This window comes from Balaenoptera physalus (assembly GCF_965194825.1).
Source record: "Balaenoptera physalus genome assembly, chromosome: 9".
NCBI classification, from domain to species: Eukaryota; Metazoa; Chordata; class Mammalia; order Artiodactyla; family Balaenopteridae; genus Balaenoptera; species Balaenoptera physalus.
Window position 1 is genome coordinate 63,489,493 of NC_138888.1, and position 144,179 is coordinate 63,633,671.

General features: G+C 34.5%; 1 long non-coding RNA gene across 1 annotated transcript; it reads right to left on the reverse strand.

Moving 5' to 3' along the window:
* Window positions 1–18,149: 18,149 nt before the first annotated feature.
* LOC309667201 lies at window positions 18,150–111,017 on the reverse strand. The gene is made up of 2 exons (XR_014267614.1): window positions 102,990–111,017; window positions 18,150–38,225 (listed from the first exon to the last, which is right to left on the reverse strand). It is a non-coding gene; the product is annotated as an uncharacterized lncRNA (long non-coding RNA).
* Window positions 111,018–144,179: the final 33,162 nt, after the last annotated feature.

Below are 144,179 nucleotides of genomic sequence, written 5' to 3' on the forward strand. Positions count from 1 at the left end.
GTCCCAAGATTTGGCAAAATATGATTATTTTGTATTTCCTACATTATACTGATGAATACCACTACCACTGCTCCCATCTCTACCATCACTATGATTCCTACTACTATTAAGTTAATAACTATAATTTTAATGTTATTTTAATCATTATAAGCAAGTCATGAGTCTAAATATTTTCCATACAGGTTTTTTTCTTATTTATTCCTCACACATATTATAAAGGTGGACATTTTCATTGTATGTATATTTCAGACATAGTAACTTAAAGAAGTAACTTTTCCACCATATTTAGAGCTGAGACACCAACCTAAGTCTGCCTGACATTTAAGTGTGAGTTTTAATCACTGAATTGCTTGATCTACTAAGTTCCAAGGGGTCAGAATCATAAAAGGGGTTGGGAGGATCATGATAGCAGAGACAACCAACATGAAAATATGTTTCTTAAATCTTGTTGTAAGAGGAAATGGATTACTTATTAGAAAGGTAGAATCTCAGGCCCAACTCATACTTCCTGAATTAACATTTGTATTTTAACAAGATTCCTAGATGAAAGTAAATATTGAGTCTATTTTTTTTAAAGTAAAGTCTATCTTTTTAAGAGAATATTTTGAAAAATATAGTCAAGTTGTTTACTAAATTTACAGTCCCTGTATCTATGTGATTTTCTCAACATAATAGGCTAAGCATTTTATTCATTCATTCTTTTATTTTGATTACTTATTCAATACTTCTTATTTGTACACCTATTTTGTGCAAGATGTTTACACATTTTACAAGATACTAAGATAAAAGTTTTCATTCTATTAAAGGAGATAAATGTAAACAATAGATAGTTATTTCAGGTGCCATTTTTAATAAATACCATAAGTGAAAATAAAATTTAGACATAGGCAATATTTTTGCGCTCTGAGGATTCATCAAATAAAACTTCATAACGGAAGTATTTCCTATCAACAAATAAATTAAATATCTTGGGAGAATATTTTCTTTGTGTTCTTATTCCCTCTGGTAGCATTGACTAATTTCTATTCTTAATTTACACAGTTAGCCCTAATGCACAAGGTTTACCATTTTATTGTTTTTGAAATGCATTTTCAACTTCTGTGAAAATTAGAATAGTATCTAACCTCCTCTTATGTGCTATCTCTCTTTCCCTTAACTACTTCTTTTTATATACAACTTCTACCTAAAATTCCTTTTTCAGATTCCAAAAATCTGAACACTACTGGGAGTCAAAAGTTGACTTTTCATGTCATCTTTCCTTTGGCATATAACACAAAATTCAAACAGAGGAAGAGAACAACATTTTACTGGAGACATAAAGTGTTTAGTTCTTAGAACTTCACACTCACTAGAAACTCCAGATTGAGTAGCAGTAGTCACCACTTGGTGAATTTGATGCTACTGGTAGGTTGTCTTTACATATTTATATATTCTCAGAGAAAATGCTCACTGACTGCATAAACATTCCTAAGTCTCTTCTTTAAACATCTTATGAAACAATCAGGAAACAAACACTGTGATATAGGATGTATTCTAAGTACTAAAATATGGATTTTAAGATTTTAGCAGTTACATTAGAGATGAGTTTAGATGAACAGAGGTTTCATGGAGGAGACTGAATTTGATCTTTTTCTTCAAATGCATAGCATTTGTTATAGGAGAAGAGTACACTTTAAAGAAGGAGGCAAAGATGAAGAAGCATAAAAGAAATATGAAGTCGAGAGAGGGAGGATATGTGGAGACCAATATTCCTCAGAGACACATAGACACCCAGCCTCACCACGACCAGATACAGTAGGGGAGACATACTGTCAATGTTTTAAAAGACATTTTAGTAGAAAACTAAACTAACTAACTATGTATCTTCATTAGTGTAGTATTGTTTATGATTCTTTAAATTTTGTATTAATGTTTATTATGTAATAATCCTATCTTTTTTATACACTTTTGTTTTTAATATTTATCTACATTAATAAATTTAGGTAAAATTCATTTTTGTGACTGATAACTCTTTCATGCCTTATTTATCCCCTGTTTGAGGCACTGGTTTTATTTACAATTGTTTTGCTATAATAGGGCTACAATAAACATCATGTCATATGTGCCAAGTTTTGTACCTATAAACACTTTGGAATCTGGTTTAGAAGATATGAACTTTACTAGATGTTTACCAAATTGCTCTTAGAAACTGTTTTAACACTTTGTAGTCTCACCAGCAATGTATATGTGTTTGTGTCTGTCCATACCTGCTCCATACTTATGATCATTACTCTTTTTTTTTTTTTTACAAACAAAACCAGAACAAAGTTAGAGAATCCAATACATAGTATCAGCACTCTTTTTTAAAAACCAAAACCAGAGCAGTCAGAGGACTGGCATCATCTGACTTTAATACACACTATAAAGCTCCAGTAATCAAGACAGTGTGGTATTGGCAAAGACAATAGACAAAGAGATCAATGAAACAGAATAGACAGCCCAGAAATAGACCCCCTCCCATATACATGCTCAACTGATCTTTGACAAAGGAGCAAAGGCAATACAATAGAGCAAAGATAGTCTTGTCAACAAATGGTACTGAAACAACTGCACGGCACATGCAAAAAAAAATTAATCTAGACAAAGAACTGACACTTTATAAAAATTAACTCAAAATGGGCACTAGACCTAAATGTAAAACACAAAACTATAAAACTTGTAGAAGAAAATCTAGATAACCTTGGACATGGCAACGACTTAACAGACACAACACTAAAGTTGAGGTCTATGAAATAACTGATAAGCAAGACTTCATTAAAATTAAAAACTTCTGCTCAGGAAAGACACTGTCAACAGAGTGAGAAGATAAGCCACATGCTGAAACATAATATTTGCAAAAGACACAAATAATAAAGGGCTGCTATCCAAATATAAAAAGAACACTTAAACAAGCAATCCTGCGTTTTGGTATTTACTCAAATAAGTTGAAAACTTATGTCCATGCGAAAACCTGCACACAGTTATTTACAGCAGCTTTATTCATAATTGCCAGCTTTATTAACAGTTATTTACAGCAGCAATTATTCATAATTGCTGCCAAAACTTGGAAGCAACCAAGATGTCTTTCACTAAGTGAATGGACAAATAAACTGTGTTACTTTCATACGATGGACTACTATTCAGCACTAAAAAGAAATGAGTTATCAAGTCATAAAAAGACATGGAGAAAGTTAAAATGCATTTTACAAAGTGAAAAAAGCCAACCTGAAAAGGCTGCATACTGTATGATTCCAACTATTTGAAACTGTGGAAAAAGCAAAATTACGGAGACAGTAAGAATATCAGTGGTTGCCAGGGGTTGGGAGATGGAGGGATAAACAGGCAGAACACAGAGGACTTTTAGGACAGTCAAACTATTCTGTACAATACTCTAATGGTGCATAGATGTTATTCTACATTTGCCAAAACCCATGGAATATACAATACCAAGAGTGAATCCCAATGTAAATTATAGACTTAACATAATAATGATGGGTCAATGTTTTTACACCAACTGTAAAAAATGTATCACTGTTAAGGTATGTTGATAGTTGGGTAGGCTGTGTCTGAGAAGCACAGGGTATATGGGAACACTGCAATTTCTACTCAGTTTTGCTGTGAGCCTAAAAGTTCTCTAAAAAAATAAAGTCTAGTATAAAAATCAAAAATAAACAAAATCATTAACACACCTAAATACATGAATAATGATTCCTTAATATTGTGAAGTATCTAGTCAGTGTTCAAATATTCACTTGTCTCATATAATTTACATTTTTTTCTTTTTGTAGATTGCTTATTGAATAGGATATAATTAAGTCTCTTTTATACTGCGGGTTCTCTCGCTTTCTATCTCTACACCATTTTGTCTTGTTACAATTGGTAATTGAAGCAATCTGGCTCTTTGCCTACTAGTTTCCCACATTTTGGATTTTGTTGAGTACATCTCAATGGCATTGTTTAATATGTTTTTCTGTCCGTTGTATTTCCTATAAATAGGAAGTAGGATTTAGAAGTTTGGTTAGATTTATGTTCCATATCTGTGTTTTTGTGTTTGTGTGTGTTTTTGATGTTTGTTGTTACTTATTTTGTTTTATTTGGCATGACTACTATACGTGTGGTGTTCTATTTTTCCCACAGGATGCACCTAATATCTGGATGTCTGTATTTATGACAATAGCAGTTGTGTATGATAACTGAATAGATCCACTAATTCAGACCAAAAAAAAAAAACCATTCTAATTAAATCATCACTAATTTGTCTATTAGATGGAATATTTCTCTAAATAGAAGATTCCTTTGTCTAGTCATCTAGTATTTGGTTACTCAGGGGAAGAGATACTATGGGAAAGATGGGATAAATGCTTAATTCTTTCCTTTTTTATCAGCTTCAAAATGATGAAAAACATCCTTTAACTGTAAGCAACTGGTGGATGGTATTTCTTTTTTGTTTTGTTTTTTAGTCTTATTATGAACTCATGGCTTTAAACACATTTTGTATATTTCAGTCTATTGCAGTTAATACTGACACTCAACATTTACAAATTTTAGCCAAGAGGAATCCTTTTTAAGATGCCTCCTGAGTCATTTGACACATCACTCAACATCTTGGAAAGATTCTGTACTCTCTGATATGGCAGAAGCCCTGGTTCCTTCCAATGAGAGAAAAAATATATACATACGCATGTATATATCTACATGTATACATATGAAATATATATTTATTTATATTTATAAAGTATATATATATATATATTTAAGACCAACTTAGATTTATTGCTAATGGTTATTGTTTCTAAGCTTTTTTTCCTTGGAAACATACAGGAAACATTTATTTTTTCTCAAAGATATTTTCTTAAAGATATTTTTATTAAAATTTCTCATGAGCTCATACTCATGCATTCCATTCAAATTCAGGGCCTCCAGGGTTTTTATTTAATCTCTTTCACATTATATATGTTTCTCTCATATTTGTGCTGAGAATTCCACTTCTCAATAACTCTGAGACTGTTAGAATTAAAATAAAAAATTATTATTCATTTGCTTTATCCCACATCACACATACAAATATATCAGTATAAAATATGAACACTAAAACAAAAATATGATTGCTTAAATGTTTAAGATTTTCTTTTGCAGTTCTTTTTGTCTTTAAAATATATTCCTCTGGGATATATAGTCAAATTACTATGCTTTAATGTCACTTAATATTTCCTCTCTTTATATCACCAACTGAATACACATGTAGGTTCATTTGTTTCTTTTTTTATTTTCAAAAATTTATTTTAAAATGTAATTCTAAAGGTTAATGTAAAATGTTTATAGATTTCCAAAGTCACATCTACATACAAGGCATATTTAAAGAAGTCTAGGATCTGCGCTTGACCCTCTATGCTATTTCCTCACTCCTCTGAGGGGCAACCACTTTTCCCCCCTTAATGTTTGACTTATTCTTCCACTGTGTATTTCTTCTTCTGTTTTTAACATAAGCAGATGTCTCTTTTTCAATATTTTGGCGCTTTTGTTCTTGTGGTTGCCTTTATACTCATTACCTTTCCATGGCATCCTAATCCTCCTGTTTTAGTTATAATCTATTGGTTCCTTACTACAAGTAATAATTATGATGAAATTAGTCACTAAATTCTGCTTCCTCCTGTTCTCTCTCTTCCCCAACATCTGATTTGAAGTAATTCAGCTTAATTCACAGCTAATAACTTAAAGGTCATAGCAAGCATATTCCATCCCCTATTCTCTTTAGAGTTTGATAATGTTATTCACATTTGATTTAACCTCAATTTTGAATCAACCCCATCCCCTAAATATTCTCCAATTTTCTTTCCTTCACTTCCTAGAAATCATAAGTTTGGAATATTTCAAAATATTATTTCCTGAATATACCATATGTTCAACTTTAAATCATAGTTATTGAATATATTATCTAATTTTAGTTTCATATTTAATGAAATGAAATGGTTAAATGAATTTTTTAATTTAATATTTTACCCCCATCTTATTTTTCAACTTCCAGAAGATTTGGAATTAGTTGTATAATCTAGGGGTTGATTATTTCTATCAATTGTGTCAAGGAAATAGAGCTCAAAACCTGGTCAAAATAAGATTCACAACAGATGGGAACTGAGCAGTTGTCTAGCATTATGGAAGAATGAACATGCTGGGAACTTGAAGGTCTGATGGATTCTAAAAGGCATTTACTACTCCTAAAACGTTTTCCCAGTTTCCAGACATATTTTTAAAACTCCTGTCTAGCTAAAATCCTGGATGACTTATCTGCACAGTATTACTAATAATTTCATACTTGTTAGCAATAGAATACATTTGCAAAATTTTTCTTGTATCAAGGGTATTGTAATTACATAACCTTTAACTCCATATTTGCTTAAATACCTGTATGTATGTATATTTTATTTTATTATATACTTTATATAGAAAAGATTCATTTATTCATTTAACAAATAGTTATTGAACTCCTTTTTGATAAAGTAGGCATTAACTTATAGCTTAATCTAACTCAGAAGATCAAAACAAGAGCAACAGAGTTTGAAAATACCCTTGAGCTTGAAACACAATGTGTGTAACCTCTGAATGGGTTACACCTACACCATATGCTACAGAAAGTGGGTTTCCATAACCTAATCCCCACTCTTTCAAATTCTGATAAATTTAAGTCGCATGCATATTGTCCTTAAAATTGATAAAACAGATAATAAATGCATGAAATGCAAATAGTTTACCTGCTGGCTACTTGGAACTATAAGGAAAGATATTCTTACCCGCTCCTTTCATTAAGTATTTCATATTATCACTGTTGTTAGTCATGAGTATGAGTGCACATTGGAACTTCATCTTTGTAAACTTTTATATACTACATACCCTTCATTCTGTCAGTTATGTGAGAAAGGGTATTTAATTATAGAGATATTTTTATCATGCACCTCTTATGTACGATTGACTGGTATAGGGACTTGTATTAAAACAATAAGTCAGATAAAATGCAAGCCTTCTGATACTTTATAGTCTAGTAGAGGAGAAATGCAAACAGACCCTTCTAATGCAGAAAGGAATGTGACAAGTGAACCTTTCTTATAGAAGATTTGATTACAAAACAATCAAAGGGATAGGAAGTAAAATTCCAGGCACCTGGATGGCCTTAGGTATTCCTATAATATAATTTGATTTTACGGCATGGAATCGGCTCTTACCCAAAATACAGGTCACCCTTACTTGGCAATCGTACGTCTGTGAGTGTAATATTGTGTTGGCAAGGAGAAAAATAAGATATCTCATTCCACCTTTAACATTATTGTATTTCTGGCCAACAATTTAAAGAGGTTATGGAGCTATTGATCTAGAAATCATAATGCAAACATTACTCTGGCAATCACAAATTCATATACTAGCTTTCAGAAAGTTTAGAGGTTGTGCAAATATGTATTAAATATTCTTCATATTTGCAATGAATTATGAATTAGATTTGTTTGAAATATTCAATGGTGTAGATAGCAGAAAATCTTGTTAAATAAGATTTGTATCACAATATATATGCAATTTTAAAGGAATATTTTAAAAGACTAATGTGGATTGTGATGTACATCACAATTTTACTAAGTCACAAACAATTATGAACTTTGATTTTCCATCTGTACAAGGAACTGACTAAATACCGTTTTATGATCCTGGTGAAGACTTTCAACATCCATGCCCATATTTGTCTAGAATCATTTTTATGCTCAGTCAAATTTATTTCAAAGTATGCTAAAGAAATGCCAAAGATCTTTTCTGGAGAGTAGAATAAAGGGGCATATAAACTGTATATTTTGAAAAATAAAACTTTGAAAAAGAAACCAGTAAGAACAACAACAGCAAAAAGAAATGCCATAGATTTGTGCTGGGGAAATTCCAGTGATTATAATTAGGTAAATTAGTTTATATCAATATTTTTATATCACATCAGAGCATTTGTCTATGTACTTTTGTGAGACTAAGAGCTATCTAAAGCATTACAGCATAGGTTAGGAACCGTGTCCTATTTTGTATGTGCATAAAGACTGATGAAGTCATAAAATAACAAGGTTAGAAGGGGTCTTACATTCAGTTCAATCATCATTTTGTGAGGTATTGTAGGCTATTTGCCATTTGATATATATCTCACAAATGTATAACATTTTCTACATTTGATTAGATCAGAATAAATTTTGATAGTAAGAGAAAAAGTAATTTGGGGAGGGTGAATATGGTAGCATTAATTTAATGATTTAGTAATAATACAGTAGAACCTAGCACAGAGCAGGCCTGTGATTAAATTTCATTGCTTCATAATGTACTAATCAGTACTTATATCTGAAACACAGACCTGAAAGTTCTGACATTTTAGAGAAGCTGTAGCTTTACTTCAGGATACAAGGTGGTGCTGTTTCATTTTACAAACAAAACCTGCTGTTACCCAAAGCTAGCAAAGCTAGAATGAGGACATCATATCTTATAAAGAGAGCAAGAATAGAGAAGAAGCCAATTCCATACCTCTACATGCTATTTATGATTTTGTTTAATGGAAAAATAGATAAGTTATATCTATATACGCTGCACAATGCAAATACAGAGGCAATAACAATATTCAACCAAGGATGAAATGTTCATTTTTTTAGTAATTTACAACATTCTGTGGCCTGTAATCTTTGCAGTGGATGCAAAGGCCCTGGACTTAAGGGAATAAAAATGTGTGCTTTATGAATAATAAGTGAAAGTTAAGGTTTATTTCTAGTTCTTATTGACTTTCTATACTGACAAACAACTTTTTACTGGTTATGTAAATGAAAATCTAAGCTCAACTTTTAATTTCAAATCTACTGACCTATAGCATTAATGAAGACCTAAGGCTACACGCCTTCTATCTACTCAAATGCTAAACACCATTGCCAACTTACAATATGAATTTAAGTACTACAAAAAGTGAGGCTTTTTAAAAAATATCAATCTGTCTCTGAACTTATTATTACCTTGCATGGAGAATATAAATGAGAATTTGGGGTCCTATTTCAATATCAGATTTTCTGTGTGACATCAGTCAAATTAAGTAGCCTTTCTAAGTCTAATTTTTAATCTCATTTTAAAAGATGCTTAATAGGAACATTTTCACAGTAGTTCTTGGGGTACTTGTAATGTTTGTAAAACAAATTGAGAGGGTTTTTTTTTTTTAATCACAGACATGTTTGTTTACTGAAAATTGGTACTGTAGAGAAATTTGGTTGTTTCATGCATGTTGATATCCGTGGCAGATTTTTCCAAAAATGATTGACATCTATAACAATTTTATTAGTTGTTTCTTTATATTTCATTCTATTTATCTTATTAGGGGTTTTGGCTACTAAAAAGAAAAATTAACTCAAAACCTCTGTTGAGGATTTGTGAAATGTAATTATATCCTTTACTGATTTTTTTCACTCAGTCTTTTACCCTGACATATCAGTTATTTAAATGTCAGCATTAATGTTAATTTCTTTTCTTTTTATCTTTCTGCATTTTCTTTACTAAAAGCTGACTTGTATATTCAAATAATAGGGAGGAAAGATCTGCACTATTCACTTATTTTGGCATAAAAGAGACTAAATAATGCTTTATACTCAGCTTTACTGACAGAGTAAATAGTAAACTCATTTATTGATGATATTATATTACATGGTGCTATCTGTTCTATGGAGTACAGAAATATCATTAACATAACCTTGAAAAGAAGTTTATGCCAGAAGAATTTAAGTCAGTTAGGACAAAGAAGGCAAGTTAGCTCTTTTAGCAACAAAAACCTAATAATAAAAATGTTTAATAGATAGTAACTAACTAGGTTTAAAATGCTGAAAGGAGGTCCCATAACCTCTGATATTTCCCTAAAACTTAATGTCTAGACACCATGGCATGGATATTAGAGATTTTTTCTTTTGAAAATCAACTCTTAGGTGGCATTATTGTGTAGTGATATAAATTATGTCTTCGAATCACATGGGAGCCTGGATTCGAAAAATAGCTACACCACTTACTATTGTGTGGCCCTGAGCAAAAAAAAGCCTCTTTTGGAGTCAGTTCCTTATATATCTATAAAATGGGGACAATTCTTACTTCTCTCATAGTTAGATGGATGATTATATGAGATAATTCATTTACAGTGTTTACCAATAGTAAATGCTCAATAAGAATTAGCTAATTATTATAGTTTGTTTTCCAGGAAATGTATCATTTAAAAAATACTCCTCAAATATCTTCAAAATACTTAATTATTAAACTTTACTAATTATTTTCTGTCACGTATATATGAAAGGGACAAAATGTTTAAAAACTAATTCATTGCTTCCAAAGAGTAGAGTATGGAAAAATGGAGACAGGGGAACAGAGTCATTTTACAGTGGAGAAACCTAACCCACATTATCTCATCCAGGTGATCAAGGTCAACAGCAACAGTGATGTCATTTTGATAGTAAGAATGCTTAATGTGATATGATGAAATGGCACCTTCCTTCTGTGGTCTTCCTCCCAAAACACATAACTCCAGTCTCATCAGAAGATAAACATCAGACAAATACTAATTGAGGGACAGTTTACAAAATTTCTGATAAGTACTTCCCAAAACTCTCAATATGGTTAAAAATAAGAAAAGCCTGAGAAAATGTCACAGCCAAGAAGAGCCTTAAGGAGGCATGACGACTAATTACACAGAAGTAAAAGTATATGAATCTGAGTCACACTCTAATAAACTCTCTAACTTAAGATGTAGCACTTGGCCATCATAACCAAAACACCCAGAAATAGTAGTCACTTAACATTAGGTAATGCCATTCCACATCCTCTCTACTTCATGTGGAAATATGGATTAAATATGGGTAAATTGCAGATACAATCTACCCATAGGTTGTTTTATTAAAGTGGAGTGATAGTACATAAACTCTATTAGTAAACATTCAACTTCATTTGAATTAAACAAAAGAAACAGAAACAGGAAAACCAAAGGGATTGTTGTTCTTCAGATAGATAGTTCTTCATCATGTTATTTGCAAAAGATCAGGCAAAGGTTAAGGATTTATGAAACACACTATAAGGTTGAGTCATGTTCTTTAAAAAAAATTCTACATGGTTCAGTTTTTCACAGTTTCGATTTACTCTGGCTGTAAATGATGACGTGATTAGATGCAGGATAGAGCTTATTAACAGACCTATAAACATTGCTGCTTGAGACATGTGGGTAACTGATACTCATTCTTGCTCCACAGCCCTGAGTTAAGGAATGTACCTACATCAGGCTGTGCAAACCTGGAAAGGGTGATAAATGGGATCAGGGCTGATGCTGTGTACATGGGATCTCACCTTATTACTGTATTTTACATTATGTAAGTTCTAAGATTGATGTGGAGCACTTGGCCAAAAAGAGATGGTCCCTAGTGCATATCAACTAGCTTAAGTTAATATTATTTGAGGCTTAGGTATATAAGCCTATGTACACAGGCAGGGCTAAGAGGGGGATGGAAAACATCTGAAGTGCCTCACACTTAACCAGAAATTACTATTGACAAAACCTTGTGAAGATTCTGAGGTGTAGATTTTTGTTTTTCCATTGACTCTAGAACATGTTGATCTCTCCTTTGTGTTCTCCCATTTTGCTGACTTTCTTCAGTATTCTATAGATGAGTAAACCCTGTATGATTGATGTAGTGGTTTGTGTGCTTGGTCTTTCCATAATTTTGTTCCTACTTTTGACACAGGATAATACAGTGGAAATACATTGTCATTTTCGCACTTTCTCCTTTTCTCATAAAGTTGTACAAATCATATTACTATATTTCATTGTTCTGGTTTAAGGCATTTATTTCAGTTCTGTAAGCATAAGAATGCTTACTTTTGATTCCCCTTGTCAGCATCTTCGTTGCCGATTTTATATTTTGGTTCATTTGTTGACCGGGTCTGACATTTGGGGATTTATTTTTCACAGGAGATTCACAGGTATTGTGTTACCTGAGTAATTTCATACTTGATAAAATCTCTCTCTTGCTTTTATAATTGAGTAGTATCTGGTCAGTGTCCAGAAAGTCTTGGGCCCCTTTTTATTTCTCTCAGAACTTTGTAGACATGGATTTATTATCTTCTGGCATTGAATGCTGTGAAGGGAAGTCTCAAATAAGCCTTATTTTTTTTCTTCTTGTAAGTGTGTTTATTTTCCAGGATGACTAAAATCCTTTCCTTATCCTGATTTTCAGTAATATAATTTGGATGTGACTCATTGTTAGCTGTACTAGATCAAGCTTTTCCTGGAAAACGGCATGCCACCCCTTCCACAGATGCTGTCTTCCTTCATTTCAGACATTTTTTTCGTATAATTTCTCATTCTATTTGTTGAGTTCTCTACTTCAGGGAGATAAACTATCCTGATGTTGGATTATCTGAATTGTACAACTATTACCTGCTTTCACTGTGTTTATCTCTGGACTTACGTCTGCATCACAATTTCCATTTCATTATTTCCTCTTGGTTTACTGTTCCTCTGTTTCTGAATCTATTATTTCCCACCCCCCTTCCCTTTTATTTGGCACCTTACCTTCTATTCCCTTAGCTCCATAGTTTGTTTTTTTTAAATAAAATTCTCTTTTTTATCTCTAATATTTTGTCTTTTTTAAAAAACTGATCTCATGTTCTTACTTAGTGTTCTATTACACCAAGCTCAAAGTTTTCATTTGATCTAATTCAGATTTTACTAGATTCAATAATAAAGAAACCCCTAAAATACAATTGCTTAAACCAGAAAGAAGTTTATTTTCCATTTACCTAACAGGTCAGGGTGGATGTCCCCGGTTGGGGGGTTGTTCTCCATAGAACTAATCGAGGATTTGGGCTAAAGATGACTCTGGATCTTCAACACATAACTTTCAAGGTCATTCTAGTTATTGCCATCCTTATCAGACAGAGGGAGAAAATGCAAATATACAGGGCCAGAGAGCTTCCCTTGAGAAAGAGAGTAAGAATACATTCCAACAGTACTACAGAGTTTCAATCACAACTTCTATTCCTTCTTACATTTTTCTAGATTGAATTGTTATTATTTATATATATATATATATATATATATATATATATATATACACATATATATTTTAAATTCTTCAGTACATTTGCATATTTCCCATGTCATTTCATTTTCTTTGGATGATATTTAGAGAATTTTGCCCAGATTTTGTCTTTGTACTGATATATTTTGTTTAGCTGTTGCTTGACTTTCTTCAGAGACTGTTTGACTTCTCATCTGAACTAACTCTTGTGGACCACATATATTATATTCTAACTGTATTTCTTAACCACCATATCTTTAAGCAGGGGAGCATGGGGAGTAAGTTAGAAGCAATAACATAATCCCTAAATTTTACCTTTTTTTTCCATTTTTCACCATCTTTTGAGGTTCATGGCATCAGATTGTTCCCTTTCATTGTTTGATAACTGCAAATATATTTTTAATTGTTTATTATATGTTCATTTCATGGAGGAAGAATAATACTTATTAGGCTTTCATAAACTGCCATGATCTTTACCAGAAGTACTAGTGTAATTAATTTTTTTTTAACATCTTTATTGGAGTATAATTGCTTTACAATGGTGTGTTAGTTCCTGCTTTATAACAAAGTGAATCAGTTATACATATACATATATCCCCATATCTCTTCTCTCTTGTGTCTCCCTCTCTCCCACCCTCCCTATCCCACCCCTCTAGGTGGTCACAAAGCACCGAGCTGACCTCCCTGTGCAATGCAGCTGCTTCCCACTAGCTATCTATTTTACATTTGGTAGTGTATATATGTCCATACCACTCTCTCACTTTGTCCCAGCTTACCCTTCCCCCTCCCCGTGTCCTCAAGTCCATTCTCTAGTAGGTCTGCATCTTTATTCCCGTCTTGCCCCTAGGTTGTTCTGACCATTTTCTTTTTTTTTTTTTTTTTTTTTAGATTCCATATATATGTGTTAGCATACGGTATTTGTTTTTCTCTTTCTGACTTACTTCACTCTGTATGACAGTCTCTAGGTCCATCCACCTCACTACAAACAACTCAGTTTCGTTCCTTTTTATGGCTGAGTAATATTCCATTGTATATATGTGCCACATCTTCTTTATCCATTCATCTGTCGATGGACACTTCGGTTGCTTCCATGTCCTGGCTATTGTTAATAGAGCTACAATGAACATTGTGGTACATGACTCTTTTTGAGGTATGATTTTCTCAGGGTATATGCCCAGTAGTGGGATTGCTAGGTCGCATGGTAGTTTTATTTTTAGTTTTTTAAGGAACCTCCATGCTGTTCTCCATAGTGGCTGTATCAATTTACATTCCCACCAACAGTGAGAGAGGGTTCCCTTTTCTCCACACCCTCTCCAGCATTTATTGTTTCTAGATTTTTTGATGATGGCCATTCTGACTGGTGTGAGATGATATCTCATTGTAGTTTTGATTTGCATTTCTCTAATGATTAATGATGCTGAGCATTCTTTCATGTGTTTGTTGGCAATCTGTATATCTTCTTTGGAGAAATGTCTATTTAGGTCTTCTGCCCATTTTTGGATTGGGTTTTTTGTTTTTTTGATATTGAGCTGCATGAGCTGCTGGTAAATTTTGGAGATTAATACTTTGTCAGTTGCTTCATTTGGAAATATTTTCTCTCATTCTCAGGGTTGTCTTTTCGTCTGGTTTATGGTTTCCTTTGCTGTGCAAAAGTTTTTAAGTTTCATTAGGTTCCATTTGTTTATTTTTGTAATTAATTTTTACTGCGTTCTTAAAATTATTTTTATTATTTTTTTCTGTTATTTCTAGACTCTAAGAGTTGATACTGTAACTTATTTGCCATTGTGGTATAAGCAATATTTAGAATAGTGTCTGAATTGTTAACTATCAAATCATTGTTATATATGTCAATCAATGAGTGATATATGAATGGTCATAAACTTGCAGATACAAGCTCCTATTTGGTGTTTTCTTTAGGGAATTAAATGCCCATGCATAAAATGAAGTACACCTGGGTTCTCTCCTCCAAACAGCAATGTAGGGAAATTTTCTACCAAGCATCTGGTCTTCTAGTGGAAATTAACACCCTCTACATGAATTCCATTTCCCACACTGGAAAAACAGCTGGAAATAATTTCTAGCTTTTGTGACAATTATTTGTTCTAAAATGTAGATAAAGATGATTAAAGAGAAATATATTCTGTTTGTTTTATAATTTTGTGTTCTCAAACTTGTAAAAGCAAAGAAAGTCCTTCATTATATTAGCAAATGAATGAACTGTTCCTTATTCCAAATACAATCGTTCATCAAATGAAAAAACTTACTTAGTTTGCTTTAAAATGTTGATACTATATGTTTCTAAGTATGAGTTTACATTTAAATATCAAAATACTAATCCAATTTTAAAATATTACTATTACAAACACTCATAAGCATCAAAGTAAAAGGAGGCAACTTGTAAAAAGAGTTTCCTTTGGACTGACAGAAAACATGAAATCTATAGTTAATTTAGAAAGTGCAGTCTTTGAGAAAGAACCTATAATGAAACTTCAGCTTCAATTATACATAGAACTGCAATTCTGTGTGTCTGGAATACAAGCCCTGAACTTGGATTTATGATTGCCATGTGCAATGTATTCCTTATACACTATTTTTTTTCTTTTTGCTCCGGTTTCATTTTTATGGACTGTCATATACTATATATGAACTCATTTTTACACTAAACCCCTTGGCAAACTCATCTCAGTATTTAAGGGATTGCCTGTCTATTTGAGAACTTGGCTTAGAACAACAATGGGGCAAATGGTAGGAAGACGGCACAAATCTGCTTTCTAGATTAACAGCCAATGAGCAGAAAATAGACATGTACACACAAGTTAGGCTGAGCATCTAAAATAAGTTATGCTTAATTATAAACTATGTAAATCTCTAATTTGCATTGAACCATAGGTTTGGTTGAGCTTTCACGTCTGTCAGGCAAGAGGGATGCTGTGCGTGTCCCGTGCTGGGGAAGGCCTACACCCCAGGACTTCCTTTTCCTTTGGAAACTTTCACGGTGACATTACCCAAGACTTGCCATGAATCCTTGATCATTTTGCTGCTTTTCTGAACTTTACTTTTTCAAATAACATCATTTTTCCCGATGGTTCGCTAAATTGGGTTAAATTCTCTCTGAATTCCTTAGGTTACAATCATACATGTGAGTGTTTACATGATAGCCACATTTCCATCACCTGGAAGGTAGTTTTCATGATAGCATAATGTACTTGGTAAAAATATAACGTAAAATATGTAAAACTCGACTTATGGCCCCCCTACAAATATGTTTCTCCCACAGTCTTCTTCATCTCAGCTGACAGCAATAGTTCTTTCTCTCCAATATCACATTTAATTCATCCAAAAATTCTGTTGGCTCTACTTTCAAAATACATACAGAATCTGCATACTTAATCAACACCCCAATACCACTATCCTGGGCCAGGCCACCAGGAGATTCTGCCTGGGTTATTACATATCTTCCTAGCAGGTCTCCCTGTTCTCACCCTTGCCCTGAGAGTCTATCCACAGCACAGCACCCTCTCATGTTCAAAAACATGTTACAGGGCTTCCCTGGTGGCGCAGTGGTTGAGAATCTGCCTGCCAATGCAGGGGACGCGGGTTCGAGCCCTGGTCTGGGAAGATCCCACATGCCGCAGAGCAACTGGGCCCGTGAGCCACAACTACTGAGCCTGCGCGTCTGGAGCCTGTGCTCCGCAACAAAAGAGGCCGCGATAGTGAGAGGTCTGCGCACCGCGATGAGGAGTGGCCCCCGCTCGCCACAACTAGAGAAAGCTCTGGCACAGAAACGAAGACCCAACACAGCCAAGAAAAAATAAATTAATTAATTAAAAAAAAAAAAACAAAAAAACATGTTACATTTTGTCACTCAGAAGGCCTTTTCACAAGTAAAGGAATACTAGGTCCCTTTAGCTGTATACTGTAATCATTAAAGGCTTTGCTCCAGTAAGGAAAAGTTTAGCTATTTATCTAATGTATATACAAATTACCATACAAAACCCAGGCTCTGTGTTTAAAAACACTGGCTAAAGCAGCAGACCTTTCCGAATTCAAATTCAATTTCCAACAATTATCATCAACTATGATTTAAGAAATTTGATTAATATTTCCAAATACTATTATATACTTACTATTAATATTAGTAAATATTAATACTTTGATATATAAAATGTGATTAAAACAATGCCATCCATACCATTTTATATGACTAATAATTTGTAAGTTTGGTATATCAGAGTCTAACCAGGGGAAAAAAAAAACACACTTAAAACATTTGTAACAAGGCACTTAATTCTGGGAATTAGTTACAAGGTGACATGGATTTGGGGAAGCCATAAACGGAGGATGAAATAACCCAGAGATTAGCAATATCAGGAAACTACTGCACCCTTAGATTGGAGGGATGAAAGATGGTACTGCTAGAGAACAGAAGTCATCCTTTCAAAGCTGGAACCACAATGGACCAGTCAGAAACAAGATTGAACCACAGAGAAGCCACAGTTGAATACATTGCCCAGCAAAGATGAAGGCGAGAATAACTGTTTTTCCCTTCCCATTGCCCTCCAAAATCCCACCAGTGTCTTCATTGTTCAACGAAGCCAGAGCCAACTGACAAGGGATCCTGGGAGAGGCCCCAGAAGAGGTGAAATCCTCCATGAAGAATGGAGCAGGGGAAGAGAGAACAGATTGGGGGCAAGTGGGCTCACGACTGGCACCATCTCTCACCAAAGGTCTTAAAATCAGCTGTGTAGTCTAGAGGATACTTAAGTGTTTATGCAGAGACTTTAAATGGCCATGGAGTAGAATATACACTATCTAGGAGCACAGAGGAAAAGAAAGTTGCTATTATGGGCTGGGGATAATAGATGTCAAAATTAACATTGACTTAAATGCTAAGGTAAATATTTCTAGTGGATCACTGATATTGGTCTATGCTTTTTATTACTTGTGTACCTTATCTATATTATAAACATTTCGAATGAGAAAAGAGTACATATAACTGCCAACCAACGGAGGGTATCAGGAATCAATTTAAAAAAAAAAAGTACAGTATTATTTGAGGTACTTTATTGATTTACAAATGTGAAGAAGCCACTGAGACATCTGAGTTATAAAAATGGAGACAAAATACATAAAACAGCCTAAGTCTAGATGCACAAATGAAGAGCAAAGCTGCTCGTGCTTGTGGATGCAACGTGGTCACTCATTCTAATGCCTTTCATTCATGATCAATGGAGACAATAAGTCCTGCAGGATCTTGAATTGGCATCTATTCTGTTGACTAATATATATTTTCATATGCTAATGAAAATGAACTTGGAATGTAAAAACATATCTTACATTTTTGCTAATTATGAATCTCCTTGCATCATGATAAGGTTGAATTTCCATTAAATAAGTTGAAAATTCAAGCACTGCGTTTGAAATGTTTAAAATGTCTAGTTTGGAAGTAAGCTCACCCTTGTAATATTACAATGACTTGGCTTTGCAGGTACCTCAGAGCAAAAAGACCAGTGAACCAGCATTCCTTTTACTGTGGTAACATAAAGCACAAGAGTCATACACATCTCCCCAGACAATTATGAGGAAAAAAAGGTCCTACTGCATAGAAACTCAGTGTCAGTGAAATTAGGAACAAAATGCTTGTATGTCTCCAAAGAAATTTTTGCATTGACCCATTTTCTGCCTTTATGGAGACAAGATCAGGTGGATCTCAAATGTTTTAGATTAGTTTGGATAACTTAGTAGACAGACCCAGCTATTATAATTAACAGCATTAGTTTAAAGCTTACAGAAGGAAAAATATGAAGCTAATGCTCTAGGTTAGAAATGAAGTTAAGAATAAAAAAGGAAATAAGTGTTAACTTAAGGCAGAACCAAAGCTCCATCAGTGAGGTGGGGTCCTTTATTATTAAAGATAAAGGTTTTTAAAAGTAAGGCTACACAAAGTATATGAATTTGGTCAAATTTGATTTTGTTAACATGAAGTTAAATTTCTTTGCGATTACAATAGGGGTCCTGTCTACTATGTTTGCATCCTAAAGGATTAGAAATATGGCTTTATTTCTTCCTACACTAGTTGACTTGAAAGTCCTATGTTTTTGTCAAACAGCTTGCAAATGAACTTTGCAATAGTGTAAAGTGGAAGAGCAATTATCACTGCTCACTTATTTTCAGTGAATACGCCCACATTTGTCTCCTTCAGGATTACATAGAAAGAATATTGACAAGTATATAACTCTTTTAACCTAAACTGCGAGGCATTATTATTGCTGACCTTTCCTTTATTGTTCTTTCTTGAAAATTATAAAAATAGCATTTGAATTTCTCAGTGCATTTAGTATTGCCTAAATGAGAATATATCATTCTGTGAAGTGTGAGGAAGTTTCCGAAAAGTCAATCAGTTTATAGTTTTCAGGTAAAATGTGTCCCTTTTAAATTCCTTTCTAAACCTGTTTCCTCTGGAATATGTAATGTGAAGTGAAATTGCTTTTTACAAAGTGCCACTAATTATGTCACCATAACTGTATTATTTTATGTTTTATTGTATTCCTTAGATTTAAATGGTCTCTAATGTGTTCAAAGTTAATATTTGATGAAAACTTGTTAATATTTAAATAGTTTGCTTAATGAAGTAGTTTCTACTGAAAATGGGAGTACATCATGTGATCATCTTTGAGTGAATAAAGAGAAAACCTCAAATGATTTTCTCTTTGGCCAGCTGCACTTTGCTATGTTCAGGACTTTAGATTTTTCAGGAGTTCACAAATATGATTGATGTGAATCTGAGTGTGTTTACAGTCTTCACGTTTTCCTTTTTAATGTGATTTTTATTATATTGTGATTATCTTTTGGAGATTTCAATTTATTGTCAGCCTGCATTTTTTTGTAATAGTAGGAAACTACTTCTTCTGAGTTTACCAATAATATATAAAAGATAATTTTATATTTTGATTTATATGGATTCCAATTATTTAATTATTAAGGTGGTAATTTATCAGTAACTCATTGGAATAGTCCATGATTTTTAAGGAAGAGTTATGATTTTAACAGGAAAATGCCAGAGAAATTTAAATTGTTTTCCATTGAAAAGGTAGAACATTGTGATTCAGTGCAGTTAAGCATCCCGAGGAGAGAGAACTTTATTTATATAGCTAGGAGTGTGGTCATATGGTTCATAAAAATGATCTGAGCATCATAAAGCATGAATCTCCTTGTACTCTGATTTGTTTACGTTGAGGTTCTTTTAAATCATGCTTCATATTTTGCTGTTAAACATAAGTTGACTATTTTTTTAGTATCAAATGGCAAAATTTTTTCTCTTCATCCCTTACCTCATACATAGGCTGGGGAGGAAACAGATGACGCTTGCCTTATAAGTCTTTCTTTATTTTTATTTTTTCTTTTGGAGTATTTAATGGTTTCTGAAGAAAAAAAGAATAATCTAAGGGTCACCCCTTGTCTCTCTGTAACTAGTTAGGGCCTGAAATCTGAGGGTAACCATTTCTCTGACTTTCACAGTCGGTCCATTTTCTAGCATCTCCTTAGAATAGGGGCATTCTTCTTCTAAAGTGTAGTGATGCATCAGTAATATATTTACATTTTATATTTCTCAAGAATTTTCACTCAAAAATCCATAACGATATCTTAAATATACATGAAGAGCTTGACCAAAAAAAGCCTGCTACTTTGAATAGTAATTTTCAAAGTGCGTTTTTGTACATTATTCCATTTGTTACTAAGAGTTATAGAACTTCTCATGAATATAGATTAGAAAAGATGTACTTTACAGAGAAAGAAATTGAAAACTCAGTGAAGAATGTTTTTCCAAAATAAATGGAGTACTCTTAGAAATGTGTTGTTTTGATTTTGGATTGAGGACACTGCACCAGATACTTTACTAGGCCATAGTTCCCAGAAATCCCCATGAAACTGACACTGCTTGCCAATAATGGGAATTCCCTCTCCATAGAATATTTCTGTCACCTGTGGAAGCATTAACTTTCCTCTAGAATTCTACTATTGGAAATAATCTCTCCTTTTCCCACTGGATTCTTTCATCATGGAGATTTTTGTCTCCTTTTATAGGAATTAAGAATTATTCATATACATGCTTCCCCTAGATTGTGAAGTCCAAGACCAAGATTGATTTATCTCTTGTCTTCCACAACATCTAACAAACTGACTTTCATATGGTAGTGCTTAATATGTATTTGTTCATTTAATAAAATATGTCACTATGATTTTGAACATCTCTAAGAAAGGAAACTAATGTGAGACTTTGGATGAAACAAACATAACAAAACATAAAGGAACTACCAAAAATCTAGTAAGAAATGTTTTACTAAGTTCTCTAACAATCTATGCGAATAGATCAGTATCTAAACTGAAAGAAGTTTGTGGGAATATAAGTTAAACAGTTACAATAAAAACCAATGAAAAAGTCTGTAAGGACTTAAATTTAAGTCCTTATTAAAGGCCAGATGGAAATTTTACATTTAACTTGTGCAGTGGGTGATGTGAGGTGTGACATTTTGTGGAAGTTGGGTGACCTTATTTGGACTGCAGAATCTACAGAGAATAGAAATATTCCTGTGATATGTTCATTCCACTAAAAAAAAAAATGGAATGAGTGAAAAATGACTCTACATGACATGCCGAGAGCTCTTAAGGCAAAACAACATGCTAGAACCGGTGTGAAATCCTCCTAATTTAGGTACTTTTGGTGATGGGAGTTTGGAGTGAAGTAGCATATTGTTACATTTACTTATGCCTTGTAAGTCATTTTAAAAGAATTCAGTACCTTTAAAGTAGAAATATTAACTTTTTTGACTCCTAAAATAATAAACAGGCAATCTTCTATCCTTGAGGACTTTTGTCTCTAGCAAGAAGATAAAGGGGCTGATCGTACTGCTTCTGCCATAGTCATACATATTCCTAAGATTTCTTAATCATAACCTTATGGTTTATACAGATTACATATGTGAAAATGTTTCTGAATATTTCACTTTCGCCCTGGATGACTGCATAATGACTGAGTTACAGCATTACGTAGTAATCTAGTCTCATTTAAATCAAGGAAATCAGACAAATTATCCATGCCCTAAGCAAAGGCAAACATACATCAAAAAGTCTAAAATAATTTAAAGTTTGGCACTATAGATATTCCACAGTATTAATTCAAAATTTCTTCTAGTGTTTCAAATAGATCCCTTTGTTCCAATGATGCTTAATGGTTAGTATATTTGGTTGGGAAATTTTCAATGAAATCTGGGGATTTAAAAATACTTAGTGTAGTTAAAAAACATACTATCTTTTTATGGAATCTTTATAGTACTTTCTAGCTCAGGAATGTTAAACTTTGCTATTCATTTGATGTCACAAATATCAGTACGTTCAAGAGTTCATATATTTACTATAATCAGAGAGATTAGAAGCCCTTAGGTGCCTTTTTGCAAATGTCTCTCTCTCTCTCTGAAGTTCAGAGGTTTTTAAGACACTTCATTATTCACATGACATTATTACAATAGTTCTTAAATATTCCAAAAAGGAATATTGATAACATTGAGAGGCATCTGGTCATAAGCAGATGTCTTTTAGGTAACTTAATTCGCGTGTCGAGAATCCTCAGAGAAGGCCAACATGTGATTCACATCTAAAGGCTTTCCTAAATATCTGGTAGAAATTGACATGAAGATTACCATTTATATGAAACAAGTGTTTACTATTTTAAACATTATAGCTGACAGGCTATTTAAAAAGCATGGTAGAACAAAAGCGTTTAAAAACCTGTTAGTATTTTAAAACTATTTGGCATTAAATCAAGACAGTCTTTCTAGCAGTTTGGTATTCATTCATGTCAGTTATCTCAAAAGATGTGTAATCTGTAATTTATATACTTTATACATAATTTAAGTTAAATAATTTGAATTAATTTCCAATCACTAGCACTGAACAAAAATAGTTTACATTGACTTAAATATATATTAGTGGTACATAGTTATTTGTATCCACATATAATTATGATTTTAAGTGTTTGATATAGTTCCCTCATCTGATAAATTATTTAATTTATTAATATGCAAAGTGATGAGTATGAAACATGAAATTTTAAACAAGGCATTGAAAAATCATGGATTTTTGAACTTTCTTTAGGGGTTTATTAGTACAAAAAAAAGTAATCCAGAGATCTTTTTAACACATCAGACTGCTAGACAAATACCAGTCTTTGCTGGGATACCAGCAAGTGATAGGGAGCTCACTACCTGCCAAGACATTCTACTTCATTACTGCATAGCTTTAATATTAGAAAGGTAATCTTATGTTAAATGAAATTGCAAAGATATTTTCATGCAGAGATGACGTGGCTATAAAAATTACAGTTGCATTACTTCTTCTTGATATTATTACAGTTAAGTACCAGGTACCAGGTCAAATAATTATGGGTCTTTGATGGGTATAGGCCCTTGAGAATTATTTGCTTTCTTTACTGCACGGCCAAAATTTCTAACGTGCACGTGAAATCTCTCAAAGTGGAAAACAGAATGTGGCATTTATTAGAATTTGTCTGACCCAAAGTCACTGTTAGTAGATCTTCTTCCACAAAAGAGCAGTTGGGGGAATACTAGGAAAGAGGGTCGCTCAGTCCCCAGAGTCCCTTGTTCCTGTCCATTTGTTTCCCCCAAGACTGGAGATGCATTTAGGCCAGTATCAGTATGTCTGGGGTGGGTGGCCGTGTAGGCTATCAGCCAGCATCGTCCCAGTTGGCAGATGCCCATTCTGATTGGCTGTTTTAAGAAGGCACTGTGATGCCTTACTGGTTCTTAAATATTTTCAGTACTTTGTATGAATATCCTTAGTGTCTTAACCCAAATATGCCAGACAGAAGTAAGGAAGGAGTATAAAAGAGATATTTGGAGGAAGGAAAAACAGACTCCTAATGGCTCTCTTCTCTTGCCACATTCAGGAACAAATTAGCCATCTCTTCTTCTGTTTTGATAAGAACATATTCTGTTTGAAAAGGTCTTACTGGTGAGAGCTGTTGTTGAATTAAGACAAAAATGTAAACTATAGAATGAGGATAATGCCATGTATTTTTTTAACTTTAAATTTTATGTGGAATTTCTAGGAAGAAAATATGAAGTGAGCTAAATAGGTTTTACTCAATATTATACGATCCTTACGATTAGTTTATTTAAAGTATTTACTTGCTAAGAGTAATGCTTTAACAGATTTTATGATAAAATGCTTATTTCATTTTAAAATAGAAACTGAATACTAGCAAGATTATTATTCATCAAAGTAAATATAAACGTACTGACCCTGAAAAGGCTTATTTTGCGAATGTACATTTGTAATTATTTGGTTTAAAAAGTTCATTCCAGCAAGCAAAGTAGGGAGTTAATGGCTCCCATTTGTAAATAGGTGACATAACTTATTGTAGTGCTCAATTATCTCTGGTCCATGAATTGTTCAATTATGCAAGCACTCATCTGCCCTAATAAATACTCATTAAGGTGTGCATCTGTGCCCAAAATACACATTTTCTGTAGTTTTACTATGTATGAACACAGTAAACTCCAGAGAAATGACGGACAGCACCAATAAAACCTCTGGAATCTAGATATAATTTGAAAAAATTAGATGCTCATTAAAGAGCAATAAAATTGGTTTGTTTAGAAAAATGCATAAAATTATCTTGTTAGGTACATTCCCTGATCGGAGAGTAATAAATGAAGTCTCACATTAACATCCAAACCCTATTTTTTTTTTAAAGGAGAAATGGTCAAGGGTGAAAGAAAGAAGAATATCACTCAAGTCATAAAGTTAGAATAATAAATAGCACACAGGCTCGCCCTATAAGTTCTTCAAACTCTGAAAAAAGGAGAGTTCATGCATCTCATTCAAACTTCAAAGCTACTTTCTCCTTTTTATGTTTAAACCAAAGCTTTCAAGAATGGAGGCCAGGTTTCCTTTACAATTTAAAATTCAAAGAGGACCACTTTGAAATTTAATAGAGCAGTGTTTGCTAAAGTAAACATTTTAGTCACAGTGACAGCAGATGCCTCCGTGCATCCGCAGCCTTTTCTGTAAGTATTAAAGCGGTGCTTCAAACTATTGGAATGTCTCTTCCCCAACAGCCATTCAAAAAAGATATAGATTTCACGGACTGCAGCATCCGCCTTCTCCAAACAAAATGCACCTTTAGCATAAAGCAATTTTGAGACTTAGAAATTTCTGATGACACTTTCTAAAGGTGTGCTTTAGAAAAAAGCTAATAGGAACACAGAAAATGGGGATCCCAGGTTCCTGTTAAAGGTTTTTACTGCCGCCACCCTCATCCGCAACCACATGGGCCTGGCGAAAAAGGTCTCGGGAAGGAAGACAGAGAAGTGGGTTAGACAAGCATTTATGGTGATCAACACGTGGTGTGAGAAGCCTTTTGTACTACCATAAAGTGGGTTACTAACACCGCTTGGTGCAAGGCGCTGTTTCTTTTACAATGCATACCAAATCCTATTACGGAGAAAGAAGGGTGGAAATTCTCTTCTTATTGAGAGCTAAACCAGCTTACTAAACCATGTAATTTTTTTCCAGTAAGCCTAGAACATAAACATGTATATGTATTAAAAGTCTTTTCTCCATGCATTGACAACTACATGTTATTAAACATCTTTTTTATTCTTGCTAACTATTTACTTGTTGTTTTAAAATGTTCAATTATATGACATTCAGAATATATTTAGATGGATCAAGAAATTGCAAAATTAATGATAGAAGAATTTGGAAATTCAGTGGTCTAGAAAATGCATTCGAAAAATGTTATTGCTCTAATTTCGATTAGTTTGTTTTTCAGGTCTTTATCCATATACTGTATTAGTCCAAATCAATTTGCTAATTCATAAAACTGTTAATAGATTTTTTTCAAACCGTAATTAGAATTTCTCTTATTTTTATTATATCAAGCTAAAATATATTTTGATAATGTCCTGTAAAAATACTATATTTAGAAGTACATGTGTAGTATACTATCCATATTTTTACTGACAGTCTATAAATAGGAATAGGAAAAACCTCTTTTGGATTTAAATTCAATTTTAATAAGACAAATAAAAATAATTTTCTTAATTTTTCATGTTAGTTGCATAATCCTAACTTCTCAGTTATAAATATATATTGATCTCTAGAAATGTTAACTCCTTTCAATCCATGGTATGTTTAAATACATTGTATGTAATGACATATGAACTTTTCTTCAAATGAAATTCAATTGAAAGAAAAAAAAAGACAAGAAGGAGCCATATTTCTAAACATGCAAGAGGCAAATTCAAATACATTCTTCTGTTTACTGTGCTATCAATTGAATATGTTTTTTCCCCTAGCACAATAATTGTAGCATTGCAGTTTTCTGGCAACAAACGGCTGCTGGGGGGTCACCAAATGTCTCTGATTTGCTGCAGTGTTTAATCTTCCACAGAAACTGTTTACTGCTTTATATACACTGAACGCCAGGAATGTTATCCTTTAAATCATGCCTAGCTGCTAGTTAATGGATGTATAAATGTCTAACAGCCAAGTCTTTAAAGCAGAGCCATGAGAGAGGACAGCAGACATTCTGCACATAACTAAAACACACTTCTGATGAACCATAAACTCTGATTTTTCTACATAGCTATTGTCATGGTGTGTATCTAACCAGACTGAAGTATATTTGAGAAATTTGCTTTAAAGCCATCTGAAACTGAAAATATATTAGTAGTACCAGAAGGGTTCAGCCGTGCATTATTAGGTTACAGGGCTACATTTCTGTCTCTTCGGTGTTTCTCTTGGATGTCTACATTTTGGAAGCAAAACAAAGGCTCAAGATTCTGAATTGAATGCCCAGATCTGACATCATGTCATTGTGAGATTTTTGTCACCATAATTTCTTGCACTTTCTTTTCTAAAAGAAATAGAAATTACTTTCAAAATATTTCTTTTATGTCTTTTTTTTTTTCTTGATATGTTCAGGCATGATTGGCTATAACACAACAGTCTAACGGAATCACCTAGGAAAATTTTACTGTATTTTTCATTTATTGAGCATACACACTACGTGTCTGGCACCATAGGAAACACTTTTACATGCATTGTTTCGTGTAGTCTTAAAAACCATGCTCCCTGCTACAAGGAAGTTTTAATTAATCTTGAGTATCCAGATGAGTATATTGAGTATTAATTAGTCTTGAGTATCCAGTCAGCGGGTTAGGAAATTAGAAATTTGCTCTGGGTTTCCCAGCTTGCTAAGAGCGATCATAACTGTAGGCAAAGTAAGCCTTGGCTGACACCAGGTCCCTTAGCCGTGAGGTTCTATGTATCACTCTTCTATTAGTCTCGACTTTACATGTATGTTGATATTTTACCAAGTTTCTACATCACAACCAGAAAAACTGCTAGAATATAAAGAGAAAGTCACTCCAGCCTAGCAAAGGAAGGGACAAAACACGATTAAGCCAACAATAAAGAATGGCAGAAGAAACAGATCCAAGGAGATGACTCCAACTTTCCAAAGTAGTGCCAGAAATCTTGATGACCCTCTTATTTTAGGGATTATCTTCAAATTCAGACAGTGATAGAAAGGTAAATTAAATGTAACAGACAAAATCTAGAGTGCCACTCTCTACCTACTGAAGCGTGAAGGGAGAACAGACTCTGAGATCATTATACAGGGGGTAAAACTCTACCTCTAACATTTCTGAATTATTTGCCCCTAGGAAAGTTCATTTGCCTCTCAGAGCCTTGGTCTCCTTATCCTTCAAACAAAGCTTCTAAAATTATTGTGGAAATTACATAACCATATATCTGCTGAATAAATGAAATGAATGAATAATCTAGAATCAAAATCTCTGATTTCAGGTCTAGCTCTGCCATGGGTTAGTGATGTGATTTCAAGCAAGTTCCTTAAGTGCTCTTTCTCCAACTGCAGAAAGTCTTACTAATGCCCACTTTATAGGTTGCTGTAAGGATTCAGTGACATAATATTTGCGAAGTATTCCATAAAACGAAAAGACCTTTAACAATTATTGTTACTTGTTTATTGATCTTGTTCCCCCAAGCCATCCCAAGAGCCTTCCTTTTCTTTTAAGTTACCAGGCATCCCACAGCTGCCCTTCCATAAAATGCCCTATTTTCCAAAATTACATATCTTCCATTCTGATAATAATTCTCATCCATTAATATAATGACTGTAACTTAATCATCCAAGGAATTTTTTTTTTTTTTTACCTAAAATGTATTTTTATTAGGCAAAATTCAGCCAGGGGTGCAAAATAAAGTTAAAAAAAAATGAAGATGACTGAGTGATGGTGACTCCAATGAAAACAGGTCTGCTCTGCGAAATGACCTAACTCAGCAGCATGGCTAGGTCAGTGGGAGAGGAAAAAGACAGGCACCCTGTCCCTGGTACCCAGAATCCTCTGCATCTCACTGTGTATGAAACCAAAAAAGGACATTTGAGAAAAGACAGTGAGGAAAATCCCACATCTGAAGACGGCAGTGGCAGCAGCACTTCTAGACGTGAACAATGTGTGAAATGGTATATATCAATGTGTGTGTTGTGAGTTTGTATTAGGCTGGAATAGGATTAGCTCTGCCCCTGTGAGTTCATTTAGCTTGAGAGCTGCAGTCTTTTTTACATATGCGTAGACAGTTTATAATGGGGTGTTTTATTTGAAATCAATACTCATTAAATTTGAGAAAGAACTTTGAAAGTTTTAGGAAAATATGTAACAAATGACAGCAAACATGTTTGCATTCATAAAACAAGAACCTTAGGGTGGACAGTAACTTACAGATCATCTAGTACAATGCTCACCCAGGCAAGGAGAGGTAACCTTCCATGACAGGTGTGCTGAAAATCTTCAGGAATAGGGAATATGTTATTCCATGGCATGCTTTATTCCAATGTACAAATCCAACTGAAAATTGTTTATCCTGGACTAAATTTTGCCTGCTCAGACCATGAGTCTGATTCCAGTTATCTGGACTCTCTTCTCCATGACACTGTCTCGCCCATTTGAGGACAGATGCCAGTCTCCACTTATTCTTCTCTTCTTTCCAAGCAGTCCTTTCAACAATGTTTCAAGTGATCATTCCCAGACTGTTTGCATGGTCTCTTACCCATGCTCTAGGCCAGTCCTAGTTTATTAATACCCCATCTGGTGGCACAGAACGAACATAACATTTAATATTTGAACACTTCAGTGCAGCTTACAGAGAGACCATTCTAACCTGTGATAGGGGGACCAGATTTTATGAATGCAGGCTCAAATGGCTTTAGCTTTATTACCAGTCAAATTACGTTCTTGAGTCATATTGCATTTGTCATCAGGTAAAAGCTTGTTATTTTTCACATGAACTATTAACTTGATAGAATTCCCACATCTAGTTTATGAGCAACTGATTTTTAACCTAAATATGTTCCTTGTTATTTATCCATACAAATTTTATTCCAGTGGCTCCAGCCAGCTGAGGTAACTTTGAATCCTCTTCTGTCATCTGTTGAATAAATTGTGTCATCTGCCAATCTGATAAAATGGCTTATTTAAATGTAACAAAGAACATCTTGTTGGTGTTTATGACATTGATTTTCTCTGGTGCATAATGTTCCCCTTTAGAAATGATATCCACAGAGAAGTAGAATGTGTTCAATTAAATGCAGTAAATAGCTATTAAACATCTGCTTTAGACTAGAACCGAAATGGAGATGCCTGCCATCAAGGATTGTCAATATAGTTGGTTAGTCAGAAATACAAACAATGACTTAAAAATGTAGTCAATTTAAAAATAAAACTATGTACAGGAGCAAAGAACAGCTGATTAAGCTGAAGTCAGAAGTGAGTGTTCACAGAGATGGTTCTGGAAGGATGAGTAAGTAACTCATGTGGACAAAAAAGGAAGAAAATAATTGCCAGGCAGAAATAGCCAACTAGGGCAAAAATGTTATGGCATAATACGTTATGCAAACTTTTTCAAATTCCTATCCATAGATCACCTGCACTATATCACTTATACAATGGAAACTACTAATTCCTGGATTTCTCCCCAAATATCTAAAACAGTACCTCTAGATGGTGACAGAGAAACTACACTTGCATCAAGCTTCCTTGGTGATTATTATGCATGTAAAGATTTGAAAACCTCTGCTTCACAGTAGAAGGAATTGTCCAGTGCCATGGATTCACAGTGTTGGAAAGAGATGCAGTGGTAAATATGCACATGGTCTGACTGTGGAGAATCTCATGTGCCATTCTGAGGAATTTGGGAGGGGAAACCTCTGAACATGTTCTGCAGGGTAGTGAAATGGTCGGATTCATATTTAGGAAAATAAACATTGTCACAGTGTGAAAGATGTAATAGATGGGACAGTGTGTAAAGACAAGGAGATCTCTCCAAGATGCTAGATGTGATGAAAGCTTAATCTAGATCAGGGGCCAAGAGACTAATGGGGAAGACTGATAAAAGGATTGATGAGGATCAATGAGTATTTCAAATTTAAGTATTAGAGAACCTAGGGAACAAATGTGTGTATATTTGAGAGTAGGGAGATAGAGAGGAGCCAATAACAACTTGGAAGCTTCTAGATATATGATGCAGAAAGCTATCAATATTTTTGTATATAAAAATCAGAAGAAGATCTGTGATGGAGAAGGTAAAAATTAATCCAACTTTTGAATCGTTTAGTGTTAAATACTTGAGTTTTGTTTATAGAAAGATATCCAGCAAAAAAAAAAAAAAAAAATTGGCAATGTGAATCTGAAGTTTAGGAGATGTCTCAGAACTAGAGAACTAGGTTTGGGACCCATCATCAGATGTTGGGTGACTCCATGAGATTAGCATCAAGGAGGTTGCCTAACAATAGTAAGACAGGTGAGAAGGAAGAGGACAGTGGGTGGTACACGGTTGATGCCAATGTTGAGAAACAGGACCAAAACTAAGGCACTAACATGGGAGCCTAAGAAGAAGCAACCCAGAGGCACAAGAAGAAACACAAGTAACCATGGTAATGAAAGCTAAGAGTAGGAAGAGTTTAAAAACAGAATGGTCAGAAGGGTCATTTACAGACAGTGGAATAAAGACTTAAACAACTGGATTTGGCAAGAAGATCACTGGTAGTCTGAATGGAAGAAAGACTACAGTTTTACAATGATTTTAACACTGGTTGTGCCCTTAACTAATTTTTATATTAATAAAAGGATCTTAAGATGAAATGATATTTAAGATGAAAAGTCATTTATTTTTTAAAAATAGTTTGCTAATATTTAGTTAATCATTTAATCCACAATCATAGTTTTCAAAAGCTAATCTTTAAGAGATTTTTAAATTTTATTTCAGGAGTGAATCAATAGCATCATCACGTCATAAATGTGTCATCAATAGTAGGATAATTTATGTTCTCACAGTTAGGTGAGATCTTATGGTCTCTGCTCAATAAAGTAGAGCATGGAAAACCACTGTTCCTCAACTTTTAAGTAACATTTCAGTTGCTTTTCACTTCACTAAAATATAAAAGATAACAGAAAAGATGTTACTTTCCATTTTAAACTGTGATAACTTTAGGACAGTTTACAGATATTCCCATTCCTTGTCCCAGCACCCTGTAGGATTGCACCTTCTCCTTCCCCTTGAAGTTAGGTATGGTCATGTAACAGGCTTTGGCCAATAAATGTTAATGGAAGTGATAGATTTCACTTCTAGACAGAAGTCTTTAAAAGTCAGTGTGCAATTCACCATATACATTTCCCTACCACAGCATCTAACAAAGCTCTAGATGCCTGATACGTTATCAGCCTGAAGAGTACCAGGCAAGCTAGGAGGGACATGTGGACAAATAAACCTTTATTATTTTATGCCATATTGGTTTTTGGAGTTAATCATTACCTCAGCATGACTTAACCCATCCTGACTAATACAAAAATTGTTACATGCTGAGTACTCTGGTGAGAGTTCTATCTTGCCTACCCTCAGCAGTCCCTACTCTGAGTGGTTCTCACTGCAGAATTCCAGAGATCAGACATGGTGAGAAGGTAGAGAGTTTTGTAAAGATAGTAGGGTCACGCTTAAAAATCTCTGCTTGTAGATGATCATAGATAAGTGGAGCATAATTTTTGTTAGTGAGGATCTTCTAGATCAGTTGCAAAGTGAGATCAGAGAAATGACTGTATTTCTAAATGCAATTAGTTCACACATATTAGATTAATCCAAAAAGATTCAATCCAAACAGTGGCGAAACTTTCCTTTCATCTCAGAATTTCTCTGGCATCAAAACTTAGGCCTGAAGACAAGGCTGGAGACATATTTGGCCATGTATTCTGCAGTGAAAATCCTCTGGTATGTTTTTTATTGTAAATTCTGACATCTTCCTTATACATACCAGACAGGGTCTTATTTCAAGTTTATACATCCAAGCAAATTTTGTACAGTTCAGAGTCACATGTCAGTCACTCTGTAAAAACTGTGCTTTGAGTTGTTTTTCCTATTTTGATGATATGTATGCACCGACTAACCCATGTTGGACTGCCTCATTTCTCTTAATCTGGTATAAAATTGCAAGAATAATAAATTTTCCAAGTGGAAAAGTTTTTGGACGGAAGAGACCTATGCTCTCTACTGCCTTAAGATGTAGTCTGTGGATCCTTTTCTAGCAGGAAGAATATTACCATGTTTGTTTTCATGCTTGTTTCTTGTTCATTACATCTGCTGTACTGTAATTTTAGTGCATGACTTTCTTCAACTCTATTTTCTGTATGATTGCTTACTTCTCAGACTTTTCCCAATTTGAAATAAAAGATGTGTCCAGTAAGATGGAAAGCACTTGGCCCAGTTACCCAAAGTTTTGGTTATAAAAATATATATATATGTATATGTGCATATATATGCATTTGTGTATATATATATATATATAGTATATATATTATGTACATATATTGCATATAAGGGGTGTGTGTGTGTATATTCATTTTTAATGAAATCATAAGCCTGGCAAATGTCTAGGTGCAATTTATTTCATAACTGCCACTAACTCTTAACCAACGTACAGAAGGAAATGGAAAGTTTAGGATTATAAGTACGAAAAATTAGTTTGGACAGATTGTTTAATTACCTATATATCTATTTTTTCTTTCTCTCTCATCTATCCCTCCTTTCAGAAATAAATTAGTCACCATTCACCTAATGGAACATTGATTATTGCATTTGTGGAGCTTTCCTTAATGCTTTACAAATAAAATTCTGAGTGAAGAAAATGGTATGTTTAATAAACATATCAGGCTTTCATTTTTTTCTGAAGATTTTAGATGACAAAAATTTTGTTCTAATTCAACTGCATATTATTTCCCTAATTAATTTGTATAGATAAGATGCCTTTAAAAAAGAGAAAATTCAAATGTAAGATATTTATAGAAATGCCAGAACAATTTTCTGATGAGTCTTGGGCTTTGACAAAACAAGTCTTCCAGTCCGTTGTACAATTCTAGAAGTATGAAGGGGTTTGAGGTTTGATATAAAGAGATTGTATGTCTTTTAACAGATTTCATGATGATACAGAATATAAATGTTTACCAAAATAATACTTTCACTAATTGCATCATTTGATATAAAAATCTCAAACTCTGATCTCAAGTCTAAATATACTATAAAAAAAAATGTGTATGCTCTTAAAATGATTAATCGTTTCAATTATTCTGTTCACATTGTGGCACCTGAATTCATAGTAAAAACATACCATGTAAATTAGTGTATTCATACTTTTGTAGAATTGATAGAGAATATTTGTTAATACCATTTTTTTATAATAGTTTAACTCAGCAGAAGTTATTCATATAGGAAACTGATCAGTTTCTCCCTCCTTTCTCCTCCTTCTCTGAAACACATGTGCTTAAATCTGAAAACAGGTGAGAGAATATTCATGGATATTAAGTTTCTACACCAGAGAAATCAGATCCAGCTATTTTTCGGTACACACAAAGGACTGCATGTTAATAAACTTGGTAGAGAAATAAATCTTCAGATGCAGATGACTTTAATTTGCTGAACTTACTGAATTTGCTAACATTTTACAGTATAAAACCTTAATGAAATTTAGCCAAAGTTTTCCATTTTTGCTGGTCTTTCTCATAGTCAGAAAAGATCTTTAAAGTTGTGTTTCAGATTTCATAGATCTTAACTTCTCTCTCAAAAAGAGCTCCAATAAACCTGCTCAGATTTAATCTCTTGTTGTTATTTGACAAATAACAATGCATATTTTTTATTTCTCTATGATTAATAGAATATTAGCAGAGATCATCAATCTTATATGCTTTCTAGTATCTGAGATAAAGCTGCAAAAGAATATTATGGCCTTTAAAAATTAATTTTCCTCTTTGTTCTGGGTATAGTTACTTTATACAATTAAATCATAGAAAATTTATTGTTAAAGGAAAGCTGACTTGTCAGTTATTTTTAATCTGGGTCATACTTGTTGTCTTGTATTTTTATGTAATAATGGTTACTCATTTATTTATTTTTTTTAATTTTAAAAGATCTTATTGTGAACAAGAATCTTATTGACTCTAACCTTCATGTATTTGGTATGTCTGGATTTCTTCACAGAAGGACACATTTTCACCAAAATTTAAAGTTTGATTTTTCTTAAAGGTAAGCTCTATTAAATAAGAGGAAAAACTTATTTAGGCATTGGGTACTGCTACTTATTTCTCTCACAATTGGATATACCTTTAAATAAGACCAAACCTCAGAATACTTCATGTTCCTCAGAGGAGTTATGTTATTTCCTCTTGGAAAGGAGAGAAGGTTATTATATAATTATTTGTTGTTATTGTGTACATTTATGTGGAAAATCATATTTGACTTGGTTATTGCCCTTTCTGAAGGAGGAGGTAATATTGTCTACTGTGATGGATAGGATTGTGGATGTGAAATGGACAGAGGAGTAAAATCAAAGGATTGGTTTGAGAGAGACATTGGGTAGTAGATGAACTGAAGAAAGCTATCAGGGTATCAAGAAAAACAAATTAGACACAATTTGTACTACTTAAGCGAGTTCAGTTCTTTGCCAGAACATAGTATAGGAAGAAAGTCTAGTGTTTACATAAATAATTTTGTATTAGTCAAAATGAGATTGTCTGAACTTTTGGAGGTCTTAGTAAAGAGTAAGTATCTACAGCAGTGGAAAAGACTGTAACAATTTATGCTCAGAGTAGGGTGACACATAGAATACTAATGATAACATTCACTACTTATTGAGTGTCTTCTGTGTGCCAAGCACCAATGGGCACTTTTCATGCTGCCTCGAATCTTCTTAACAACCTTGAAATGACAATTAGCTCTATTTTACAGATGGGGGACATAAATGTAAAGAAGCTAAATAACTGACTATGTGGTCCAGCTGTGATGACTATTAGCATTTAGGTCTATCTAACTCTAAATAACTTTATCCTTTGATGAGAGCAAGCTGGAGAATTACAGACACCTGTCCAGGCTGAAAACAGCAGCAGTTTATGTCTCTATCCACTCACAATCATGGCTATACCTCCTGAGGTTACTGAAACAATATTAACTTATCACATTCCTCCATTAGTTCCATATATATTTGTTAAATCATGAGTCTCGATTTTAGGTTTACAATATAATGTAAATTGAATGCTACCAATTCAGTTTTTTTACTACCTACTGAATTACATTGCATCCCAACAGATAATAATGCTCCAGGATCCCAGAAGACCTAAGAACACTCCTTTGATTACCAACTGTGTCAGGTGAAAAATGTCCCCCAACATCTTTTCTCCCTTGGTATGAGAATCCCAACATTTTTGCTGGGTGAATATGCAGACACAATTTACTCCCCTAGAGCTGGTAAGGCCATGTCCAGCCAATGGGATGTGGTAAAACAGGATAAGTTCAATTTCTATGTTGTGCTCATTCAAGAAGTAGACTGGTCCTATTCAATTTCCCTTTCTCACCGGCTGGGATGCAATAAGAATGAGCCATTTGGACTACATAGACCTAGACAATACTTTAGCAATATTCCTACAACATCAGTACCTTGCTGTGTGGAAAATGGAATGGGTATCAAACAAAAGGCAGGTATATTGGAAATTCTGAATGAATTCAGAAGCGTGCAGATCTAGGGGCTGACCATAAAAGTGAACTTCCAAAGGGGTAGAGGTATCTAGAGTTGAGTATACAGAGAAACTGTTAATTGAAAGTGTTGTAGAGATGCAATCATTACATAGAACATTTGATGTTGATAGATTTAGAAAGAAGTGAGAACCATAATTAAGATATTAATGTGGATGGAACAGAAAATTATTTGGGTAAGAATGTAAGCATCTCTTAGAAGCAAGCATTTTTACTAAAGATTGGCTGTATTGTACAACAATTTCAAAGTGGCAGTGAAGAACTTAAAAAGGTCATTCCATCTCCCAACATTGTTAAATGTATGCTGTTGAAAATAACTACCTCCCCTTGATGAGGAAGGAGGTCAAACTGCAAGTATATCAAGCCAGGACACTTTGTTGAAGATAAGATTTAGTGTAATTGTGAAAGATGAGAGAGTGAGAAAGAAGATGAGTGAGGAGTGGAATGTGCTTAGAATTAAGGAAATACACTCTGGTGAGCCAAAAGTAAATGGTAATGACTCTTAGAAAAAGATAACGCTGAAGTTCAGGATGAAAATTTATAAAAGACTAAAGGTTGTTATGTGACAATGTATGCCTGAATGTGCAGATTAAGAAAATCAACCATTTATTCTTCCCTACCACTGTGGACTGAATTGTGTCCCCCCAAATTCCTATGTTGAAGTCCTAAATTCCAATGTGATATTTGGAAATGAGATCTTTGGGACACAATTAGGTTAACATGAGGTCATGAGGGTAGGGGCCTCATGATGGGAATATTGCTCTTATAAGAAGAGACACCAGAGAGCACATTTCTTTCCCCACCACGTGAAGACACAGCAAGAAGGTGGCCATCTACAAGCCAGGAAGAGAGACCACCTAGAAACTGATTGCGCTGTCACATTGAATCACTTGGACTTCGAGCCACCAGAACTGTGAGAAAGAAATTTCTGTTGTTTAAGCCACCTAGTCTATGATATTTTGTTATGGCAGCACAAGCAGACTAAGACATTTTTGTATAAATTTTCTACTGCCGTGTAACAAATAATCACAAATTTAGCAGTAGAGAAACAACACAAATATTCTATCTCACAGTTTCACTGGTCAAGGGTTTGCATGGGTCCTGTACTCAAGGTCCTACCTGGCTGAAGTCAAGGTGTTGGTCAAGGCTACAATCTCATCTGAGGCTCAGTTACTTTTCCAAGGTCATCCAGGTTGTAGGCAGAACTCAATTCTTTCTCTTGTAGGACTAAGGTCCTTATTTTGTTACTGAGTCTCAACTTGGAGTCACTTTCAGCTACTAGCTGCTGCCCTCAAGTGCTGGCTGTGTGGCTTCTCCTAACACAGCAGCTTACTTCTTCGAGTCAGCAGAAGAATCTCCAGGCAGCTTCAACAAAATCTTATACAACAACACAATGTAATCACAGGAGGAACTATCATATTACCTTTGCCTTATAATGCAATCTGATCAGGGAAGTGACAGTGCTGTCTTATTCACAAGCCCCACCCACAGTCAAGGAGAGGAGATTATAAAGGGCATGGACACTGGGGGCCAGAATTTGTAGGGTGATCTTGGAATGCTGTCTGCCACCCTGATGAAGCAGGTCTTGGTCAAGTATATCCCCAAAGAGTAACACAACCATCTCCCTCCCATCCCATGAGCTCTTTCTCAATATGACTTCCCTTCACAGAACTAAAGTCTTTTCCTCCTGCTTTTGAATCTGATGAGAACTGAGGGCCCCAAAAGCAGCCCCGGCTGAGCTCCCACCTAGAAGCCAGCACCAAATGCCAACCATGTGAATACAGTTATTTTGGACCTTCCAGTTATCCCAATGCCTCAACCAATGTGATATGAAGCAAAAGCGTGGAGGGCCAATCTATAGAATTTTTTTTTTTTTTAAAGAAACAGTTGACAGTTTAAGGCAATTTTTGATGTTATTTTGAGTGCTTCGATAACTGGCTGGTGTAACCAAAATATAGGCAAAAGTAGGTAGGAAGAGATTGCGTATATAAAGGGAAGATAGTCTCTCACAGGGTAAGAAAGTAAGAATAAATATATATGAATAACTAGGGTACCCATATAATTTTAGGGTGCAAAGTGGGACATTTCTGAGAGAAGAAAGAAGCAGAATGAATATTCTGTCAAGATGACCAGCAGTAAGATGGCTCATGTTAAATAAAGGGGAAAGGGCATAATCAGGCAGACTGGTTTCATTATCTTAGGGTAAAAAGGAAGTTGATAAGCAATTACATTACAACAAGCTACAGTTTAGTAGTATACTTCTTTTTCAGTATATATAAAGAGCATAAGATTATTTCTCAGGGATTTGAAGGTTATCCAAATGCTGGGTGAAAAGTTTACCAGAATATTCCAATACACCAGCTATCATTAAAACACTGTCTGTTTGAGAATCTGGTAGATCTTCTGAGGCTGCCTAAGAAGGGTTATAACTAGAAACACAGAAAAAAACATTCCTTTTTCCTGTACAACAGAGTAACTCAGAATGGATGCCAGGGGACCACTTATAGCAAAGCTTCAGCGTGTTCCCTTTTCACCAATGGATAAGCACAGAGCTGAGCTTACTTTATGACTTTACTAAGTTTTTTTTTTTTTAAACGTACAGCTATTTTTAACTTGTGTAAAATAAGATTATGAATGAGAGTTAAAAGTAATGTCCTTGGTTTGACCACAGTGAAAGTAAATGATATGTATGAATTGGTATGTGTACTAAAGATTTCAGATTTTATAGGTAGAAGTGGAGCCTAGGTCTTTTTTAGACATTTTAAAGTAGTTGATAAAGTTTATTAGGGATGTTCCTGAATAATGGATGCTTTATGCTATTCTAAATCTTTTCCCTCTCAACCAGGCTTCATAAACTTCATCAGTTTCAGACTTTCAGGCTATTTAATTATTAGAAAAATTATTGATCCAGTGGTCCAGTTGTCAGTGGTTCAGCTTGATTATATTAGTCTGGTCAAATGATGTAAGTGAAAGGTTACAGAGAGTTGAAGACTAAAGAATGAGGTTCCAGAATCAGACCTTTTACTATCAGTGTTACCTTTACAGGCATTTAGAATACAGACATACAAAGTCCTATTGTGAGCAAGCTTAATGTCCAAAGTGACAAAAAAAAAAAAAAAAAAAAAAAGCTGAAGCTTGGCAACAAATTTCACTGACTTTCTTGATTCCTATGAATTTTAAAATCAGTGCATTTCAGTAATGTCTGCCAAGGCTACTATGAACCTAAGACACCAATGGGAAAATTTCACTTTGAAATCTTGAATTCCGCAGCCAACACTCTATCACCTCTTGTCCTTCTAGGATTTTCAATCCCCTATACTCTCAACACTTGCACTTTGACTTCATTAAAATGTCCAGTCCCTTGACCCTACCTTTTTCACTTGTCACATAAGCTGAGCCTTATTTATTTTTCCTACTGAACTGTGTTTCTTTGATACATTATATCTTAGGTTCCTTTTTCTCCACATTCACTTGCCTTTGCCAAATCTTCAGCCAAACCTCCACTTTGCATCAACCCTACCATCTTCATTGGCATTCCTTACTTCTACAACAGGCTTGCTGGTAAAAACAGTAAAACATGGCACTTCTGCCATATAAACTCTTCTCTCAATGCTCCCTCAAACTGGACCATAAATGTCACTGAGCTAACTTTTCACATATTTGATCCTTTTTCCAATTTTTCAATGGCTACTACAAAATTTTACTTTTCTCCTTAAGCCCCCTGATTTATCATAGCCACTGGCTCAGGAATAAACTATTTCAGTTTTACACGCACACACACACATACTCACACACACATTCTTTTAAGCATTTTTTGAGGTTGAGGCAAAAATCATAATGATCCCCCCTTTTTTGGAATGTCTCCTTCTGTTTCCAGGAGTGAAACCTAAAAGCACTGAATCTTTGTAAGAACCAGCAATAGACATCTGGCCTAAATTGGGTCAACCCAATTCTGTCTTCTGGGAATTTGCAATTGGGATAGCAATTCAATCTATGTAGGTGTTTAAAATTATAACAAGTATATCCAGAAACTATATTCTTTTATGTGGACTAAGGAATAGAAAAAGCTGATTTGCAATCCAGCATGTATAGAAAAGGAGGGAGATAGAAATTAAAAAGTAAGTTGTTTTCAGTATCTTTTCATTTTTTTGGTCCTATGCTTGATGAGACTATGTTGCACATCTGTCAATGGACTCCTGGCTTGTTTTCTTAGAAATATTCCCCTTTGTCTACCTAAGTTGGCTAAAAATTAGTTTCTATCATGTGTAAATAAAAGTTCTTTCTATTTTTTATTTGATTCATGCATTTATTTTTACTTTTTCAGTTTTGTTGAGATATAATTGACAAATAAAATTGAAGATATTTAAAGTATACAACACAATGATTTGATATATGTACACACTGTAAAAGGATTTCTGCCATAAGGTAAATAAGCATTCTTAAATAAGACACATGTACCTTATTTACAAATTTGAATATGTGACATTTAGCGGGCACTGACAAGTTCTGATATAGATGTTTAGGTCACTTTCACATTTTCATTTTTACTAATGATGCTCCTCCCATGTCCATTATTTAGGCGGATGGGTGAGTCAATTAATGGGAATATTTTAATTTTTATGAAATTGTCCCCCAAAATTCAACTCCTGGATACACTTTCACTAAGACCATTTGAAAGTATCTACCTGCACACCCTACAAACAAGGAAAAAAGTTCATTTTTAATTATTTGCCAATACCATGGGATAAAATGGTATCTCCTTGTCGTATTTATATGACTATATATTTTTTTACATTATAATTATATATTTATTATATAAATGACTATAATGACAAAGAGATGTCATTTTATCTATTATTTTTCTTTAGCTGGTATTTAGGAACACTATAAATTTAAGTGATTAAATTTGTATTATAGTTTTCTATTTCATAGTCTCTTACAACTAAATATTATTTATGATATCACTAACAATTTTCCTATTTTAATTTTTATGTAAGCTTCTATGCCGTTGCTATTTTGCTTTTATGCTTAGGAGACCTTTTCCTTTTTAAGATAATAATAAGGGAATTCTTATTTTTTCTAATAGTTATCTATATTATCTCCCATTTAGATATATGAGTAACATATTTGTGGTATTTTAAATAAAATGGTGTGATTAAAAAATCAATTTTAACAATATATTTCCAAATTATCTCAGTGCCATTTTTAAATTGGATTGCCTTTTCCTCACTGATTTGAAATGTCATTGCTACTGTGGATTAAATACTTGTATATACTGGAACTTGTTTCTTGATCTCATTGTTCCCTTTTGATCCTAAGTCAGTACCTCATTGTCTTACTATAGAATTGTTGTGTGCCTTGGTATCTCATAGTACAAATTTGTTTATTTTTTTTCTTATTTTTTCAAAATTCTCTTGATCCATATCAAGCATTTCACCCTAAAAAAACTCTTGGTAGTGTTTTAATTAGGACTGAATTATATTTATATATTTTTGAGATTTATGCTCTTCAGCCTACACACATTCTGAATATCTACATCATCTGGTTAATTTTTTTTTATTATTAGAGAGAAACCATTTTTACCCCTAATAATATTTACATTCTCACTTAAAGTTTACTTTGTAGGATTTTATTATAGGTATACTAACTCTTTCTCTCTATACATCTATATCTTGTTATTACCTAAAACTGCCTATACCTTTTTTGTGACTTAGAGTATCTGCAGATATTGCTTTGCTATCCATCTCAGAATTGTCTTCTTTCAATTGGCAAGTTTATTCTCCATTTACATTCATTATTGATACATTTAATTTCATTTCATCCATGATATTTTGATGAATATGCTTCCAAAGTGGTTTTATGTTTTTTGCCAAGAAGTCCAGGTATATTACTGGTCCAAATATATTGGGAGGGGTAACTTTCTTAAGGCATTTCCCTAAGCTTAGGTATTATCAATTCTAAACTCTGATGTTTAGGAGATAAAATGAATTCTCAAGGAAACCTCCCCCTACCCCTCAACCTCCTGGTAATTAGCCAGAGACATATGAATACTTGGGTGCTTAAAGAGAGACACTGCCTTTTCTACCTTTCTACGAAATTGTACTCCTTTCAGGGTGTAGCTTTATGTCAAAGGTCTCAGTTCCATCTCCCATATTATTGTATACAAAGACTGTACTCTTGTCTCCCTGTGGGAATTACATCTTTTCAATCCACAAATTGCTGAGACAAGCACCCTCTCACACCCCGCAGCTATAAATTATCACTGTCTTTTGACACATGAAGATTTCTCTTTCTTTTCTGTAAATTCAGCTATGTTTTATGTTATTTTAGCAAGAGGGATTTAGAGTATCATGAACTGTCATTCCTAGAATCTGAAGCTTCTTTTGTTTTTGCTTTATAATACTTTTTAAAGTCAAAATGTATATAATACATGACATAAATTATCTCCTGAATGAATGAAACTATCTAAACTTGTATTTTTATATCTGCAATCTAGATGTCTCATTGCTTCCATTCAATTATAAACTCCCTGATTCTGTGGTACAATATTATTTATAAGATGATCAAAAACTAGATTTGCTAGTAGAGAAATGTTTGATGTGACTTTATTTCTTTGAGTTTTGATTAGAGCACTCTTTTAGTCACAACTAAAGAGTTTAGAGGTACAAAATGCTGTATCATAGATATTTGATGCTACTGATAGACAAGCCATGCTTTATGAACTAGATATTTGCTTAGATACTTTTGAAAATCTAGTGATAGCCACTGTCCCCAAAGATTTGTTTTCTTCAACAATATTTCTAGTCAGTTAACAGGAATTTTTCACTCTTTACATTAACAATTTTAAAAGCAAAAGAATTGGGATTTCCCTGGTGGCGCAGTGGTTAAGAATCTGCCTGCCAGTGCAGGGGACACGGGTTCGAGCCCTGGTCCTGGAAGATCTCACATGTCGTGGAGCAACTAAGCCCGTGTGCCACAACTACTGAGCCTGCGCTCTAGAGCTCACGAGCCACAACTACTGAGCCTGCACTCTGGAGCCCACGAGCCACAACTACTGAAGCCCATGTGCCTAAAGACCGTGCTCTGCAACAAGAGAAGCCACCGCAATGAGTAGCCCGCACACCACAACGAAGAGTAGCCCCCGCTCGCTGCAACTAGAGAAAGCCCACGTGCAGCAGCAAAGACCGGAAGCAGCCAAAAGTAAATAAATAAATGCATTATAAAAAAAAAAAGCAAAAGAATCAAACTTTCATCCATTTCTTAATCCATCAAAACTGCCCAGGAGGAAAAAAAGCCTTTTAAAGTAGGATATAATAATTTTCACTCAATCCTGCAATAGGAAAAGAACGCAAATTAGACATAAAAAAATCCCTTTCAACTTTTGAGCACAATTTTAAAATGAAAGTTTTATTCTGAATTTGAAATTTGCCAAGGTCTGTGGCTGAGTTTCAAATACCCACTTCCCTTCTTGGCAGTATATAATTTGGAAATCAGAAGTCTGCACATTCGAGATATTTCCAGGCTCAGAGTATCAAAAAGACAAGATGGCATATGGTGCAGTAAAAGGGATTTCTCACATTCAGGAACACATTTCAGCTTCCAAAACATAAAAAATAAATAAGTACTTTTTTCAAATTCATAAAAGAAATAATAAGAATTTTGCCCAAATATTATAGACATATCAAAGTTAAGCAGCAAGATGTTTGAGTCTGTCACTTCCTGCAAGCTTTCCACTAAATGGATAAGTTCAAATTTCAGGATTGTTATATTAACTTTGGCATAAAAATGCTTCCTTCTTTGGCAAAGATGACAGTATTCCCCCTCAAAGAAAAATTATAGTCTAATTAAAGTATACAATTTGATGTTTTTATACCAACGTTTTCCTGGGGAGTTTCTTCAGTATTCCACTTGCTAATTTTAAGTTCAGTGGATCAGAGTGTGAAGGGAATTGACTCGGTGGAGACAATCAAGATAATTTATTCTGTTTATTTACCTTGCTCAGTTTTTTTATCCTGACTGATTGTTATAAAGACAGAAGTTGATACATTCTAGAGTCTTACTACTCTAGTTCTTTTATTTATTGGTTTTGTGAGCATGTTGATAAATGCTATCACTTCAAGTGTTGCAGAATAAATAAGTAGTTACAAATTAAATCAATCAACTTTGTTACCTCTTTCTGATCAAATATTTATTAGCAGAGGAAATAATATTTACTAAAGAGTAGAAGATTGAGCATGCTTATCAATTTCCACTATTTATTATTATGTATTATCAATTATTTCATTAGTGTACTTAAAAAATATTTTCTTCCTAATTGCAAAATAACTTATTTGACAACAGTGCTGGACTGATTTGGGGGGATTATGCAGAGAAATCCTGCAACTTTAACAAGAAAGTTTTATGAAGTTGCCCATTTGAATCGTTGTTCATTATTTAGATTTATACATGGGATATCTTTGTGCGACAGTTTCTTTAGAATATGAGGGCAAGTCTAAACACATTTGGGGAACGACAAAGTTATCAAAGAAAGTAGTATATTGTAAAAAATCACTTTATAAAGCAGTTTTCCAAACTGTCAGATTATAGAAAGCATTTGTACCTGGGTAGAAGATAATTTTTCCCACATTTATTTGAAGGTAATAAGAAATAAACTGTAAACTTTTAAAATGTCTCACTTTTCTAAGCTATAAAATATGGAATTTGAGTCCCAAAGTGGCTCCTAATCTTAAGGCACTAATACTCTAGATTCTGAATTGTTCATAGGCTTTGTTAAAGACAAAAATCTATTCATCACCACCTCCAAATTTGTGTATGAGGGGAGAGAAAGGTAAAATAAATGTGTAGGTCTGGATAATAAAGCTTTAGTCACTTAATCCATGTGGGCTTCACATTTTATTCGCAAGAATCATTTATTATTGCTATCATAAGCTAAATTTTAACACCCTGAGCTCTGAAAAAGAAGTGTAGTATCAAAGATGCTTGCTAACACAAGTTATACATTCTTTTAGAATTAATATGGCATGTATGTTAGATAATTTTTTTGTAGGAATCACCCCCAGTCATTATTTCCCTCAGTTCTGAGTAGACAAAATATGTCTAACTTACATTTGAGATCATAATTTGGCCCATCAACTAGAAATAGAGAAAATCAAATCTTCATTAGTACGTGTAACATTGAGTTACCAAATATCCAACACTACTCTCCAAGCTTACTGTACCCCTTCTATGATGATTTTTATGCCTAACTTTATATTTAAGTTTTCACAAGTAACAGACCAGAAAAATATATGCTTCACTTTTATATTCAGGTTACATGTTATTAATAGACTCTTCCTCATAAGAGCCCACTGTTCCCTGATGATATCTGGCAAAACAGATTGAGGTGTTTGAAAAATCATCCGCCTATGTGAATACTTAACTAGTCTCAATTTCAGAATAACTTACCACTGTTTAAAATTCAGGAGTTTATACCATGAAAATATCTAGAGTTATCCATGGAGTGAGGTATACTTATAGCCCTTATTACCCCCCAGGCTATTCAAGATTTTTTTTTTTTTTTTAACTGCAGTTGTTTGTTTTTGTCCACACTCAATGTAATGTCAGTTGCTGAGGGTAGAGGTTTTGTCACTTATGTTCTCACCTGTTTCACCATGTCTAGGACACTTCCTGGAATATCACTGGTGTTCTCTAAATGTTAATTGAGTTAATAAAGAATAAAGTTTTTATGCATATGAGCAACTAGCTATCTGAAAGTTTGATTCAGTTAACTCTATCAATGTTTGAAGGTGCCCTTTCAGTTGTGCCTTAACCAACATTTGGTAATGTACCTCTCCGCCCCCAAACACATACACATTCTTTGTCTGTCTGTCTGTCTGTCTGTCTATCTATCTATCTATCTATCTATCTATCTATCTATCTATCTATCATCTCCACAAAGCTAATAGGAATAAAGTAATGGAATGATATAAGATTAGGACACTTTCATTGCATACTTTGGATTTCATTATAGTACTCTGGATGAGTGGGGCCTTGAGTAAAGAGTTGCTGAAGTCTGAAAGAAAAGAAACACAGGAAGGGAGCAAAGACAAACATAGAAGAGAGAGGTAGAGGACAATGGTGAACAACAATAAAAATTAGATTTGGGGAAGCTATTTTAGCCAAGAACTGAGAAGGACATTGGAATATCACATTTGCCCCACATCACTGATGACATTTTGCACCTTTTCTTCAGTGTGCTCTGAGAACTAGCACAACAAAAGGGAACTTCATTTTCACAACATGTGTCTGGGAGTAGAGAAAGCAGAAGATCACAAATAAGACACCATGATTAAGTCGGGGTAGTGAGATAACGGATTATGGTTTTAAACGAATTATCTCATTCAATTCTCACCAGAACTCTTTGAATTAGCTTCTGTTATTAGTATGTAAGTACCTGCCCTAGGACTCAAAGCTAGAGCCTAAACTTTTAAGTTCTAAGTTATTCTAAATTCATGAAACATCCATTCCTTTTATTTTTAGACTAACATATTCTCTCTCTTCTCTTCCATCCTCTATGTCTCTCTTTTTCTATCCTTATCTATCTATCCATCCATCCATCCATCCATCCATATATACATCCTAAGTGAGTAATTCAAGGACTCATGAAGAAAGTGTGCAAAAAAATCAAAAGTTATGCTTACTCTAAATCTCAGCACCTGAGGGAATTCCCTGGCAGTCTAGTGGTTTGCACTCAGTGCTTTCACTGCCGTGGGCCTGGGTTCAATCCCTGGTCAGGGAACTAAGCTCCCACAGCCGGTGTGGTGTGGCAATCAATCAATCAATCATTATAAATAAATAAATATAAATAAATAAATAAATCTGAGCACTTGTGCTTCATTTAAATAAAATGTTATTTGTTTATAGTGGATACTATGATTGATACCCACTATTAATTTGCCCTTAGATGATTAGCCTACGTCAACTATGGTAGCTTAAATCCATCATCTTTACCAGTGATTGATTTCCAGTTTGATAGAATTTAAACTATTAGGGCCAATAAGAGACCAAGGAAAAAAGAATTCTCCAGGATTTTGGTAAAAATAAACAAGTAGTTCTCACTCCTACTCCATTAAAACAAAGATACTTCCCTCTTTATTGCTAAAAACTAACATTGGGTGAAGTCAACACTTGTCTAGCAAAGGAAATATACAAGAGATTGAGATACAAATATAGATGTAGCAATAGAGATGAGAGAGACAGAGAGAGAGCTAGCTTGGAACTGGCATTTAAAAGTCACTCAATAAAGGCTAAACATAGTAAATGATGATTAGGATGATCCACTGGGTTAGGGGATAGTCTCTACCCTGACACAGAATGCTTAGTGAGAGGGGCATGGGTCCATGTGGAAGCAACATTTAACTGGGAATAAACCCATTACAAACTTTAGACATTAAGATTGAATTTTAAACTAAAAGTGTTTGAATGACTGTTGGGTTAAACTGGGATATTATTATTGTCAAGTCTCTCACTATTAAATGCTTTTGAGACTCAATAAAACAACATTGGTAGCAGTTACTACAATAAAATAAAATGAAATAAATATCCCATATTATACATAACTGAGTTGTGACTATTTACCACATCTTGTAACAATTTCAAATATAAATCATTATTCATATTTCTAATGATATGTACCCTCAGTTATTTATCAGTTGATTTCCATACATCTAAAATTACTATTGGTTGCAGAACAAATTTATATTAAAGGATCAAAAACTTAGTGAAATTTTAGGGCAAAGGTTATTTAGAACTGCATTTACAATGCATAAATTACTGCTAAATTGAATGGTTGAATACTTTTCAATCAAAGGAAGAAGTATTATAAGTCATTTACCTGGTACCACAATGGGCAAAAAATAGATCTAAATGGACTTTGATTAGTCATAGTTTAATCATAGTTTCATTCTTCAACAGAATATCAAGCAAAAAATGAAGTTTAGCTTGTCATACAAGGATCAATGGATCCTGCCTATTGCCTGATCTCACATATTTCCCTCACAAATTCTTTGTTCTAAAAAAGCAAAGTTTCAGAATTATTTTTTCCTTTGGGTTAATTTTCCTTTCTTTCTTTCTTTTTTTTTTTTCTTACTCTCTTATTGCATCTTCTTATAAACGTTTCCTCCTTCCTAGGCTGATTAGGTGCCATTCATATATATCTCTATAGCATCCAGTGCCTTCCATTATAATAGATTTTATCATGCTGCCCAGTACTACTGTGGTTTTCCCACTAAAATGGAAGCTGCTTGATGACAGAATTCTGTTAAACTCTTCATCCCTAACACATCCCACAGGGCCTAGCATATGGTACAAACTCAGTAAATATTTGTTGAGTGACTGTGTAAATAAAGTTAGACACCAATAAATGTATCTATGTATCAATAAAGAAAGAGAACTAAAGCCATAATTTTAATTTTGGTTCCATATATTTTGTTGTTATAAATAAGCTTCAAAAATATTATTTTGAACTTCCTAAGTAGAATAAACACTATACTTAAACAATTATAGAGTGACAATTATATTCCTAAAGTTTATATTTAAAATAATATTTCATAAAAATATGTCAATGCCTGAAAATGTTAGAGCAGATCTGATTCTCTCATTCCATAATTTTAAAATGGAGAAAAAGACATCATTGTCTACTTAATCAAAGAATATAGCTGAGAAATATACATGGAAAAGCAGACATCTAAAAAGCAATATATAAGCAGAACTGTTGTATACATTAAGGAATTAATCACTATTTACTTCAACAAACAGAAAAAATTCTTTGTAGCTACCAGGACAGAAGGAAGAACTAAAGGATCAAGCTTATGCACAGTAACCATAAAAGCTGAAATACATGCATCATCTCTCTTAGACATTGCCATTGGATGATTCAATCCAAATTACTTCTGGGTCTGTACTCACGATTAACATTCTTGGGAAAGGAAAACTGACTAGTCTACCTCTGAAGTTAGGAGAAATGTGGTTTTGTGATTGGCAAACCAAAATCAAGTGGCTTGCTGTGTATTTTGCTGGGGAGAAGGAATAATTTCCCTAAAGTTCACAGATCAGACCAAAAACAAAAGAGTCAAAACCAAAACCAGACTATATCCACCATATTCATTTAAACTCTTACACTTTGTATATGTCTTTTTTTTTTTAAATCCTGTAGCAAAAGAAGAAAGCAATTGGTATAAATAGTCCATAGAGTTAACTGTTGGATTGATATTTCAAAGGTAGACTATGCATTGAAGATTTTTACTCATTTTTCAATTAAAATTAGCTAATCTCCAGGAAAGTTATCTTTCTCTTATAACAGTCTACCAGAAGAATCAAAAAAATAGAAACATTATTTCTATTTCAACAGATAGAATTTGCTATTATAAAAGATTGGTTACAAATATGTTTGGAAGATTAAAAACAAAAAAGAATTCTTGAAGTAACAAAGTAGTAATAACTGCAGGAAGGGGACAATACCCATTCAGTTGGAGAAACAAAGGGGAGGTTAGAATCCAGAATCTTAGAGGAGGGTGGCCTCCTAGACTCAGATTGGAGGCAGGTTCTACCAGGCAGTGAGAGTTGACTGAAGCTGGTCCTGGGCACACCTGATGAAGCAAGGGTGAAGGGACATTACTGTGCTGGGAGGGCCAAGGAGCACAAGGGAAAGTCTCTTCTGTTTCCTTACTATACATTCTCCCTCATATGTCTCTCTTGATGAAAAAGAAACTGAAGCCCCAGCTTACAAAAAAAGAGGGTAGAAGAGTGAGAGACGAGAGTGTTGAAGCTGAGAGACAGTAGCTTCATAACCAGTACACATATCATCACATGTTGTGAAACTGCTATGTTTTCTACATTAGGCCTTACTTTAGTGGCATTTTAATTTGATATTGTTAATTACATGTTACTTTGTGTAATACTGTTAGTATACACAGAATGCCAGTAATGTTTATGTGAATTTAGTCTTTGTTTTGGTTAAAAAGTTATCTAGAGCATTCCTAACTTTTTGACTAGGTGATAGTTTCATAACAAATTCATGTTTCTTTGGCTCTAGTAAATAAAGCCAACATTATACATTTTGTTGCCTTTTTAAAAAATCTTCCATTAAGATGGAGGATACTATCTGTAGGCCTGCCATGCCAGATGTGACCCATTAGTCACAGGAAAAAATAGAAAGAAGTGTGTGGAATGGATCAGCTCAAATTCATCATGACCACTAAAAAACAACACAAAGCAAATATCCTATTAGTGATGTGTCAAGAGCTTGATCATTGTGAGTGAAGGATGGCATCTTAATGAATATATATATATAAAGGCTGCTCTCAAATTCACATATTTCAAATTAACAGCAATCAGTCAATTACATGCATGATGTTGACTTGCTTCACTATTGCCATTGACAAGGCTGGAATCATACAAATGAAACTGAGGCAGATTTATGATGGATTTGGAGTAGATTCCTAATGTAAATCATAGCAAATAATTTATCTTTCTGATACACAGAGCCATGCTTTACTCAAAATAACCAACTCTAAAATAGGCACAAATCATGACTAAGCAGATACAGATGTGAACAAACAAACAAACAACAAGAGCAAAAGCAAAAACCCTAAGCTCAATAAAATGGGAAGGCATTGAACAGGAAATCTTGTCCTTTAACCCATCATTATATAACGGATTTTTCTAAAGTAAGGTGATACATTTTCTGAAGTCAATTGTAAAAAGTGACTCCAAAAAATACAAGAAACAATGGTAGCACTGCTAGAAAAAATAACAGTTACAGGAACTTATACAACCTAAATGAAAAAGTGCCAAATAACCTAATCAAAAAATGAGCAAAGGGCTAAAACAGCTTTTTAAAAAAAAAAAAAAAATACATACCAATATCCAACAGGTACATAAAAAGGTGCTCCACATCACTAATCATCAGGCAAATGCAAATGAAAACCACAGTGAGGTATCAATTCATATCTGTTAGGAAGTCTATTCTCATAAAGACAAGAGATACACAGATGCTGGTGAAGATGTTGAAAAAAGTGAAACTTTGTGCACTATTGGTGGAAACGTAAACTATTACAGCCATTATGGAAAACAGTATGGAGGTTCCTGGTGAAACTAAAAATAGAACTTCCATATGATCTAGAAATCCCACTTCTGGGTATAAATCCAAGGGAAACAAAACCACTATCTTGAAGATATATCTGTACTCCCATGATTATTGCAGCGCTATTCAGAACAACCAAAGTATGGAAACAACCTAAGTGTCTGTTGATAGATGAACTGGTAAAGAAAATATGATATATATATACACACACATATATATATATGTGTGTGTGTGTATATATATATATATATTATTATTATGAATATTATTCAGCTTTAAAAAAAGAAAGTCTTGCCATTACAGACAAACATGCATGAAACTGGAGGATACTATGCTAAGTGAAATTCACTTACATGTGAATATATGTGAATATAAATACACATATTTTTAATGTGATCAATTCAATAGAGAAGATCAATTTCAAAGTATGTTTTATTTGATTAAAAAACTATAGTGTTTTAAATATAGTCATGTGTGGATTGCAAATATCCTTATAAAATGTTTAAAGTCTTTGATAAAAGGTAAAATTAATGTTCTAGATATCACTATAGTTACCTCAGGTCTTTGAGGTGAGACATAATTAATTATATTAATGATGTCTTTGTTACTATAAAGCAAAATTTAGCAGTTGTGGTTTAGCAGGGATATACTTTATAAATTCTGTTTTTTAACTCCATTCGGCAAAGTAGATATTTAAATTTGTCTACCATTTCGGAAAATCTTTGGAGTGTTCTGATTATGAGAAGCAAAATAAGTGGTTAACTTTCAAAAGATGAAACATACAACTGAATAATCAAGTTGTGCTTCCTCAAGTGGCATAGAATTTTTCACTGTGGGCTTTTTTTACAGCTGGTTTTATGTGTTGCCTATCAGAAGGAAAGAGAGAGATTCCTTTGGGCTTGGATTGTTTGCTTCCAATGGAACATAGTAACCTCTTTTTAATAGTATTATTTAATATTAATTAGTATTTTAACTTAATTAATATTAATTATATTTTTGGTTGGGTTCCTGAATTTTGTGAAGATTATGAGTTTGGAAATGACCTCAGCTCATGATACAGTTGTATGATTTCTAATCCTCACCCTCATCATCTCCTGTAAGTATGGGCTCTGAGTAGACAGCAACCCATCTAATGGCTTCTGAAGGCAGAAAGATGGAGATTTTCTAAACATAGTTTCATTTACTGGCAGTTTTTCAAGTAGCTGTATTTTGTTCAGAAGCTCAATTACAGAATGGTAACTCTAATTTGGTCCAAGTCTCTGCCTTTTGTTCCCACATACACTAAAGACCTCATTCCAACCACTAGATTTTCATTTGACACCCCTCATTCACGGTTCCTGATTGATGGCCTCTGCTCTACCTTGATGTCTCCTCTGTTTTGTTACTTGGAGATTTCACTTTCTTCTTGTGTTTTTTTAAACTTCTGTTAACTGCTTATATTTTTATTATTTTATCTGAGATTTATATTTGGTATTACAAATGGTAGGAAATGGTGATGCATATTCTTACCAGTTTAGTCTACTATATGAAAAAAGATGCTGTATGTTGAAGGCACATATGAAATGGCAGTTGGTGTTACTGAAATAAAAACTCTCAAAGATAAAAGAATGGCCTATTTGTTTCAAAGGCCCAGAACAACCAACACTTTGCCTGCTAATGTTTGTGTGTGCTACTGGGTATTTTGCCACTCTGCAGGAAAGAAAAACAAAACTAAAGTAAACTAATCTATACAAATTTGCTATTTAGAAAACAATTAGTTCTATAATTCATTTAAAAGCCATTTAGTTCAATGCACACATTATTTTGCTTGCCAAAAATCTATCAGGAGTTGTCCAGAAATTTGGGGTATGCAAAAATACAACATAGACACACTGATCTCCTGAAGTTTAAATCATATCAAGGAAACAGATCCAAGCACACCAGCCATATTACTAGGTATAAGATGAAAGAAACTGAAGTACAAATCTGAAACTATCAATCAGATCAAGTGGTGGTCAAAAATGAAATTTCTAAGCCTTTTGATGACCCCATGATTTTTGCATCTCCTTAGCCCTCGCTATTATAGTGATCACAGGAAATGAGGAAAATGAAAGTGAAATATGTCTAGTGCAATTCTTAGATATTAATGGGTATGGAAAGTTGGTTGGTTAGGAATAAAAACACATAATCAGAATAGTTAACATTTTGCAGCGTGTTTACTATATGAGAGGTAGTTCCCTAAAAATCATATTTTTGAATTAGTGCATTTTAAATAAGCTATCTATTTGCTATATTGTGCTATGGAATACATGCAACTCTATTTTTTCTGTTTATAAATATAGATGTATCTTTAAATCTGTTTTCTCATAAATATGATTACCAGATTATTTAACCAAAGAAATTTTCATTGAGTTTTAATAGATAAAAGGACCCTAGAAATACAGTGTCAGGAAATTGGTTCAAGATGGTGGAGTAGAAGGATGTGCGCTCACACCCTCTTGCGAGAGCACCGTAATCACAACTAACTGCTGAACAATCACTGACATGAAGACATCGGAACTCACCAAAAATGATACCCCACGTCCAAAGACAAAGGAGAAGCCAAAATGAGACAGGAAGAGGGGTGCAATCACAACAAAATCAAACCCCATAACTGCTAGGTGGGTGATTTACAAACTGGAGAATAATTATACAACAGAAGTCCACCCACTGGAGCGAAGGTTCTGAGCTCCACATCAGGCTTCCCAACCCGGGGGTCTGGCAATGGGAGGAGGAATTCCCAGAGAATCAGACTTTGAAGGCTAGCGGGATATTTGATTGCAGGACTTCAACCGGTCTGGGGGAAACAGAGACTCCACTCTCAGAGGGCACACACAAAGTAGTGTGCACATCAGGACCCAGGGGGAAGGAGCAGTGACCCCATAGAAGACTGAACCAGACCTACCTGCTAGGGTTGGAGGGTCTCGTGCAGAGGTGGGGGGAAGCTGTGGCTCACTGCGGGGACAAGGACACTGGCAGCAGAAGTTCTAGGAAGTACTCTATGGCAAACGCCCTCCCAGAGTCCACCATTAGCCCCACAAAAGGACCTGTAGGCTCCAGTGCTGGGTCACCTAAGGCCAAACAACCAACAGGGAAGGAATTCAGCGCCACCCATCAGCAGACAGGTGAATTAAAGTTTGACTGAACTCTGCCCAACAGAGCAACACCCAGCTCTACCTACCACCAGCTCTCCCCATCAGGAAGCTTGCACAAGCCTCTTAGATAGCCTCGTGCACCAGAGGGCATACAGCAGAAGCAAGAAGAACTACAATCCTGCAGCCTGTGGAATGAAAACTACATTCACAGAAACATAGACAAAATGAAAAGGCAGAGAACTACATACCAGATGAAGGAAAAAGATAAAACCCCAGAAAAACAACTAAATGAAGTGGAGATAGGCAACCTTCCAGAAAAAGAATTAAGAATAATGATAATGAAGATGATCCGGGACCTCAGAAAAACAATGGAGGCAAAGATCGACAAGATACAAGAAATGTTTAACAAAGACCTAGGAGAATTAAAGAACAAACAAACAGAGATGAACAATACAATAACTGAAATGAAAAATACACTAGAAGGAATCAATAGCAGAATAACTAAGGCAGAAGAACGGATAAGTGACCTGGAAGACAGAATGGTGGAACTCACTGCTGCAGAACAGAATAAAGGACAAAGAATGAAAAGAAATGAAGACAGTATAAGAGACCTCTGGGACAACACTAAATGTGGAAACATTCTCATTATAGGGGTCCCAGAAAGATAAGAGAGAGAGAGAGGACCCAAGAAAATATTTGAAGAGATTATAGTCGAAAACTTCCCTAACATGGGAAAGGAAATAGCCACCAAAGTGCAGGAAGCACAGAGAGTCCCAGGAAGGATAAAACCAAGGAGAAACATAGTAATCAAATTGACAAAAATTAAAGACAAAGAAAAATTATTAAAAGCAACAAGGGAAAAATGACAAACAATATACAAGGGAACTCCCATAAGGTTAACAGCTAATTTCTCAACAGAAACTCCAAAAGCCAGAAAGGAGTGGCAAGATATATTTCAAGTGATGAAAGGGAAGAACCTACAACCAAGATTACTCTAACCAGCAAGGAACTCATTCAGATTAGCCAGAGAAATCAAAAGCTTTACAGTCAAGCAAAACTAAGAGAATTCAGCACCACCAAACCAGCTCTACAACAAATGCTAAAGGATCTTCTCTAAGATCGTCTCACAAGAGAAAGAACCTACAAAAACAAACCCAAAACAATCCAGAAAATGGTAATAGGAACATACATATCAATAATTACCTTAAATGTGAATGGAATGCTCCAACGAAAAGACACGGACTCGCTGAATGGATACAAAGAAAAGACCCATACATTTGCTGTCTACAAAAGACACACTTCAGACCTAGGGACACATACAGACTGAAAGGGAGGGGATGGAAAAAGATATTCCATGCAAATGGAAATCAAAAGAAAGATGGAGTAGCAATACACATATCAGATAAAATAAACTATAAAATAAAGAATGTTATAAGAGACAAGTAAGGACACTACATAATGATCAAGGCATCAATCCAAGCGGACGATATAACAATTATTAATATCTATGAACCCAACATAGGAGCACCTCAATACATAAGGCAACTGCTAACAGCTATAAAAGAGGAAATCGACAGTAACACATAATAGTGGGGGACTTTAACACCTCACTTACACCAATGGACAGATGATCCAGACAGAAAATTAATAAGGAAACACAAGCTTTAAATGACACAACAGACCAGATAGATTTAATTGATATTTAGAGGACATTCCATCCAAAAACAGCAGATTTCACTTTCTTCTCAAGTGCACATGGAACGTTCTCCAGGATAGATCACATCTTGGGTCACAATCAAGCCTCAGTAAATTTAAGAAAATTGAAATCATATCAAGCATCTTTTCTGACCACAACACTATGAGATTAGAAATAAATTACAGGGAAAAAAACGTGAAAAACACAAACACATGGAGTCTAAACAATATGTTATTAAATAACCAAGAGATCACTGAAGAAATCAAAGAGGAAATCAAAAAATACCTAGAGACAAATGACGATGAAAACATGAGGATACAAAACCTATGGGATGCAGCAAAAGCAGTTCTAAGAAGGAAGTGTATAGCAATACAATCCTATCTCAAGAAACAAGAAACATCTTAAAGTAACAACCTAACCTTACACCTAAAGGAACTAGAGAAAGAAAAACAAAGAAAACCCAAAGTTGGTAGAAGCAAAGAAATCATAAAGATCAGAGCAGAAATAAATGAAATAGAAACAAAGAAAACAATAGCAAAGATCAATAAAACTAAAAGCTGGTTCTTTGAGAAGATAAACAAAACTGATAAAACTTCACTCAGACTCATCAAGGAAAAGAGGGAGAAGACTCAAACCAATAAACTTAGAAATGAAAAAGGAGAAGTTAAAATGGACACCACAGAAATACATAGCATCATAAGAGACGACTACAAACAACTCTATGCCAGTAAAATGGACAACCTGGAAGAAATGGACAAATTCTTAGAAAAGTATAACCTTCCAAGACTGAACCAGGAAGAAATAGAAAATACAAAGAGACCAATCACAAGTAAAGAAATTGGAGTTGTGATTGAAAATCTTTCAACAAACAAAAGTCTAGGACCAGATGACTTCACAGGTGAATTCTACCAAACATTTAGAGAAGAGCTAACACCCAACCTTCTCAAACTCTCCCAAAAAATTGCAAAGGAACACTCCCAATCTCATTCTACGAGGCCACCCTTATACCAAAGCATACAAAGACACTACAAAAAGAAAGAAAATTACAGACCAATATCACTCATGAATATAGATGCAAAAATCCTCAACAAAATACTAGCAAACAGAATCCAACAACACATTAAAGGGATCATACACCATGATCAAGTGGGATTTATCCCAGGGATGCAAGGATTCTTCAATGTATACAAATCAATCAATGTGATACACCATATTAACAAAATGAAGTATAAAAACCATATGATAATCTCAATAGATGCAGAAAAACCTTTGGTCAAAATTCAAAACCCATTTATCATAAAAACTCTCCAGAAAGTGGGCATAGAGGGAACCTACCTCAACATAATAAAGGCCATATACAACAAACCCACAGCAAACATCATTCTCAATGGTGAAAAAATGGAAGCATTTCCTCTAAGATCAGGAACAAGACAAGGATGTCCACTCTCACCACTATAATTCAACAGAGTTTTGGAAGTCCTAGCCATGGCAATCAGAGAAGAAAAAGAAATAAAAGGGATACAAACTGGAAAAGAAGTAAAACTGTCATTGTTTGCAGATGATATGATACTATACATAGAGAATCCTAAACATGTCACCAGAAAACTACTAGAGCTAATCAATGAATTTGGTAAAGTAGCAGGATACAAAATTAATGCACAGAAATCTCTTGCATTCTTATACACTAACAAGGAAAGATCAGAAAGAGAAATTATGGAAACAATCCCATTCACCATTGCAACAAAAAGAATAAAATACCTAGGAATAAACCTACCTAAGGAGGTCAAAGACCGGTACTCAGAAGACTATAAGACACTGATGAAAGAAATCAAAGATGATACGAACAGATGAAGAGATATACCATGTTCTTGGATTGGAAGAATTAATATTGTGAAAATAACTATATTACCCAAAGCAATCTACAGATTCAATGCAATCCATATCAAATTACCAAAGGCATATATTACAGAACTAGAACAAAAGATCTTAAAATTTGTATGGAGACACAAAAGACCCCAAATAGCCAAAGCAATCTTGAGGGAAAAAAATGGAGCTGGAGAAATCAGACTCTCTGACTTCAGACTATAACACAAAGCTACAGTATTCAAGACGTTATGGGGGGGGACCTTCAAGATGGCAGAGGAGTAAGACGTGGAGATCACCTTCTTCCCCACAAATACATTAAAAATAAATCTACATGTGGAACAATTCCTACAGAACACCTACTGAACACTGTAAGAAGACCTCAGACTTCCCCAAAAGCAAAAAACTCCCAATGTACCTGGGTAAGGCAAAAGAAAAAGGGAAAAACAGAGACAAAAGAATAGGGATGGGACCTGCACCTCTGGGAGGGAGCTGTGAAGGAGGAAAAGTTTCCACACACTAGGAAGCCCCTTCACTGGTGGAGACGGGGGCTGGACAGTTGGGGGAAGCTTCAGAGCCACAGAGGAGAGCGCAGCTACAGGGGTGCAGAGGGCAAAGCAGAGAGATTCCCTCACAGAGGATCAGTGCCGATCAGCACTCAACAGCCTGAGAGGCTTGTCTGCTCACCTGCCGGGTTGGGTGGGGGCTGGGACCTGAGGCTTGGGGGTTGGTGGTCAGATCCCAGGGAGAGGACTGGGGTTGGCTGCGTGAACACAGCCTGAAGGGGTCAGTGTGCCATAGCTAGCTGGGAGAGAGTCTGGGGAAAAGTCTGGAACTGCCTAAGACGCAAGACATCATTGTTTCTGGGTGCGCAAGGAGAGGGATTAGGAGTACCACCTAAACAAGCTCAAGAGACAAGAGCGAGCCATGGCTATCAGTGCGGACAACAGAGATGGGCATGAAAAGCTAAGGCTGCTGGTACAGCAGCCAAGAAGCCTGTGTGCAAGCACAGGTCACTATTCTACCTCCCATCCTGGGAACATATGCAGCCTGCCACTGCCAGGGACCTGTGATCCAGGGACAATTTTACTGGGAGAACACATGGCACACCTCAGGCTGTTGCAACATCAGGCCCGCCTCTGCCACCACAGGCTCGCCCCGCATTCCATACCCCTCCCTCCCGCCCGGCCTGAGTGAGCGGGAGCCCCCTAATCAGCTGCTACTTTAACCCCATCCTGTCTGGGCGGGGAACAGACACCCTCAGGCGACCTACACACAGAGGCGATGCCAAATCCAAAGCTGAACCCCAGGAGCTGTGCAAACAAAGAAGAGAAAAGGAAATTTCTCCCAGCAGTCTCAGGAGCAGCGGATTAAATCTCCACAATTAACGTTATGTACCCTGCATCTCTGGAATACCTGAATAGACAACAAATCATCCCAAAATAGAGGTGGTGGACTTTGGGAGCAGCTGTAGACCTGGGGGTTTGCTTTCTGCATCTAATTTGTTTCCGGCTTTAAGTTTATCTTAGTTTAGTATTTAGAGCTTATTATCATTGGTAGATTTATTGATTTGGTTGCTCTCTTCATTTTTGTATATATATATTTTTTCCTTTTTCTATATTTGTGAGTGTGTACACTCCTTTGTGTGATTTTGTCTGTATAGCTTTGCTTTTATAGTTTGTCTCAGCGTTCTGTCTGTCCGTCCTTGTTTTTTTTTTTTTTTTAGTATAATTTTTAGTGCTTGTTATCATTGGTGGATTTATCTTTTGGTTTGGTTGCTCTCTTCTTTCTTTTTCATTACTTTTTATATTTTTAATAATAATTTTTATTTTTTATTTTAATAACTTTATTTTATTTTATTTACTTTTTCTTTCTTTCTTTCTTATTTTTTCTACCTTTTCTTCAGAGCCATGTGGTTGACAGAGTCTTGGTGCTCTGGCCAGGTGTCAGGCCTGAGCCTCTGAGGAGGGAGAGCGAGTTCAGGACATTGATCCACCAGAGACCTCCCTGCCCCACATAATATCAAACAGTGAAAGGTCTCCCAGAGATCTCCGTCTCAATGCTAAGACCCAGCTCCACTCAACGATCAGCATCTACAGTGCTGGACACCCCATGCCAAACAACTAGCAAGACAGGAACACAACTCCACCCATTAGTAGAGAGGCTGCCTAAAATCATACTAAGTTCACAGACACCTCAAAACACACCACCAGACACGGTCCTGCCCAACAGAAAGACAAGATCCAGCCTCATCCACCAGAACACAGGCACCAGTCCCCTCCACCAGGAAGCCTATACAACCCACTGAACAAAAACTTACCCACTGGGGGCAGACAACAAAAACAATGGGAACTACGAACCTGCAGCCTGCAAAAAGGAGACCCCAAACACAGTAAGTTAACCAAAATGAGAAGACAGAGAAATACACAGCAGATGAAGGAGCAAGGTAAAAACCAACCAGACCTAACAAATGAAGAGGAAATAAGCAATCTACCTGAAAAAGAATTAAGAGTAATGATAGCAAAGATGATCCAAAATCTTGGAAAAAGAATGGAGAAAACACAAGAAACGTTTAACAAGGACGTAGAAGAACAAAGGATTAAACAAACAATGATGAACAACACAACAAATGAAATTTAAAATTCTCTAGAAGGAATCAATAGCAGAATAACTGAAGCAGAAGAACAGATAAATGACCTGGAAGATGAAATAGTGGAAATAACCACAGAGCAGAATAAAGAAAAAAGAATTAAAAGAATTGAGGATGGACTCAGAGAGCTCTGGGACAACATTAAACACACCAACATTCGAATTATAGGGGTCCCAGAAGAAGAGGAGGAAAAAAGGGGACTGATAAAATATTTGAAGAGATTATAGTTGAAAACTTCCCTAATATGGGAAAGGAAATATTCAATCAAGTCCAGAAAGTGAGGAGAGTCCCATACAGGATAAATCCAAGGAGAAACCCGCCAAGACACAAAAATTATAAAAGCAAGGGAAAAACAACAAATAACATACAAGAGAATCCCCATAAGGTTAACAGCTGATCTTTCAGCAGAAACTCTGCTAGCCACAACAAAGTGGCAGAACATATTTAAAGTAGAGAAAGGGAAAAACCTACAACCAAAATTACTCTACCCAGCAAGGATCTCATTCAGATTCGATAGAGAAATTAAAACCTTTACAAACAAGCAAAAGCTAAGAGAACTCAGCACCACCAAACCAGCTTTACAACAAATGCTAAAGGCACTTCTCTAGGCAGGAAACACAAGTGAAGGAGAAGACCTACAATAACAAACCCAAAACAAATAAGAAAATGGTAATAGGAATATACATATTGATAACTACCTTAAATGTAAATGGATTAAATGATCCAACCAAAAGACAGACTGACTGAATGGTATATATGCTGTTTACAAGGGACCCACTTCAGACCTACAGAAACATACAGACTGAAAGTGAGGGGATGGAAAAAGATATTCCATGCAAATGGAAATCAGAAGAAAGCTGGAGTAGCAATTCTCATATCAGATAAAATAGACTTTAAAATAAAGACTATTACAAGAGACAAAGAAGCACACTACATAATGATCAAGGGATCAATCCAAGAAGAAGATATAACAATTGCAAATATTTATGCACCCAACAGAGGAACCCCTCAATACATAAGGCAAATGCTAACAGCCATAAAAGGGGAAATCAACAGTAACACATTAAGAGTAGGGGACTTTAACACCCCATTTTCAACAATGGACAGATCATCCAAATGAAAACAAATAAGGAAACACAAGATTTAAATAATACATTAAACAAGATGGACTTAATTGACATTTATAGGACATTCCATCCAAAAACAACAGAATACACATTCTTCTCAAGTGCTCATGGAACATTCTCCAAGATAGATCATATCTTGGGTCACAAATCAAGCCTTGGTAAATTTTAAAAAACTGAAATTGTATCAGGTATCTTTTCTGACCGCAATGCTATGAGACTAGATATCAATTACAGAAAAAAATACAAACAAATGGAGGCTAAACAATACACTACTAAATAACCAAGAGATCACTGAAGAAATCAAAGAGGAAATCAAAAAATACCTAGAGACAAAGGACAACGAAAACATGACGATACAAAACCTATGGGATGCAGCAAAAGCAGTTCTAAGAGGGAAGTTTATAGCAATAAAATCCTGCCTCAAGAAACAAGAAACACCTCAAATAAACAACCTAACCTTACAACTAAAGCAGTTAGGGAAAGAAGAACAAAACCCCCAAAGTTATCAGAAGGAAAGAAATCAAAGATCAGATCACAAATAAATGAAAAAGAAATGAAGGAAACCATGGTAAAGGTCAATAAAACTAAAAGCTGGTTCTTTGAGAAGATGAACAAAATTCATAACCCATCAGCCAGATTCATCAAGAAAAAAGGGAAAAGACTCAAATCAACAGAATTAGAAACGAAAAAGGAGAAGTAACAACTGACACTGCAGAAATACAAAGGATCATGAGAGATTACTACAAGCAACTATATGCCGATACAATGGACAACCTGGAAGAAATGGACAAATTCTTAGAAGAGCACAACCTTCTGAGATTGAACCAGGAAGAAATAGAAAATATAAACAGACCAATCACAAGCACAGTAATTGAAAATGTGATTAAAAATCTTCCAACAAACAAAAGTCCAGGACCAGATGGTTTCACAGGCGAATTCTATCAAACATTTAGAGAAGAGCTTAACACCTACCCTTCTCAAACTCTTCCAAAATATAGCAGAGGGAGGAACGCTCCCAAACTCAATCTACGAGTCCATCATCACCCTGTTACCAAAACCAGACAAAGATGTGACAAAAAAGACAACTACAGGCCAAAATCACTGAAGAACATAGATGCAAAAATCTTCAACAAAATACTAGCAAACAGAATCCAACAGCACATTAAGAGGATCATACACCATGATAACGTGGGGTTTACCCCAGGAGTGCAAGGATTCTTCAATATACGCAAATCAATCAATGTGATACACCATATCAACAAGCTGAAGGATAAAAACCATATGATAATCTCAATAGATGCAGAAAAACCTTTCAAAAAAATTCAACACCCATTTATGATAAAAACTCTCCAGAAAGTAAGCATAGAGGGAACCTACCTCAACATAATAAAGGCCATATATGACCAACTCACAGCAATCATTGTTTTCAATGGTGAAAAACTGAAACCATTTCCTCTAAGAACAGGAACAAGAAAAGGGTGCCCACTCTCACCACTATTATTCAACATAGTTTTGGAAGTTTTAGCCACAGCAATCAGAGAAGAAAATGTAATAAAAGGAATCCAAATCGGAAAAGAAGAAGTAAAACTGTCACTGTTTGCAGATGATATGATACTATAAATAGAGAATCCTAAAGATGCCACCAGAAAACTACTAGAGCTAATCAAAGAATTTGGTAAAGTAACAGGATACAAAATTAATGCACAGAAATCTCTTGCATTCCTATACACTAACGATGAAAAATCTGAAAGAGAAATTAAAGAAACACTCCCATTTACCATTGCAACCCATGAATAAAATATCTAGGAATAAACTGACATAAGGAGAAAGAAGACCTGTATGCAGAAAACAATAAGACACTGATGAAAGAAATTAATGATGATACAAACAGATGGAGAGATATACCATGTTCTTGGATTGGAAGAATCAACATTGGGAAAGTGACTCTACTACCCAAAGCAATCTACAGATTCAATGAAATCCCTATCAAAGTACCAATGGCATTTTTCACAGAACTAGAACGAAACTTTTCACAGTTTATATGGAAACACAAAAGACCCTGAAGAGCCAAAGCAATCCTGAGAAAGAAAAATAGAGCTGTAGGAATCAGGCTCCTTGACTTCAGACTGTACTACAAAGCTACAGTAATCAAGACCGTATGGTACTAGAATAAAAACAGAAATATAGATCAATGGAACAGGATAGAAAGCCCAGAGATAAGCCCACGCACATATGGTCACCTTATCTTTGATAAAGGAAGCAAGAATATACAATGGAGAAAAGACAGCCTCTTCAATAAGTAGTGCTGGGAAAACTAGACAGCTACATGTAAAAGAATGAAATTAGAACACTCCCTAACACCATACACAAAAATAAACTCCAATAGGTCAAAAAGAGTCATGTACCAAAATGTTCATTGCAGCTCTATTTACAATAGCCAGGACATGGAAGCAATCTAAATGTCCATCGACAGATGAATGGATAAAGAAGATGTGGCACATATATACAATGGAATATTACTCAGCCATAAAAAGAAATGAAATGGAGGTATTTGTAATGAGGTGGATGGAGTTAGAGTCTGTCATACAGAGTGAAGTAAGTCAGAAAGAGAAAAACAAATACAGTATGCTAACACATATATACGGAATCTAAGGGAAAAAAAAAAAAAAAAAAAAAAAAAGAGGCCATGAAGAACCTAGTGGCAAGACGGGAATAAAGACACAGACCTACTAGAGAATGGACTTGAGGATATGGGGAGGGGGTGGGGTGAGATGTGACAGGGTAAGAGAGTGTCATGGACATATATACACCACCAAATGTAAAATAGATAACTAGTGGGAAGCAGCCGCATAGCACAGGGAGATCAGCTCGGTGCTTTGTGACCATCTAGAGGGATGGGATGGGGAGGGTGGGAGGGAGGGAGATGCAAGAGGGAAGAGAAATGGGAACATATTGTATATGTATAACTGATTCACTTTGTTATAAAGCAGAAGCTAACACACCATTGTAAGGCAATTATACTTCAATAAAGATGTTAAAAAAAAAAAAAAAAAAAAAAAAAAAAATAAACTCCAAATGGATTAAAGACCTAAATGTAAGGCCAGACACTATAAAACTCTTAGAGGAAAAGATAGGCAGAACACTCTATGACATAAATCACAGCAAGATCCTTTTTGACCCACCTCCTAGAGAAATGGAAATAAAACCAAAAGTAAACAAATGGGACCTAATGAAACTTAAAAGCTTGTGCACAACAAAGGAAACCATAAACAAGACAAAAAAACAACCCCCAGAATTGGAGAAAATATTTGCAAAAGAAGCAACTGACAAAGGATTTATCTCCAAAATATACAAGCAGCTCATGTAGCTCAATATCAAAATAACAAACAACCCAATCCAAAAATGGGCAGAAGACCTAAATAGACATTTCTTCAAAGAAGATATACAGATTGCCAACAAACACATGAAAGGATGCTCAACATCACTAATCATTAGAGAAATGCAGATCAAAACTACAATGAGGGATCACCTCACACCAGTCAGAATGGCCATCATCAGATCTACAAACAAGAAATGCTGGAGAGGGTGTGGAGAAAAGGGAACCTTCTTGCACTGTTGGTGGGAATGTAAATTGATACAGCCACTGTGGAGAACAGTATGGAGGTTCCTTAAAAAACTAAAAATAGAACTACCATACGACCCAGCAATTCCACTACTGGGCATATACCCAGAGAAAACCATAATTCAAAATGGCACATGCACCCCAATATTCATTGCAGCACTGTTTACAATAGCCAGATCATGGAAGCAACCTAAACGCCCATTGACAGACGAATGTATAAAGAAGATGTGGTGCATATATACAATGGAATATTACTCAGCCATAAAAAGGAACGAAATTGGGTCATTTGTAGAGATGTGGATGGACCTAGAGACTGTCATACAGAGTGAAATAAGTCAGAAAGAGAAAAACAAAGATCATATATCAATGCATATATGTGGAATCTAGAAAAATGGTACAGATGAACTGGTTTGCAAGGCAGAGATAAAAACACAAATGCAGAGAACAAATGTATGGACACCAAGGGGGGAAAGCAGGGGATGGGGTTATCTGGTGGTGGTGGGATGAGTTGGGAGATTGGGATTGACATATATACAATGATATGTATAAAATAGATAACTAGTAAGAACTTGCTGTATAAAAAAATAAATAAAATAAAATTCAAAAATAAAAAGAAATACAGTGGTGATACATGTTAGCTTTCTCTTAACATGTGGGGATGCTAAAAGCACATAAGAATTTAAAATATGAAATAGAAAGATTGTCTATTTAATATTGACAGAAATAAAGATATGAAAATTTCTAATGCAAGTAAAACCTCATTTGAATTCAACCTTTGAAATAAAAAGAAAGCACTGTGTATATGAAGTTTCACAGATTTTGGCTAATATCCATGAAATAGACTAGTGCTACCCTAACACAACTGGCATGTACTTAGAGCTCTGATACAATGAATAAAACATTCTGCTTGGGTTCAAAGAAAGCACATGCTTATTTAACTTACTGCTATGAAAGATTTTTATTTTGTTTTGTTTTGTTTTATTTTGCTTTTTAACTGAAATTAAATATTTTCCTTAAGTGAGCTGTTCCCAGAGAAGAAAAAGGAAAAATTAATGGGGCCTGGTTGTTGTCTTCTTTTTCTGTATCCCTTCAGTTGTAAGTTAATTGACTAAGTTGTGTAGATTTCTTAATTAATACAAAGAAGGTATAATATTTCTAATGTCAATAAGCTTTCTCCTAAAGGAGTATACTGTAATTACTTGGCAAATTAATCATTGTGAGAATTAAATATTTCTCTTCATTTTTTAAGGAAAGCAATCACAATTTTCATCTAGAAAGCAATTCACCTGGGATTCAGAAAACCTGGATTCCAGAGCTAAAATTGATGTTTAAGCTCATTGATCATTTCATTTATCTATAATATGGTGAGCTCAACCATATAATCTGTAAAATATGATCTTTAAAGATTGATGTGCATTTTTTCTATAATGCACCAAAGGGAAAATATTAGCATTTTGGGGGAGCAGAGGCAATGGATTCACCCTGATCTTGATGTTTTTGTTTATTTGCTTAGCTTCCTATTAGTTAGGAATGCACGTTTATGACAGTCAACTGGGGAAAAAAATATCAGTGAAACATGAAAATCTTGAAATAGAAAGGGTAATATGTATATCCAATCTTGACTGAAAATCTTTCTATAAACAATTGGGTTTTCATTTAGGAACTGTTAATGGTAATTTCACTCCCCTCCTAAGAAGGTCTCTATCCTTTAGATTTAATATCTCTAGGGGAAAAAAAAAGCAAAATTAATATAAGTTTTATATCTGGTTGTTTGTCAGTAGATGCAAAGGAATTATGATTGAATGATATGTGTGATAGATACAGAACTCCAAATAATCCTCTTTGACACAATTTGGATCATATGAAATGTGACAATCCCTCCTGTTTTTGCCACTATCAGTATTTACCTATCCTTTCAAACCACTTCCTCCTGCATTTATCATGACTAGAATAAGAAAAGCATGATTTTTTAGCACAGGGGGAGTTGAGAAATCGAGTCCAACTTTTTATTTTATGGCAGAGTATAGAGGGTATTAGGCTGTAAGTCAAAAGAACTTGACACTACTTCTATGGCATGGCTCCACTTATTACCAGCCCGGCAACAATGGGCCATCCACTCTCTCTGAACATATTACCTCTTCTAGAATAGGATTAATATCTATCTTTCTACCTCATTGGACAACTTTTTTTCTAATCAAAGGATATAAAATCACTTTCATCAGCCCACTTTCATGCTTCTTCTCCTCAAAATTCTATACCACTAGTTCTCAACCAATATGTTGCTTCAGAGGACAAGAGTTCTGGGAGGGGTGGAGTTAGTTAGAAAACCTAACTACTCCTAACCTAACCTAACCCAGCTACTATTACTGGTGGGATTTGTTATGCTTGTGACGGACAGCCAATGACTGTGTCAGTTGGAAAGAAGCTAGAATTTCTTATAACCTTGATTTTCATATCTTTAGGGCCCATGAAGATGGGCCACAGATTGATTTCAAACACAATTCCTTATTTAGTTCCTACAGTATGATGATACAATTCTACAGACTTTTATTTCCTGAAAGATGAAGGCTATTTCCTAGTAAAGAGTGAGCATAAATGTTAGTACTCAAAAGCCAAAGTTAGTATTTTACATCCTTAGAGTTTCTGAACTTTCCAATTCTGTGGAAATACAACCTGCCAAGTAGCATTATGCAATATTGTGAACTGTGCTTTGAAATCCCAAGTTTTCAAGAAAAAAAAACGTTTTTTTAAGTGCATTAGTGTAGTTTTGAATAAGATATGATGTTTAGCTGCTACTTATTATCTATCTCTTTGTATCAGCAGCCTGAGGTCATCATTAATTTTTTAAAACAATTTGTCAAAAAAGGAAACACACTTATGGTAATAAAAATACAGTGATTAAAGTTAAAATAAAACCATACCTTTTTGTGTATGGGTCGTGCACATGAATATCACTGTAAAATTCTAAATGAGAAATTAATATAACATGAAACTGCATACTGGAAGGCTACACCATTACCAAAAGTGTGTTCCAACATTAAGAAAAGTAATGACATAATTAATAGTATTAGATAGCCAAACATCTTCACTACTCTTTTATGACACTGAGATGTATTGTGTCAGATGGAAATATAGCAGTAAAGGGGCTTGTGACAATTTCAGTCCAGTAAGGGCTCCCATGTGATAATGAGCCCTATAAATTGGGTCAAATGAATCTGCACCTGGAGGCAAACTTACTTTCAGGTGAAAGAAGAAAATCAAACTGGTCAGAATGCCCTATCTAGAGAATATGCTGATAGCTGAAAATTACGATCACTGCTCAGTAACCAAAACAGATGCATTTCATTGCTTTCAAGGAGCTTACATTCTAGCAGGATATGTAGAAAATATATACCAAAAATAAGAAGTAAGTAAAATGTGTTGTATGCTGGAAGGTGGATAAAAATTTTTAAAAAGTAAAGCAGAGAGAAAGAGAAGAGGGGTGCTGGGGGCGGGAATGGCAAGAGAATGCAGTATTATATTGGGAGGTCATGGTAAGCTTCACGGAAAAGATGACAAAAGGTGTAAAGGACATGAGGGAGGGAATAGTGAAGAGGTTATTTGGGAGATGTGTGTTCCAGATAAAGGAAACAGAGCAAGATGGGAACATTCTTCTAACGTTCATTCTAAAAGAAAGTACACATTCTGGGTGACTGATGTAGGGTGAGTCAGATTCTGAGATATAAGAAACATGGTCACAGAAGAGACTCAGTTAATTTGGACTTTAATGACTTATTCTGAGTAAAGTGTTGGGCTATCACAGGGAGTTAAGTAGAGGAGTGACATTATCTGGTTTACACTTCCAGTGGCTCATTCTGGCCACTGTACTGAGTATAGATCGTGGTAAGGATGGCATGGGCTGAAAGAGAAAAAATCCACCATGAAATAATCCCAGTATTCCAGATGAAATATGATGGTGGCTGAAACCAGAGTGGTACTAACAGATGTGGCGAAAAATGATTGGATTGAATATACATTTGGAAGACAGAGCTGGCAGGCCTTCCTCACAGACTAAATGTGTGGCGTAAGAGAAAAAAGACGTTAAAAAGTTCAGTTTTTAAAAGATCATTATTATTATCATTTGCCATTAACTGAGATTTGAAAATCAGTCTATTAGACTGAAGGTCTATTAGACATCCAGGTAGAGCTGTTAAATAGCCTGTGGAGTGTATAAATAGACCAGAGTTTGGATAGAGCTCTGGGCTTTAGATATACAATTTGAGGTTGTCAGCATACTGATGATACTTTAAAGACATGGGACTTAGTGAGTTCCCTAAGAGAACAAGACTGAGCCCTGAAGCCCTCCAGCACTAAGAGAGGACTATTCTAAGAGTGTTAGGGACCCACGTCTTGATTTAGGCTATATGGCATCAGAGAAAGAAAAAGGCAGATGCTGATTTCTAAAACTTGGCACATGGTTTGCTAAAATAGCAGCAGTTTACTAATGTTATGGATCGACTTAACTACTGTCTCTTAGGTCCCTTTAAGAACATCATTGTTTCCAGTGTTCGTTCTTCTTTGTGTGTCTTCAGCAGTGGAAAAGGAAGAGTAGTAGAAGCAGGGAGCCAGGTCAATCAGTTTTATTGAGAAATAAAACACATATTCTTTAGTGTTAGTGTAAGTGTGATGGAAGCAAAGGAATGGGTTGGAAAGGGTAAGGACAGAGATCCCTAGAAGAATAAGACAAAAAACATTTAAGAACAACTGGTTTAGGTCTATCGGCAAGAATAAACATCCATTAATTTACATTCAGTAATAATTTTAGGCATGAATTAAATAATAGCAAAGTAAGGTAATATATATTAACTTGTTGGTTTTGATAGAAAAATAATTGTATTTATCATACCTTTGTTGTTGACACAAAAAGTAAAAATACAATTCCCCCTAATTTAGCAAGAACACTCTTCATGAGGCGTTCATGGAGTCCTTGAACACTGAAATACTATTTAATAAAAATCTAATTCATCTTGCCTAATGCCATTCAGTACAATTGTCATTTGGTAAGGCCATCATTAATTACTCAACTGGCAGAAATAATTATTTTTAGATACTCTCCTTTTGGCAGCTCAGCAAAAAGAAAGCAAAAATTTCCTCCACAGAATAAGCAACTGGAGGTTTCTTTGTAGTCAGCATTTAAAGGTGACTTCTGATTTGTTGTTAAGACACACTCCTCTGGAAAAAAGAGCATATAGCACTTTCCCCTCACCCTGTGCTTACTTTACAATTCATTCATGGAAAAATTAGAGGCTCTACAACAGCATAATTCCATCCTTGACGTGTGTTCTTATTTATTTATTTATTTTGTTAAAGAACTACATCAAAAAAGGCACTAGTGCAATGGGATTTTTACTTTCCCCTTACAGAGCAAAGATGTTGCTGATTATACAGATCTGAAAATGAAAACTCCAAGATGACAAATTTTAAGGGTACAGGACTTTCGAAGGAAAGTGTACAAGTTGTAAATTGAAATGCCTTAGAATATGTTTCAGGATATGCAAGTCTTAAACTCCTGTGTGCGGCTGAGTTTCAATTTATAGCTAATTTTCTCTTCTTTTTTTTTTCATCAGTACTTGACTTGGATAGCACATACTTGCAAATGAAAGCTATAAAGTTGCTGGAGCACTGTTGTGTGTCCCCAGTTCAGATGAACTGTCTCCTGATCAACCTGCCTTGATATTTTCACTTACATAGCTCTAGATACAAAGACTTAAACTAAATTGCTGGCACCCATACTTTCTGTAGTACTTGAGAAGTCTATTCAGTTAATTTTTGGAATGTTGTGTTTCCGTTTCAATGAAATTTTAAAATAATTCCCTTAACTCATATCTTAGACCACATTACATCAAATACTGCCAAGTGAGTTTAGTGTTCACAGCTGCTGTGACATCAAACTTGTAAAATAATGAACAAATAATACATATGTTCACATCAAAGAAAGGTCTAGTTTAAATAGAAAAAAAGAGTGGGGGAATTGAGCCATCTCCTGGACCTAGACAGTATCAATTCACCAAAAACTACCTCTGATGAAGCAGTGAGCATAATATTCACCTTCTGAACAGCAATGTCATTTCAGAATAAAACATCATCTAAAGCATTAAATTATTTTAATTTTGTTGGGTTTGTAGATTTTTTAAAGTTAATTTATAGATTTTGAAGACAGAAATTATTCATGTATTAATTATATACTATTTAGGAAACATAACAAATATAATTTGATAAAATATGGCAGAGTGAAACTGGATTACTGAAGCCCTGAAGCTAATATCCAGTGAAATTGACACACACACACACACACACATACACACAACTAGGATACACATGCAAAATCCACCAACAGCAACCAAAGAAAGGGCTTCAAACTCATGCCACAAACTCTATAGAAACATCAAAGAAAATCTCATACCATTCTGGAAGACATTATGGAGTTCCTAACCCTGCCATCCAAATCCAAAATAATAGAGGGGAACATGATGAATCAAAAAAAGAAAAATTCCATAAATTATCACTGATGCACCATGGTTTAGGGAGAATGAATATGTAGATAGACTGCAGGGGGGATGAAAGAGGTGGGGAGGGAGAGGGAGAGAAAGAAAGAAGGAGAAGGAAGGTGGGGGAAGAGGAGGGAAGGAAGAGGGGGAAGAGAGAGAGAGAGAGAATATGAATACATATAGAAGTCCTTTAACATACAATAAAATCTGAAGAGCCTGGTAGAGGTGGGAAATACTACCATGGCTTCAAAGTTTCGATAGATCCGTGGTAAAATCAGAAGTGACGTAGAACTTGAGGGTTGCCCTACCGCTTGGGAATAGGACACAATCACCTACTAATGAAGTGAAATCTTAATATAGATAGTTTTTTTAAAAATCTACCTACCCAGTAACCAGTAAATATTTCAAGTTCTCTAACAAAAATTGTTCCCAGCCCTAGTTGTATCCATAACTGCATGAAAACTATGAAAACATATTATGAGAGAAAAGAAAGAAGGAAGGAGGGAAGGAAGGGAGGAAGGAAGGAAGGAAGGAAATCCAGCAAAAGAGAAAGAATCATGTTTGTTTATAAACTCCCTAAGAGTACCTCCTATGTGAGAAGAATTTAACAAGGACCTAGTTCAGTAGAGTAAGGATTCAAAAGCACATTAAGAAAATAGAGAATAGATTTTTGAGCTATGGAAACAAATTGAGGAACAAATCAATACCATTAATTGAACAAATAAAAGAATTGGAAAAAACAGGATCAGAAAAGTTGAGGATGAAACTCAAATAACTGCCACAGAAGAAAGTCATGAGATTATTATTTTGAATGCAGAGGGAAATAAAAAAGACAAAGACAGTAAAGCAGTTAGGAAGATAGAAAGGACAGAAAGAATACATTGCATCATAAGTATGAGTGCTGTTGTTGCTCTTGAATATTCAACAAATAGAACAGTAAAAATATATTCACAGAGACAGTAGTAAAAATCTTTCTATGAAATGAAAAACTAACTTTGATATTGTAAAAAGTCATACAGGATCTATAAAAAATTGATACAAAGTGGTATACACTGAGACATGTTCTAGCTTAGTTATTGAATTTCAAAAATAACTGAAGAAATTTTCATGCCCACAGCAAGATAACAAGTTAATACAAGATGAAAAATCAAGTTTGCCTCAGACTTTCCAAAGTGAGATTTAGTATCAGAAGAAAACAGAGCAATATCTACAAAATTCCAAGGAGAAATATCAAAAATGTAGTCAATTTGTAATTCAAGTTCAAAGGTAATTTATATTTATAAAGGCAGTAGACAGTTATTATCAGGCACAAAACAACAGAGGGATATCCCTTATATTCCTCTTGAAAAGCAACTTGGTGTCCCAATTCAGCAAACCAGATGATGAGTCAAAATTTAGAAATCAGGAATAGAGCATAGTAATGGAAAAATGGACTGAGAGTAATCAACAATCCCTCACTCAGCTTAAACAACGAAAGGATTTATTCCTACAGAAAAGAATGCAAGTGTTATAAACTTGATAAATCAAAAATAAAGACAGACCATCTTAAAGCAGATAGTGTTGGAAGGAAAGAGAAAAAAACATGTAAGTGCAGATTTCTCATCTTTTGTAGTGGGGAGTCGTTTTGATAACATAAAATTAAAACTTGGAAGGAAAAAAACAGCTCCAGCCCTAAATTGTCTATCACAATCTCTTCTTCTTAATATAAAAGGAATATTTTAGGCATTACAGTCCTTTTTGTTTTTTAAACAAGGAAACATTTATCTGAAACTTCAGTTTCTTTTCAATTCCTTTTTATCCTAACAATTCTAGAAATATTAAATATAACGTCTTTTAATGAAATACATAGATATGACCTCATTTTAAAATAAAATTTATTGATCTATAAATTACTTAATTTTTCAGTACACATGCTTAGAAAAAAACTGGAATGATGCTGTTTCATTTTCTGTCTTGATGATGTGACACTATTGGATTTTTAAAAAAATATTTATATAGTTTGTATTGATTAACTAAAAATTAAGCATTGCGATTTTATATAAATACTATAAAATCATCATCCAAAATGAAAAGAGGTCTATATAATACTTCTGTCTGTGTAACATGCCTCTAGGTGGTAAAACTGGTAGACATTGGTCTGGGTAATAAAACATGGAGGACATTTTTTTCACAGAATTTTTAGGTTCAGATATCATGGCATGTGCTATTTTATATGTTACCTTAGTCTCACCTGGTGAAAAAGTCTGGTAAGTGGTTTTTTCAGATTTTTTAATGTAGGGCAAAAGCAGTCAGTCTCTGTGTTTAGATGCCATAACCAGGACCGTTTTGATTCTGCCAAGATTTCCAGAGTCTTTGCATCTTACTTATTATATGTAATAAATATCCACATGGTAGATCAGTAGCAAGGGCCATCTTGGTTTATCGCTTGGCTTTATCTAACTAGTACCAGTACCGAAGAGAGTCACTAATAACCTGATAGAAATTAAAAGGACATGGAAGGAAAGCAATATTCATCTTTAAATATATATGTGTATGGTAAAATAATGATTTTGAGATTGAAAACCTGAAAAGTAGGGCAAATATTCAAATCTCCTTCACCCTAATGGACAAATTCACTGCCTGACAGTGAGCAGTTGTATCTTGTCAGCTGCAGCAGTAACCTTTAGGCTTCATGCTGACATCAATACACCACAACAAGCTCTCTGTTAGAAAGCAAACACACATCCATCTGCCCTTCAAGAATCTTCAGTGAATATTGCATGAAATCATTTACCCCATGATCCTTATCTTTAGAATGTCTAGAAGTCGTACTTCTAAAAACTTCATAATAACTACTCTCTAAACATATTTACTTAAATTTTGATTTTTTGTTTTTGGTAGAAGAGTGATTTCTGAAAAGTGATTTTAAGAGGACTGCCTTCCTGGAATCCTACTGGATATTTTCTAAATGCCTGAAATATTGTTTCTATTTAAAGTAACATTCTCCAAAATAAATGAATGAAAAGGGTAGCAGAATTCCTGCTTCTGTGTCATTGCATCTTTGAAATTCTCTTCCCATCTTTCATTCCTGAAACAAAATTATCATTAAGGGGGACAAGTTAGTGTGTGTGCTGGCTGGGCTGGGTGGAGGAGGAAAAAAAAATTATCAATTAAAATAACAATTCAATTTTAGAATATCTAGGGGGTTTCTCTGGTGGCGCAGTGGTTGAGAATCTGCCTGCTAATGCAGGGGACAAGGGTTCGAGCCCTGGTCTGGGAAGATCCCACATGCCGTGGAGCAACTGAGCCCGTGAGCCACAGCTACTGAGCCTGCGCGTCTGGAGCCTGTGCTCCGCAAAAAGAGGCCGCGATAGTGAGAGGCCCGCGCACCACGGTGAAGAGTGGCCCCCGCTTGCCGCAACTAGAGAAAGCCCTCGCGCAGAAACGAAGACCCAACACAGCCAAAAATAAATAAATAAATTAAAAAAAAAAAAAAAGAATATCTAAAACTCCCTGCCTTGAACAATTGCTCTTTCCTTCCTTCCTCCCTTCCTCCCTTCTTTCCTTCCTCTAACCCTCCCTTCTCTTCATTTTTTCTAATTTGTTTTGTAAACATTTACTGGACACTGTGCCCAGACATTGTGCTAAGAGCTGTGAATAAAAAGAGAATCAGCATAGTCCATGCTCTTGTTTATCTCAAATCCAATTCTGGCTAAGTATTGCAGAGAATCAAAGACTACAAGGCTTGGAGGTCTGTGATTCTGTGTTTTTGAGGTAAAGGAAGACCTTTTACAAATGACTGAAAGGAATTTTTGACATATATATAGATGAAATATATATATATATGAATATATATATTTCAGATTTTAGTCCTAAGCATCTTTGACTAATAGTAATTGTTTCCATTTTTTGAGCACCTGCAATGTGTTTTGAACATATTGTACTCACTCTCTCCTCTAAGCTTTCAACCTTGCTCTTCTCTGGAATGTACCTTTATACCTTTTCCAGATAGAAAAATCCTTCATTTCCTTCAACGTGCATCTCAATCATGAAAACGTTTTTAAATTCAGGAGGCCACGTTAAATTTGTCATCGATAAACAGATCGTTTATAGACGGTTGACATAATTTAGCAGTTAACCTATATTGCATTCTTCGCATGTTAGTTTTATGTCCCCTGACTGGATGTGATCACCAGGAGAGAAGATTTTGTGTTCTTATAGTACTGAAGAGAATGCAATACATAGTAGGAGCTTGAGAACTACTTATTCATGGAAGTATTTGCTTTTCTAAATACATTTATAAAGAGGTGTTGGGAGTAGAGTTTTCACATTTAGAAAGAAAAACAGAACATTCAGTTAAATTTGAATTTCAGATAAAGAATGAATTTTTTTTTTTGCACATAAGAAGGTCTCAAATATTGCACAAGGCATACTTATACTACAAGAAATTATTTACTGTTTATCTTAAATTCAAATTTAGCTGTGCAAACTGTATTTTATCTGGCAAACTTCATTGGAAGGAAGAAAATTTTACACTTGTGTTATATACTTCTGTCAGTAGATTAGAAGCATAGTATATAGATATAGTCATAATATTCAAAAGCACAAATACACAGAGTAAGGTTTATTTTTTGGAGGGAGGGACTGTTTTTCTTTTATAGTGTGTGTGTATGCACTTGGGTGTCTATGTATGTGTGCACACACCTGCATATGAGCATGTGCCCGTGTGCAGAGGAAGAAGGGCACCTAGCTCTACTTTCAGGTTGTACAGCACATAGAATGGCAATAGGAAGCAATGATTCATTCACAGAGGCACATGAATATGACCCAGATATAATCAGATGTTAAAAGATTATTGCTTGAAAAGGTTAAGATCCATTATTGTAGAAAAAGACACATAAGCCTTTCATAAGCTACATTTCATTTGAAAATAAAGATCGCTAACTATTTCAGATTAATTTCAGTGTATTTTCTTTTCTTTAATTATTATTTGACTATTTTGCCAAATCATGGCTAAAAATGTGGGCAATTTTTTTATTGCATTTGGACTTTGTCAAAGTGTTGGTTTCAGAGAAATGTTTTCTGCCAAGTTCCTCTATGTTTATGCCAAGTAATTTTCAATTAGTTTATAAGCCCATATGTATTTTAAATGAAAGGAATACATACATTTTAGATTCCTTTACCCTTAACTCACCCAGGTGGTTCAGAAGATGTCAATAAACCTTTGATTCATGTTATAAGAAATAGATTGCTTAAAGGTTTTGGAAGTCAAGAATCAAGTCACCTCATTTGCAAAAAGTGGACCCAAATGTTCTAACTATATGAATGATGATAGCGAGAGTTGCATTCTCTAGAGGTTGGAATGAAGTTTTGGATTGAAACTCACTGAGGTAGATTTAGTGCTTGGTTAAATGTTTAAGCCTAATATTACTATACTCTACATTTAATATCTACATGTCTTGGATCATACTAACTTCATTAACCTAAGTGATATGTATAGCCTACGACTAACCTCAAGTACTAACCATCAACATATGAAGATATTGAAAACGGTATTACATTCTTGCTTAATACTGGATTATTTTAGTATGTGAAATTGCTTTTATGGTGCATTGGAAGTCAGTGATACAGATGTAACTAGAAAGCACAAGGAACTACTTAACCCTACTGTAAACACCTGAGTCATTTTGCAGAGCATTTCATATCTAGAGTATGATTAACAACATGTAATAATAAAACATTTTTTCTTTTTTTTTTTTTTTTAAAGGAATTCCTTTATTATTATTTTTATTATTATTATTATTATTATTTATTTATTTATTTTTGGCTGTGTTGGGTCTTCGTTTCTGTGCGAGGGCTTTCTCCAGTTGCGGCGAGCGGGGACCACTCTTCATCGCGGTGCGCGGGCCTCTCACTATCGTGGCCTCTCTTGTTGGCGGAGCACAGGCTCCAGACGCGCAGGCTCAGTAGTCGTGGCTCACGGGCCTAGTTGCTCCGCGGCATGTGGGATCTTCCCAGACCAGGGCTCGAACCCGTGTCCCCTGCATTGGCAGGCAGATTCTCAACCACTGCGCCACCAGGGAAGCCCTTTTTCTTTGTTTTTTATTAATCATATTCTAGATATGAAACTCTGTGAAAACTCAGTTGTATACAGCATATAACAATTTTCTACTCCCAAATATATTTCAAATTTTAATCCCTATTAACTACTCAGCGGAAACTCAATCTCAGCCAAGGCAACCCCCATTTTCCCAGGGCTGGGTCAAATATTTGGGGGTGAGGAAGCTTAAAGTGCCAAGGCTTTGTGGGAGGTGCTATTTATCCTTCTGCATCTGGCATCTGGGAAGAGGGCCACTATCTGCTGCTTGGTCTTCTGTCCACAAAGTTTGCTGCTGAGAGATTTCTTGTTCCTGTTCCCATGTCCCTTTGGTTCTAGTGGAGTTCTACATTATGTCTACCATATGGAAATCCTGATTCTTCCATGGCACTTTTGGGCGTGGAAATCTTTCATTCCTGCCCTGCATCCTGAGTTCTTTGTCAATGAATCAGGACACTGGCCCTGCCAACGCTTATGTGCTAATATTTCCCGTTACTTTTCTTCTTGTTTCTGCCTAGATTGAGGAAAGTGTGTGTATGTTTGTGTGTGTGTACATCTGTGTGCACGTTTTCTTTTTGTGATGATCTTTGTCAGGAAAATGCAATCTAGCTCTCTTTTGATGTTTTATGATATGCTTTGTCTAAGCCAGCAGATTGCTGCATCTCTAAAGACTAAAGTTTTTGTAAATCCAAGCCAGGAAAAGCACAAACTACCAACTGGCCTAAATATCTGAGTTAGTCTGAGGATTGCACAGTAGTGAGAAAAGAAGTGTTATTCTGAGAAGCAAAATATCTCAACAGCTCTAACCTTCACTTTTAGAAGGAATTCATTCCCATTATTTAGTAATCTATAAAAACTATGTAGAGAAAGCTTTAGCAGTAAAACAGTACTACAACTATGGACTTAAAAATCTATAAATCCAAGGTCATAGAAAAAAGGTTTGAATGATTCTTATTCCAAAATATAAAAAAAATTAAAAACATTACTATAGAGTTACTTTGAAATTAGCCTAAGACTTAGTAGATGTTGGTGGTGGCAGGCTGCTCTGGATGAGTGGGGTGGGGATGGTTCAATTTGTCATGCTCAGATTTATACTCCCTAGAATGACTTCTGATTATTCAGGAAGGAAAATAGATTATCCTAATGCCTACTACAAAGATTGGAAATAAATCTGAGAATTAAAGAGAAGATGGGACACATTCAAGATTAAGAAAATTAGGAAAGTATCTGTTTAAAATATATTATGTGGATTTAATGGGCTTTATAAACTCAGGGTCTTTTTAGTTAGGAGAGATTTAGGACTGTTCACTTTTAGGTTCCAAGTTGCATCCATAGATACAAATTCAAATACCTTCAGGATCTAGACAAGTGACTTAAATGTGAATAGGACCTAATTTTAATCCCACAGGAGTTCATGGGCACCAGAAATGTACTTTTGGGCTTCCCTGGTGGCGCAGTGGTTGAGAATCTGCCTGCCAATGCAGGGGACACGGGTTCGAGCCCTGGTCTGGGAAGATCCCACATGCCACGGAGTAACTGGGCCCGTGAGCCACAATTACTGAGCCTGCGCGTCTGGAGCCTGTGCTCCGCAACAAGAGAGGCCGCGATGGTGAGAGGCCCGCGCACGGCGATGAAGAGTGGTCCCCACTTGCCGCAACTAGAGAAAGCCCTCGCACAGAAACGAAGACTCAACACAGTCATAAATAAATTAATTAATTAATTTTAAAAAAAAAAGAACGTGAATTTCTTAAAAAAAAAAAAATTATTTAAAAAAAAAAAAAAAGAAATGTACTTTTTGTTCTGTGAAAAGATTCACTATTCATGCCAAACAAAACATGTCTGCAGGTAACATTGGTGACTTTCAGGTCATTGTCAAAGCAACCATACATCTTGAAAATGATTTGGAAGAATTTGCAAATGAATTATGAAATAATTGGAGTGTTTTATAAATTATAATATCTAGACATGAAATTTTAAAAAGGAAATTCCAAATCTATTAATTTCATTATTATTAAAAAAAAAAACTTTCGTGCTCTGCCTCCCCACTTTGAGAGTCTGTAGCTCTTTCCTTACAGTCCTCCATTTATCTTTTCAAAAAAGTCAATAGCACTAGACTGTTATAAATAAGCAAGAAGTATTAATTTTTTAAAATGTGATTCTCACTGTATGAAATTAGTGATGATATTAAGTTGGAGGGTCAACTAGAATAAAGTGGGAAAACTGTTTAAACCTATGTTAATAGATGGTGAGATACTGAAACACTTATCATAGCTAACATTGCTTGGTTTTCTGACAAATTTGGATGTACAGGTTTCATAGTCACCTTCCTACCATTGCTATTCCTATTGTATATCATTAGAAGTGAGTTTTAAAATGATCAGTCTTATTTCTACGGATCGTTACATTTTCCACATTGCACTTTAATGTTTTCTCATTTGAGCTACTCAACCGTATCTTATCCTTACTTGCACTTTATGTATGAGGAAACTGAGGTTCTTAGGAAGTTAACTGATTTCCTTAAATTTAGCCATCTGATCAAGAGTAGGAAGAAAACACAAATATGAGTTTTTTTTACTTTAGACTCTGGATGTTTTCAAACATGCCTTGTGACTGTATTGGAAATGTAGTTGTATTATACTGTCTTTCTTAGAAATATTTTTTTCAGCTTTTTTATTTCACTGGTTTTTCACAGATATCTGTAAAGGAGACATGATCTGTCTCATTGGAAAGAGAAATTTAGGAAATTTAAGTTACTAGAAATCAAGCAGTGATTAGGCCAGACTCGACAGAAAATGGTTTCCTGGCTCCTGTCTGGAAGTTTCCTTATCTGTTCTAGCTTGAGCTTGCAAGAAAGCAGGAGCTCTTTATTTAGCTTGATATAATTATTCTGAGTTCTTTCACCCATGGACTAAATGGCTCTGTAGTTTACATGCTCTTTTACTTACAGTTTATGGTTTTAATTATAGCTTTCATCACTTCCTTTGACTTTTTAACCACCTGTCATTCCTTTGCAAGATTCTTTCTTTCTCATTGGCCATTGATGGCAATGTTGCAGATACTTTAGCTCAGTGTTTTTGTTCCGTTTATGTTAATGATAAATCTTACACTTCTAACATGATATTTAGGGTGGAATTCAGTGGAGTTAATCATATTCCCTGCATAATGTAATTCTGAGCTCCCTGCTATGAAAATAGCATTAGTATTTTCTATAATTTTATGTTTGCTCTCTCATTACTTTTGAGGTTTAAACAGATTTAGTTTAGATGACCTGAAGTTCAAGGTTTTCCTAAGTGAACTGAATGAATTATCTCTGCTCTCCACTTAGCAATGATGTTTATAAACTGACAATGAAGTGTGATGACAGTCTCCTAAGGGTAGGAAACCAGGCAAGATGCTTGTCAACACCATTACACATTCCTTGATTTGTTTGTATTTTTTCACTGGTTCTTTGTTCATGAAAGTCAAATCACAAACTAATCCTATAGGATCTTGAGGTCAACGAGGATTTTATTAGCTTTTCTCACATTTCAAGTTTTTGATGAGAAAACATAAAAAGAAGGAAATACAACTATTTCTTAAGCAAAAATAGTATTTTTCTTTATGTACCACCTATGTATTCATGTGGAATTGGAAATATTGATTTTTGCAAACAGTGATGGAATTTTTTTTCTAGGCTTTTCTGTGGGTCCATGGTGTAACAGAACAAAGACACCAGAATCAGCCATAGATTTGTCTAGTGGATATACTCCTACCTCGACAAACTACCTAACCTCTCTTAGTTTCATCTGAGAGACTGGGACATTCATACCTGTCTTACAAGTGTTGCTATGAAGATCAAATGTGATAATGTACATTGCAGTTCCTCAATGAAATTAGTGGTTATTCCTGATAAGGTTTGCATTTATACTTGGCAGTGGCTATTTAAACGAACTTATCCAAAATTTACAAAGCCCCAGAATATTCAAGAAGGGAAGGACTCTTAAAGTGTCTAAATTATCTCACATTATTCTCACTCCCAGCCACACCAGCCTGACAATAGAGCAAAGTCATAATAACAAAATACCCCACTCTCTGAGTCTCTGCAACCTGAGCCATTTACATCTTTCCATTCTGGTTCGGGTAGGTCAGCAGAGTTTTGCATGGCCTCCGCAAAGGTCACAATTTACATTTTCTTCTATCACAGTCATGTCTTGTCTGCCACTTCTGGGTGACATTTCATCACCATCATGATAGCCTCTGTCACTCCTGTGGTTGATCTCCAGACTCTCAAACAATCAGGCCATCCAGGTGAATTTCTCTTGTTTCTAATATTGTAGGGATTTTATGTAGATAGATAGATACTGAGCTCAAGTAGTAGAATATATTCTCCCTACATCCAACCCCACCCTAAAGAATTATGCTGTAGTCCATTACTAGTCCACGAAATAGAACTGAATTTTTTTTCTTATTTTCTTAAACTGACATGAAGTGACAAAGTTCTTTCATTTCACCTACTTTTGTTACAGCTTTCTCTGTAGGACCCCAGAGATAAATCAAAAAAACAACCTGATGTGCATCATTACTAAAATAAACATTCCTCTTTGTGCCAGCCCTCATCTACTGTTCATACTTGTGAAGCCCAACTCTATTTGTCCTCTGGCTAACTTCCTTCTTTATGGGTTAATAATGTCTTGAAAATTGGGCAGCATTAATCTCCAATCAAAATACAGTCAATGATCTCATAAATAGAAGAATGCTCACTGGTCTCCTTCACAATCCATGTCCTTCTCCCCCAACACATTTTCAGAATTGGATAAATTCTCCAAGGTGCAAATTATGGGTTCTCCTTACATTATTGTGGCTACTTAAGATATGTGAGGATGCCAGTCTTTGTCATATAAATGTGGTCAAAACTTATCAGAAGTACCGCAGCTCAGTGTAGATTTGCATTATTGACTAAAGTGATAAGCATCCTTTATAGCAGACCTATTATTAGTTCCAGCCCTGTTTTTGCAATTCTATTCTTGATTTTAGTTTTATCTTTTACTCATCTGGTCTTGAATTACAAATGAATCACATTTCCCAGACTACTAAATTCTTATTCAAAATATTTATCAGCTATCATCAGAAGAGATGGCAGATTAAGCTAATTTTAAATGTACTATTTTTTTTTTTTTTTAACGTAGGCTGAAAGTATTTTCTAACTTCTGAGGCTCAGCTGGGGAGGTTTTATGGTTGGCTGTTCATATTACACACTTGTAACTATAGCTGTGGAATTTTAATAGTTGGGTCAGACCTACCTGCAGTCTAAGGGATTTTGCATGGACCCATCACTTATTAGAGAACGTCAAAGGGTTTCTGAGGAAGCAAAAGCATTTTCTTCCTAAGTAGAATTGAATTGCTGGTCTATTCAGGGGAATCTCTTTGATTTAAAGTAGTTATATTACTTCATAATCACCCATGAATTACTGAAAACATCTTTGAAAGATTTGAAATGTGGGGTTCTTTACTATCATCTGGTTCACTATGTTGAAATTAAAGATAGGCTTAGATAAGAGATCTTATTTTCTTTTTAAATAACTGTGCCTTTTCCATTAGATTATTGTCTCTATGGTTGTCCCACTGAGCTGTAAATTATTCCCATTATTTTATCATGTGCTTCATTTCTGTTGTCCTGGTAACAAAGCATAATTGCCTTTTTAATATTTATGTATTTTACTCAAATGATTCTTTTTAACTAAAGGAAAAATAAACTCTAACAGTTGAAGGGCATGCCAATTCTAATCTCTGTAAAACTTCTTTTTCTTTCCTTTGTTTTTTGGCCTTTCTCTTGCATTAGTTATATAATATGAACTTCAGCACAGACATTAACATAATTTTTAAAATATCTGTATAAAAATTGTACGTTCAACAGTAAAACTATACATATTTATTTACTAAATGTAAGTGTGATGATCATATGTTCCAAATTATATTAAATATCATTGCTAGTAAGTTAGTCATTCTCATTAAGGCATACAAATTATTTTGAAGAAAGCTTATTCTGACCCCTTATTATTATCTATTACCCTGCTGCAGTGCTCAAATAATGATCACATTTTTTATAATGGAAAGCTCATTTTAAAGAGGTTTGTCAGTCATTTAAGCTGGGCAAAAAAACTATCAGTTTGCACAAATTTAAAACCAGTTACATTAAGACAGCACTTTTTTCTTCAATAATATTTTATTTCAATACCTAAATATAATTTGGGGAATTATATGTAAATATGCTGGGAATATCCAGTAAGTGGTGATATGGCACATTTTCATCTTGTTCAATGGCTGTCATAATTTGGAAAAAGAAAAAAAATTGCAGGAAATCTAGTACTTAATTTGGAGATAAACAGACTGTGAAAAGAGATTTTAGTTTTCAAGAAGAAGGAAACTATTACATGAGCTAGAGAAATAAAAAACTTTCTAAAATTTTATAAAACAACATCATCCTAATCTCTGACTGCAAACTCAGTGCATATCAATTTATAAATGTTTTGGAGTCAAAGATTATTTTTAAAAAATACTTGTAAAAAAAAATACTTGTAAACTAGTGCTGCATACAGAGAAAATAAAGAAAATTTAAAAATATATCCTGCCAGAGAAAAAATTAAATAATAACATTGATAAATTGTTACAAGTTTGAAAATGGCCAATTCCTATGGCTTATACATCAATTTTAGGGGGAACATTGGAAGAGTTACTACCATCTTTGATTCTAGTCTACTGCATTGTATAGAAAGCTGGTAAACATGCAACACATCACAAAATTTATGTAATAAAATTTAAGTTTGGCAGTTATTTTTAGGTGGTTTTACAAGATTAAACTACAATTTCTTCAAATTATGGCTTCTATCTTTTAATATAATCTTAGGTGATTTGTAAGTGACTGGAATTTTTGATAGCTTTGAACTAATATGAATTACAAATTCCGGTTCAATTCACAAGTAAAACTGTTACTTTAAGGACCGAAATATTTTTTTTCTAATAGACTATTTTTTGGAGCAGTTTTAAGTTCACAGCAAAATCGAGAAAGTACAGAGATTTCTTATATAGTATAGCCCCTGCCCCCATCTTATGCATAGCCTTCCTCATTATCAACATCCCCCACCAGAGTGGTCCATTTGTTACAACCAATGAACCTGCACTGACACATCATTATCACCCAGAGTCCATAGTTTACATTACGGTTCACTCTTTGTGTTATACATTCTTTGGGCTTGGACAAATGCATAAAGACATGTAACCACCATTATAGAAGCATACAGAGTATTCTCACTGCTTAAAAATCCTCTGTGCTCTGCCTATTCATCCCTTCCCCCTAATCCCTGGCAACCACTGATTTTTTTTTTTTTTTTTACTATCTCCACAGTTTTGCCTTTTCCAGAATGTCATATAGTTGGAATCATACAGTATGTAGCCTTTTTAGATTGACTTCTCTCATTTAGTTATATGCATGTAAGTTTCATCCATGTCTTTTCATGGATTGATAATTCATTTCTTTTTAGTGCTAGATAATGTTCTATTGACTGGATATAGCACAGTTTATTATCCTTTTACTACTGAATGGCATCTTGGATACTTCCAAGTTTTGTCAATCATGAATAAAGCTGCTACAAGCTATTCACAGAAGCCAAAATATGGATGCAACCCAAGTTTCCATCAGTAGATGAATGGATCAACAAAATGTGGTGTACATATACAATGGAATACTATTTAGCCTTAAAAAGGAATGAAACTCTGACACAACTTTGAGGACATCATGCCAAGTAAAATAAACCAGTCAGAAAAGACATACACTGTATGAGTCCATTTATATGACGTTTCTAGAGTAATCAAACTCACAGACTTATGTGCTTAGAATGTGGAATGGTGGTTTCCATAAGATGGGGGGGAGGGGGGAGGAATGGGGAGTTATTTATTCAGTGGGTACAGATTTTCAGTTTGGGAAGAAGAAAAAAGTTCTGGAGATTGATGGTAGTGATCATCACATTGGTGTGAATGTCCTCATGTCAGTGGACTATACAAATGAAAATGGTTAACATGGTGAATATTATGTCACATATATTTTACCACAATAAACATTTTTAAACCTGTTAAAAAATAATAAAGCTGCTACAAATATCTGTGTACAGGTTTTTGTGTTGATAATACTGTTTCACCTCCTCTGAGTAAATACCAAGGAGTGAAATTGCTGGACCGTGTTGTAAGAGTATGTTTAGTTTTATAGGATACCACCAAACTGTCTTTCAAAGTGGCTGTACCACTTCCATTCCCACCAGCAATATATAAGAATTCGTGTTGCCCCCATATCCTTGTCAGTATTTGGTGCTGTCAATGTTATGGATTTTGGCCATTCTAAAGGTATATAATGGTATTTCATTGTTTTATTATAATATACATTTTCTTAATGATATATGACTTGTGACATTTTTTATATATACTTATTTGGGATATCTATACCTTCTTCGGTAAGGAGTCTGTTAAGGTCTTTGGCCCATTTTTTAAATGGGTTTTTTGTGATCTTGCTGAGTTTTCAGAGTTCTTTGTATATTTTGGATACCTCCTTTATCAAAGATAACTTTTGCAGTATTTTCTCCAAGTCTGTGGCTTGTCTTTTTCATTCTCTTGACATTGTCTTATGCAGAGAAGAAATTTCTAATTTTAATGAAGTCCTGCTTATTAATTGTTTCTTTCATGGATTGTGCCTTTGGTATTCCATCTAAAAAGTAATCACCAAATCCAAGGTCATCTAGATTATCTCCTATGTTATCTTCTAGAAGTTATATAATTTTTGTACTCTGTGTTTTATTTATTCATCTTGAGATAATTTTTGTGAAGGGTGCAAGGTTTATGCCTATATTCATTATTTTGCATGTGGAAGCCCAGTTATTCCAGCACCATTCTTTGAAGCCTATCTCTTCTCCACTGTATTACCTTTCTCCTTTGTAGACTGCAATTTATTAGAATAACTTTGATATATTCATGTGGCAGAGATAACACTATGTGTCCACAAAACTTGAGCATTTAAGAGAGACAACATATTTGAGTTTTAATCATAGGAATGTGGGCACAAGTGATGCTTACTGCTTTTCATCTCCCACAATCTTCCATTTCTTCTCTATCCCAATTCATGCATCTATCTAGCAGCAATAGATCCCTGGTGAGCATTTAGAGGAGGGCTGCCTAGGACAGTTGTCTGACCTGCCTTAGAATATGGTAAAAATGATAATTAAATTTCTATTGTGTTAAACCACTGAAATCATCAAATATGGCAGCTAGTATTACCTATCCCAAAAAATATAGTGCAATATAATACACTAATAATTTCTCTAAGACTCCAAAAAACAGAAATTGCTTTAAAAATCAGATGTTTCATTGGGTTAATAATGGGTTAAAAATTATAGCTTTTAACAATTACAACAACAATTTATTTTTCTTATTTAAATAATAATGGTGTTTTAATAGCACTAAGTGTACGTCTATAAAATCTAAGTGTCACTGAGAATATCTAGCACTGATTACCTCTAGATTTTTGGACAGTACTCTGCTTTGTTTTTGATACATAATCTTCAGCATTATCATTATGACCACTTCTTCAAACTCTAATCACCTTTACAAACCACTGTTTTGGTAATCAAAGCAAGAATAAAATAGGTCTTTTGCCTGGCTAGAATATCTTTCACTCCACTTAAACTTTTATGTAATACTCACGTAGATATAGGACAAATGATGGTGGAAATACATGTACAAGTAATTAAATACAGAGAATATATTATTCAGGTTAAGTATATCTTCAATGATTTTCTGCCTCATTAAACTATCAATTACTGTAAGAGTAGTGTTGAAGTGTCTAACTGTAATAGTGGAGTTGCCCATTTCCCTTTGCTGTTGTATCTGTGTTTGCCACACATATCTTGACACTGTTTTGATTCATACATGTTTAGATTATTAGATCTTCTTGGAGAATTGACTCTTTTTCATTACATGTTCTTCTTTATGCCTGAATTGCTTTTCTTCTGAAGTCTGCTTTGTCTGAAATTAATATACCTAACTCCAGCTTTTTCTGGTAAGTATTCGCATCATATATATTTTTATATCCCCTTACTTTTAATGAGTCTTTATATTTCAAATGGCTTTCTTGTATACAGCATAGAGTTGGCTCTATTTTTTATCCATTCTGACAATCTCTGTCTTTGAATTAATGTATTTAGATCTTTCATATTTTAACTGATCATTTATATAGTTGGATTAATATCTATCATGTTTGTAACAGTTTTCTGTCTGTTGTATTTATTTTTTTCCATCTCTTTGTCTCTTCTGGTTTTAATTGAGAATTTCATATTCCAGTTATCTCCTCTCTTTGCATATCAGTTATACTTTTCAAAACTTTTAGTGGTTGCTCTACAGTTTCTAATATATATTTTTAATTAATCCAAGTCAATGTTCAAATAACACTATACCGTTTTACATGTAGGCTGCATTTATAATAGAGCACCCCCAATTCCTACTTCTTGTCCCTTAAGGTATTACTATTATTTCTTTCATTTAGATATTACAGTTACTGAATACATGAGTATATTGTTACTATTATTACCTTAAATAGTTACATTTAGATTATTAAAGAATAAGTAAAAGATTTCATTTTACTTCACTTATTCTTCTCCTATGCTCTTTATGTAAATCTTAGTTTCTGACCTATATCATTTTCTTTCTCCTTAATACTGTATTTTGACAGTTCTTTCAGGCAGTTCTCAGGTCAATTAATTCCTCAGATTTTGTTTATCTGAGAATGTCTTTACTTCTACTTCACTTTTAAGGATGCTTTCACTGAATATAGAATTCCAGGTTTTTTGTTTTTTTTTCTTTTACTTCTTTAAATATTTCACTTTACTCTCTTCTTGTCTTTTATTGTGATGTCTGACGCTATTAATTCTCATCTTTGTTCCTCTATAGGTATGGTGTTTTTCTCCCTCTGGTTTCTTTCAAGATTTTCTCTTTGTCTTTGGCTTTCTGCAGTTTGAATATGACATGCCTAGTTGTCACTTTTGTTTACTTTGTTAAGTATTTAACCTATTTGGTGTTCTCTGAGACCCCTGGATGTGTGGTTTGGTGTCTCTCATTAATCTGGAAATTTATCAGCCATTTTAACTTCAAATATTTCTTCTGCTTCATTCTTTCCTCTCTTATTGGTACTTATGGTGCTTATTGGTACTTATTCCTCTCTTATTGGTATTATGTGTGTGATGTACCCTTTGAAATTGCCTCACAGTTCTTAGGTGTTCTTCTCAGTTTTCTTCATAATTTTTTTTTCTCTTTACATTTCAGTTCAGGAAGTTTCTATTGGCATATCTTCAAATTCACTAATTCTTTCCTCAAGCGTAGCCAGTTTACTGATGAGTTCATCAAAGGAATTCTTTATTTCCATTACAGTGTTTTTGATTTAGCATTTCCTTTTGATTCTTTCTTAGAGCTTACAGCTCTTTGCTTACATTAACCATCTGTTCTTGCATGTTGTCTACTTTTTTGCATGAGATCCCTTAACATATTTGTCATGGTTATTTTAATTTCCCTATCTGTTAATTCCAGTATAAGAATCATATATGAGTCTGGTTCTGATGTTTCCTTTTTCTCTTCAGACTGTTTCCTTGTGCTTTTTGGCATGCTTTGTAAATTTCATTGAAAGACAGACAAATCACATTGGGTAGTAAGTTTTATGTTAATCTTGTTAGGAATTGGACTGTGTCTATTTTCTGTAGTTGTAGGTTACAGAGGCTTCAAATTCCTGTAGTGACCTTGGTTCTGTCTCCTCCTTAAATAGAGTCTAAGTCTTGTCACTCTTTCTGTTGTATCGATTTTTATTACGCTAGAGCCCTGTTGTTTTGGTGGTAAGAATTGGGAAAGGATAAACTGTCTATAACCTTATGATTTAATCTCAGTCTTTTAGTGGTCCTGTGCCATAGGTGTGTGAACTTCACAAGTTTTGCTCCAGTGATATAGCTTTTTATTCCCTTAGGTGAGACAGAAAGGGTAGAGGAGGCTGGAGTGGGACAAATGGCCCTCTTTAAGCTGAGATAAAGCTCTGGTAAGTCTTTGCCCTCGCAGAGTAGGCCTTTATTGAGAATGTTCTGGGCATATTTCACAATGATTACTTTTCATCTCCACCTGCTAGGGTTAGAACTTCTTTGTTCTAGAAGGAGTGAGTTCCTAGAAGTAAGTTACATGCAAGTGTGGGGCGTTTATGAAACGTGGCCCCAGGAATGTCTTAGTCTCATGCTAATCTACACTCAGTGTCCAGTAATTCATCAAAATTATTACTTAAGTATTCCTGTAAGTTTATAGCTCCAGCAATTTCAATCTAGCAAGGTAGATGTTGCCTGTTACTCTGTGTATTCACCTGTCTCTCAAGATTTCCAGGTGACAGTTTTCCCCCAAGACCTCAGATACATCCAGAAGAAGTAGATTTTCAGTTTGTTCAGCTTTTTCTTGTTGTAATAACAGGTATGATAACTTCCAGGTTCTTTATATGTCGAAGCTAAAACTGGAATTTGCAGGATATATTTTTAAAAATTAATTTATCAGCTTTTCAAGGGCCAGACATTTTCCTTCCAAGTGAGCACATTTCCCTTCGCTTTCTTTGCTCCTTTATTTCTTGCTTCCTTCCCTCTAACTCTTCGTTCCCCACCCTAAACTTCATAGTCTGCAAAGTTTTTAGGACTGAGGATATACAATATCTGTAGAAGCACTATATCGAGCCAGTTTTGATTTCTTTGGCTCAAAATATATTTTTAATTACGTGACAACATTTTAAAAGACATGAGATTTCACATAAAAGTAAATGTTTGCTCCTTTCCTTAAAAATTCAAAGTACTGGCAGTGCAAAGTTCGTAATCGTTCATGGAAAATGTTAGGTTCAGTTGCAGATGTCTCTTTTAAATGACGAGGTATGTGGTATTGCATTTTCCAGATTGAAAAAATATATATCTTTTATTTACGTAAGCTCCTCCCAGCCACACATCGTAGTTTGCCAGTGAAATGCAATTCTGATCCTCACTACCTGGAACTAGGTCACATTTCACAGGTTAATGGAACAGTTTCCATCAAGACTGCCATTACTTCAGACATCAGCCACAAGCTCTAGGTTGCTAGGCCACCTGTGCTCTGACCAACAGGTTACATATTTGGGGCTTCCCTCTAACCTCCTAGGTTCAAAAATTTGCTAGAATGACTCACAGAACTCAGGAAAGTACTATGCTTACGACTACAGTTTTTTTTTTTGTTTTTTGCTTTATAAAGAATACAAATAACAGCCATTCAATAGAAGAAGAGACCCAAAGAGAAAGCTCTGGGAGGGTCCCAAGTGAAAAGCTTCCATGTCCTCAGAACATGTCACTCTCATATCCATGTATATCACCTACCAGGAAGCCCACCTGACCTATGGTGACCAGAGATTTTATTGGGATTTTATTATGTAATATTATTATTATACAGTCATGATTTATTGAATCTTTGGCCATGTGGTTGAATTCAATATCCAGCAACCCTCCGTCCCCATAGGACAGGCTGATATTACATGGCTCAAAGTCCCAATCCTCTAGTCACCTTGGTCTTTCTGGGGTAGTCTGTCCCGATCATGAGTCATCTCATTAACATAGATGATTTAGGAGCCCGTTGTAAGTTACCTCATTAGCATAAACTCAGGTATGGCCCTAGGGTCCCACATGAACAAAGACTCTCTTATCACTCAGGAAATTCCAAGGTTTAGTAGTTGCCACTAGGAACTAGGGACAAAGACCAGCCGCTCTCTTTATTATACGTGTGCCATCCATATTCTGAGGCCAAATTCTGGAAACATGTAAAACTGTAAACAAAAAATTCAGTAACTGAGAAAAGACAGAGGTTAGTCTCTCAATCAAGAGGACTAGAGGCTACTGTATGAATACTGATAATTATCAGGAGCTAAATAATCATTTTAGTTGAGTTGTAAATTGAGAAGTTTCATTAAATTTTATACTCAAGCTAATAACTTCACTTATATTACTAAAAATTATAGTAGCTAACATTTACAGATATTTTTTAAATTCCTCAGCTTTTCATTAGCTGAGTCCTTGCCAGGAAAGAAGAGTCTTTCTCATTCTTGTTGGCTCTGCTACTTTGCAGAAAGAGGGCATAAGAGCTCCTCTTTCTGGTCTCCCAACTCAATTTAAGTGATGTTTCTGTTTATTAATTTTTTACAACATACACAGTTATATTTCAAAATATATGCATAGCAATCTGTTCCATGCCCTTGTTCATAGTCTTTTGGGTACATTTTACAGAACCTTTTGTTCTATTTTGTGTTACTCAACTTAAACTTCAGGCTGTAGATAAAAACTTTAATTTATAGATGGAAATTCAGTTTCAGAAAACTTTAAATTCATCCCTATACCAATTTCTTGGGAACGCTTACTGTTCCTTTTTTTTCAATTGTAAAATAAGTCATAAATAATGTAGTCTGCAAAATTTGCGAAATGTTATGTTTCTTAATTTTTAATGTATAATCATTAATACATGAAGACTTTCCCCTCTATTGCCCAGCTTCTATGCAATTTTTTATTATTCCTATTATAAAAGGAGTAATAATTATTAAGTAGGTGCTACAAAAGAGGTTCACAGAGAATAGTATAGCAATGCAAAGGATAAAATGTTTTACTGCCACATGAATCAAGTAATATTTGTGCTTTTAAATACAAATATTAAAAATGAATCTGTAACAATAATTTAAGAAAATTTTTAAAGATGAAGGGACACAAGAAAAGTGGTTTGGTATGGTCAAAACATGATTAAAGATAAGGCTAGATCTAGGCAGAAGCTAGATCATAAACAATTTTTTATTCCATGCTCAGATAATTGGGTTTTCAATCTAAAGTCAATAGAAAGGGGACTTCCCTGGTGGCACAGTGGTTAAGAATCTGCCTGCCAATGCAGGGGACACGGGTTCGAGCCCTATCTGGGAAGATCCCACATGCCGCGGAACAACCAAGCCCATGCGCCACAACTACTGAGCCTGCGCTCTAGAGCTCGCGAGGCACAACTGCTGAAGCCCGCGTGCCTAGAGCCTGTGCTCCGCAACAAAAGAAGCCACCACAATGAAAAGCCCGCGCACCACATCGAAGAGTAGCCCCTGCTCTCTGCAACTAGAGAAACCCCGCGCACAGCAACAAAGACCCAGAACAGCTGAAAATAAAAAATAAATAAATAAATAAATGTATTTAAAAAAATAAAGTCAATAGGAAAACGTTGAAGGATTTTATGCAGGACCATGTCATGATTAGATATATTTTAAAAGTTATTCTTGTGATAGTGTGAGGGAGAATTCTATCATTTGTAAAGTGATGTTATTAAATATTTTATGAAATATAAATCATACATAGACGAGTGTACAATAGAGCTACCATGTGGTACAGCCATCCCACTCCTGGGCTTATATCCAGAGAAAACCATAATTCAAAAAGATACATGCACCCCAGTGTTCACTGCAGCACTATTTACAATAGCCAAGACAAGGAAGCAACCTAAATGTCCATCGACAGATGAATGGATAAAACAGATGTGGTATATATATACAATGGAATATTACTCAGCCATAGAAAAGAACAAAATAATGCCATTTTCAGCAAAATGGATGGAACTAGAGATTATCATATTAAGTGCAGTAAGCCAGAGAAAGACAAATATATGATATCGCTTATATGTGGAATCTAAAAAAAATGGCACAAATGAACCTATATACAAAGCAAAAACGGACCCACAGACATAGAAAACAAACTTGTGGTTACCAGTGGGGCAAAGGGGTGAGGGAGGGATAAACTATGAGTTTGGGATTAATATATACACACTACTATGTATAAAACAGATAAACAACAAGGACCTACCATATAGCACAGGGAACTATAGTCAATATTTTGTAATAACCTATAAGGGAAAAGAATCTGAAAAAAACTTTATATATATGTATAACTGAATCAATCACTTTGCTGTACATCTGAAACTATACTTCAGTTTTAAAAAGTGTACAATTTATAATTATACAGCTTGATCAATTTTCCCCAAGGGGCCATACATATAACCAGAATACAGATCAATACAGAGAACATTGAACATTGTCAGTCCCACAGAAAGCCACTTGTAACTTCTCCCAGCTACCTGTATTCCTCCTCAAAGAGAAACAGTACCCAGACTTCTAACATTTTATTTGTTCACAGTGTTATGCAGTATTCCACTTTATAATTTATTCTAATTAATATACCTATTCTACTGTTGTCTGGGTTTTTCAGTTAGGGTTATTGTAAATAATGATACTATGAACATTCCCATACATGTCTTACAGTGTCCATTTGCATATATTTCTGTGGAGTCTAGACCAGGTTGTGGAATTCTGGGTCAGAGAGCATACCTTTGCTCAGGTTTAATACACACTACCAAACAGATTTCTAAAACATATTGAGTTTGAGATGTCTGTCAGTATTTAGGTGAGAGGTTAAATAGCAAGTAAAAATACAGCTTAGGCTCTTAGGAGAACAATATAGGAGGGGTATACATGTGTTCGTTATCATCACCCAGGTGGTAGTTAAAACCATTAAGAGGGAATGAGATTACTAGGAGGATAAAATAAAGGCCAAGTAGAGAAAGCTACAAGGAAGAAACCTAGGAAAATCTTAATTTACCAAGTGGGTGAAGGAAGAGGAACTCACAGAATCTAAAAAAGGGAAAGTCCCAGTTAAAAGGAAATGATCAAAAACCTGATAATAGGCTGAGTATACATGTCTTTCAGAAATGAGTTAAAAAATACACACATTTTGAAAAAAGTTGAAGAAAGAAGGGATTGAAATGTTTTCATTTGAATTGAGTCCCTAGGTGTTCACTGGTAAAATAAATACTGTGTCAGCGGAGGTAGGGGTCATAGAGCAGATAATTACAGGAAACTAGAAAGGATTTCAGGTGAAGAAGTGCGAAGTTACATTTAGATTGCCTTTCTTTAGTGGAAGAGAGGGTACATGAAAGAGAGACCTCTAAGGGAGATTGTGAAAATAGCTTGGAAAAGTACATTTGTTATCTCTTAGACAAGTTTAGTGGTGCATGATTTCTGTTAGTTTATTTTTTCTAGCTATGGAATAGCATTCCGCTTGTATTTTTATAATACCTGCTGGCCAGGTATTTGTAGCAATGAATTGTACCATGGATAACTAGTTTATTAAACAAAGGCAAACTAAACAAAAGAGAAAAAAGGGGTGAGGGGGAACCTTAATTAGCAACATCCACAAATTTCTTTAAGATTATCCCCAATAGTGCCAGGACTGCTACTAATGTTGCACCCTGGTCCTGCCACGCAGCACTGTTCAATAGAGCTTGAAATTAGCGAGAGACACAGGGACTCTTTGACAGCCAGTTCGATCGTGGCCGCCAATTCTGAGCAAATAGCGGTAGCTATTTTGCTCACAGGAAAAATAAGGTTAGCGGAAATATTAAAGAAATGTGAATATCACTGCTTTGTAGTAATTGGCTCTTTGAGATTCGTGCTGGCCTGTTTCTGAAACCTACAAATTGAAAGCTTAAAAGCTGTTTTTCACACAATGTCTCTTTTCTTAAATAATGAAAAGAGACCAAATGTCTATTAAAGTAACCAGCAGGCTTTTAGTTTCAGTTATTGTGTGGTTGTATGTAAGGTGTTTAGTACAAGTTTCTCTTCTAAAATAACACACTAAAGCCATTGCTTTCTATAGATTTTTAGTTTAATGGTTAATTTATATGTATATATGTGTTTATATATATATGGTCTTTAAGTATTTTTATATTATATCTATGAGTATTTTTTTTTCATGTGTTTATGTGTGTTCAAATAAAGCAGGGAGGGAAAAGGCTGTTTTTTTTTTTTCCCCCTGAGTTAATGGCATTTGAGTTTTTGGATAAACTTACTTCCTTGAATTTATTTTCGTATTGTTAGAGTATATTATTTGTTTGTAAGCAAATTGTAAACATGTCCTATGACTGAACAAAACGTATATATACAGAATTAGCTTTGTGAATCAAAGGAGAGATCTTTTGCTAACAGCCAGATACTTAGCCTCTATGTAAAGGAGAAACTGAACATTAAGAATACGGGTTGTAAACTGAAAATCAAAGCAATAAGTACAATCATACTAATCTCATTATCATATTAAAACAGTTATAACAAAGCCTCTGGATTTAAAGTGTAATTGATATATTTATAATGATATAATCATTTGAGAAAACAGTATGGAAAAATATTTTAAAAAGCTGTAAATATGCTAGGTCCTTTCACTTACTAAATCTATTCCTGGGAATTTATCATATAAAGAAACTCAAAGATCTTAATGTATCCTTACTCTGGCACAGTCAATGTAGCATTATCTATTGTATCAAAGGACTTAATAACACTTAAGAGAATCCTAAAACATTGTGGATTAGTCTCCTTGGGCTGCCATAACAAAATGTCACAGACTGTGAGGCTTAAACAACAGAAATTAGTTTCCCACAGTTCTGGAGGCTGAGAAGTCCAAGATCAAGGTGCCAGCCAATTTGGCTCCTGATGAGAACTGTCTTTTGTGTTTGTGATTGGTTGTGTTCTCACTGTGTCCTTACATGGCAGACGGGGTGGGGTGGGGAGAGAACAAGCTCCTCTCTGGTGCCACTTCTCATGAAAACACTAGGCTGATCAAGATCAGAGCCTTCCCTTATAACCTCATTTAACATTAAGTAATTCCTTACCGGCCCCATCTCCAAATACAGCTGCAATGGAGGTTAAGGCTTTAATATATAAATTTGACAGGGGTCACAAACATTCACTCCATAGAAGACTCTTATGACTTCATTAAGGTAATGTTTAGAAAGATTGGGTAGAAATGTGGGAAAATGTTTAGAAGATATGTTAAATGAAAAAGACAAAGATTATGTTTAGTATGATGTGAAACATATTCCAGTAGTATTGATTTGAAAGAGACTTGAAAGGTATAATCAAAATGAATATGAACTCTTTAAGTGTTTTATTTAGAATTATATTATTTTAAGTAAAAGCACTGGTAGCCTGATATATGACAGAATTATAGTTTCAGGTAAAAGGGAAATGGATTTTTTCCATGAGGAAATATATATAAATCCCTACCTCACACCATACACAAGAATCAATTTCATAAAGTTAAAAGATTTGGTGTAAAAGTCAAACTTACAAACGGTTAGAAGAAAATACTGAAAATTACCTTCATGGCCTCAGGGTAGGAAAAGATTTCCTTTTTCTTTTTTTTTTGAAAGATAACCAAAAACATTTGGGTTAAATTTAAGCAAATGATTTTAAGCAATCTTTTCTGATAATAGTTAGCAAGTAGCACTAATTTCCCCTGAGAACCCTGATAATTTGTGACATATTCATGTCATAAACATGTAGAAAGAACATTCTATTCTCAGTATGGGACATTATTTATGCTGGTCAAACAAATCAATGAAATATGTAAAAAGAAAATGGGAGGAATTGGAACACAGCAGGCTTTTATGTTCTTTAAAATTATTTGATTAGTTAGTAGGCTGAGGAAAGGATTTCTTAAGCAAAACATACAAAGCAGAAAGTATAAAAGAAAAAGAATAATACATTTTACTACATTGAACATAAGAATATAACTACTATTCATAATTCTTTCTTTTCTAAATGGATTGAAAAGACAAGTCACACTTGGAACTTGACAAGTCATATTTGGAACATACATTGGAAAAAGATATTTGTTATTGCCACACTGTTGACAATGGATTGGCATTCAGAAAGTATAAAGAATTCCTGTAAAGCTAAACAAAGAAAACAAGCAATCTAATGGAAATAAGAGTGGCCAGTAAGGTTAAAAATGTGTTCAGCCTCATTAGTAATTATGAAATACAAATTAAAACCACAATGATTTATGTTTTTACCCTGCCAGAGTAGCAAGAATAAAAAGGTCTGATAATATTACCTATAAATTAGATATGAAGCAACCAAACTTTCATAAATGGTTATCTATTACTTTAAAAATGGCTTGGCGTTATATAGTAGAGTTGAAATGCTCAGATCCTAAACTTAGTAATCCATTACTTAGGATATAACATAGAGACGCTCTTGCAGGTGTGTCCTAAAGACGTGGACAAGATTGTGGACAGCAGCACTCTTAAGGGCAGAAGCATGTCAAAATGCCCTTAGGGTCTTCCTAGATTAGGTTAATTATTCTACTTAACATCTCAACACCACTTCTTAGGTTATTATCAATATACCAGAAAGTTCTTTCTGTTGGAAAAAATTATATATTTCAACGGTCTATACTTGTTTTTACAATTGTTTTCCTATAGAACGTGTGTGGAATCCTGTAAGTAATAAATTGAAGGAAAAAAAAGAACTAGAATGGATTGCCTATTATCCCACTCCAGAAATTTAGGTTCAATTTGACTTTCAGAGAATTTTTAACTTGATAATAGTGTACTCAAAAAACTTTCCATATTATTAATTCTGCAGTAATTTATGTCTAAATAAATCCCCACATTTCAAACAGAACTACTGACAGATTTTCAGTGGCATACTTTTTAGGTGACCACAAGACTCTCTTGGGACAGACCAAATTAAAACTGTTCTCCCAATGTTTTGACTGGTTTAGCATTTGCCCAAATTGTTCATTTCTTGATAAAGTAACATACCTAAGAGTGGCAAAGGAGCAGTTGCTTTGAAGTTCCACATGGTCTCAGCTAGCAGGTATGAGACACATGCAGTTAAATTTGAAAGACAACTAGCAATATAATTGGCTCTCTTACCCAAATCCCTCTAGTTACAGTATAACTTACTGTCCCTTAACAAGTAACTTTTATGAATGCCATGCATGGTACTTGGTGATAAAAGAAAGTGCACTAGGACCCAAGTTACTAGGGACAGTGAACTCCTTCTGGTCTTGGGTTGTTCTCATTGTATTGGCCAGTGGTGCTCAGGCCCAAGCAGTGAACTGGCTGCAGAGACCCTGCTACAGACAGAAACAAGAAGACTAGGCTGACCAAAGTATGTGAAAATGTGCCAAAAATCACTATTTGTTATTGCTAAATCAATACAAATTTTATAGTCTAATGTATATGATTATATATTATTTTTATTTTTAATAATTTATTTTGAAAATAATTTTTGAATTGAAGTATCTTATAGGTGTACCTAAATAAATAACCATTTTTCTATCAGTATATAAATATTTTTATAATTACATATTTTGATTATTTTAGCACCCCTTTTTTACTCTCTACAGTGACTGCAATTGGACAATACTTAAATGGTGACTCCACTTACTTTCATCTTTGTTATCTGTCCAATCTACATACTTATAAAACATGTTTTCACATTAATTATATGCCAGGTATATTTAATCTTCACAATGATCCTATCAAGTAGAACTATAATTATTCCTGTTTAACAGATTAGCAAACTGAGGCCTAGAGAGGTTTAATAGCAATTCTGCATTTTTTTTTAAAGCAAAGAAGAGGGTTAGAATTTGACTTTGAGAAGTTCACATCTCATGCTCTAAACCACTCTATTTTCACTCATGAACTTCTCTGTGCTGTCATGAGATCTCTAAGCTCCAGGAAATCTCAGAACATGTGAAAATAAAAGCATACTGCAAAATGCATGAATTGAACTTAGGCATGAGTTTTGCAAAGCAAAATACATAAGTTTCTTTAACGTTGATCAGACCATGGGAGCTAGGGCAGAGTGTATACCTATTACAGAATGTATTCCTGGTTCTCTTATGCTTTAGAGCAGTGTCTATGTGCGGGGACGGGGGAGTGGGGGAGTGGGTGTGTGTAATAAATGTAAGACTGTAATAAATGTAAAATCAATAAAACATATCTGGTTAGAGAATACTTCAAATAAACCATGTAAGTAATGAAACATACACTATAGCTCTGTTCTGTAAAAACATAAAGAGTGGGTGTTTTTCCCTCAGGGGAGAACACAAAAGGATAACTACAGCCATCATCTTATGTATAGAGCTATGGTCCCATATCAGACTGTGACTCCCATTACAGGTTTTTTTGAGACAATGGTACTGTTCAAAAGAATCCAGAATCGATCTTAAAATATCTCTGTCTACTTGCCAAAAGTAGTAAAGAAATTATTTTGGAAGAATAGAAGATGTTTGATATAGCATAACATGAAGAAAATGAAATGAAGTAATTAATTCTCAGTAATAATGGTTTAAAAAAAAGAGCATGAACTTAATATCGTATCCCTCTTTTGGAGCTTAGATGTGATAAAAGCATAGCAGCACAGGACAGACAGACCCTAAATAATGAGAGGAGATAACATGAGCAGCTCTAGAGACCAAGCTGCTTCCAAATTGTCACTGCAATGCTTAAGGTGCCACTTTATACTTCAGGCACGTATTGAATTGGAGATCAGTCCTTCCTCTTGTCCTCCTCAACAGCTCCACTGGTTCCAGAAGCATCACTCCACCTCCTACGAACCCAAAGCAAGGCAGGTGATGTCTTTTTCTGGGGGTCAAGGCCCCAGTGATTCCCAGTGGGATACTCTTTGGTCTATCAGGTTGTTCTGGATATCATAAGGCTAACACAGATTAAAGACTGAGTCACATCAAGGCCAGCAATTATTTTTTTCTTAAAAAGTTATATATTCCTGCCTAAGTAATTGGTTTCTGGAATGAAAATAGTTTCAAGAAATAACTACTAAATATTTGATTTCTCTTCATAGGCAAAACATTCTCTGACATAAATTGTACCAATGTTTTCTTAGGTCAGTCTTCCAAGGCAATAGAAATAAATACAAAAATAAACAAATGGGACCTAACCTAATTTACAAGTTTTGCACAGCAAAGGAAACCATAAACAAAACAAAGACAACCTACAGAATGGGAGAAAATATTTGCAAACGATGAGACTGACAAGGGCTTAATTTCCAAAATATATAAGCAGCTCATACAACTCAACCACAAAAAGACAAACAACCCAGTTGAAAATGGGCAGAATACCAAAATAGACATTTCTCCAAAGTAGAAATACAGATGGCCAATAGCCACATGAAAAGATGCTCAACATCGTTAATTATTAGAGAAATACAAATCAAAACTACAATGAGGTACCACCTCACACTGGTCAGAATGGCCATCATAAAATTTTTTAAAAAGTCTATAAATAACAAATGCTGGAGAGGGTATGGAGAAAAGGGAACCCTCCTACACTGTTGGTGGGAATGTAAGTTGGTGCAGCTGCTGTGGAAAACAGTATGGAGGTTCCTCAGAAATCTAAAAACAGAATTACCATATGATCCAGCAACACCACTCCTGGGCATATATTCAGACAAAACTATAATTCAAAAAGATACAGGCACCCTTATAGCAGCACTATTCACAATAGCCAAGACATGGAAACAACAGAGGAATGGATAAAGAAGATGTGGTATATATATATACAATGGAATATTACTCAGTCATAAAGAAGAATGAAATAATGCCATTTGCAGCAGCATGGATGGACCTAGAAATTGTCATACAGAGTGAAGTTAAGTCAGACAGAGAAATACAAATATCATATGATGTCACTTATATGTGGAATCTAAAATATGATACAAATGAACCTATCTATGAAACAGAAACAGAATCAGGACATAGAGAACAGACTGGTGGTTGCCAAGGGGGAGGGAGTTGGGGGAGGGATGATGGCGGTGGGAGGTTGGGGTTAGAAGATGTAAGCTTTTATATATAGAATGGATAAACAACAAGGTCATACTGTATATTAAAGAGAAATATATTCAATATCCTATAATAATTAATAATGGAAAAGAATATAAAAAAGAATGTGTATATATGTATAATTGAATCACTTTACAGCAGGAATTAACACAACATTCTAAGTCAACTATACTTCAATAAAAATATTGATCAACGGTAAAAAAAAGGGCTACCCTGGTGGCACAGTGGTTGAGAATCTGCCTGCCAATGCAGGGGACACGGGTTCGAGCCCTGGTCTGGGAAGATCCCACATGCCGCGGAGCAACTAGGCCCATGAGCCACAACTACTGAGCCTGCGTGTCTGGAGCCTGTGCTCCCAACAAGAGAGGCCGCGACAGTGAGAGGCCCGTGCACCGCAATGAAGAGTGGCCCGCGCTCCCCGCAACTAGAGGAAGCCCTGGCACAGAAATGAAGACCCAACACAGCCAAAAATAAATAAATTAATTAATTAAAAAAAAAAAAGTAAAAACAAATTTGATCTCTTAACTTGAAAGAATCACTATACTTTTATTGAAAAAAATTACAAGCTTAAAAAATTCACAAATAAAAGAATTTCTTTTTACTTTATTATTTATCTGATTTCCATTTCCATGGAAACAGAATAGAAATTGCAGGTAGAGGCCAGAAGCAGATTGGAAACACTTTCCTTTTTTTTTGACTTTGTTATTTGCTAGAGGTGATAGACATTTCCAATGTGTTATACGTTAAATAATAATAATAATGAAAAGAATGAAAAAAAAAAAAGACCTCCACAGTTCAATGGGCCAGAGTTTTTCATTGTCAAAAACCTAAGAAAGACACTTCAATAAATAACAACGTACAAAAATATATTCCTTTTTAGTAAATGTCATTGAATATTTTGAATATGTTTCTACCAGAAAAAAACACAGTATATGAAACAGATTTTTAAGTTAATTTCTGTAACTGTCAATAACCCACAAAATCATTGGATTTTAATTGAAGTCAAATATGTAGAAATTCAGGAAAATATAGAAAATAACAAAGAAGATAAAAAAGATAATCCCAGAGTTCTCTTTGAGTCTCCTGATGCCTAACCCCAGAACCACACACATAGACAACTTAATCTTCCCTCATTGGGAACTTACCTTCTAAGATTGAAGCCACTGTAATATGCTTTTGATAGTGCTGGAAATCTTTTAGCCTAGGTTCCGTGTAGCCACTTGACAAAAGAAAGAAGAGCATGTCAGTCACACCTGCAGAGGGTAATAAGCTTCTGAAAACATCTGATGATACTCTACTTATTCATGTGTTCACCAACCATCCATTATACCACTGAAAAGGCACCAGAACTCATGCTTACTAATAAACAGTGAACACTGAGCCTATTGGTGAGAGAAAACATTTGGTTAACTAACGGAAGTATAACAAGATCTTAAGGGCTATGTGTATTTTTTTTTTTATTTTATTTAAGAAACTATGTCTCCCAATTAGTTAAGATTTAAATATATCACAAGTCTGCCTCTCGGAGTCCTCAATGAGGAGGCCAGGAAAAAACTTCCATGACAATTTTAAATAAAAATTTTGCAAACTGTGTGTACTACAGTATCTGGAATGAATGGAGAATGCATTTGGAAATAGAGTTACAGTTTGTAAACATTTTTATATTTCCTCCTATCATTCAGTGATTAGCTTCTCAAGGCATTAACTTGGTCAATTATGTCTAAAATCTACACATATTTATACAATTCTGTTAAAACAAATAAAGCATGCTCCTTTTCCTCATGAGTATGATTTTTTATTCATCACTCATTATTTTGGGGTTATTCAGCTAAACAAATCTAATCACTAGTGGAAAAATTATTTTTAAAAGTCAAAAATGATGAAACTTTACTAATTTTCTACTCTTCCTCAATTTTCTTTTCTCTTCTGACCTGAAGGTATCAGATGTCTGTTTGTTTATGTAATTAGTTAACATTTTTATTCTGCAGCTGCTATGTCTTTCCATATTTAATTTCATGCCTGTGTTTGTCTTGAGGTGTGAGGTTCTAAAGACAGAGACAGTGCCAAAAGAATTCTTTCTCATAGCCCTCTGCAGGGGGTCATGTGAATTTATATCTTGAAGCTATAGTATTTATTATTATACTTTAATGTCTGAGGATATCAAATTTTCGAGTCTTTCTTAGTTTTATGTCTTCATTTTTCTCTTCCTGGTTCAGAAAATCTCTCACTTATTTTTTAACCTGCCTTTAAAAATCTTAGAATCCCATAGTGGGAAGAGAGAGTTACAATAACTAAATTTCAGGAAATTAAGATCAATCATGTATATTGACATAACAAGAAGACTATTAATCCTAGTATATTTTTAAATTGTTAATTCAATACAGAAAATTCTTTATTCTTTATACTTCAGTAGGTACATATAATGGACTACAATCACCTGTACAATTGGGGTGATTGAGTATGCAGGTTAGCATTTGATTACTTCTTCACTATTGGATCCTAAAATGAGATAAAACTATGAATTATTTGAGTTTCAGCTCATAGACACTGCCTTTATATCTCAGCCCAAAAGCCACAGTTCATCAAAATTTAGACTTAGGGATGACCTCACCTGTTACCTACAAAGTTATGCTTTCACGGTATCTATTATAAGTGCTAGGAAAATGCAGTCAAGAATTACCTTTGAAATGTTCCAGTGGTTTTACACTAAGTAGAATTAGACATATAATGCACATATTACAGCTAGCTACAGATTTATTTATGATTTATTTATTTTAAACCCATGTTTTAGAAACCCTAAAAATACGTGCTTTAGACTGTAATAAGTTCCTACTGTGTGTGTGCATATGTGTATGTGTGTGTCATATTCGCTTGAATGTATTTTACTACCCTAAACATCTCACTATCAGTGTATTTTTTTTCTTTGTTAAAATCTCTGATATAAATCATATTAGCCATCTTAGTCCTTTCAGGTTACATTACAGGAAGATTGCTAGAGACACATAAGTGATGCTCTGGCATGCTATTATAATTCACATGAATCAGTTTAACCTTATTTTTTTTAAACTTCAAAAAGCATTCTGACGGGGATATGTAGTTCCTTTATAAAACAGAAGCTTCTGCAGATTTGGGCACTGAAGTTTTATATTCTGACATGGTAAACTAAAAAAAGTTATGAAAATAATGAACCATAGAAATGTATTTAGAGTAGACAGCTCAGTCTGAAAATCTCTAACATTTTTACAGGTGCTCTGTTCCCAGATGCTCATCTTTTAAAACACAAAAGCTTGGTCTTATTATGATGAATCCCTTTAATGGTATATCTACCCTATATTTTGCCTTAATAAATGGTGCATATTCTCAGTCAAAGGAGATATTGGAGAAAGTGAGAAAGAGATTATTTCCTTAGCTCTTATGACCCTTAGATATTTCATGGAAATTTAACTCCTTGATTTCTCTCTGGTTCTCATTATCATAGTGGCTTTGTGCTTATTCAGTCAAATTAAATTGAGGAAGAAGAATTTACTAAAACTTTTTATATGTCCAGTCTTGGAAACAGGATTGTGATTCATGCACAAATTCTAACTTATAACTATAGTACTGTGTGTCAGGAAAAGCTAGATTAACATAGTTTAAAATATGTATATGAATTCATTCCACAAATATTTCTTGATAAGCTATGTGCCAAAAACTGTTCCAGTTAGTGAACCAGACAGACGAGGTTCCTGCCCTCAAAGTGCTTACATTCTAGTGGAGAAGACAATAAACAAACACATATCATAAAGTTTCAAATAATAGTGCTGTCAAAGCTTTAAAAAGGATAATGAAAGGAGAGAAAGAGTAAGGGGGATGCTAAAAGAATGCAAGTTTAAAAAGTCACAATTTGAAGGAGACCTGAAGCCATGTAAGTATCTGAAGGAAGAACATTCCATTCAAAAGAGCAAATTAAAGGACTTTGAATCAAAAACAAGCTTCTGTCTGAGGATCCTGAGAGTGGAATTGCTGGATCATATGGCAGTTTTATTTTTAATTTTTTAAGAACCTCCATACTGTTTTCCATAGTGGCTGCACACTTTTTATATTCCCACCGAAAGTGTACAAGGGTTCCAATTTCTCCATATCCTCACCAACACTTGCTATCTTTTGTTTTTTAGATAATGGCCATCCTAACAGGTTTCAGGTGATTTAAGTTTTGGTTTGCATTTATCTGATAATTAGTGATGTTGAACAACTTTTAATACACCTGTTCTCCATTTGAATGTCTTCTTCGGAGAAATGTCTATTCAAGTCCTTTACCCATTTTGTAACTTTTTTTTTTTTTTTTTTGCTATTGAGTTGCAGGAGTTCCTTATATATTTTTCAAATTAACCCTTTAACAGATACGTGGTTTGCAGATAGGTTCTTTTTTCATTCTGTTGACTATCACCTTTGCTGTGCAGAAGTTTTTTAGGTTAACATTGTCCCACTTATCTATTTTTATTTTTGTTGCCTGTGCCTTTGGTGTCATCACTGAAGCTTAAAAAAAAAAAAAAAAAAAGAGCAAGGGGAGAAACCTTTTGGAGGTAATTGATGTGTTTATTACTTTGATGATGGTACCACAGGAATATGCATATGTCAAAACTCATCAAAATACATTAAATATGTGCAGTGTTTTTATATTAAGCATATTTCAATAAAGCTGAAAATCTGTATCTCCTATGAGCAAGTCTCTTTAATTATAAACATAAAAACAATAATGTTTTAATATAATTGTAATATAATTACAATTATATTTGGGCAGGGTTCTTAGATTTGCTTGTGGATGGACTGATAGATTAAACTAAAAGACAATTCCAGGGTGGATGTGATAAATGCCATAATAGGAAAAAAAAACAGGGAGTGATAGGAATTTTGAGAATGGAGAGACATCTTTTGAGATTTACAAGAGCAAGTGTTATAGAGGAGTTTGCATTTAGTCATATACAATGGGACGGGATTTTAATTGGCTGAGTTATTTAGGCAAAGCATTAGGAGGAAGTAATTGTTTCAGAAAAAAATCAGGACTGTAAGAAAAGCAAAGCCAGTAGTAAGTCCAGTCTGTTTAGAGCAAAGGGCATACATGTATTGACTGATACCTCTAGAGAGATAGACTGAGGTCATAATGTAAATAACCTACAATGCTCATTGAAATTATTAAGGAGACTTAAAAATATGCTTTTGAGTATATTACTCAACCATAAAAATGTATGAAATATTGCCATTTGCAGTAACATGGATGGACCTAGAGGATATCATGCTAAGTGAGTCAGACAAAGACAAATATCATATGATATTGCTTATATGTGAAATCTAAAAAAAATGATACAGCTGAGTCTATTTGCAAAACAGAAACAGACTCAGGCATAGAAAACAAACACGGTTACCAAAGGGGAGAGGGAGTGGAGGGGATAAATTAGGAGTTTAGGATTAACAGATACACACTATATATAAAATAGATAAGCAACAAGTATTTACCGTATAACACAGGGAACAATATTCCATATCTTGTAATAACTATATAATGGAAAATAATCTGAAAAAATATATACATATAACTGAATCACTTTGCTGTGCACCTGAAATACAATATTGTAAATCAACTATACTTCAATTTTTAAAAAAGGAGTGGTTTTGAAAAGTAAGTAGCCGCATGGAAGTGTTTATTGCATAATGTTACATGAAAAAAATAACACTCAAAATTTTATCTATATCATGAAGGCAACTACTCAAACATATAAAGTAAGCACATTAGTGGTTTTAGAAAAAAATGTTGTGTTAGGATGATATTACAATCTTATTTTTCATTTCTCTATTTTATACATATTCCATGTCACTAACATCACCTAATACTGTAACATAATATATGATTCTAAAATATGGGATTGAAAAAGAAAACGAAAAAAGGAAAAAAAATTAGGAAGACTAAGAATAACTAAGAAGTCATTTCTTCAACATATATATTGAATGTCTACTAAACACCAGGGAATGTGCTAGATACTAGTAATACAAAAATCAAGTAAAAATCTACTGTCAAATAACTTACCTTTCAGTGAAAGGGGCAAACAAGTAAGCCAAGGTTCCTTTTCCTTGTGATAAGAGCTAGCTTGCAGGAAACCCAGTTTGGTCTGGAAGCCCACAGGAGTGGTCAAAAAGCTACGTTAGGAATTAAGCAGTACGTCACAACTGTTAATGTGCATCAGAATCACCTGTGTATCTTGTTAAAGGCTCTGAATCATCCTGATTCAGTACACTTGGGTGTGTGCGCTGAGTCTGCAGTTCCATCAAACTCACAGGTGATACCATTCTGTCATCTATGAGGAGCATTAGGGTAAAGGTAAGCAGTTCTAGAGAATATAACACTTCTGATGAGATTTGAAGAACTAAAGAGAATGAGCCAAATAAAAAAGGGGGCTCAAATAAGTCTTTCACTATCCTCATTTCTGAATTTAAAGATTTTTTAATAAATAAACTAGTAAAATCTGAGCATAATGAAATGACCTCTGTCTTCACAGGAGAAACATCTAGAAGCTGTCAATAAATATGTCATCAAAGAGTTTAGAAAACCCCAAATCTACAATCAAGATAACCTAGAAATAACCCAGGAGGCAGAAATGGCAGGCAATTCTAATTTGGTAGATGAGAATCTGATTGATTTTATTTTACATGTTTGGAAAACATTATGTGAAAGGAAAAAGTTTTATCCTCTGGTAAAGGACTTCTCAGTCTTACCAATTACTATAATCTGGGGCAATTTTTAACAAGAACAATACCCCAGCCTCACCTTGGATCAATTGAGTTTGACTCTATGGTTGGGCCCAGTCATCAATATGCTTAAATACTCCTCAGAAGATTTAAATGTATAACCAGGGCTGAGCAGCACTGATGAGAGGTGAAAATAATAAAGAGTCAGAGGCTGGCAGTATTGAAGAAAAATACTAACCAAGGGAAGGAGGGCCTCAACATGTGAAGTTGCATAAATCAAACTCTCAGCTCTGTAAAAGAAAAATTGCACTTGGATGAGTTAAATAAGCAAGGAAGACTTTATTCAAAACTACTGCAATACAAAAGAAAGACTGAATTCAACTCTGCTGAAACAAAATGTGAGAGTGGTTTTAAGTGCTGGGATGAACTAGTGGAAAAGTACTGAAAGACATTAGTGGGGAGATTGGTCAATGTGATTAGGTCACCTGTGTTTGCTAAATGGCACTTGTTAGGCTCCTACCCTTCCACGGCGGCTAAGAGATAAGGGCCCCGTCTTTATTGATGATTATATTTCATAGAAGTGGCTCCCAGGTTCTTGAAAAAGATATTTTTAGGTTGCAGAAGATTTACATCTCAATTGAGCAGAGAAGGATTTTACGATTGCAAGTTTTCTAAAATAAATGTTCCAAGAAAAGGGAGGTCGGGGCCTATTGCCAGGAAGAAATCTGTCAAAAGTTGACTCAAGCTGATGTGTTGCAGCCATCCAGGTCAGCCCTCGCACATTGGAATCAGGCAATGCCCACCCTTCCATGGTCACTACATTTTGGGTTGAAACTTGGCTGCTTGTGGACCCCTGCTTAGAAGGAAATCACTATCAGTTCAACTGGTCCATTCTAGAATTCCATGCCATAGGACAGTGTTATTTTCTCAATGCAAATTGTAAATTCCTGAAAAAAATGGTCTGATCTCATTGCCTAAAATCATGAAGTTCATACGTTTATCACTGTGCAGCACTCTACTTATCAATGTTTCAGCCTTTCCATTTGAGCAATTCACATTAATACCCTTTCTAAGATGCAAGAACAACAACATACTATTATAGCACAGCTTACCAATCAACGTGTTGTAAACTAGTACAAGTTAAATAATCTACAACCTAACAACATGCATACATACATCATGGTAAAGGGATAGACTTCCAGTAGTCAACACTGGCTAGTCTTTTCCTACATGCATTGTAAGACATAATTCAGTTAACAATTAAAAAAGCCATTTGAGATTAGTCAAAGTCATTAGTATCATCTTTATTTAATAAATGAGGAAAATGAGACACACGTGTGTTAAACTTACCCAAGTCACAAGGACTAGGTAAAAGTTGCTCATCTTAAACCCTAGTATTCTACAGTGTTTGCTTATTTTGTTTCAAGGGATCATTCTATTTTCCCATCTTCTTTCGCCTTCAGGCAGCCTTAGAAGCATTTCTTTCTGTCCTACAGAACCAGTGAAGCATGTACCTCCAGTCTACCTTTCAATTGCTGTTTTGTTCCTCCCTGTTATTTATATCATGTTCCCAAGGCACAGTCCATCCTTATTGATTTTTTGCCTCATAATTTTGTTACTGTTGATTCTAACCCTACATTTCTCTATCTACCTCTTTTAGTCCATATCTGCTATGCTTTGTAGAATTATTGTATCTCTTTATCATTTATTTTGAAGCCCAGATTTCTACACGTAATGTACCTGTCAGATGTAAGTAGGCCACTTCTCTCCTGATTGAATGGAAGTAAAAAGAAGGCTACAAATTGCAACCATAGGTCACTCCCTGAATATTGACTTTTAATTCTCACAAAAGTCTCCTCTTTCGTAGCCAGCATGGAATTTTTCTGTCTTCACTTTTGTTGTGTACATATGACCAATAAAATTTACCTTCCAGATGGACTTGAGCAACTGGTTCAGGTTTCTTCTCAGATTCTTACTTACACACTTCCCATTCTAAAATAGGTTTTTGACTGGACTAGGGAAAGATTTTCATTGCAAGAGGTGACTGGGTTTTTCAGTGCATTTTCTTCCTTGCTCCCTGAAATTCTGGACTGTGGACTCTTGGGAAGAGAAGTGGTTTAGCTATTGGAACTGAAGACATTTAAACAAACATGCTCTAATGTTTTGACCTCCTGGTCCCTGTTTTGAAGTGGATATTACGAACAAGGGACTGTATTTACCATTTCTCTAAGAGTAAGTTCTTCTTCCTGTTGACATTAGGATAGGATGCAGTGGTTATACTTCAAGAGAATTATGTTCCCAGTTGCAAAGCCTAAGGGAAACTGAACATTGAGAGATTTTTTGTTGTTGGTGGGATGGATTTATAGGAAAACTGCTCAAATCAAAATCTAGGAGAGTTCAGGATATTGTAAAAAATAGAGATAAATAGATATATTATATATATATATATATATATATATTAGCTCTTCATTAAAGCAAATGAATCAAGTCATCTAGAAATCCATATGGCATTCTTTATTTACACATTAAAATATGCTATCATTTTTATACCACAGTTATATGACTGACATGCCCTCAGCAAACCATGACATTTGAGTTTCCTAGGAGTGAGGATGAGCTGATGAAACCATTCATAGTCTTACCCAGACCCTCTTTTAACCCGCATGAAACTGTAAGCAGATAGGGCTGGCTTGGGCTATTGTCACTGGGGGTGATGTTGGTAGGAAATATATGTAAAGTTAAAAGAGAAATAAAACTGTGAATTAATGAGAATTATACCCTTAGAAGGAATTAAAATGGAAAGTTGAAACCAATAATTAGGCCAATAGAGAGCAAAAAGAAGTAAAAGTAGTCTTCCCCGTGTATCTAGTGCAACCACTTTGTAAGTTAACTGTTTTAAAGCATTATTTAGGATTCCACTGAGAAGAAAGCAGGATTACCATCAGTGGATGACACACAGTGATTTTGTTTGGTTTCTTCACAAAACATGGGAGGTTTTTTTTTCAACACTACTGCAAATTTACGGTGTTAAGTATATATGCCCTTTTTTTCAGCATTAAATAGAATGTAGGCTGGCCTTTAAAATCAGATACAACCGGGTTTAAGTGCTGGTTTTCCTTAATTATTATTAGGCATCATGTTTATTAAATGTACTAAAAGTATTAGACTGTATCGGATGATAAGCCATTCCTGTGACATGTGGCAGATAAACCCTGAAATTGAAAGGGGAGTATATTACCAAGAGCAGTATGATTGAGCTAGTGACAAGAGACACATGAGGGGGAAGGATATGGCTTGGGAGTGAAATAATTGAAACTTCTTGATCCAAATTAGATTGAACACTGAATCTTGCTCTCAAAGTAACTCGTACCTGAGTTTAAATATGAGCAAGTCGATTTCATTCATGGATAGTCCATGGGCTCTAAGTAGATACATAACGTTCAAAAGATGTACACACCTAGGTGTCACTGTGTTTGCACAACGTCAATATGGCAAGGTTGTTAAGAAAATATTTAGTAAAATAAATGAAATAATGTGTACCTCATTTCAATCATTTTCCTCACAGCCAGCACTTTTGGTTGGAAGAACAAGGGAGTAAATTTAAATTTCAAACTGGAAATAACTGGAAGAAGCAAAAAGCTCTAAGACCCTGGGCCAAGAGGGGATTAAAATCAGAGACAGCTGAGAGGATCACAGTGGCCATGTGAAGTGCTCCAGGGAAGAGCAAAAGCCTGGGATTGCCAGAGGGCCAGACAGCTGGTGACTGGGAGAACATGGCAGGAGGTCCATGTGGATAATCAAAGTGGCTTCTTCCCAAAGTCCTTGGCTTCAGCTACAAATCTGGATGCAGCTAAAGTCTCTGGGGAGTGGATGTACGTGCATCTAGGCTTGTGTTTGTGTGTGAGAAAGTGTGTATGTACCAAAAGCAGGAAAATAGGCTACTTATTGGGTCATTTCCATTTGCTTTCCTGTCACACTTTAAGTTACAAAATAAGTATAGGTTTTCCACAGTTAGAAGTAAAGTGCTTGAAAATGATTCATCAACAAACAAGTATTTTTCAGTGAAGACAAACAAAAATTAAGGTTCAAGGTGACATGATCTTTAATCTGTTGGGACATAGAGAGATTGAGTTGGTTGAGGATGGTAGTCTGAAGCACTTTAGACTGCATTATAATGAAGTCATCTATGTAAACCTAGCTCACATCAGAAGAAAGGTGGCTTCCAGAGCATGGAGGTGAGTTATAGGAAGAGGAGTGCATGTAGCTGGGAATAGGGTAGGAGAGGCGGAAAGGGGATAGAGTGTAACTGCGCCTATCTTTGTCTGAATTTGTTTTTTTGCTTAACATAGATATGGAGAGGAGAAAGAGAAAATGACCCCAGCTTCACTTTTAGCAAAAGTTTTTCACTGTAGCTCAAAATTTAATGCGGAGAAAAGATAAAATTGGAAGTAACTGACTGTTAAAAATTGGAAAGGTGAGATATGGTAAGAGGACAGGCAATATTATTGGGTCAGGTGGATTAAATTCAATGTGATCTCCCTTTTCTCTGTAGTTTCCCTTATGCCATTTTGAAGGTGCATGTCCTTCAGCGCCAAAGAACTGCACAGTAATGATTTTGAATTAGTAGTTTATAATACAAAAAGTGCTCTACAGTGTTTTATAAGAGCCAAGCTTTTGTTTCAAAAATAACAAGCAGTGTTACGGTATGACACTGGTAGACTATACCTCTATTTCTTCATCTATAAAATAATGATGATACAGACTTTAAAGAGTTAACATGAGAATTAGATGAGAATATATATATATACACACATAATTTTGAACAATGTCTGCCTGACCCATTTTAAGACTCAGAAGTAAATATCCTGCTAAACTATAAGTCCATGAAGGGGATGGTACCACTATTGCTGACTACTTTGTTGCAAGTGCCAAAGGTTAGTGCTTACTAATTATTGATTAAATATAAATATTAAATTGAGGACAGGTCTAGAAATTATGTGACTGAGGTTTCCAAATGTCTTATTCTACTAATTACTGTAGTGAGTTTTTAATTTGAGAAATAAGAATAGTACTAACTGTACAACTTCTTATATAATTAAAAAATATTTCAGTGATCATTTGAAGAATTTTTCATATCAAATCTTAGCAGGACACGATACTAAAATAATGCAAAAGCATTGTTTATAATAGATATCTATTTTATCAAGTACTCAAATTAAATTTGTCTCTGCACAAAAATAACAAAGAATTAACACTTCTTTTATAATTGGTAAAGAGCAAACTACAAACTTGTTTACAATCTCCTCTTTTGATTACAATGCTGGACACTATAGATATAGTGGAGAATTACTATAGGCATATATAGCAAAACAATTTTAATTATTTAATTTTGTCAGTATTTACATGATTTTTTTTGTTATCACTTACAATTTCAAAAAATGCTGGGTAACATCTATAGCATTTTCTATAAATAAAATTGGTAGAAGTAAGTAAATTCTCTAGTAGAATATTTCAAGTCAAAATGAAATAAATTATTTTATGTTTAAAAGTAAATATTTAACCAACTATTAAAAATTTATGCTTCTTTTACAGATGTATATATAACTTGAGTATTACATGATTGTTTATTAGTTTACTGTCTATTAGTCTTTTAGTGCTATACAATGAAAAAATTAATAATTTTGAGAAATTAACATGTTTAATGGAAGCTTCATCTACCAAACAGTGTAGGATAACAGGTATGAAATTAGCCATTCTATCAATCAATCAATAAGGCAATTGTTTTCAGGCATTGAACAATAGGCAACTTGAGACTGGAATTTCCAAAAAAGGGGAAACACAAACTGAGGCACACAATCCTTGCATCTTTGTACCTTCACACAATTTTCCAATTTTTTGCAGAGAACTTGAGCCCAAGAAAAGCACCATGATCCCTCTGAGCTGAGAAAGCAGAGACTAAAACTTGTAGTATTTGAAGCAGCTGAAATATAAGATATGTGAAGTCAGGGCACCAGATAGAGGGAGTTGAGAGGGTTAGACTGTGAAGAATTTATCTTTGAGTTCTTAACTGAAAGGTAGGCTGCACATGTACTGAGAGAGACTCAGCTATTATAGAGATGAGAACAGAAGAGAGACACTAAAATTTCAGCATGCTGAAAGATATTGGAGTTCTGTTCCAGAAAGAGAGAGAATGAATACCCCAGTATGCTAAGGCAATAGAAAGATCATCATTAGGACTAAAGACTACTCCTTAGAGTAAGTTCTAATCTAGATCTGCCATTTAAAAAAAAAAAAAAAAAAACCTAAAAGTTAACCTAACAAGATCCATAGGAAAGATGGATTTGAGGACGTGTCCTATAAAGTTAGAGAAGCTTGTTAAACACCTTGTATTTTCTACAGATCCACCCAAACAATGTGTTAAAAGTAAGCCTACACAAGTGTAAGATGATCAACCAATAATAGAAACACCTACATGGGGGAAAAAGGCAATATTCTTTAAAGATAGATAACAAACCATAGTCTATATAACATATTATTGACAATGTCAAGTTTACAGCACCCCCCACAAGTTACTAGATGTCAAAAAAAAAGAACAAAGGAAAGAAAAAAGTGTGAGTGTGACGCATGAACAAGCAAAGAGCAGAAATTGACTTTAAAGCAATCTCAAATCAGATTTAGCAAACAAAACTTTAAAACATATTGAGGGGAAAATATGTTGGAAAACTCAAAGGAAAATATGGACTTAATGAGTAAACAGAGCAATTCAGCAAAGAAATGGGATCTGTAGAAAAGGGCCAAGTGGAAATTTGAGAAGTGAAATGTACAATAACTGAAATGAAAATTTCATGGATGAGCTTAACAATAGCATAACAATGGAAGAAGGAAAGGTCAATAAATTTAAAGATAATCTAATAGAAACCATTGAATTTGAAAAACACAGAGAAACAAAAATAAAATAAAAATTTAAGGAGTCTGAAGGACCTGTAGAACAAGATTAAAAATTTGACCTTATATGTAATTACTCTCTTCTCAGAAGGAAAAGAGAATAAAGATGGGGCAGAAAAATATTTGAAGAAATAATATTTGAAGAATGGCCAAATTTGATGAAAAACATGAACTTACACATTCAAAATGCTCAATAAATGTTGAGCAGAATAAATACAAAGAAACTTGCATCTAGACCCATCATAATCAACTGCTAAAATCAGAAGTTAGAAGAAATTACTGAAAACAGCTACAAAGGAAAAATATTACATTGAAAGAAAAAATGTAATACTTCATCATATATCAAATTCAATAGAAGACAAATGGATATGGGAGGATATCATTAAAGTACTAAGAAAAAAAAACCGCTGTCAATACAGAATTATATGTTCAGTAGAAATAAGGGTAAAATAGGAACTTTTTCAGGTAAATGCATAAGGAAATGTTTCACTACTATTAGGTCTCCCCTATTTCAAATTACAAAGGATTTTCTTTGTAAGAAAGTGATATTAAAAAAATTTTTTAATAAATGGAAACTCAGATTTATAGGACTGGAAATGGCAAATAAGTTTGTAAATATAAAAGTCTATGGTTCTATTATCAAAAAGACAAGAAATAACAAGCGTTGGAGAGGATGTGAAGAAAAGGGAACACTTGTGCAATGTTGGTGGGAATGTGAACTGGTGCAGCCACTATGAAAAACAGTAGAGAGGTTCCTTCTATACTTCAATAGAAAACAAAATAAAAAATAAATAAACGTAAAATCTAAAACATAGAGAAAAATACAAAATTTTACAACCTTAAGGTACGCCCAGATTTGTAGATAATAATCAAAACACAAGGACTATAAAAGAAAAATTGATAAATTGGATTTCATGAATATTTAAATATTTTATTTTTTAAAAGAAGTCTCTTAAAAATTGAAAGGTAAAACACAGGCTTGGAAAAGTATTCCCAATATGTTTGTCTGACAAGATTTTGGGTTTAAAATATTTTTAGAAATCTTATAGTCCCATAATTAAAAGAAAAACAACCGAAATAAGAAAAAAGATATAATACTTGAATAATACCTTCCAAAAAGAAGATATATTATGACAAATAATTACATGAAAAGATTAGCCATTACGGATATACATACTTAAACCACAATATGACATAAAACAGCATTTCACACACATTAGAATGGTCAGTTAAATTGATTAACAATACCAAGTGTTTCTGAGGATCTAGGGAAACTGCAATTCTCATACATGGCTCATGGAGGTACAAAAATGTTAAGACCACTTTGGAAAACAGTTTGGCAGTTTCTTATAAAATTTAGCATCCACCTACATTCGCTCAGCAATTCCATAAATAAAAAATATATGTCTACAAAGATACTCATGTTCTTAGCAGCTTTATTCATAATAACCAAAAGGGGAAGACAATCCAAATGCCCATCATGAAATGACAATATATTGTGGTATACTCCACACAATGAAATACTACTCATCAATAAAAAGGAACAAAATACTGTTACAGGCATCACCAAGTATTAATCATGCACTGAAAAAAAAGCATTTTTATGAGTAAAAAAAATCAGCTTTCAGAGAGTACAGTACATATGGTATGATTGTATTTATATGAAATTTTAGAAGAGTCAAAATAATCTAAAATGACAGAATCAGATCAGTGTTAACTAACTAGGTCAGGGAATGGAGAGTGTTAATTGCAAAAGGTGCATAACAAAACTTTTTAGGCTGAGACAAGTCTTGCATCTTAGATGCGGTGGTGATCTTACGGTTGTAAAAATGTGTCAAAAACCCATCAAATTTTGCACATACCATGAGTACATTTTCTTTTATGTAAATAAAGCTTGTGTGTAAATCAAGAAATATACATTTGTTTGCATTTGTGCGATACACATCCTACACCCCCCCACACACACACACTTTGATTTTGCTTCTAATAGCAATGTAGTTCAATTTTAAAATTTTATCCTCATTCCAGAAAGCCAACATTCATTTGACATTTTTTTAAATTAAGGACCTGCTAGGCACTCGGCTCTTTTCCAACTGTTCTACTCTTGGCAATGTGTCAAGCAGGAAAAGGTCCGTTCCCTACACTTACCAGTGATCTGTACAATAAACAAAAGACATGATATAATGTCAGGCAATGATGAATTCTGAGCAAAAAAAGAAACTCATGTTACAGGGAGAGAGTGATGGGTGTGCAATTTTCGACAGTGTACTCAGGCAAGCCCTCTCTGAGGAGGTGACGTCAGATCAGAGACCTGATTATGAGAGGCAGAGCAAGGCGATGTCTGGGGCAAGAATATTCCAGGTAAAGGGAAGGGCTTGTACTAAAGTCCTCACAGTGCCAAGGCTTTTAGAGTATGTGATGTTACAAATATGGTAAAACAAATAATACATATCAGTTTTCAGGATATTTGTCAGTTTCTATACTCACACTTTACTTATAACAAGACTTTGTGTGTGTGTGTATACACACATATAGATACGTACATATGTACACATAAATAAATATATACACACATATACACATACATATCCACACATGCATATATTTTGTATAAAATGTTATATGCATCTATATTTAAATATTTATACACATATATACATATATTTGATACATGTATATGTACTGCATAAACATTTGATATATATAAAATATGTGTCTATACATGTATATCAAACTTGGTATGTATTTGTCAAATATATGTGTGTATATATGTATCACACACATACATCTATGTATATACACATACCATATATATTTTATAAATAAGAAAACAGAAACTCAGAGATGTTAAATAATTTGCCTAAGGCCAAGGAAAAGTTGGTTGCAAGGTCTACCTCCAAAATTTAGAATCATTGTATGCCAAGGACATAGATTCTCCTTGTGTACTGAAGACTTATACAAAAATAGGTAAAATATAAGTTAGTGTCTGAATAGTGAGACCACCTGACCACTTACTTCAGGCCTACCCTTTACATGATTAGTTGTAAGTACTATGCCAAGTGTCTGGAGAAAATTTTGAAGAGATTATGTTTTATATGACATTATTTGGTTTATACACATACAAGAACATATGTAGCCTTTGGCATGGAGGAATACATTTAAGTGAATGGGAATATCAAAGGAGGACTTTAGGTATCATTTTAGAAAAATTCAAGCTAGAAAGTCTCTGTGAATTGTACTTGGCCAAAACTCAAACTCTGTAAATCTCAAACTGATAAATCTTCCAAACATAGCCCGACATATAAACAATTTGCTTTATCTGTGCTTCTGATAAATATATTAGAAATATATATAGGTCTTACGTAATTGAACTCCTAAAAATAAGCCAGAGTATTATGCATTTCAGTAAGCCATTATATAGAATGAAAATATTTTGGGGTAAGAAATTTAATGTTTTGAAAACTTGACAGAGGGAGTATCTCTCGATTTTCCTTGAGTTAGAACTAGTATATTACCCAGAGCTATGAAATTTCTAATGGTGGGAATGGAGGGGATTTTGGAGGACTGGAGAGTTTATGAAGCATAAAGATAAAATTCAATTAGAAAGATAATACCAGTAATAAGAGAATCAATATGTATTGGGTAATAATTATGGTCTGGGACATGTGTTAAATTCTTTACATCAATTGACATGACTCTCCTGATTAATGAATTTCCACGGATGTGGAACCTAAATTCAGAGAGGTCAGGTGACTTACTCAAGTTCATAGTAATGGTAGGACTGACTTCAGAGCTTGGGCTTCTAATCAATGTGCTATAGATCATGACTCAAAATTTTACATAGAGGATAAGATGAAGCTTGTCCTTTCTGAGAACATTGTACATAATGTCCAAACTCCCAAGCTATTCATAAACCAATGCAATAGAAGCATTGTGATAAGCCATTATAATAATTTTGCTGAATAGTATATGATATTGATACAGCTGGTAATAATTTAAAAGATAATAATTTGTATAACTTGCAAAAACAAATCTTGGATTCTTTCCAGGGGCATTCACTAGAGGGAAGATAGAAGCAGGGATGTGAGGGACCATATAGCCCCCAAGCGACAGAGAAAAATGGGGTGCAAAGAAATCACTGATGTACACAGAGAGTAATTGCGTGTTCCAAATTTCCAAAGTCCCCATGTGACCCAGGCTATTATATCAGACCCAAGAATGTCTGCGAACTTGCCTGCTCTTCATGTAGGTTTGTACCTATTTACAATAAACTTTTGCTTTACTTGAAAAACAAAACAAACAATATATTGTGTTCAGTCCTGCCTTTACCAGTAGCTGGCTGAAGACCTGGGATGTTATTTAATCGATATGGGCTTCACTTTCATTATTTATATCAATACCTGCTTTACTGGTATCATGGAATTGTTTGACTAACAGATAACATGTTGTCACTAACACTCTGAAATTTTGTGTTCCTTATAGAATGATGAGGAAAGTTTGCTGATATGTTTCTTCAAGTTTGAATACAGGCAGGAACAAAAGGCTTGTAAAACTAGCTTTGTGACTGATGCCTAATTGTTTTTTACAAAATCTAAAAACAAACCAAAACGTGTGCAATCAGAGAGTCTGACAGGAAGAAAATGAAGGCTTACACACAAGTAAGCCTTGAAGAGAATGGGGGCATTTAGGGTGTATGTAGTTAGACTGAGAACATCCTTTGACAAATAAAGCAATAAGCACAGTCACTTTCAAAGCTTTTGTTGAAACTTTGAAAAGCCTCTCTAGGCTATGAATTACTAAAGATATTAATTAAAAAGGGAGTGTTATTTACATTGTTAAAAGTATGTATGAGTTTATAGCATTGGTTTCTTCTTAGTTATAATTTAAAATATTTATTCATGTGTTATATTAAATAAAGCCTTTATATCAAAGTATCTGTACTTAATTGCATCTTTTTTCCTGAAACAGTGTTTCAGATATTTGAACAGATTGTAAGAAACAATGCTGAAAAATTATGGGAAAATTATATTTAGTAATTATATGAATTTCAAAACTATTTCCTTCTTCTCTATGAGTAATCAGGAGACCCCTGTATCTTTTAACAGTGTCTCTTCTTACGTCATCTACTGGGTTACCTTGTCATAACTTTCATGCTCATTTTAATGCTTGTGTAACTCACCCTTATCCTTTGTACACCTCATTTACCATTTAAGGTGCCATATTACAAATGCTTTAAGTTAGTCCAAGCAACCAAGGCTATTCATATTTTTAACACAACTGTCTAATTTTGGTTTTACCAGCAAAGTTATCAGAACTCTTTATAATATAGACTTGTAATTTCATAGGTGTATTAGCATTTCATATCACAGGAACAAAGTGTTATCTGCTGAGTCAAATAAATTTTTGGAGCAGATTATTGCTTTGGGGAAAAAGTATGGGTTTATTGCACATATTATATTTATTACATATGTAAGTTAGTTGCCCTGTGAAATTATTGTAGCATAGTGTTCACCCATCATCACAGGTAGCACATCTTCTCAGCCGCCCTAAATAATCTGTGATTGTGAAAGGTTGACATGCCTAACACACTATTTTGTGTTCCACTTGGATACAAGGCTTTGCAGGTGATGAAAAGGAAAATACTTTAATAATGGAGGCACTACTATCCTCTACTTATGGGTGGAAGTAAAACATTTGTTTCAAATCTCCAACTGTCTCTTTCACATATAGCTATTTCTTTCTTTTTATTTTTTTCCAATTTAATTCTACAAGGTTTCATTGAAATGGCATGTTTCTGTATATTGTGTTGCTTCCCCCTGATGTATCTTGAATGACTGCTTAAGTGTGAAATATTTTTTAAAAAAACAAAAACATGTCAATTGATTTGCAAGTTTTTGTGTGCCTATTTGTTTACTGTAATAGGTGGTTATGAGTCTTCTTTTATGGACTATGAAACTCCATGTTTGAGTCTCTTCTCCCTTCTTTAATCACATTCTGTTGTGTCAGTATCTTGTTTTTGTTCAGTGACACACTTCTTAAAAGTAAGGTCATTGTCATATTAAAGGAGATAGGAAAATCATTTTTTCTAATATGCTGGTGATTAAAATGATTACAAAACATTTCTCAAGTTTGTACATTCCTGTATTCAATGGGAATACAACATATTTCCTGTTATACTAAGCAGGAAGTGCTACACAAACCTCCCAGAGCAGTATTTTCTTTCAAGGGAAGCACTTTAAATCCTCAAGTCCAGGGAGAATGTTTGATCAGAGGAAACAAAAAAATAATAATAATAAAGGAAAGTGTGGCTATATAAATTTGGGGAACCACTGCCAGGCACCACTCAGACTAAGGTATAAACGGTGTAAGTCATACAGTAGTCACTCAATATGATATTAAGTTGGGAAGGTTATAAAACTTTCTATCATACAGAACAAAGCATATATAGTCAAAAAGCATTTTGTAAAAACTATTTTGAAGAAGGCCCTAGGAGAACTTACTTGTATTAAAAAACAGGGACTTCCCTGTTGGTCCAGCAGTTAAGAATCCGTGCTCCCAATGCAGGGGCCCTGGGTTCGATCCCTGGTTGGGGAACTAGATCCTGCATTCATGCCACAACTAAGTTCACATGCCACAACTAAGGAGCCCGCATGCCACAACTAAGGAGCTGGCGAGCAGCAACTAAGGAGGCTGTGAGCCGCAACTAAGGAGCCCGCCTGCCACAACTAAGGCCTGGTGCAACCAAATAAATAACTATTAAAAAAAATAAGCAAGATTCTGATTTTCCAGCATTTGCACAGATTTGTACAATAGCAATGAGGTAGAGAACTAACTAGAACAGTGGTAATAGAGTCAGGAATAGTGTACGTTTGAAGCAGCAAATCTTTGTAATTTAAAGACTGAATTCTGAATGAGTTCAAACTGATTGTAAAGACGCTGTGATTTGCAGATGAGCCTGGGGCAAGAAAATGCTTGGTGTGACGTGGCCATTTTAGGTGCAACATGAGAACTGGACTTGTAGAATTAGAAGAAAGGACATTGCCTACCCAGGCGAAGTAGTATCCTGGTCACACCTGGGTTTCTTATGCCAAGGACAATAATATCTAACAATTACACCACACTTGACTCAGGGACAACATGAATAAGGATACTCTTTACTTATAAGTTTCCTCTACACAGAACTCCTCCAAGTAACTACTAGCAAATCAGCGTTGCCTGTGAGTTGAAACCAATGCAACATCTCTGACCTACCTATTCAATAATGAAAATGGATTCAAAGTTAACAATAAAACACACTTGTAGTTATTCCTGTATTTTTGTGATAAGCTGAAGGCTCCTGTGAATGTGCCTCCCTCAGCTTCCTGGGATATAAGGTGCCCAGAGTTCTCACGGACTTAATGAGGGTAGATAAGGTGGCCTGGGGACTGGCGAGGGGCTCCTCAGAGTAACAACCCCATTGAGAACTGATACGAAAGGGAGGATTACATTGATACTGAGATCCAATAGGGCTGATCTCAGGAGGACCCAGCCAGCAAGACAGAAACTGGCCAGTGGTCCCTAGGAGTAGTTTTTTTGAACTTTAAGGAAGTAATTTTAGTTGTTCAATTTTCTATTAGTTCAGTCATATACTTTATGTGTCATATTATCCAGATATCTTTCTTAAAATAAATTTTAATACCAAAATAGCATACTTAATAGCTGAGATATAACTTCAGTGTACAAACAGAAAGAAGAAAAGTCCATGTGCAAAAATGGAGAAGCACCAGTGTGGTGAAGTGTGACAGAATATGAGTCTTAGCAAGTAAAAGAGCAAATTTGAGGTTAGTAATATATTGTTATTATCATTATCAGATAAGTTATCAATATAATGTTTTTGTTCCTCCCTGGTGAAATCTTACATATTTGAAGAAAATAATTTCTTAGAGACTCTGTAAATAAAGGGGGTATGGCCAATTACAAGAAATTTCAGAAATGAAACATATATGTTTATTAATGAATAGTTTTAAAATCAGGGCTAGGAGATCACTTCACACTCCAGATGTAAGAATGAAATAGTTAGGGACTGTTACATGTGAGAAACTAGCTCACCACCAATTCTGAATAAATATAGCACAAGGAAATTGATTTTAAAATTTAAGCAGAATTTATTGAAAATGAATCTAATAAACATTGGGTGAGACATCCTGAAATGTCCTTTTTTGATGGTCTGTAGAATATGATTTAGGCTTTAGCATAGCTAAAGATATGGGGAAAAGCTACAGATATTGTAAAGTAAATTCTTGCATGATTTTTAAAATTTTAAAATACATATCCTTATAGATACTTATTGGATTCCTGTTTCACATTCATTCCTTCAAAGTTACATGCATACACAAGTCTATTGAACATGGCTAATGATTTTGGTAAAAATTTTCATGCTTAACTTCCTGAATATGGGCTTCTGTAAATTTTGTCTCACACATGTTTAGCCTAGATGTTGTCATTGCTTAGTTGCTTTTTATACAGAAGGCAATACTTGATATGAATTTGTGAATATACTGAATTTTTTCTCACAAGTTATGGCATTATAGAAAATTTGATATTAATTCTTGATATACGCTTGTATTAAAATATAACATCACTATTTTTCTCCACCTGTCTGCGCAGGACAAAAAAAAAACTCATCCATTTTATAAATGCACAAGTTTTTGTTACATCAAATGGTTAGTGATTTTTCATAAGATTTTTAAATAATTGATACAGCCTCTTGGCTGAACAATTTGTGCCTTCAACTGCTGTTATTTTTTTCAAGAACAACAAAGCAATATACATTCCTTTGTAAGCAAACATTTGAAACAATGTAACTCCTTTGTGACATGCAAAGGTAATAAAACAAGTCTTTATTGCATAAAGGGAGGGAACAAGGCATAGAAATGTTATATAATTTATTCATAGCTCACAACTAGACATTGGTAGAGTCAAGAAGTGAGATTATCTGCTTCTTTCAGCATAAACCCATGCTTTCTCATCAAGCAAACTCCACATGGAATAAAGAGGAGCAACAGACTTTCCAGTTTAAAAATTGTGATTTGGTATAAAAAATGCCCCACAGTAAAGCATAATTAAATCTTCAAATTCTTTATTGCAGTTCAATTTCAGAATTTAAGATGAGTTTAACTTTCTAGATAAAAAAATGGACATCTGAATTCACTTCATTATCACTTTGATGTGCAAAAATTATGGAGGAACTCTCTTCTAGGAAGACTTCAAGACACTGCTGTTTTTGAAACAATAATTCTCACTCCTACTCTTCCTTGCAATGAGGCTGTTTTGACAGCCTGAGTGGGTGGAGTGGGAAAATAATGTTTCATGTAGCCATGTGATACTTCAGGTAAAGATAGGACTTATGAAAAATATCCTGTTCGAGAGAAAAGCAGATAAACACAAAGGAACTGCCATTTTTCAGATATATTTTTCAAATCGTCTTTGTTCTCCTACCTACCCTCCTTTCCTGAAGCAATGCCTGAACTTTTCTTTGCCAAAGGCTAAACTGGAGTGAGAGAAATTGGAGACAGCGATCCCCTTCTCGGGAGGTCTTGAACTTGAGCCAGTTTTCTTGCATGACTATGCATGAGAGATGGCAGAGGTATGACAGCATGCTGTCAGAAAGGCAGTGTTCAGGGTCATGATCTAAGTCTGGTCGCTTTCCTTTTCCTTTGGTGTAGGTTGGGGTAACTAAACACGGTGTGAGAGGCAAGGGTGGGGATTAACTCTTAAATGCACACACCTAGATTTTTTTTTTTTTTTGAATGTTGTGACTAGTGGAGTTCCTTTAAAAACAATAAAGTCTGTGCTAACTCATATAAAATCATGTTGAGGCCCTTGGGATGGAGTCTCACTAATATATAGGGGAAAGGATTTAGAAGTATAAAATTTGTATTTATAAAGGTGAATTTTTATCTTTATGAAAAATGCTACTTTCATAATATAATAATTTATTTCCCTGCTACACTTTCACACTCATAAATGATCTGCCTTTTCCTTTATAAAAGATGAAACAAATCTAAAACATTTATTTTCTTAGAAAAGATATGTGCTCTTACAATCTCTGTTTTACAGATGAGGAAAGTAAGGGTCAGAGAAGTTAAGTGTCTTCCCAGGGTCACACAGCTAATAAATATTGGAGTCAGATTTCAAACCCAGGCTGTCTCCCTGCAGAGTCTACACAATTAACCACTTCACTGTACAAGTTCAATACTTGAGAATTCTGGGAGGGACATGAAGCAAAAAGGAAACTGATACACAGACAGACAAATAACGTTTTTACATGGTTAAAAGGTCATGGGGTTGGGGAGGAAAAATGAGCTTGGAAAGTTATGGCAAAAGAATGGCTACTAGAGTTTATAGTTTTCAAGCCAGGGAAGCCCCAGGTCTTGGCAATTTAAAGGGTAAAACCATGGACAGGGTTCCTGTAAAGAAGAGTGTTGGAAATTAAGTCTGAGGTTGTTTGATGAATCCCTCATGGGAATTTTGAATTTACACTAAAACAAATACTGGATTTGAATGAGGTCCAAAATGAGGGGATGGGGACATAGGACATGGTTAATCATAGGGTTTGGCCTAAAATAGAGGTGATATTGTACAAAAGTGAATTGATAATAATTTGGAAGTGACTAAGGGAGACTTGTTTTATGGCAAGTGAATTGCAGCCATCAGAAGTAGCTTTCAATTTAAAGACAGGATATGCAAACAAACTGAAAAAATACTGTTAATTTAGAAACGGTCCAGGACTGTGACGTAAACCTGAACAGATCTTTCTTTAGGGAGAAAACTCATGAAAATTGATATGTAAAACTTCCCCTTCTATTAACCTCATCCCCTAACATATGTCCTTAGTGGTATAGCACTACAGAGATGATGGAATGATACTAACTAGATATTAACTATACTAACTACAAACTCACAGGCCCATGCTTAAATTAATGCTACTTTCCACAGCTCTCCTCCTCTATAATCAAGATACACTTATGGAATTGATTGAAATAAACAGTCACATTCTGAAATGTATCCCCAAATTATCATAAGTGGTAAACATAACAACAAAGTAGTAAGGAAATCACCTTGTTCAAGAACTCTGTGGTGTTTACCGATAAATCTCTGAAATGCAAGAGATATCCTGAGTTCCGATGAGGTTCTCTTCTTTGTTAACATTATATTTTAAAAAAGAGAAAATGCACATGATTTTTTTTTTTTAATCTGCTCCAGGGAACTCTCATAGCTTTTACTGTCTATATTTTTAGTGGTGTTCCCCGACTGCTCACACTACTGGAGTGCCTGGCACTGGGGACGGAAAAGCAATGTACCGTGGTCAAGAGTAACTATCATAGCAGTTTCACTTTGAGCAGGCTCTTTGCCCAAAGTCCTAATTCAAGTGATGCTAAAGAGCTCTCCAGAGGTTGTAAAGAAAGGCAATTGCTAATGTGTAGCCCACAAAATAACTTTTATTTGCTTTGAAGTATACTTATGGAAGGTTTTTCATTCTCCTCTTCTTTATTGTTAGGTACCCAGTCTCTGCAAAGTGGGCAACGCAAGCACCCTGCTGTATTTGGCCAAGAAGCCAATTGCAAGAATGATAGGTCATTTTATAACTTTTTTGAAAAATGTTCTCCAAGTGCAAGAAATCACAATATACTCCAAAAAAAATCTTGTTTTCTCATCTAACAGATGGATTATAATTTATAAGTGGTCCATGATAAATGGCGAATATTGCACCGGTATTCCTAGATGGAGGTGCTTGCACAGTGAAGGTGATGTCAGTTTTGTTCATACTTTAATTTGCATCTAATTTAATGTTTACTTTTTTAGAAGTACTTGCATTTTAGCTTTCTTTCTTTTAATTGACTGTTTTTTAATTAATCTTTATTGGAGTAGAGTTGGTTAACAATGTTGTGTTATTTTCTGCTGTACAGCAAAGCGAATCCGTTATACACATACATATATCAAATCTTTTTTAGATTCTTTTCCCATATAGGTCATTACAGAGTATTGAATAGAGTTCCCTGTGCTATACAGTGGGTTTTTATTAGTCATCTATTTTACATGCAGTACTGTGTATATATCAATCCTAAATCGGGAGATTGGGATAAGCTTTTTTGGTTTTACTTCATAATATCATTTTCTTGCAAACATAAGATAGAGGGATTCAAAGAGATTCGAGGCAAATTTTTCCATATTCCCATCATCATTCTCCATAATACATTCTATTTCTTGATGACCCTGGTGTGCACATTTTTTCACATAAGTGTAGTAATATTATGGATAGGGTTTACATTTTACCAGGTTTTTCCCCAGTTGCTTATCACCCCACATTACAGATATCCACTTATGCCAGTATCATTAAGTAAGCCATTCTTTTTCTACTGCTTTAATATATCACTTTGTTGTATATTAAATCTCCCTATATATTTAGATTTATTAACATACGTTCAGTTCTGTTTTGCTTACTGGTCTGACTTTTTAATTTATTTTTAAACATATTTAACACTGGTGACACCAGGATAACTCTTAATATCTCTTTATGTTCTTCACATTTCTTTACTATGAAATATCTCTAACAGACACAAAAATAGAGTAAAGCAAAGCCCATGAACGCTTTGCCATCTTTGTTTTATAGTCTCCATGCTTGTTCTTTGCATATTTTTCTCTCATCCTACTGTCTAGTTGATTAATTATATTTTCTCTATTGCATTTTTCAACTCATTTGCAAGTTATTAACTCATTTATTTTATTTTAACGAGAATTCGGTGTTTACAATTTCATTTATACACTTGACTTGAAATCTGAAGTTCATCAAAATCACCATCCCCTCCTGAACAGTTATGGTCATTAGAAGTCTTCAACTCTGATCTCACTCTTCCATGTTTCATGGGATTTTATTATAGTACTTTTATTCCATCTTGTTTTTAATTCTGTACCCTAAGTTAATCTTTTATTAAAATTGTTATAAACCAAAGTGCTCATTAGAGTTTATACATGTTTTCCAAGTTTATCAAAATGTTTTCCTCCCTCCTGGGCTTCATTTCCTTCCTGTTGAAATATACTTTAGACGTTCTGAGGGTAATGACCCGGAAATGGTAAAATCTCTAAACCCTCATCTGAAAACATATTTGTTTTGCCATTAATCTTGAATGCTAGTACGAGTAAGTATGGAGTTTCTTATTCACCATCATTTTCCCTTGGCTCGGACGTATTCTTGATGCAAGACATTGTGCTTTCTGCTCTTCTCTGCCCCCAATCCTCCTTCCACATGGGTGTTCCTGATTTGTCCCCTCAGTTTATTCCTGTCTTGCTCAGTTCTCTCCTCAGAGAGGAATTCTTTGGGGCCACCACCTCCACCTTCTTTCTCTTGACCATGTTGTATTATCATTTATTGTGAATATTGCCTGCCTCTCTCACTGGAAAGTAAATGTCATGAGAACAAGCACTTTCTTTCCTTTGTTGCTATATTGCCAGTGCCTGGAACAGTACCTGCCATATGATAAGTCCTCAAAGTATGACTGTGGTGAGAATGTGTAAAATTTATGTATTTATAGTAGATTGTATACTAAAAGACTAGTTATCAATTCTGGTTGCTCATGAAGATCACCGGGGGATCTTTAAAAACATACGTATGCCCCACACCTGACCCTTAGGTTTTGGGTTCATTTGGTCTGGTGTGGTGACAGAGCATCAGTATTTTAAAGTGCTACCCAGCAAATTCTAATATGAAGTTAGAGAGGAGGACCACTGAGGATGCCGCTTCATATCTCTTTCAATTTGCTTCTCTCAACAGGGTACAACACAATTAATTAGATTCCAACTGATCAAATTTGAAACACATTTCATTACTGCTCTTCCAGTTTGTACCAGGTCATATTGACTATAGCTTCAGAATAAAATAATAATCATTTCCAACATCAGGGCACTTTGTATATTTGCCTTCACCTTTCTTCCACACTAACAAATAAAATTCTTTAGAATTCTCATTTTCCTCTCCCACACACAAATAGACACACTTGAGAATTTTATATGCTGTTACTTTTTTACTCTTCACATCCTTTAAAATGCTTTACTTTTTGGGTGCTTTTTAAAAATTGCTAATTCTATATTATATATAATAGTGTGTATAATATGATAAACATAAATACATATGTACATGTATAACAGGACAAACAATGTCCCATGTATAATGGGACAATTTTTTTTTCCTTTTTTAATTGAAGTATAGTTGATTTACAATGTTGTGTTATTTTCTGGTGTATAGCAAAGTGATTCTGTTATACATATATATACATATTCTTTTTCATATTCTTTTCCATTATGGTTTATTACAGGATACTGAATATAATTCCCTGTGTTATAGAGTGGTACCTTGTTGTTTACCTATTTTATATATAGTAGTTTGTATCTGCTAATCCCCAAATCCTATTTTATCCCTCCCCCACTCCCTTTCCCCTTTGATAACCATAAGTTTGTTTTCTATGTCTGTGGGTCTGTTTCTGTTTCATAAATACATTTGTGCCATATTTTAGATTTCACATATAAGTGATATCATGTGGTATTGGACAAATAATTCTGATGGTTTACTTAACAGTTACTTAGTAGTTCTTCCTTGCTCATAGAATTTTATGATCTTTTTGAGGAGTGAAGCATTCCGCTTTAGTGGATAAATCCTTGTTAGCCTAAGACAATCATTATCATATCCCTCTTTGCCATTAATTGTCTTATGAATGTCCATATCAATCTGTTTTGGCCAATGAGTAATTAGAGGAAGGCTGTTTTTGTGCTTATGAGAATGATATTTTTCTCTGAGAAAAGATAAATATGCATTAGGAAAGTGACCATTTGGACTCTTTTTCTGCTTCCTCCTTGTTTTGTGAGAATATGATACTTGGTTTTACAGCAGCCATCTTGTGACCATGAGATGATCATATGCCAATAATGATAAATGGTAGATTAGAAAGAACCAGCAAAGACAAAACGGCAACATCAATAGTAATAACAATCACAGCAAAAGAATAATGGGACCTTAACTTCTGGAGTTCCTATAAAGTAAAAAATAAACACTCTACGTTTATTCTACTGTTATTTAGAACTTCTGTCATTTGCACTGTAAAACAATCAAACTGGACACAAGTTTCACTTCAGTTTCAAAAACTCTTATTTAACACATTTTTTCCCACGCTGTCCATTATACTTATAATCAATTTATATTTAACTATATGTTACAAGATGCACCACCACTGATAATATTTTTTTTCCTCTTCCCTCATGTTGAGATTAGAGCATTTTTTTCTGGGCACGTTGTTGAAATACTCCTTGCATATATGTGCATATAACTTCCCTTTGCTTAACAGTATAATATTCTTGTGTCCTAGTCTTTTTGCTTAAGAATCTATACATTAATTGCACTGCTTTCTGGTTTTCAGTGTTGCAGATTTAATGGCCCATGTTAGGCTGCTTTTCTTTTCCTTGCCTTGTCTTTATGTCAGGAAGTGTTTGAAATTTCCTTTATCGTTCAGAAGTTTTAAAGGCACATCCAGAGGCTTTTGTCTTTTTGCTAATTCTGAGTGAATACTTTCAACTCTCATCAGATCAGCAAATATTTCCCCTCTAGAAGCTTGTCTCCATTTGTTTCTTTATCTTCTTTTAGACCGTAAAATAGTTTTATGATCTCCTCAATCCATCCTCCAATACTTTCAATTTTCTCTTATCTCTGGATTTTTGCTCACTGTCATGAGATAAATTTTTGATCTTCTAGACCATTGTTTCAGTTCTCAACAGTGTTCATGTTCTCATTAAATTTTTTGATAAAAGCATACTGAAAGTCATTTTTCAGTTAATATTTTAGTGGTATACTTGAAAACGTCATTACTGTTGCTGTTGGTAGTTTTTACCTTCTTCCTAAAACACTTATGTTTCTCAGGTGATGCTGATTCCGCTAGTGCAGGGAACCACACTTGGAACCACTGCTTTAGACAAAGGAATTCTTGATTCACTTTGAAAATGCATTTAAATCCTTGAGAAAGCAATGGCACATTCAATACATTTAATTGTTCACATTTTATTTGCTACTCTTTTGTCCTTTTGTTTGTTTTTACCCTTTTTAAGGGAAAAGAAGTGGCATTATTTCTCTACTCTGCTTCTTTCTAGAGGTTTTAAACATGAAATGCCCACTGGTGGATTCTTCCATTAGTTATAGGGTGAATGACCAGCCCTGAAGAGCTGAAGCAGTGTGATTCCCTGCCAAAGATGCACCCTAAAGCAATGTCGCCCTTACTCCATGATGATCTGTGATGAGTGATCTGCAGAACTGATAAAAGCAAAGTAGCTGCTGTGTGGCATTTGCTTTCATTACTGTAAATGATATCATGTGTTTGCATTTACTTTAAAGTTGATCAAATGTAACAGGAGACAGTGTTGACAGATGCTGAAAAAGTGTTAACCTTTCCTTTCATCTTTTTGCTTATGTGTATCTTGTACCATAGGCTTCTCAGATAGTTTTATTAGCTGATATATGAAATGTTGTACAAAATACCCACACAAGGAATGTCATTGTTGGAAAGAATTGTCTGTAATTTTCTAAATGATATAGTCAAACTGCATGGTTCATGTATAGTAACACCAGACCCTTTAACTTAATAAAATGATTTTGTACAAAAGTGCATTGTTAAAATAAAATTAATTTGTTTTGAATGCAAATTGAATTTATACTAACTAATTGAGTCCAGGCATGTAGACAAGTCGTTTATGCTATATGTGCTTTTCAATAAATCTAATTCAGCTGATTCATGTGTATTGAGATGCAGTTATTTCTTAAAACTTGGCATTAAAATTATTATCAAAGATTATATTATCATTTTGTTTCCTATATATTTATTAATCTAAATGGAAATCACAGAGAGCAAGTGTTTGTAGACCTTCCTTCAAGCAGATGGAAAGATTCTGTTTTGTCCTATGAAGTTAGGGTAGGATCACTTTGAAAGTATAAAGACACTCTGTCTATAACACTGTACATACACCAAGGTATAAACTTTATTTTGTACTGAATGAAATGGGAAAACATTTTGCAACTATAAACTGGTGCATTTTAATTTTCATCTTTGTTGCCTTGCAATTCCACTTCCAAAACCAGAAATACGTAAGATAGAAAAAGTTGGTTTCTTGGCCTTTTTAACAAGACAAGGTCAAAAAAAGTTCCTAATTGTCCTGATATTATTTTATTTTTACATTGATTTTTCACCTCTTTAGTGTCAGGTTAAGCTGATTGGTCAGCCTTGGGATCCATTGTTGAAGAAGAGAAGCTACTCTCTAACAGAAACTGAGGAGAATCACCTGAAGAAATGGAGAGACAGAAAATGGGACAGGTAGTAAAGAGATATATAGCAACCTCAAGAGCTGAGGGGAGGTCAGATCAGCCAGTAAGGGCTCCTTGCATGGTGAAACCAAACAAAAGAGCAAATAACACAATGAGCAAAACCACATCAAGGATTAAACCTAACACCAAATTTATCATAAAGAGCCAAAAGGATTCCATACCAGAGGGGACAGAATGTATCCAGGACTCTACCATCTCAAGGTCATTTCAGACTCCCTGCTCCAAATCCCCATAACTATTTTTGAGCAAAGAAGAAAAAGGCGGGATGAGCAATCATCCCAAAAGATTGTTTAAATTATCCAAATGGACTAAAGTTTGAACCAGATTAAACCTATAGAACAATAGAAAAGATCAATGAAACTGAGAACTGGTTCTTCGAAAAGATAAACAAAATTGATAAACCTTTAGCCAGATTCATCAAGGAAAAAAAAGAGAGGACCCAAATCCATAAAATCAGAAATGAAAAAGTGGAAGTTACAATGGCCACCACAGAAAAACAAAGGACCATAAGAGATTACTATGAATAATTATACGCCAATAAAATGGACAACCTAGAAGAAACGGACAAATTCCTAGAAAGGTACAATCTCCCAAGACTGAACCATGAAGAAATAGAAAATATGAACAGACCATTTACCAGCCATCAAATTGAATAAGTAATAAAAACATTTCCCAACAAACAAAAGTCCAGGATCAGATGGTTTCACAGGTGAATTCTCTCAAGCATTTAGAGAAGAGTTAACACTTATCTTTCTCAAACTATTCCAAAACATTGCAGAGGAAGGAATACTTCTGAACTTATCCTATGAGGCTAGCATCACCCTGAAACCAACACTGGACAAAAAAAGCAAGTTTAGGCAAATATCACAGATGAACAAACATAGAAACAAAAACCCTCAGCAAAATATTAGCAAACAGAATTCAACAACACATTACTAACATCATACACCATGTTCAAGTGGGATTTATCCCAGGGATGCAAAGATGACACAATAACTGCAAATCAATCAACATGATACACCACATCAACAAACTGAGGATAAAAATTATATGGTCATCTCAGTAGATGCAGAAAAAGCTTTTGAAATAATTCAGTAATCATTTATGATAAAAACGCTCAACAAAGTAAGTATAGAAGGAACATACCTCAATATAATTAAGGCCACATATGATAAGGCCACAACTAACATTATACTCAATGGTGAAAAGCTGAAGGCATTTCCTCTAAGATAAGGGACAAGACAAGGATGCCCAGTTGCCACTTTTATTCAACAAAGTATTGGTAGTCCTAGCCACAGCAAACACATAAGAAATAGAAATAAAAGGAACCACATTGTAAAGGAAAAAGTAAAAATCTCACTGTTTCTGGATGACATAATACATAGAAAATCCTAAAAATACTACCATAAACCTACTAGAACTCACCAAAAAATTTGGTAAAGTTGCAGGTTACAAAATTAATATACAGGAATCTGTTGCATTTCTATATACTAACAAAGAAATTATCCTAAAGAGAAATTAAGAAAACAATCCCACTTACAATTGCATCAAAAAGGATAAAATACCTAGGAATAACTCTAACTAAGGAGGTAAAAGACCACTACTAGGAAAACCATAAGACGGTGATGAAAAAAATGAAGATGACACACAGAAATGGGAAGATATACACTGTTCATGGATTGGAAGAATTAAAATTGTTAAAACGACCATACTACCCAAGGCAATCTACAGATTCAATCCAATCCCTATGAAAATACCAATGGCTTAGTTCACAAAACTAGAATAAATAATTCTAAAATTTGTATGGAAACATAAAAGACCCCAACTAGAAAGATCAATCTTGGGAAAGAAGACCAGAGACTGTATCATGCTCCTTGATGCTAAACTATACTACAAAGCTACAGTAATCAAAACACTATAGTAGTAGCGCATGCACACGCGCACACACACACACACACACACACACACACACACACACACACACAAAAGACACATAAGTCAATGAAACCGAATAGAGAGCCCAGAAATGAACCTACATTTATATGGGCAACTAATCTATGACAAAGGAGGAAAGAATATACAGTGGGGAAAAGATAGGCTGTTTAATAAATGGTGTTGGGAAAACTAGACAGCTACATGCAAAAGAATCAAACTGGACTACTCTCTCACACCATGCCCCAAAATAAATTCAAAATGGATTAAAGACTTAAGTGTAAGACCTGAAACCATAAAATGTCTACTAGAAAACATAGGCAGCATGGTCTTTAACGTCGGTCTTAGTAATATTTTTTTGCGTATGTCTCCTCAGGCAAGGGAAACAAAAGCAAAAATAAACAAGTAGGACTATATCAAACTGAAAAGCTTTTGCACAGTGAAGGAAACTATCAACAAAACAAAAATGCCATCTACTAAATGGGAGAAGGTATTTGGAAACAATATATTTGATAATGAATGATTTCCAAATTGTATGAGTAACTCATGAAATTCAATATCAAAAACACAAAGAACCTAAGTTTTAAGATGGGGAGACTTTTGTGGTGATAATGTGGATTAAAAATTTAGCAGCTCACAGCATCATAGAGAAACACTGTACTTACTAAATTTAAAACATTTATGGAACGTGGTTGTAAATGCACTTGGTTGTGGTGCACATGTAACTCGTAATTGCATGAAAACTGATGCAATATTATACAAATTAAAATAAAATTTGTAATTATTAAAAGTTATACATTTCTTATCAAACTAATGCCAATTAGAAAAAGAAAGTCTTTTAACTTGGCAACGTGCACTTTTTTGTCCCTTTGCCTTTCGCCAGTTAAATTTTAGATTTCTAGTTGCTAGACAAGTTATTTTGACAGCAAATTATTTTGCAACAGGATTTTTCCTTATGAAGAAATAATCGCCAAAAATAACAAGATAGCTGAAGGAAGAAAGAGGGGTAAAGGAAAATTCTATATAAGTCCTCTTCTGGAGTTCTGAATTTTGAAATTGTCATTCAGGACATAGGTGTAATATCTTGGAACATAACTGCGAGAAACTGGGTTTTGTGTAAGCCCAGCCAGAAAGAGAGCTTACAGCCAGTCCTGGGGAAGTCAAAGCCAGCTTAGTTCATTCCTGGAACCTAGAGATGGAGCCATTCTGGTCTTCCAAACTTGAACTTAATAACCCGAAGTACAGCCACACATGTTTATGTTATCATAACCATATACCAAAAAAAAAAAAAAAAAAAAAAAGGACCTCTCTCTTTCCCAGGCTTTAGTGTCCTGGTGTAAAGGCAAAAGTTCTTAGATAATCATAGCTAGAAAACAGCTTCCTTCTTATCTTAGACTTTTGGAAGGATGGCGAACACACCACATCACATAATTTCTAAAGCACATGACTTGCAAAAATGAATGGAGAGCAGAGTAGTTTGAGAGATTTTATAAATCAACTTTGGGGGAGAAATAATTTTACAAACTACAGAATTTGGGTAGTAACTTTGTTTTATGGGTGTCGTAAACATAGTTCTAATACCTTTCTATATGTTCATTATAGGTGTTGATGAATAGGTTTTTGGTTTTCTTTGTCAATAGACTAGATGAGTAATAAACTGAATGTAGCTGTCAGCCCAGTTTTTATTATACGTAATATTATTGACTTTTCAATTTTCTAACCACAGAGGATTTGACTCATAAGACACAAAGGAGGGTAAAAGACTCTGAAGACCCTAGGAGGCCTAAGTATGACCATATTGAGTAAATATGAAAACAAAGAGTACAGAAAGTTAAAAGTAATTTGAAATCTTTAAAAAAAAATTTTGAGGCCCAGATTCCATCTATTTTTTCACCTAAACCTTTTTATGTGAAACTACTTTATATGTAGAACTTCAGAATTTCAGATGTGAAAGGAAACCTCAGATCAAATAATCATATCTGTACCAGTGTATAGGGAAAGAAAAGGCACAGGAGAATTATTTATTTTATATAAGATTATATATTTCTTAGTAATGACAGTTCTAGAATCTGGCTCTTCTGGATCCCTATCCACTATTATTTTTCATATTATTTAATGTTTATTTCTATAATTACTTTTAGTGACAGGGTTGAGGGATAGCAGATCTATTGTTTATAAGGGTAGTCCATGAAAAGGAGAAGTAAACAATGCTTATACACTAGTCCTTAATCAGTGACATCCAGACCACTTATTTTCTTGTTTTCTTTTTCTACTGTTTAACTTCTAGATAACCATAGCTAGAAAATAGCTTCCTTCTCATCTTAGAGTTTTGGAAGAATGATGGACAACTGCATCATGTAATTTCAAAATCACATTACACACAAAAATGATTGGATAGGAAGACAGTTTAACGAATTTTATAAATCATGTTTTGGGGAACAATAATTTAAAGATGCAATTATATGATACAGAACAATATTAATTCTACCATATGATAAAGAACGGTATTAATTTTCCTTTTCTTTGAACTGCCCCATGTATTACTATACCCAACTGACCCCATACTCCATAATCTTATCTTAAAGCATACCAAATGACATCTATATGCTTGTTTTTTACATTTTACTCTAAGTCCCTCATAATATGACGTTTATTCAACAGTTTTCTTCCAATACCTTGCTCCTTTCCCTAGTAAAATCGGTCCTTTTTGCTTTATCGAGATATTCTCATTACTAGTCCCCTCTTAGACTTCTAGAAAGCATTCTGGTTTTTTTGTGGCTGTAAGTAACTATGAAATCTAAGTGGTACACAGATGATTCAGGGTCGGCAAAACTGTCATTTAATAACAAAGATCCTCAGGATTTTAGTGATTTAACGCAGCAAACGTTTGTCACCCACTCTGCATTTCCAATGTCAGTTGGAAGAAAGACTTCATGCATAATCACTCATGAGGGAAGCTGACCGACTAAGTGAGGGAAGCTGAGACTGAGGCTGGAAGGCCTCATCTCAACACAAGCTTTCACAATCACTGAGGCAGGAGAAAGGAACATGGTGAACTGTGTGCTGGTTTTTAAAGCCTTATTGTAGAAGTGACGCATTTTGACTCTCATTTCATTGCCAAGATTAAACAATAGCTGTCTCTAACTTCAAAGAAGCATCTGCTGGGAAATGGAAACCTACTCTTTGCCTGGAGGGAAAACCGGAACATTTATGATAGCGGGTCATGTTCTATGTACTCAAACCTTAAATTCTGGTCTCACATTTTTGTGGCAGGATTCTGAGGTGACTTCAAGATCGTCTGGAGTATAGTCAGTACTATCTTCCTTTTTTATTTTTTAATTTGGGCAGAATCTGTAAATATGATATTACTTTCATGATCAGGCTGAATTAGATGGCAAAGCTGAAAGAATTTTGCAGATGTAATTAAAGTCCCAAACAAGTTGATTTTGAGTCAGCCAAAAGGGATATCATGTTAGGCCTGTCTTAATCAAGTGATAGCTCTTAAAATAAGGACTGGACACTTCCTGAAGAGGGAAACTCTTTCTTTCCAGCTTTGAAGAAGTAAGACTGCCATGTTGTGAGGTGGTCTGAGAGGATTTTGGAGAGGGCCACATGGCAAGGAGCTGAGAGAGGCCTCTAGCTAATAGCTAGCCTAAACTGCAGCCTAGGAAGACACTGAGCTGAGAACCCAGCTAGATATGCCCAGACTCTGGAACCACAGACCCTGTGAGTAGTAAATACATGCTGTCTTAAGCCTTTGTATTTGTGGTAATTTGTTATACAGTAATAAAAAAAATAATAAACGTTTCCATGCTCATTAAGAATCATCTATTTTATACATTTTTTGTAATTGAATAGATTATATATTTGAGTGTAGTTTTAGTATTGATTGCCTATTCCTTCATTTCCCAAACATTAATGTGTGTCTATTATGAGCCAGAAATAGTGACATTGGTAATATTCCAGTAAATATATCAAGGTTTTAAAGTTTTTTAATAGAGATTATAAATAAATACATGATTAGTAAAAAAAAAAAAAAAAAAACACTGCATTTTATAAATGCAGTTTTTATAAAGTAGAGAGTGATTCATTCATTCATTTATTCATTCATTCCACTAATAGTTCTGAGTGTCTACAAGGTTCCAGGACATGGGGAGTAGATAAGGTTTTACAAAAAAGGTGACATATGATATAATCTTTAAAAGGGATTTATGTCTGCCCTGTATTAAATAAAAAGATGAAAAAACATGTCTTGACATGTACACAAATAGTGCAAGCCCTTTAGGAGGTGAAGGGCAAAGTAAATTCTCTTTGTCATGAGGATGGAAAATGCTAAAATCTAAGCAGCAAAAGGAATACTGGTCTTGGAGGAGGGGCTCCTTTAAATCTCAATCCCTCAGTGAGTTTGATGTTATTCTACTTGGATCTGAGGACAGCAAAGGTTAGTTGAAGGAACTTTTAAAAAATCCCTTTGCAGGATTTGGTCATTCTTCATTCTTCAGATGATTTTAAATGTAAGAAGGTCTCACTTAGGATGGCCTAGGTCTACAGGCAGCAATGTGGTCTGAAATTTCCCAGTGAATTTCATTCTGGATACTGTAAGGCTCAGAGAAAGGCAGATAAAGAGCATCTGAACAGAAAAATATCAGGGGACAGTATGAATCTTAATTTTCTTGGAATTGTTTCTGGATTTATCATAAGTTTTTAGGAATGTTGCATGGAAGTCAGTGACAGGAATAAGAACAAGAACTCACCACCCTTTTTTCTTTTCCAGCTTCGGTCAATCAAAGGAAAGCATGCTGTCAACAGCCTTCACCGCAGATATCTAGTCAAGCAGGCTCAGCCAGAGATTGATTCACAATTGAACTATGTTTTCACATGATTAACCTACTCATTCACACCTGAGCCACATTATAAGGCTGGCATGGGGAAGCTTTAACTTTTGCAGCTCATGCTCCATCAATCCTGTGAACAGAGGCTCGTGATGACATTGCTCCCAATCTTGTGCTATTTACTAACAGAAAATTAAGTTTAGAGGGGGGAAAAAGAGGTCAACCGCTAATTTTATTGTTTAGCGTTTAGTCTTGTGAAATGAATTTCATCTTTAAACATCATCTCCAAATTCGATTTTAGATTTGTAACACCTGAAAAATAAATCTATTGTCTCAAATTTAACAAAACCAGTTTAAAATTTGCAAGTGAGGAAGTGATTTGAAATAAATTGAATCTAGGGTTTCTCTTTCTTATTTATATTTTTGGCATTTTTGTAGGGAACGTGAAATATGTGGCGTTCCATAGGAAGAGGGGAGAACAGACAATGCTTCTTTCTAATTTGTTAAAATATCAGCTTCATGGAAAAATCATCCTAATAATGTAATATAAAATTTTAAATTTGATTAATTTTTCTCATCTATTACTCAAAGTTTTAAAAGCTGGAAATAAGATTTGTTTCTCATTTAAGAGTCTTCACAATGCTTTTGAGCTACGTTAAAATTGACTGAATTAAAGACATTATACTTTAATTAAAATTGCACCCATATTGTAAGAGTCAGCTGAAGCATTAGCTGCATCTCATAATCATTTCCTTTAGTTTTATTATATTTAAAAATGCAATAGATTCCATATAATTTCTGTTAAAAAGTAGTATGAATTGAAAGTCATTTGTGGGTGTAATATTATTCTTTTTTTAATTTTTAAAAGATATCCTAATCTCTAGATCATAGTTTGAAAACTGCAATCAGTAAGTTTGCCAACATAAACTTTAGTTCCATTATAAAGGAAAGAAAAGATAATCCCCCAAAGGCATGCCATTTAATCCCCAGTGACTGTACAAATCATGTTGTCTCACAAAACAAACAAACAAAATGTCTACTTTTCTATTAGATATTGTACCCTGGCAGCCTTTGTGCTAGCACTTCTGTAAAAGTAGCCAATTCCGTCCTTTTGACAAAATAAATATATTTTCTTCTTGAGGAGTGAATCTCAGTATTACAGAACTTTTGACTTTCACCATACCTCTAAAATGTGAAAAGATCACAGTTAGCAGTGTCAAAGCGAGTAGAAGAGGGAGGCTGTGTGATGTTCAGTGATTTCCCAAATACATTGTTCAGTATGTAGCTAGTATTTTCCATTTTATAAAAGTTATGCCATTGAGACAGCGACAAGACTTTGAATGCAAAGTTTAGTGATGGGGAAATGGTACTAACATGCTTTAGTGGGTATCATTTAACATAATTTTACATTGAACCATTGTCATGTTGGAGAATATTTTGGCCAGCAATTAATATGATTCAGTGCATAACTAGCCAGGTTGTAATAGGAGTGTACTCCAGTTCTATTTCATATTATTTTTGCTTCTACTTTGTTCCAGGTTCTTTATGTACATTTTTTTCTTTCTCTAATAATGACACTTCATGTTAGGGATCTTATCCCCCTGTTTATATCGAGGAAAGTAAAGCTTAGAAAGATTAGGTATATTCATATTCATTCATTCATTCATTTATTCATCCATGTATAAATAAATTATCTAGTCGTGAATTTTTTGATACTTTGATTACCCAGCTATGTGTAGGGTACTGTCCCAGGTGCTAAAGAATCCTAACAGAATTCTAAATCTAGAAAACAGCAGTCCCAGGATTGTGAACAGACAACTACTGTCTGAAGCTTGTGATTTCAAAACACCTTAATATATTATGAAAAAGAGGCTAAGTTAAAGTTTCACTTTAGAATTAATGTGTTGAAACTGAAATAGTCTTTGGAACCTAAGAAGAATCTCAGTAGCCAGCACATCACTTTGCTGAACTAACTTGAAGCTGTTATGTACTGTCCAGCGGAGTGCAGTAATTCCTTCTCTGCTCTTGGACTTTCTGATCTTGTTGTTAGAGATTGTGGTGTTTGGGGACTGAGTTGAGCCCAAGGTAGAGTTGCGTCAATAAAAGGCAAATGTAGAGGATTACTTGCCCTCTTATGACACACTGTTACTCCCAAACCTTCAGTGTGATTACTGGGTTACAGTAACCAACCTGAAAAATTCACTGAAAGGCAGGAATTCTCTGGACAGAACAGCATCTCCTTTGAATCCACGTCTTTGGCACCATGTAAATGGAGTGCTCCAATGTGGAATTACAGGCCTACTGGGAAGTTCACTAAGGATTTTAAATTAAAATCAAATAAATCTTGCATTAAAAAAGGCAATTTCTGTGAATATGATTGCTAAATTAACTCTTATTTCCCAGGTTGAGGAGTTCTGACAAACAACTGCAATGCTATGATAATGCCTTTGACGGTAAACAATACTGTGAAATGCAGCAAGTCGTATTTTCTAAGTATCATAATAACACTTTAGTGTAGCACAGATTTTAATGCATCATAAAAGAAATGATGTGCCAATATATTTTATTAAAGAGTTTAGCAGTGGGAGTAAAACTCAATTAAGGCCAAACTCATTAACACAATTTTATTTGGGCCTTTATTGCTTGTAATTGTACAGTTTCTTAAGTTTATCCCTCACTCATAATTCTAGTGAGCCTTACATCTGTCACGGAAGACAGTACTTCTCTGTGAAAAGCCCGTGGACAAATTTTTCATTTGTGAAAAGACATGCAATTTCTTTTACTGCTGACGTCCCCCTGATTTAAGAGAGCCGGTAGGGAATCAGATCCTTGTAATTGTGAAGATGCTTCCAACTGATCTGAGACAATAGAAGGAAAATGCAATTGTGACACATGTCAGTAGCTTCATGTACATGGCATAAATAATACCTGCAGTTTTGGAATAGGCAGGTACCCCTGGATTTAAGCCAAATCTAGGAGTTTTAGACACGTGTAAGTAGTCTGACGTTCCTTTGGAACTAGTCATTTCAAAGTTGGAAATCGTGCTATTTATTTGAAAATAAAATATTATGATAGTTGTGTTGGTTTTCTCAGAAGACATGTATTAGTCTATTACTTCAGTACTTTTATGAAGAAATGTTAGTGTTCCCGTATTCCATATAGAAGTAAAATTATTATTTCAGAATTTTATTATAATTTGTTATTATTATTATATATCTAAGCACAAAGAAAAGTACAAAGCTTAACATTACAAACACCCATGTAACAACTGCCAAAAATCTAATAAACATTAAAATCTTACCTTGATAACCTCAAAATTATTTATAAATAAATAGTTGTTACAGATAAAGTTGAGGAGATGATGTTCCCTTTGTACCTGTCCTCAATCTTATTCCTCCCCTTCCTTCACAAAAGCAACCATTATCTTGAGATTGATGTGCCTCTGTGTTACAAAATTTTACTAGTGTTACTTGTATCCATAAGTAATATATTGGATTGTTGTGCATGTATATTTTGAATGGCAAGGACTCTCTAGATAGAAAAAGGTCTTTTGAAGTCTTTTATGATACTATGTCATGATATGCTTATCATTCAATAGCTTGTTTCTTCTTGTTGGTGTTTTTGAGATCTACCAGTTTTGATACATGAAGATAAAAAAAGAAGATACATAATTCTATACATATTCTTCTACTTGCTTGCTTTTCCAAATAAATTGTTTTTGTGATCTAGCATTTTATATAAATGTAAATCAAATATATTATTATTATTATTATTTAGAGTTTTTATTATGCTTTTCTTTATTTCCTCCCATCTTCTCCTCCTTTGGAATAGATTTTTTAGTCTCCCTTTTGTTTGACTTCTTAGAATAGAAAAACATTCCAACTCTATTATTTTAGTGGTTACACTTAAATTTTTTAATATAAACACTTAAATTTGCTGAATAGTCTAAAGTGTCTTTTATAAGCACACAACACAACAGACTGCTCTTAATTTCCTCTTCTTATTTTTCAAGTTATTACTGTCAATTTCACTATTGTTGTTTAAAACCCCTTAAAATTAGTGGTAGATTGTTTTTTGGAAGTAAATAATAAGATTTTCCAAAATCTTTAACTGTTTATTTGCTTATCATTGTTTATTCCATCTATATCTTTCTTTTTCTTTAGTTTGTTTTCCTTGCTGAAGTATTCCTTTGTTCCTTTGTTCAGTGAAAGTGTATGAAATGTAAACTTTTGGCTTTTATGTCTGAAAAATATTCATTCAGACTCCACATGTGAATAGTATTTATCTAATTTAGTATTAATATTGTTAACCTAGTATGGATTCCTAGACTGACAACTATTTTCTCTAAATTATTTGAGGATATTATTACTTTGTATATTAACTTCAAAGGTTTTGCTGAGCACTCTGCAATAAAGTTTATTATCATTTCTTTGAAAATAATCATCTTTTTTTTCTTATTTTTTCCTTTGGTACCTCTCCAAGATTTTTTCCTTATATCTTATACTCTGTAT